The 144,179-nt window shown below is 44.2% G+C and overlaps 4 protein-coding genes across 11 annotated transcripts in view; all 4 read left to right on the top strand.

Moving 5' to 3' along the window:
• Window positions 1-3,199, top strand: part of LOC113838723 (mothers against decapentaplegic homolog 1-like) — a 10,692-nt gene extending 7,493 nt beyond the window's left edge. For all 3 annotated transcript variants that reach the window (XM_027434270.2, XM_027434271.2, XM_027434272.2), the window contains 2 exons: window positions 991-1,247; window positions 3,056-3,199. In XM_027434270.2, the coding sequence (XP_027290071.1) occupies window positions 991-1,247; window positions 3,056-3,199 (401 nt within the window). The remainder of the gene's footprint in view (window positions 1-990; window positions 1,248-3,055) is intronic.
• Window positions 3,200-49,726: 46,527 nt separating this feature from the next.
• On the top strand, window positions 49,727-50,417 carry LOC113838722 (GTPase KRas-like). Of its 2 annotated transcripts, none has more exons than XM_035453523.1 (2): window positions 49,727-50,240; window positions 50,368-50,417. In XM_035453523.1, the coding sequence occupies exons 1-2, from the start codon at window positions 49,727-49,729 to the stop codon at window positions 50,415-50,417; spliced, it is 564 nt and encodes a 187-aa protein (XP_035309414.1). The 2 variants fall into 2 exon arrangements, with proteins under 2 accessions (XP_035309414.1, XP_027290070.1); XM_027434269.2 differs by having other exon boundaries at window positions 49,727-50,175; window positions 50,300-50,417.
• Window positions 50,418-51,657: 1,240 nt separating this feature from the next.
• On the top strand, window positions 51,658-109,310 carry LOC113838336 (GRB2-associated-binding protein 2-like). Its single transcript, XM_035453528.1, has 2 exons — window positions 51,658-51,834; window positions 108,726-109,310. Exons 1-2 carry the CDS (start codon window positions 51,658-51,660, stop codon window positions 109,308-109,310), a joined length of 762 nt encoding a protein of 253 aa, XP_035309419.1.
• A 15,099-nt stretch (window positions 109,311-124,409) lies between these two features.
• On the top strand, window positions 124,410-133,669 carry LOC113838335 (mothers against decapentaplegic homolog 1-like). Of its 5 annotated transcripts, none has more exons than XM_027434098.2 (7): window positions 124,410-124,809; window positions 125,448-125,702; window positions 126,733-126,849; window positions 129,425-129,646; window positions 131,437-131,693; window position 131,967; window positions 133,527-133,669. In XM_027434098.2, the coding sequence occupies exons 1-7, from the start codon at window positions 124,410-124,412 to the stop codon at window positions 133,667-133,669; spliced, it is 1,395 nt and encodes a 464-aa protein (XP_027289899.2). The 5 variants fall into 5 exon arrangements, with proteins under 5 accessions (XP_027289899.2, XP_035309408.1, XP_035309410.1 ...); XM_035453517.1 differs by lacking the exon at window positions 126,733-126,849 and adding an exon at window positions 125,793-125,809 and having other exon boundaries at window positions 125,448-125,672; window positions 129,403-129,646; XM_035453519.1 differs by lacking the exon at window positions 126,733-126,849 and adding an exon at window positions 127,063-127,087 and having other exon boundaries at window positions 125,448-125,481; window positions 129,403-129,646.
• The last annotated feature ends 10,510 nt before the right edge of the window (window positions 133,670-144,179 follow it).

Genomic DNA, 144,179 nt, shown 5'->3' on the forward strand with positions numbered 1-144,179 from the left:
GCACAGAGAAACCCTGTCTTGAAAAAACCAAAAAATAGTTTTCTCTTTATTTTTGTTCTTAAATATATCTCTGTATATCACTAAACAAAATGGATTTCTGCCACAGTGGGTAGAACTGATACTGGAGTCTTAGCCCTGTGTGTCTGTAGAAATGCCACATTGTGTTTCCTCAGACAGTCTCACTAGCGTTTTCTACTAAGCCATTCCAACTAAGCACATTCTTAGCTCAAAGCCACACTACCTGCCTGCTTGCTAGCCTCTTCTTACTCCCTCGTGAGTCCTAGCCAGAGGGTCCATCTTCCTTTTTGAAGATTTGCTTTTGTTTATTTTCTGTGTGTATAACGGGGCACATAGTGGTCAGAGGACAAATTTGCAGAATTGGTTCTCTCCTTCTTCCAGCTTTAATAGGAGGGGATCCAGGTCTCTGCCTCCTTCTTCCTGAGAAGGGGGGATGTTGCCTGGTCTTCCAGCATCCTAAGTTATAAGACGTTTTCAATTATTGTTTATTGTACTTATTCGGTGAGCTCCTTTTTCACACAGTATGTATTTTTTTTCTATTTAAAAAGTGTCTGTTTTAACTAGACCTCATGTCTTACAGCTTCTAGCAGTAATTCTTCAATCCGGGTTTCACTCCTCTGTGTTTATTGATCATCCCTTCTCTGTCTCGGAAGTTTTCTGAACAATTTAGTCTTGGCATAAATGCAGAAGATTTTAAGTACTCGGGATACCCCAAGTAACTACAGGTTTTATTGTGCTTTATTTTTAAAGCGTACGTATACTTTCAACTCTGGTTAAGCAGGACATTAAATACCAAAATGAAAATGTCAACCATTGTTATTTTTGAGAGACTTGTTTGTTCCTGAACACACTGGTTATCACAAGCATAACATAGTTAGCTAGATGTCTGTCAGAATGGCTATGTGAATGGTCAAATTTGACTCTGCCTGGGTGCCTTTCAGCCTATGACTGACATGGTCTGTCCTGTCACAGGCGTCCACCTGTACTATGTTAGAGGAGAAGTGTATGTCGAATGCCTGAGTGACAGCAGCATATTTGTGCAGAGTCGGAACTGCAACTACCATCATGGGTTTCATCCCATCACTGTCTGCAAGATCCCCAGTGGGTGTAGCATGAAAAATTTCAAAAACCAAGAGTTTACTCTGATACTGGCACAGTCTGTGAACCATGGTTTTGAGTCGGTGTATGAACTCACCAAAATGTGCACTATTCGAATGAGTTTCGTGAAGGTGAGCAGTACCGGCCCATCTCATTCAGGCCTGACCCCTGCCTCACCCCTGCTATTTACAATATGTATACCTGTGCCTTCCTGGTATATATTCCTATCAGTGCCCAACAAGAGCACCATTGTCCAAGAGGTTGTCAGGGGAACATAGAATATAGTCCTCTCCTCCCACCTTGCAGGTCCCAGAGATGGAACTCAGGTCTCCAGGCTTGGTGACAGGCACCTTTATCACCCCCTGCCTCCCAGTCATCATGCCGTTTATTCCGGGTCAAGCTAAGGGTTTAATAGAGTCCTGGCTGGAGCACGTCTTATTCCAGAACAGGCAGCCTAGTCAGTCTGTCTGTCTCAGCAGTCCTTACGGCTCATATCAGCCTGGGGAGGGACAGCCTAGTGAATCTTGTCAGTTTCAGTAAAGCTTTTATGATGTCTGCTTCCTGAGTTTAAGGACTTTGCCTAGAGGGTGGAGTGTTTCACCTCCCCTTAAAACATTCAGCAATTCTGGAGCTTCCCTATAAGACAGAAGGTTTTATCTTTGAAGATATTGCTACACAACATGTGTAAAAGGTGAGAGAAGAACCAACTTCACAGATTTGTTCTCTGAGCTCCACATGCACACTGTGGTGTACATTAACACACATTCATGCAACAACAACAAAAAGCTGGTGCAGTGCTGTGTGTAGTCCCAGCATGGGAGACAGATAGGATCCCTTAGGCTTGCTGGCCGCCAGTCTAGCCTGATTGACAAAAGCCCAGGTGCAGCAAGAGAACTCATCTCAGAAAATACAGTGCGTGTGACTGAAGAAGACAGCCAGTGTAGACCCCTGTGCTCTCCAGGCATGGACACACAGATAAAGGGGCAAGGGATTGTTCAGTTAAAGGTGTAGGACTCTTACAGTGCTCCTGGGTTCAGTCCCAGCATCCAGCTGAAATGGATCACGATACCCTGTGACTCTACCTCCAGGATCCAGCATCTTTTGAAATCCACAGATACCACACAATCATAGGTAAATCCATACTCAACATGTACATATTTGCACAATTTTTAAGTAAAATATTAAAAACATAAAGCCAGTTTGATAATACATGCCTTTTATTCCAATGCTCAGAAATCAGACAGGTAAGCTCTGAGTTTGAGGCCAGTTTGGTTTACATAGGGAGTTTAGGCCAGCCAGGGCTACCCATTAAGAGTATGTCTTAAAAGTATCGTAAAGAGACAGTGTTAACATAACATTAATGTAATGGGAAATAAATATTTAAAATATCTTTTTTTGAGACAGGGTTTCTCTGTGGCTTTGGAGGCTGTCCTGGAACTAGCTCTTGAAGACCACAATGGTCTCGAACTCACAGAGATCCCCCTGCCTCTGATTCCTGAGTGCTGGGATCTAAGCCATGCACCACCACCTCCTGACTAAAATATCTTTACTCAAACAACTACTCAATGTATTTTAAATTTGTAATTATCCAAGAATAATAATATTTATTTTTTATTTGAAAAAAGGTCTCATTCTGTACCCTGACTGGCCTGGAACTCACAGAGATCTGCCTGCCCCTGCTTCCCAAATGCTGGGATTAAAGGCATGTGCCACTACACCAGACTAAATAGGTGATCCTGGGGTCCTTGGGTAGACTTTTGGTGCAAAACATCCATCTCCCAAAATTACCCATGCTTTTGCTGTATGTTTGTTTTTCTTGTGGGACATAGCCATGAGTCCAAATATAGTTATGTGAACTGATCATATGATCTTTTTACTTGGTAGAATGACTCAATGAGATAGAGAGTTAAATGACACCAGTGTGCTTTCTTTTTCCTAGGGTTGGGGAGCCAAGTACCACAGGCAGGATGTTACTAGCACCCCCTGCTGGATTGAGATACATCTGCATGGCCCTCTCCAGTGGCTGGATAAAGTTCTTACCCAGATGGGTTCACCCCACAATCCTATTTCCTCAGTGTCTTAAAGGGCCTCTGGCTTCTGTCTCTTGCAAATGTTGAACCTTGCATGTACTTGAAGGATGGATATGTCAGATGCGTGAAAACCTGACAAAGGAGCCTTGATAATACTTGACCTCTGTGACCAACTATTGGATTGAGAAATTAACAAACATTGGTAACATGGTGATGATATCAAAAACCTGTTTAGTTTATATTGTGACATTCTGTTGTATGATCAACTAAAATGTTGACTGTTAGCAGGAGTTTTGTGTATAGTTTTAAAGGAGATGGCCAGGCCAGGGACAAATTATCTAGTAGAAGAAGAACAATCCTGAGCAGTCCTTTTTTTGGGAGTGTTTGTCAGAGTGTTACGCTGATAGTCTTTGAAATGTGTTGTTCATTAGGTTCCGAGCCCACACTGAATAATCTTTCGATGGGTTTTCATAGTGTTTTAAAATTATTTGTTTAGAAATGAATGGGGCTCTTTATTTTTAAAGCCGAATCTTTATTACATAAAAAGTATTCTTTCTAAAGCTGTATGCTGGCTGTAGTGTTGTCTGAATGATGTCAGGCTTTTGCTCCTTGCTAAATATGTGTATACAGAATATTTGGAGGTTAGGAATAGTCTAAATGGCTAGTGGATCTAGAAGGTATTTGTCAGTGGGGTGGGGGCAAGGAAATGACAAACCGCAAATGTAGACTATATCTTAACGTTAAGTTTGTTGTCTTAAATAAGCAAGCTGGTGTCTGAATTTGCTGTATTTCCGATTTTTAGAGTTTTATCTGACTTTTTTTCCTTTCTTGTCTTTTATCTCATCTACTCTACACTGCAGCAAAGCAGCTGGTTAATTCCTGCAACTGTGAGAACAAATGAATAATTTCTAATATTTGCAAATAAACTGGTTTTGTGTTTCAGTGCCCGGTATATGAAAGGCTTGAATTCAATGAGCAGTTTTTATGGAGTTTACAATACAGACATAGGCTTTAATTTCCAATTGAATTGTTTGCCAAACCTAGTAAGTTTGTTCATTATTCACAGGTTTAAAGAAGATCCCTATTGGATTCCATTTCAAACATTTTTATTTTGTTTTGTTTTGTTTTTTATGGTTTGGTTGTGTTTTCTTATGTTATTTTTTTCTATTCTCCTTTGCTATTATACATTGAGTACCTTTATTCCATCACTAGAGGGTTTTCAGTACTGGAAAATTTTAAATAAACCTGTCATTATTGCTTCCTTTGATTAAAAATGTGTCGTTTTCTTTCTTTGCTTGTTAAAATTTGGGATCAGTAAGATGTGCTCTTTTGAATGATCTTGCCAGATGCAAAAAGCTCAGTTGGTAAAGTGGAGACATGGAATCTGGCTTGCTAAAAGAGAAGAGTGATTTAAAGTCAGGAGAAAGGAAACATAATGCTGGGAAAAACTAAGGGAAAAGCAATGAGGGGGGGGGCATGTACCATGGTGCACCTGTATAGGTTACAGGGTACCTAATGGAGCTGGTCCCTGTCCCTGATATGAGTTTCAAACATCAAACAGGTCCTCTGGCTTGGCAGCAAACCTGTTACCCACTGAGCCACTCAGTACCCCACAAGTGTGTGAGCTTTTATTCAAGGGGCTACCACAGTGTATTTACTGATGGATGCCCTTACTCAAGTGGAAGCATAGTTTCCCAATCTGAAGGGTACGCATAGGGGAATGTAGCCAGGGCAGACCAAAAACTGAATGCACAGGAGAAAGTTACTTTGGGCAGTTTTACTGGGATGGGATGATCCCCCTTTCCCACCAAGGGAATTTTTAATAAAATTTGAAAACGAAACAATTTGAGGTCATTATGTTTTCGAGCCACACAAATACCACTGTTTCACCTCACATTCTCTCCTGGACTTGGTGCACAACCCCAAAATTTAAGGGTCTACTACCCCCACCAATTGAAGTCCACTTTAAAAGGAAAGAATGTCTTGCTTCCCTCCCACTGAAACTACAAAATGTATCCCCATAAACAATGACCCAAATTTCTGCTTGTTATTGTTGCCTTCAAGAAACATCAATGGCAAGCAGAGGAAGCTTGGGCCTGGAGACCTTCACTGTTACAGTTCCCTGTCCTTCCTTGCTACTTGCTAGACCACTTGGCTTCTGTGGACCTCTCTATGCTCATTGACTGAGTGGAGATGGCAGCATCACACATTTGAGTCAGGATCATTCAGCTAAAGCTATAAATACCCTTGAAATGTGTCACAAATTGAGGAGCCACCTTTCTTGAACCCTCTGTAGTTTGTGTTTTCCATTGGCCGAGATTGTTCAGTGTGCCTGTGTCCAGGATCAGTAAGATAGTTTTTTGTTGTTGTTTTTAATTACTAAATCTGGACTGGGAAGAGGCCCAGCAGGTAAAGGATGAGTGTGATTATCAGAGTTTACACCCTACAGCCCACGTAAGTGTGGGTGGGTATGGCAGCCTGCCTGCAATTCCAGCCTGAGAAGGTAGACAGGATTCCCCTGAGCATTTTGACTGTGGAGACTAGCTATATCCATGAGCTCTAGATTTGATTCAGAGACCCTGCCTCAAAGAATAAAGTAAAAGAACCATCAAAACTGATTCCTGACATCAACCTTGGGCCTCCGCATGCATGTGCACACACACACACACACACACACACACACACACACACACACACACACCCTTGAAAATGACAAATGGGAATAAATAAAGTTACCATTAAGAATGATTTATAACTTGAGATGGAAAATAAAGAGCTCAGGTCAAGTTTTCTCCTTTCTTGGTGGAAACTGCCTTTGCTGTTCTTGAGATCCTTTGTTGGGCAGTTATCGAATAGGGTATTACACTATGACTGCCTTAAAGATGTACTAAATAAAACACAAAGATCATCCCATCCATTGAGACCTACTAGATGGATACCCTGGGGTATGCAGTGTGGTGTATAAAAAGGCCTTTTATAATTAAGATCAGGTATATGGAATTCTAGTAAAATCTTAATGAAAAAAACATTCTCATCTGCCAAAGGAGGTCAACGAACAAGTCTTTCCAGAATGTTTTGATAAAGGATTTAGAAAAATCAAAGCAACTATTTGTCTAGAGAAGGAGAAAACAAATGAAGCTCAAGAAAATGACAAGGATGACATGGGATGTTTCATGAGACTCAAAGCCAGGATGATTAGAAGTGTACAGCCCTGGCCCTACCACCTCTACCATTTGACAGAACTGAAGCTCCAGCCCTGCCTCGTCAGCAGTTTCCCTATGTTTCTAGCACATGTTCCCTCATCTGTAAAATAGAGACCGAAAAACTAACCTGACTGGGTCATGGAGAGATTAACTGAACAAAGCACTTAGAGCTTCTCTGTAAATGATTAGCTCTGATTAAGAACCTGTCTTCGGGACTAAAGGAAGGACCCTGGCAGGGTACAAATGCCGGGTCTCTGCTGTAGGCATCAAGCCAGGGGCTTCCTCACATGGTTTCTCTTCCTCTCAACAACACGGGAGATACTTTCTATCTTCCGTAACTCTGGTTATCCTTTGCTGGAATAAATGATTAAGATGGCCAGTGTGTAAAGAGAAACAGTCTTTTCTTAGCTCGCAGTGTGGAGGTTGTGATTTGTGACTTGACAGGACAGACCCGACTCTGTGAGGGACAGAGGGCAGCATGTTATTACAGGAGCATGGGGCAGAAATGAACTAACTGCCCACCTCGTGGCTAAGCTGCAAGGGGATGTGGGATTCGTGTCTCCCACTATCCCCTTTGACAGCATGCCCCAATGGCATGCTATGCTGTCTGGAAATTTACTCTGCTAAACAAATTAGTCTGTGGCTGTTGATTCAGCCTCACTAGAATTCCCAGCACACTAGTGATACGTGGCTGGAAGGTAACAGTGACTACCTCAAGTTCACTCCGGAGCCTTGTGAGTGGCCTGCTTACTATCTGTATTTCCATAGGCAGTCTGCTTTTTCACAGACCCACTCTTAGGCTGTTCAGTGCCACTCACAGCATTCTAGATCTTCTTTAGACAGCACCTCTAACTGCTCCGCATTCCTCCCATAAGCCCGTTCCAAAACTCTGAGGACAACACGGTCAGCATATTATTGAAACAGCCGAGCTGCTTCATCGAAACCACAGGGCTTCTCTGTGTCAATAGTCTACATTCGCTATTTTCTTATCATCGCTAACAAGAACCTGACAGGAAGCACTTTCAGTGGGAAGGAATGTGTTGTGTTTGCTCATGCTTTGAGGGAAAGTGTGGTGGTGGCAGAAGCAGCTTGGGAGGCAGTGATGGGAACTTGGTTGCATTTATATAATCTTGACAAAGAGCGGGGCTGTAAATCTTAAGACCCCATCCCCAGAGACTGACTTCCTCCAGTTCAGTCCCCGCCTCCTAACAATTCCACAGCTTCTGTAAACATTGCCACTAGCTGAGGACAAGTCATTAGATATGTGAATCTACGGGGAACAATTTACATTCAAGGCCTAACCAGTTTGTAAATAGTAGGCATTTTTCTATCTATCCTAAATTAAATATAATATTTAAAACAGGGATGAACAATATGCTTATTACATTTGATGTCAATTTCACACCAGACAATGTAACTACACTATAATACTTTGATTTTTCTTTTTCCCATAATGCTGTGTATACTCTTTCTAATTCCACTTACTTTGTCAAAAATGCAAAATGCATAATAAAATTACAGGGCTGTTTTTGAACTTTTAAAATAGTAGTTTCATATGGTTTTAATTTCTAAAATAAACATGGCTTGCTTTATCCATGGGCCAGCCATGCTATTTAACTCTGAAAGGGTCTAGGCATTTTTATTCCTGGCTTGCTCTGTAGGAAGGGACAATCCAAAGTTCTCGGAAAAATTTTGATTTTGGTCCCTCCTGTTTGTGTTTGGGAATAGAAGCACCCTGTACTTTAGTCTGGTGCAGAAAGAGAGGAAACTGTGTGCTTCTGTTGCTGGTGAATGTGGTCTCTTTAGTGCCATGATTTGTTACACTTGCTGATGAAAATGACTAACATATCCAGTTATCTGTGTTCATTGCAGTTATTTATGTGTGCATGTATATTTTTGTGCATGTGTATGTGTAGGTAGAGGTTGACCCTGCATGTTTATCTCGATTACTTCTTGACTTTTTGAACAAAGGCAGGTTTCTCACTCAACCTAGAACTCATTGATTATTGATTTGACCCGACCACTTGGTCATTGAGGCCCAGAGAGCATCCTTTCTCCTCTCCTCATGGCTGGGATTGCAGTCAAGCACTGTAATACCTAACTTCTTATATGGGTGCCTGGGATTTGAACTCCTGTATTCAAGCTGGGCAATAAGCACTTTCTTAACGGAACCAGCCCCCAGCCCTATTTTCTTGGCTTTTGAATAATACTGTAGGCTAACAGGAAGTTCTTCCCAGGTTATGCACCTCTCTATAGTGAAGCTGTCACCTGTTTTGAAAGCTGGAGAGGGAGCAAACAGAGAGCGGTTGAGCTTAAGATCCCTGCCTAGTATTTTAGGTTCTTGCCAAAGAAAGAATTCAGAGACAAACAAGGAATTGTGAGGAAGTTTTATCACAGAGTGAAAGTGCAATCAGAGATGCTAGGCAGCAGGGAAGAGCGTGAGAAGGGCCGTTTGCAGCCAGATGCTTCCCAGCACCATTTTGGACACATGAGTGTCTACATCAGCTCCCTCTGGTACAAACAGCGTGAACCATGTCTGATAACATCCTTCCTGATGTAGACAGCAGGTGCCTCCCATATTGGAGCCCCTTGGGGACAGTGGGATATCAGCATCCTCTGGCTTGAATAGCCTAGGATGATCAGAAAACCCCTTTGGAAATGGCTTAGTTAGTGGCCCGAGAATACCCTTTTGATGTGGGCAGAAAGTGCTTCCCTTGGCCAGACCTTTGCTAAGAAACAAACCCTGTTTTACAACCTATGACCAGCTTAAAGGCTGAATTTGGAAAGAATCATGCCACACCTGCAGACAGGAACAGAAATCAGGCTGTGTAACTGACCCTTATATAAGGTATGTGCTTACACTCCAGAAGCTCCTCCCTTTAGTCAGTCACATGCAAATTGTCTGGGGAACCTCAAATTCTGAGCTGTAGTTTAGAAAGCATTTCTCCTTGTCGTCCTTTTCTCCTCATGACATTAGCCAACATCCAGTGCCTGCTTGCTGGAGAGCTTTCCTGGCAGCTGGGCATTCAAACGATCTCCAAAGGCTCTCACTGTGCAATGACATGCACAGACTTGCAGTAGTTTGGATGCCAGCTTTAGTGACCTCAGCTTGAAGAGCTTTCTTTTTCTCCTTTTTTCATCACTCATCCAGGCAACTGCTGGGATCTCTTGCTTGCCTGTGCTGCTGTTTTCTCTCCCCAACCACCAACGAAGTCCCTCAGTTCCTCTCAGAGTTCGATCTTTAATTCTTTCTTCTATGAGACCAGAGAACTGATAAAGGGCTGTAGACCTGCTGCTGACAAAAGCTGGCATTCTAAGAGAAGTGGCCCTCACCAGGAATCAGCCATCTATCTCCCAGGCAATCTGTGTTTTCTTTTTTTTTTTTTTTTTTTTTTGGTTTTTCAAGACAGGGTTTCTCTCTGTAGCTTTGGAGCCTATCCTGACACTTGCTCTGGAGACCAGGCTGGCCTCAAACTCATAGAGATCTGCCTGCCTCTTCCCCCCAAGAGTGCTGTGATTAAAGGCCTGCCCTACCAATGCCCAGCTAAATGTGTAGCCCAGGCTGGCCTCCAACTCATGATCCTCCTGTTTCTTCCTCCTTGTGCAATTCCTCCCTTCGTGAGCCACCACAACCGTCATCTCCAAGGCAATCTAAATGACAGGAGGGTTATTTATGATCTAAGGTGGGGACAGGTTGAGGGGTTCTGGGAAGAGTCAAATTTGTCCAGAATAGAGTTTGCTTCCTTCTTCTGTCCTTGCTTGGGGTTTGTGGATAGTCATGTCCTTGATACATGATGGAAACAGCCAATTCTGTGAGTTTGTCAATATGGAGTTTGCCAATAGTCCGTGACTATGACTATTGACTATGAAGCAAGGAACATTTCACTGTGGATCATCTTGGTGGGCATGTTTGTCCCAGCTGGTTGAGGTAGTCTTGATTTGCAGTGTTTGAGTGGTCATGTTGTGATTCTGGCCAGCCTGCCTCAGTCCTACTCACAGCAGGATTTATTTCTGAATACTTGCTGGGACAGGGGCAAAGAGAAAGAGAAAAATTGCCCAACTTCTGAAGAGTCTGTTGTTATGAAAAAGCAATGGCTAGGGGAAGAGGCATTTATTACCTTTGTTCAAGAATTCTTTATGAAAAAGATTGTGAAGACACAAAAGCAAGAAGAAAAATGAATCTGAACATTATGCAAATGTGGTAAAAATAAAACAGCATTATACATATACAAGAGAGAAATGCAGGCAAATTGCAAATGCAGAGGAGAGCAGAGGACTTGGATAGGCAAACCCCCAATCCAGAAGAAACGGGGTAGATGGGATGGGGGTAAGGATATGGGAAGCCTGGGAGGACAAGGGTGGAAGAGTCCACTTCTTGTTATCACTTGGATGTATAAGAGTTTCTCTGGTGTATCCATACAGAGACCCTCTGCCAAGAGGAAAGGTTTCATTTGACATTGGTGCAGGGCTGCTAGGAAATTACAAGGGGGAAGTAAATCCTGGAAACAATCCAGCAAGAGCCTTGGTCACCTGCAGTGTGTGGTCATATTTCAGTAAAACCAGGGTCCCTGGTAAAATGATCTGTTTCACTCTGGGTTCCTCAAACATCTGTCACTCTGTAGGGTAAGTGGTGAAATGCACAGATGAGCTGTGACTGGGGTCAAATGCTTTTTTTCTTATCATCTGATCCTTGACTAGCTAGCCAGCATCCTTCCCAGAGTCCAGACCTGCTGTATTGTGCCTACTGACCTGCTCCACTGGTCTCCAAGCACAACCCTTGGACATAGTGAGGTGTTAGGGAACTGAATGTCCACCATGGACTTCCTTTATTAATCTGAGAATCATTCCATATGTCCTTATGAGTCATTTCATCTTTTACACGTCACCCATGGCTCTGGTTTTGTTTAGTACCTTTAGTGTTTAAAATACATTTGTTTAAAAATTTTATTGTGGTGACATTTGTTTTGCTAATTAGCAACTAANAAGATTGTGAAGACACAAAAGACAAGAAAAATGGATCTGAACATTATGCAAATGTGGTAAACATAAAACAGCATTATACATATATAAGAGAGAAATGCATGCAAATTGCAAATGTAGAGGAGAGCAGAGGACTTGGCCAGGCAAAACCCCAATCCAGAAGAAATGGGGGAGGAAGGTGATGGGGTGGGGGTAAAGATATGGGAAGCCTGGGAGGACAAGGGGGGAAGAGCCCACTTCTTGTTATCACTTGGATGAATAAGCCTTTCTCTGGTGCACCCGTATAGAGACCCTCTGCCAAGAGGAAAGGTTTCCTTTGACATTGGAACAGGGCTGCTAGGAAATTACAAGGGGGAAGTAAATCCAGGAAACAATCCAGCAAGAGCCTTGGTCTCCTGCAGTGTGTGGCCATATTCCAGTAGAAACCGGGTCCCTGGTAAAATGATCCGTTTCACTCTGGGTTCCTCAAACGTCGGTCACTCTGTAGGGTAAGTGGTGAAAGGCACAGATGGGATGTGACTGGGGTCAAATGCTTTTTTCTTATCACCTGTTCCTTGACTAGCCAGCCAGCATCCTTCCCAGGGGCCAGACCTGCTGTGTTGTGCCTACTGACCTGCTCCACTGGTCTCCAAGAACAACCCTTGGACACAGTGAGGTGTTAGGGAACTGAATGACCACCATGGACTTCCTTTATTAATCTGAGAATCATTCCATAAGTCCTTAAGCCTTATTTTGTCTTTTACACGTCACTCATGGCTCTGGTTTTGTTTAGTACCTTTAGTGTTTAAAATACATTTGTTTAAAAATTTTATTGTGGTGACATTTGTTTTGCTAATTAGCAACTAAGTATTACAGAAAAACATCATCCTTTACAATCCTGGGCTCCATTGCCCCCTCTTTAAATTTTGCTTCCCCAGCAGTGGGGCAGGGAGCCATTGCCAGCATTTGTTATTGTTTTCCTCTGGATTGCTAGCCCCTCAGCTCTAGATAATAAGATTCTCCATCTATTTCTGGTTTATTAACTCCAGATCCTTATTACTGATTTCTGTCTGTGACAGACGACATAGCTTACTTCCCCGGCTCCCACATCCCCTTCCTGCCTACTACTAGCACAGCAATGTCATGATCGTCACTTCCTTCATGGCCTTAATGTTTTCACACTGTGCTGCACCCTTTCTCCCATCACCCACTGGACGTGGCTCCTTTACCTGGCCCCACTGTGAGATGAAGATAAAGTTCATACCTCTCCCGGGTACTAGAACTTCTACATATGTGGCAACAAAGATGGTGGCATTTTCTCCACATTCCTTTAATGAAGCCAAGTCTCAATATCTGTCCACAGGTGGATGCTAAGTGTCCCAAGGCAATAAGCAGCATCTATGTTATCCTAGCTATGTCAAGTGCCCATCTGGGGCCAAGCAGTGAGCTCTGTGTAACTCTCCCTTCTCCTATCTGGCTCCGAGATCAACCAGCTGAACCCTTTAATGGAAAATGTTTCCAAAACCAAGTTCAAATACTTCTTCATGCATCGTTATTTCAGTTTAGTTTTTATTCAGAACACAATATCTGGAACATGCCTGTAATCCCAGCACTTCAGAACTGGAGGCAAGAGGATAACGAGTTCAAAGTCTGTTGTTGGTTGTTTTATTTTTTCTTTTGTCTCTTTGCTCTTTTGGAGAGCCCACCTAGCTACCAGAAAAATACACACTTCGAGGTTTATTCTTACTTATGAATAAGCCTTAACTTGGATTATTTCTATCCAGCTTTTCTTAAATTATCCCATAAACATTTTGTATCTGGGCTTTTTATTTTATTTTATTTGATTGTTTTGTTTTTTTTGAGACAGGGTTTCTCTGCATTGCATTGGAACCTGTCCTGGAACTCGTTCTGTAAACCAGGTTGGCTTCAAACTCACAAAGATCCACCTGCCTTGCCTCCAGATTGCTGGCATTAAAGGCGTGCACCACCAATGCCCGGCATCTCTGTGCTTTCAAAATTATCTAATATACCTTTATTTACTTCTTACTCTGTGGCTTGCTGTGTAGCTGGGTGGCTGGCATCTGGAATCCTCCTAATCCTCCTCCTTCTCTAACTCCTAGATCTCTTCCTCCCAGATTTCTCCTCCTATTTATTCTCTCTGCCTGCCAACCCCACCTATCCTTTCTCCTGTCTTGCTATTGGCCATTCAGCTCTTTATTAAACCATCACGTGTTTTAGATATGTAAAGTAGCTAAGCTTCACAGAATTAAACACATGCAACTTAAAAAGAATGCAGCACATCTTTGCATCATCAAATTTTCCACAGCATAAACAAATGTTTAAAATAATATTCTACAACAAAGTTCAATTTGGGCTATATATTGAGTTGGAAGATGCTCTGGACTATGTAAGACTCTGCCTCAAATACAATCTGATTGAAAAATGGTCCAGTAAGAATGCTTGCCCCCAATCCTGGTGACTTGATTGTAATTGCTAAAGACCCACAAAGTGGAAAGAGGGACTGACTCCTGTAAGTCATCCCTGGCCTTCAGATGTGTAATTTAGGATGCACATGTGCTCACATGCACATGCTCGCACACAGAGACAGATATAATAAAATTAAGGAAACAACAGTAACTTATTGGTGATTGGATTTCTCCATGCAGCTCTAGATTCATTTTTTAATTTGTTCCTTTGTTTGCTGGCCACCATTACATTAGTTACTTCCTTGCCTTAAACCCGTCTGTCTGTCTAACAACATTCAATTTTTGGTCTTCTCTCTAATCCTTGTGTGTCTATCCTCTATTATCAGTCTGTCTGACTATCGTCTCTCTACCTATCATCTGGTTTTCTGTCTGCCATCTCAGTCTTTCACTGTCTTCTATTGGTTCCTCTCTTTCTCTGTGGACATTAACTGATGTATTTTTCTTCCACCTCCATAGAGCACCTTTGATTTTTCTAGCCTCCTGATGCTTTTGAACCTTCTAGATCTAGTCTCTGGAACACTCTTACATCATTCTCTAAATGGAACAGACAGCAAAACCAACATGAAGGTAAGCTTTGAAACAATGCTTTATGAAATGTTTCAATCTTTTTGATTCTCAGCTGGAGAATTCTGGAAAGAATCTCCCCCTGAGGGTTCCAAAGGCATCAACACAACTGTCTCCTTGTCATCCAGGATTGCTGGAGAGACACTGATTCTATTCTTCTGACAAGTCTCTTCTATGTGACCTGTTTTCTATTTCTTCTTATTTTTTTCTCTTTGAGACATGATCTCCCAAGTTTACCATGGCTGACCTGGAACTCTCTATGTAGATCAGGCTGGCCTAGATCTGCCTTCCTCTGCCTCCCAAGTGCTGGATTTAGAAGTGTGTGATACCAAACTCAGCATATGAACTATTTTTAAAGATTCAATTATCTGGGGGGACAAAGGGTTTGGGGGTGTAAGTATAGGCACAAGCAGAGGCAGGAGGCATCAGATACTCCTGCACTTGGAGAATGAAAGTTGTGAGCCACCAGATAAGAGTTCTAGGACCTGAACTCCAGTTCTTGAAAGAGCAGTATGCATTCTCTTAAGCATTGAGCCATCCTTCCAGCCCCAGCTGGCATTGTTTTACACATGGAAAGCTTGCTGGATCCTTTTGTTATGTTTCACATGCTGAAATTACAATGTGGTTGTTCTGGAAATCTGCAGCTCACCAGTACTCTAATTTTCGGCTCCTTACTGGCAAAAAGAGAGCTGCACGAGTGCCTAAGCCTCAGATCTTAAGATGGAGAGTGCATCCAGTTGTGTCCCATGCAGCCCCGGGGTCTTCAAAGGGAACAGAAGAGAACAGTTGGTGTCAGAATAGGACATGTGATAACAGAAGCAGAGATGAAAGAAAGAAACAAGGTAGAAAGGAGCTAGGCTGTTGACTTGGAAACTGGAGGGTTGGTCAACAAGCCAAGAGATGCAAGAGAGCCCCAGAAGCTGAAATAAAGCAAAAGACTGGGTAGTGGCTGAGATGAGAAGAAGGCTCTCTGCTTCACTTCCCATGCCTCTGGAGTGACACCAGTCTTTGCCAGTCCTCTGCACACAGCTGTGTCCCTCACCTCTAAGGTTGTACGTGCTGTTCCCTACCAGCTGCTCTGTGGACAGCATTTGTCATCCTGCTTATATATTCCAGAAACAGATGACTCTCTATTGTTTTTAAGTGATTGTTATTGCTGGGGGAAGATATTATTTTAAATTATGATATTAATGGGATCCTCAATTTCTATACAGATTATTCACTCCCCTTGGCCTACTGTCTTGTGAGAAAGCTCCCATGAACTTCAATGCTCCAGACACCAGGTGATGATGTGTGTGTCAGGAAAAACACAAAGCCAATCATGGCTGTGCATTGAAGGACAGGGCACACTGTCACAGGAAATGTGTGAAGCCCTTGTCATCAGATACAGAGTAACTGTTAGTTCCATTTAGGGCTGGGTGTGGCTCAGTGAGCAGAACATGATCTCAGCAATTCTAAGAACCCTATTTCAGACTCGGAACCAAAGAGAGAAAGAGACACCCACACAGAGAGAAAGTGAAGTCTCTATTCAGCTATTTGGAAGCACCCCCCCAGTACAAGGCTGTACCCTACAGACAACACAGGATGTTACAGACATTTCCAAAATGATCGTAAAAGGACATTATTGAAGCATGAATTTTTTCAATGGTTCATAGCAGTGGTTATCATTCATTCAATGTTCAGTTAAATATCTGCTCCGCACAGTTAAATGACTACTGCCTGGTACTAAAGGCGCAGTGGTGAATGACAGTGAGTCAGATTGCAGAGCACCCCCTCCTGCAATCACACAAACCTCTGGAAAATAGCATCGCTGATCAGTGCTTTGCAGGGGCCTGGGGAGAGGGGGTGCTGTCCCGGACTCAAAGGGAGAAGAATGTACCTGTGTGACTGGACTTAAGAAGAGCCTCATTGTGCAGTTTACATGTGTGCACATACCATTATTGTACAGACAGGACTTATAGGAGTACTCAGCTTCAGTGGGGAGGGCCATTGTGTTTTATTTTGTTTGTTTTTTTCTGTGAAATAAAGAACCTGGATGAATGAATGATCTGTTAGGTGCTTTCCATATTTAAAGCTACCTCTTGAAATGTATGTGTTCATTAAAAGTCAAATTTGCATTACAAGTATATGTCCATGTACACATACATACATGCACTTTCTGTTCTGAAATAGTTTTTATCAAAAAAATTGAACATTATTTAATCATATGTCTGAGCATTTCCTTATATACACATGGGAAGAGAGAGGACAGTTAAGCATGTACATAAAATATAAAAATATTTTCTCTTTTGACTTAAAATGACTTGACATGATCAAACACATATTTAATTCTTTCTGGGAGTCATGTTGACTAAAGAAAGGCATTTTGATTAGTTTTTAGGCATGATGTATTCCCAGAGGACTCTGGCTCCTGGGTTTATTTTAAACCTGAAAATTTGTGACATGTTAAGATGACAGTGTTAACCCTTGCTGTGGAACCATTGTCTATGCCAGCAGATGGCTGAGTCTGTTTGTGCATGCTGCGCTCTGGCTGCCCTTGGCCACCAATAAGTCTGAGTATCGGGTGAAAGCCTGGAGATTTGGATGAACAACAAGATGCCTGGTCCACTTTCTGAGAGAATGACTCTCACCTTTATTGTAGAGCAGCCTAAAATACACACTTACAAAAACCCCAGGTAAAAGGGTTCACAACAGGATATTGATGTTAGTAGGGTGAGGTCAGATAAAGAGGGGGTACCCATGGTTATGCTGGAAAACGACTCAGATACTCTGTGGTGTCTGGGTCCCAACATCTCCCCCTTCTTTATATATAACAAAACAGTTATCAAGTAAGAACTAGAAGATTTTAACCATTCTATCTTAGTGTGTTACTATAACTATCTATCTTCAACTACATCAAAGACCATAGAAGGATAATATATAAACTCTAGAACTGACAGAGACATCTTGCTTCCTAGACAGTCACCCAAAGTTTCTTGGTAATGTTGGGGCATCCATTTTTAGCCTACAGGTCACAATGTGTCTGACAGACTTCTCAGCAAAGCAGGAAATTCTAAACTCTCCACCTGCATTGGCAGTTTGTCTGTCACCTTTTTTCTGTGTCCTGTAGAATGTCTGGCAGACTCTTCCATGAAGCAGGAACCTTTCATGACTGTCCATCTTGTTTAAGCAGTCAATTTCCTATGGGTCCTGCATGTCCAGTTTATAAAGCAACAGTCAAACCGCTAAGGCAAGAGCCGCTTTTTGCCCAAATAGCAAGTGTTGCCATGTCAAAGGCAAACTTTATTTCTTCAATGCTCAACTTCTGCTCAGATGTAATTGGTGTGCCATGAGCAGTTGTGTCTCACTGTCAAGAAAAACTCTAATCCATTTAAATGCCATATATTCCATAGGACTTTGAATGGTTTAAAGAATATCATTGTATCTAGAAAACCTAACTAATATCAACAAATGAGGATCCATTCCAATACAAAGTATCATTTCTATATCATATTCCTCCTTTTTCCTTTTAAAAGTGATTGACTGTGACCACTACCATTTCTAAATGAACTAATTATAAGGAAAACAAATATTCAGATCACCTTGGCCACTGCTTCAGGGGATCCTGCCCCATGAAACCATACCAGTCTGGAAGAAATCCACAGCTCTTCACCCTCCATGGGAAACAAAAGCAGAAATTTCCCTCCCAAGTAACCTGTACTTTAACAACTGTTGCTCCTTCCCCAGCAACTACACAATTTAAAGACAACACAATAGCATTCTTTTGTCAAAAGTCACACATTTATGATCACACTTCATACACATGTGTGGCCACACCATACATACAAAACATACATACGTCTTTTGAACAAAACTCACAAAGGAGAAGAGGTGTCAGGGGATGGCCATCCTTACCATTGCTTGGCATCTTTGGAGGACCTTCAGGACTGTTGCATCTTTGTAGATTCCTGTATGGACTTTTGTAGGGCCTGGTTCTTTTCTTCATCTGTTTGGACATATACTCATTTCTCATCTGATATGATCGATGATATGGATGGCTTGTGTTGAGGGCTTGGGGAGGGTTGCTGAAAGTCTGGGTCTATGTAATTCACCTAACCAGTACAATTTTTTGGAGCTGGGTTGTTAGTGCCACTGGGTACAGGGGATGAAGACATCGGGTTCTGCATAGGGACAGAGTTCTTCTCACAGTCTCCAGAGTCTGCAATGGAGATGGAACGGCAGTCCTGGGAGGAGCTGGGATTGAAAGGGAGCTCATTGACAACATTGTTATTTATCAGGTCAAGGAGGTCTGGCTTTACTTTTTGGCCAGGCTTGAGGTGGCGATAGAGCGGGGGTGGCTGGATCTCGCTTCCTCGGCTGGCAATGTGAAGGGGCATTGTGCTCATGGGGATGTCAGAACCTGGGTTTACAGACACATAGCTGTCATCAGAGCTGGCATTGTCTGGTAGACTCACGATAGTCTTCTTTGGAGATTTATCACACCAGCTGGCAGTTTCTCCAACTCCTATTGGGTACTTGTAGTCACTGTCTGGCAGACTTTGTTGGGGGCTACTCCCCGGAGGTGTCTTGGGGGGCAGTGGTGGGGGAGCTATGGCTGAGTCCACTGGGAGGTCTGCAACTTCCCTACACTGGGTGTTTCTGGGTGTCTTGAAGATGGACACATCCTCACGATCTGCCAGAGACCCTGTGAAGCTGCTCTTGGAGTGGCTGTGTGAAGCCAGGCTACCAGCGAGGTCAAAACCACTGTATTGGCTTGGCTTAGGAATGCTATAGAAGTCATGAACCTGACTGCTGACTCTGCTGATACTGTGTCTAAAGCCCTGGGCAAGTTCTTGTGCGGCTGTATGACTGTCCTGTAGGTTGTACTGAGAGAAGTTGGCATTGTCTGATTGCCCCACGATAGTGTTATTTGGAGATTTAGCACGCAAGCAGGCAGTTTCTCGGCCTAGTTTTGGGTACTTGTAGTCTCTGACTCTAGGTCTTTGTTGAGGGTTGCCACACCAAGGTTTCTTGGGATGCTGTGGTTGGGGAGCTATGGCTGAGTCCACTGGGAGGTCTCCAAATTCCCTACAGCGGGTGTTTCTGGATACCTTGAAGGTGTATACATCCCCACTATGTGCTGCAGACCCTGTGAGGCTGCCCTTGGGGTGGCTGTGTGAAGCCAGGCTACGAGGGAGGTCAAAACCACTGTATTGGCTTGGCTTAGGAATGCTATAGAAGTCATGGTCCTGACTGCTGACTCTGTTGATACTGTGTCTATTGCCCCGGGCAAGTTTTTGTGCAGCTGTATGACTCTCCTGTAGGTTACTCTGAGAGAAGCTGGCATTGTCTGATTGACCCATGATAGTGTTATTTGGAGATTTAGCATGCAAGCAGGCAGTTTCTTTGCCTCGTGTTAGGTACTTGTAGTCACTGACTTGAGTTCTTTGTTGAGGGCTGCTCCACCAAGGTGTCTTGGGGTGCTGTCGTGGGGGAGCTATGGCTGGGTCCAGTGGGAGGTCTCCAAATTCCCTACATGGGTTGTTTCTGTGTGCCTTGTATGTGTCCACATCCTCACTATCTGCCAGAGAGCCTGTGACGTTGCCCTTGGTGTGGCTGTGTGAAGCCAGGCTATGAGGCAGGTCAAAACCACTGTATTGGCTTGGCTTGGTAAGGCTATAGAAGTCATGGACTTGACTGCTGACTCTGTTGATATAGTGTCTATTGCCCTGGGCAAGGTTTTGTGCGGCTATACCACTCTCCTGTAGGTTTCTCTGAGAAAAGCTGGCATTCTTTGCATTTTCTGTCCTTCCACTTATGCACTGGTGCAAGTGTTGATACTCCTGAGGTGCACTGGAGGACATGGCAGGCTGGATGCGGGTTGACAGAGGTAGCTGGGTAGAGCGTGAAAGGGCTAAGGACCTTCTTGCTGGGAACAGGTGCTGACTGGACCTGCTGAATTCAGCTGGTGAAGAGCGGTGACTATGACTGACTGAAGGAAGGTTTCTTAGGGCATCAGTGCTCCTTTTAGTCTGACTGAATCCGCAGATTTGGCAGATGCTCTGGACCCACCTATTCATGTCAGCCTGTGTCTCAGCCACCAGGTAGAAGGTGCGCTCATTGGTCTTGATATCAAACATAAAACTCTTTTGGAGCTCTTTTTTGTTGAAGGTCACGCCTACACCCAGATGGTTACAGAAGTTTAGGTTGATGACCCGCAGGGGTTTCTTGGAGTGTTCATTCTTATAGTATTCTAGAACATCTGGATCACCTCTCATCTGACCACGCCGCAGGATGAACCAGCGTTTCTTCCAAGCATAGTGCTCCAACTTTTTCTCAGGAGGTGATTTCTCCAGCCAGCCTGTGCACACCACATCATTGCTGGCTGACTGGAGCCCACAGCCGGCTTGAGTGGACAAGGGCACGGGCTGCTGGGTCAGCTGGCTGCTGGTGTGCAGCTCATGAGGGAGGGATTCCTCAGTGGAGGACTTCCTGTATTTCTTTAATAATTTTTTAAACATTATTACTTAATCCAAACTTAAAATGAAATCTTACCAGTACCTTGTCTCTTTAAACTTTATCTGTGTGATTGTGTGTGATCTCTATTCCAATCCAACTATCTTAGGAGTTGAGGTACCACTTTTCCAGTGCCTTTACAATCCATCTCTCTTAGGAGTTGTGGTACCTATTTTCTAGTACCTTTTACAATCCACCCTCACAACTCCTTATTTGCTTGGCAGCCTTTTGAGCGTGATCTCTCAGGGTCCCCTCTCTTTACCGATCTCAGTGGAAACACCACTTGTGTCCTCCCTTGTCCACCACTAAGTCTGAGTATTGGGCAAAAGCCTTGAGAGTTGGATGAACCAAAAGATGCCTGGTTCAGTTTCTGAGAGAATGCCCCTCAGTTTTATTGTGGAGCAGCCTTGTATACAAACTTACAAAAATCCCAGGTCAATGGGTTCACATCAGGATCCTATTGGGGGAGATCAGAAAAACAGGAGGTACCTGTAGTTATGCTAGAAAACAACTCTTAGAGAACCTGTGGGGTCCAAACACCCAATGAGTCATTAGATGGCTGATGCATTTCAGCAGGAACCATGTGCACACAACGCTCCCCATCCTGTGGGAAAACACTAACAGAACCCCAGGCTAACATCAAAACTGGATCTGGCCCTTTCGAAAGGCCGGAGGGAAGGTCTCTCCAAATAACCAGAGATCTCTTCTGTGCACTGGACCGCCAATGACAATCTGCTGCAGAGTTACAAGAATCATCCACAATTAAAAAAATTAAGATAGAAAATAAGTGATAGAGTTAGGGGAGCCAAGGTGACCCTCAAGGTCCCCCTCTTTACTTTAACTAAATAGGCAGTTAAAGTGTGCTGGGCATGTTCCACAATAGCCTGTCCTTGGGGTTGTAAGGAATACCAGTTTTGGGGGTAATTTCAAAATCTTGACAAAATTGACTGAAACCTCTGCTGACATAAGTATCTACAGAAACATGGACAAATTGCAATTTACCAAAGGATAGCATATATGTTACATCCATCTGCCATGCGTGATTGGGCAGTCCTCTGGGATTAACTCCGAAGTGAGTGAGGCACAGGAAGAAATTCCACACGAGGAGGGCAAATTTAACTATTTAAACAACTGGTTCCTTGGTTATCCCAGTATGAAATCTTAAGGACCCTGTGCTGAGATGAAAGCGCTTATGTAAGTATTCTGCTCTAGTGAGCTCCCTGTGAAACTGCAATGATTTGAGTGTACCTGTTGGCCATGTGATTTCTTTCACTGAGAAGTCCTGGCAAATGGGTATGGGCCCTAAGATGTCCCAAAAGTACAGATTCGCTCCATTGCCAAGGCAGACCCTGTATCTGTCACAAACTCTCTTGTACTGTGGAGACAGTGGCAACATAGGCAGGCATCTCCAAGGGTTGGACAATTTGAGCTACATATTGACTATCAGTATAGATGTTAATGCTTCCCTGAGGAAGAGTTGTAGAGCCATGGGCAAGGCTAAAATTTCGGCCATTTGTGCAGAAGCTGCAGCAATTCTGGCAGTCTTAATGAAAGGATAAGATACAACTACAGCTACCCATTTGAAAAACCGCCTTGCAAACCCTTGGAAATAGGCTGAGAGACTATAATCTTTGGGAAAATCAAAGGATGTATCTTAAAAAAGGAAACCAGATTATTGGATGGGTAATGATTATCAAAATAACTCTGGGTAGGAGAGAGAAAAATGGCCAAATCCTAAGTAATATTTTGTAGCCACCCTATTTGTTGACAGGATAAAGGTATAACAACCTGACATGGCTTCTTACCAAAAGTTTGCAAAGCAGAGTGCAATTATAGCTTGGGGATAGGCACCACTGATTTTGATGGGGAGGCCTGAGAATGAAGCCAAAGATTAGGACTCTCTTGCCAAAATACTCCTGTAGGAGAATGAGCAGAACAAAACACTAATAATTTTAAAGGCTGGGCATAATCTATATAATCCATATGAGCTCCTTCTAAGGCCTTTTCAATCCAATGGATGCAGTTCCATCCAAAAGTATTAAGGACTCAAAGAGAGTAGGGATATGAATCACCTCGTCGTGTATTAAAGAGAGGTTTAAGTTGCCCAGTACTAATTATTAAACTAGGTATGATCCAATTAATATCACCCAGAAGCATCTGAAAACCATTTAAAGTTTGAAGGTTGTCAGCCAAAGATTAATCTTTTGAGGGCACACCCTAGATAATGATATGGAAATTCTGTTTGTACCTTCTTATGTGCTATTTGTAAGCCAGCCAATCCTAAGGTGTTCTGAAGTTCCCAGGAGCAGATAGTAAAATCTTTTCTTTTGGAGCTGCCAAAAATAAATCATCTATATAATGAATCATACATAATTGAGGATGTTTTTGTCTGATTGTCTCTATTGCTTGAGAAACATAAACTTGACACATGGTAGGGCTATTAGCCATGCCTTGAGGCAAAACCACCCATTGATATATCTTATAAGGCTCTCTTAAATTTAAAGATGGAACACTGAAAGAAAAGTGCTGACCATCAGCAGGGTGTAGAGGAATATTGAAAAAAATCCTTTAAATCTGTCACAATTAAGTGCCAGTGTTTTGGGCTGGCCACAGAGGCTGGCTTGCCTGGCTGAGTGGCACCTATAAGATCATGGTCTTATTAACCTGTCTCAAGTCTTGCAATACTCTCCATTTACCTGATTTTTTTCTTAACAACGTATATGGGGTTATTCCAGGAAGAGGTAAGAAGGGACAATGTGACTGGCACTGAGTTATTCCTGGAGCAGGGCATGAGCAGCTTCCAACTTTAGACAGGGGCCATTGTTCTACCCAAACAGGTTCATCATTTTTCCAGGTGATAGGAATTGGAGGTAAACAAGGCTGCAGAACAATAGCCCCCAATAAAAATGTCCCAATACTCTCTGGTCTCCAGGAGCCCTCTGCACGGGAGCAGGGGGGGCGGGGAGCGTTATCCCACATGGGCAGGGGTTCGCCCTGTAAATTCTTCCCAATCCCATTTCCTGGGCAATAACTCTGCTCTCTAAGCATGTGCTATGCAGGAGGTGTGGACAGTACATCCCCCATGGCTTCTAGAACATTTCTGACCCACAGATTGTTGCAGATATGAGGCAAAATGAAGGGCTGAAATATAACAGAGTGTCTCTCATCATCCTTGCAAGTTAGTAGATGGGAACTTATACCAGGTGTCTTAGCTATGCCTATACTCTGTAGGCTACTATCTGATTCTTGCAGGAGCCAATCCTTGGTCCAGTGGTTGAGGGAAATGAACGACCTGTCTGTGCCCATGTCCAAAAGCCCTTGAAAGGCCCGGCTCTCAATAGTCAGGGTCATCAAGGGTCTGGACTCTATAGACTGGACACCTAGAATGCCATGGATCTGTAGAACCAAGTCCCCCTTCTCCTCTCTCAGGCTTAAGGAAGGGGTTATTAGTTGCAAATTTAGGGAACAGAACTAACTGAGCAATTCCAGCTCCTTGACTCCCTTGCCAGCTTCTACCATAATTTTGATCTCTCCTTCAGTATCTTAATAATTCACTCCTGGAATGACCCTAACTCCTTGAAGCAGTGTGCTAGTCCTTCCTAAAATCAATTCAATTGGGCCTGGTGGTAAAGGGTCTTTGACTCTGTGCCCAAAGCTTGGGATCACATCTGAGGAGTCAAAACTGCTCTGCTGGAGGTACAGAGGTCCAGTCCTTCACTTCCTTTGGTACCTCTGATATGGTCTTGGATACAAAGGGGTTCCTCTGGGGTAGGACCTGAATAGGGCAGGAAACAGTTGTATTCAATTCTCCGTTCACCTGGGAGTAATGGGTCTGGAGCGGACCCCAATTCCAGTTTCCTGGAGGTGGCAGAGGGTTACCCCATATATCAGTCTTTGACCGGCACTTACTATCCCAATGATACCCTTTTTTACAGCAGGAACAAAGACCTGGATGAGGGGATGCAGAGTCCTTAGCAGGACATTTTTTTAAGTGGCCCATTTGCCCACATCCAAAACATGTCTTACGTCTGGCTCCCTCACTGACCTTCTCATTTCCCTGCATAGCAAAAGCAATAACTTGTCCCATAATGTGGTATCCATCTATATCTCTACAAATGTGAATGTAATCATTGAGTCTTTTGGTCTTGTGAGGTCGTAAAGTCTCCTTACAATACTTGTTGGCATTTTTTAAAGCTAGCTGTCTAACTATAGACATGAAATTATCAGTATCCCCAAATATATGCCCTAAAGTTCTAGGAGCCTGTCCACAAGGTCATAGTAGGATTCAGATGATCCCTGTAGGACCTTAGAAAATTGGTCTCTTATCGCCTTGTTAGGTAAAGCTTTCCAAGCAAGGCCAGCAGCTGATGACATCTGTGCATATACAGCTGGATCGTAAAGAATTTGCTGACCTAGGTCTGCATAGGCTCCCGTACCAGTAATCATTTATGAAATCTTTCAGGGAAACCAGCAGGCATCTTGCACTGTATTGTTGGTTAAAAACGTCTTTGAATTCACCTCTCCAAATCAAATAATCTCCCCTGGACAGCACTGCTGGACATAATTGTTGCCAATCCCTGGGTGTGCAATTCAAGGCCACAAAGAATTCAAAAATGGTCAGAGTAAAAGGGACATGAGGCCTGTAAGCCATAACTGCCTCTTTCAGCTGTTTAATATACTTAAAATTTAGAGGGGGAATGCTCTCTCTGATTCTAGCCTTGGAGAGCAACTGTCTCTACGATTGGGAACATCACTGTGCCCTCTGCTCTTCAGGAAAGCCCAAAGGAAAACAGAGAGCACTAGAATTACGAACAGGAGGACGAGGCTCAAGGGAACATTTTTTTAGCTTATGTTTTCATTTAATGTACCTTTCCAGTTCTTCACTTTCTTTAGTCTCATCCCCTGAATATGAGGGAGAGGGCCCAAAGGAAGTGTTATTAGAGGCTTGAAGTGACCAAACAGACGATTCTGAGCCTCTGCTAAGGCAGCCTTGGCTTCCTCAACCTGCTTTTTCACTTCCACAATATTACTAAGAAGTGCTTCTTTGACAAGAGGGCACAGAGAAAAAGTAACAGTTGGTATGGCATTCAACCCTTCTCTGTGTAATGCCCTTTGCAGGTCTATCCTCACCTGCTCCCCATCAACAATACTAAGGTCACCTGAGATTAAAAACCAAGGGCCGACCTCATGTACAGTTTTTAAAAAGTCTGTTGCTGTCTTGTACTTAATACTGGTGCCCTGCTTATTGGACAATTGGACCAATTGGTTCCCCATAAGAGAGTAAGAACTGGCCGCATCCATCTTCAATACACCCGTTCCTTACCTTAATGCTGGCAAGCCTTCCCAGGTTATCCTTCAGTGTCTCCCCTTCTTTCCCAAATCTTGGTGGGACCTCAAGTTGTTGTAACAGCCAGAACTACAACCTTCTCATGGGTTCAGGGTTAGGGTTAGGGTTAGGGTTAGGTTAGGGTTACTTCCTGTTCTTTTGGAGGCTCTCCGACTCGCAGCGATCTTCCTTCCTCTGCCTCCTGAGTGCTGGGATTAAAAAGGCGTGGGCCACCATTGCTTGGATTTTGCTTTATTTTTATAAATATTTATTTATTATGTACACAGTATTCTGCCTGCATGTATGACTGCACACCAGAAGAGGGCACCAAATCTTTTTATAGATGGTTGTGAGGCACTCTGTGGTGGTTGGGAATTGAACTCCGGACCTCTGGAAGAGCAGCCAGTGTTCCAACCCCCAAGCCCTCTATTGTTCTTTTAAATGAAACCAGTATCAGCTGGCATCTGGGAGTTCTGAGTCTGTTATTTACCCACTGGACATGCTTTCCACACCATGCTATCTGCCTCTGTAAATGAGAATACAACTAGGAGTTTCCTGTGGTTTTTAATTATTAATATCTAAAGACACTCAAGATTGGTGCCCAGAGTGGTTGGGAACATGTTTGATCCCAGCACATGGAAGGCAGAGGCAGGTAGATCTCTAAAAACTCCACGCCACCCAAGGCTGTTGCCAACACCACCCGGCCTAAGTCACCCACTCTTAACCAATCCTTAACAGCCAAGGCACACACCAATCTTCCTGCCATTGTTTCCTTTAAAAACCGGTCACAACTGAGGCATGCATTTGTATCAGTGAGTCAGCTCCTTGGTGGTCTCTTTTTGAGATCTCATGAACCTGGAATAACTATCATATGCCAGCCAAGGCAGCAGAGAGAGACCCTGTCTCCAACAAGCAAACTGAACATTGGGAGTAAGGAGCCTGGAGAGGTAGCTCTGTGGTTAGGGCACTTGTTGCTCTGGCAGAGGTCCCAGTTACCAGGTCCCTCTCTTTGGCTCACAACCTGTTCCAGGGGCTCCAACTCTAGTTCCAGGAAATTGAATCACCCCTGGTGACCTCCATGGACACTGCAATATGAGGTTCAGTCATGCATGTGTGCAAAATACTCATCCTAAAACAAAACTAACGGGCTGGAGAGCTGGCTTAGCAGGTTAAAGCATCTGTTGCTAAGCTTGATGACAGGCTTCACCATCGGGACCCTCGTGGGTGGAAAGGAAAATATCTACAGGTTGATCTCTGGCCTCCAAAGCGCACTATGGTGAACTGTTTTAAGAGCTAAAGCACACACACAAACAAAACCCCAAGCTGGATCCCAGCTTCACAGAAGGCTTAAGAAAGAGAATCCCAGGTTCAAGGCCCTACCTGAAAATGTGAGCTAGGAGGATGGTTTGGCAGTAGAGTGTCTGTTTTCCTAGCATCCCCAGAGCTATAAGTACCAACATTGCAAATTAATGTTTAAGTTTTTGCATTTACCTGTGTTTCTGGATTGCATAGTTGGGACAATCAATCCATGTTAGGCTTCAATGGGATCCAGCCAACTTGCCAGGTTCATACCTGAGGGGGAGAATAGATTCAGAAATGGCAGGCAAAGACCCTTAACAAAAAGAGAACCAGGACAGTCAAGAGGGCAATCCAGTGCGCGAATACTGGATTTCCCAAGTTTATTCTTCAGCATTCTTAAGTACACCAACCAAAAGGGGAACATGGCAAAAGACTTCTTTATCATGTATAAGGAACAAACACACTTTCTACCTTAATCCACCAAACATTTGATACCTGAGAATCTACTTCTCCTCATGGGCCATGAGGGATAAGAGTAACCACACCTAAGACAAATCTGTGGTTATTTAGGTAAGACATTCAAGACTAAGATCAAACATCCTATAGTAGCCATGCCTTAGACTTTATGACTTTAACATTGAAAGACTAAAGATAGTCTTTTGAACTCTCTAACCTTGCATCAAGATGAAGCATAGCCATCTCTGGGATCTGACAGACAGTACTTCTACAAGTGTGGCCACCTTGAAATCACTGCTCTCCTGGTACCAAACATGGCAGAAAAAGCCTTTCTCCTTGGTTGTCTCCATTGCCCTTGCCCTTGAGATTTGTATTGTTGTGGCTAGAGTGATGACTCAGTAGTTAAGAACACTGGAACAGACTGGGCATGGTAGTGCAACCCTGTAATCCCAGTACTTGGGTGGCAGAGGCAGACAGATCTCTGGCAGTTCAATGCAAGCCTGGTCTACAGATTGAGTTCCAGGACAGCCTACATTACAAAGAGAAATTGTGTTGAAAAAAGTGTGTGTGTGTCTGTGTGTGTGTGTGTGTGTGTGTGTGTGTGTGTGTGTGTGTATGTATGTATGTATGTATGTATGTATGTATGTGTCCACATGCTTTCAGCTGATATTGGCCAGAAAAGGACAGCAGATCCCTTGGAGCTGGAGTTAAAAATGTTTGTATGTGGAACTGAACTCTGGCCCTGTGCAAGAGCAGGAAGCACTGCATACAGAACTAATGAAAACAATATTTGAAAAGCAGGCTATGTGGCTGGAGAGATGTTTCAGAGGTTAAGAGCAATGACAGGTCTTCAAGGAGTCCTGAGTTCAATTCGCAGCAACTACATGGTGGATCACAGCCATCTACAATTCAATCTGGCGCCCTCTTCTGGCAGGTAGGCAGAACGCTGTATAAGTAATAAATAAATCTTGAAAAAGAAGACAGACAGAGAGAGAGAGAGAGAGAGAGAGAGAGAGAGAGAGAGAGAGAGAGAGAGAGAGAGAGAGAGAGAGAGGAAGAAAGAAAAGCAGACTAAAAGGCAGGGTACCATGATGCTGTCTTTGAAGTCACCATAGTGATAGTGCCATGTTTGTAAAGCTGTTTGAAATGGACTTCAACAAAATGACACACAGTAGGCTGGCAGCACTTCGACTCACAAAACCGTGCTTGGATACTGGGTGCTGAGCAGGGCTGTGGCATCAGAATGGAGGACAGCAGGACTTTTATTCCCTCTGATAGCTGTGATCCAGCACTTGAGAGACATTACTTTGTGTGTGACTTTTGCTTTTTTATCTGTAACTGTCAAGGCTGCCCTGAACTCCACAAAAATCTGAATACTGTTCATTTCAGTCAATCACTGTAACAAAACTCCCACCTATTCGCCAAAGTGTGAAACTGCAGATTAAAATAAGGGCAGAGGACACTTACTTAGAAGAGGTGGGGATATTATATTAGAGACACGGTGTTTCTGTAGCCTTGGCTGACCTGCAACTTGCTCTGTAGCCTTGGCTGTCCTCCACCTCTTAGTTCTGCTTGCTCTAATTCTCTAGACTCACAAATATTTGTATAGTTTCTAGAGGCAATTCAAGCAGTAACCTAGAATCCTTACAGATATATGAAAGAGTGCCAATATTTCTCTGCCCAGCCAATTCCTTAGAAATTTGTCTGTTTACCTGAGGGTTGGTGGCACACGCCTTCAATACCAGCACACAGGAGGCAGAGGCAGGCAGATCTCTGTGAGTTAGAGACCAACCTGGTCTACAAGAGCTTGTTCCAGGACAGACTCCAAAGTAACAGAGAAACCGTGTCGGGGCGGGGGGGAGAGAATGAAAAAGAAAAAAAGTTGTTTGTTTTCCTAATTCACAACTCAACATTGTAATCACACTGGGAAACTGTACACTAGAACAAACAGAAGCACAAAAGATCCCAAGTGGGCTGGGGCTGTAAACCAAGGTTCCAGAGGCAGTATACCTAGAAAGATCCAGGACTGTTTGTATCTGCTATCCACACAGATGAAGCCTCAACACATGGAGAGGGCAGGACATGTGGACCAGCTGGAAGACTGGCTGCCTAGCTACCATGCATGAAACACAGAACCATATTCTCTCCTAAGGAGATATATAGATTGCATGCCGATGGTTAATATCTGGGCTGAACAAATGTTTACATCGGCTGTGCATGGTGGCTTGTGCCTTCATGAACCAAAGACAGGTCATTCAAGAGCAGGCAGAGCTACAGGGAGGCCCAGGAAAATGAAGCAATTGGAGAAGAGTGACACCTTGAGAGAAGCTGGTTTGAACTACAGGAGCTACAGGACACACACACACACACACACACACACACAGACACACACACACACACACACAGACACACACACACACACACAGACACACACACACACACACACACACACACACACACAGACACACACACACACACACACACACACAGACACACACACACAGACACACACACACACACACACACAGACACACACACACACAGACACACACACACACACAGACACACACACACACACACACACACACACACACACACAGACACACACAGACACACACACACACACACACACACAGACACACACACACACAGACACACACACACACACACACACACACACACACACACAGACACACACACACACACACACACACACAGACACACACACACACACAGACACACACACACACACACACACACACACACAGACACACACACACACACACACACAGACACACACACACAGACACACACACACAGACACACACACACACACACACACACACACACACACACACACACACACACACACACACAGACACACACACACACACACAGACACACACACACACACAGACACACACACACACACACACAGACACACACACACACAGACACACACACACACACAGACACACACACACACACACACACACACACACACACAGACACACACACACACACACACACACACACAGACACACACACACACACAGACACACACACAGACACACACACACACACACACACACACACACAGACACACACACACACAGACACAGACACACACACACACACACAGACACACACATCCCTGCCAGCTCCAGGCATGTTAAGGAGCCTGCCACCAAGCATGAAGACCAGAAATAAATCACAGGAACCAACAGGGTTGCAGTGACCTGACACAGGGGAGTAAGCACAGGCCCAATGGTGAGCATGCACAAAAGTAAAAAGTGCCCAGTATTGTGGCTGTTACAGTTAACACCCAAGAGGCAATCAGGACAACCTGGACAATTTACTAGGATTCTACCACCTTCCTCTCCCTCAAAAAACCAAAAAAAAAAGAAACAAAAAACCCCCACAAAACCACTAGGAAGTAGCATATGCCCTATTCCTAGAAGAAGCAAGATCTGTCGTTCTGGCAGGCAGGAATTCCAGCATAAACAGCCTATTTTAAAAAGTGCCTCATAGGGTGCTCAGTGGAGGTGCAAGTCTTTAATCCCAGCACTTGTGAGCAGAAGCCTGACTCCAAAGTTAGAGAAACCCTGTCTTGAAACAACAAAACAAAAAACAAACAAACAAAAAAACACTGAGATGTTTTGACCACACTGAGCCTGTTCAAACAGCATGTCAAAGGTGGTTTGCAACTTAGCTCAAGGAGTTTCTGAGTTTCTGTTAATGCCTTGATTCGTTTCCCTTTGCCTTTAATCCCAGCACTTGGGAGGCAAAGGCATGCAAATCATTGTGAGTTCGAGGCCAGCCTGGTTCAGAAGAGCTAGTTCAAAGACAGCCTCAAAAGACAGAGAAGAGCCCTCAATCGAACCCCCCCCAAAAAACCCTGAGACATGTGCCCTAAACTGGAGTTCTTACAACCAAGGCAAACCTTGAACCTACTGAAACCGTCTCAAAAGGTCCCAAGAGAAAAATCTGCTTTTAAAATGTAACCGTTGTAGCTTAGGTCTCACCACTACTGGGCTCCGTTTTAGCTCCAAGGAACATCATGAACAATGTTTCCATCACACCTAACTTACCCAACATTTTTAGCAGAGTGCAGCACTCCTCACACTCCCAAGCCTGAGCTCAGCGCCTGTGCACAAGAGTTTCCAATGGGCTCAACTGGGATGCTTGTCCCTCACAGGGAGGCTCAAAGTGAAAGCACTTTCCAGTTCTGCCTCAGAGAGGGCAACCACACTGATGACCACAATGTGGGTTGTCCCCTCGAGTCTGGAGGCGCCTCGACCCCCCAAGACCTCTCCAATACCACTTCAGTTCCCGGCTCCCGTGCAAGCGATGTCCTGAGTCCTTCCTTCCCACTCAACAGTTTCCCCTCTGTGCCTGCGGAGTCCCAGCTCCCAGGACACTGCAGTTAACCCAGACACACTCTACCAAGGGACCCATTATAGCTCAAGTCCGAAGAGTGCCCCACACTATTCGAATGCTAGAGGAATCTCTAAGAACTGAGGAAACCACCCTTTTGTCAACCGGCAGCGCTCAAAACCTGATGGCACTTTATTCCAGAATGAAATTTGCCCCCATAGTTTGAGTACCACAGACTGACATGGTCCAGAGAGAAGCACAAGCTGGAAATAAAAATTACCTGACTGAAAACTGAAAACATTGTAACGGTTCAATCCAAAGCGCAAAAAACCTAAATAATACCTAAATTCAGGGTGGTTACTATTGGGTCCCAAAATTGACACAAGTCTATTGACAATTTGGCTTCTCCAACAAATGCAATACAATTTCCTAGGATCCTCTGAAGCTCCCAGAAACGTAATTCATAACCCCCACAAACACTCCTAAAAATTCCTACATTACTCAAACTATATACAATCTGCCTGCAGGCCTTGCCTCCTAAGAGATGGGACAAAACTTAGCTGACTTGGGGCCATGAGGCCGAATCCTTGGCTATGTCCATTTAAAATTCTAGATTTTTAAAAGTCATAGCAATCTGGTCAGCGCTGCCTCAAGCCCTTAATCCTAGTTAGACAGACAGACCTGTGCCTGTTCCAGGTTGGCATAGTCTACAGAGCTCGTTCCAGGACACGCTCTAAACTACATAGATTACCAAAAGTTGTGAAAGTAGGCCTTGGTGGTCTGGAGGAAGGCAGGTGTGTGTTACTCAGCCTGACCCAGGTTGTAAGCTGGCTAAATTAAACCTATCTCACCCAAAATCAATATCAGGCCTACACCTGCCTATCAAAGCTAAGGTCCTCGGATTCAGATCTCAGAACACAAAAAATTACCTTTCTTACAGAGAGAAAGAGGAACTGGAAAGGTGGAGCAGAGTATCCTCACAAGCACCAACAAGATCTGAAAGAAGTCTCTGAGCAGAGAGAGACTCTAGTATTTACATAGTCTGAGGGCTCATTGGTTCCCTGGAGGGGAGGCTCTGGAATCCCTCTCCCCACCTGGGGCCATCCTTACCTAATCCACAGTGTCCTGGGTTCTGATGCCCCCTGGGGCTGAATGATCTTCAGCATCCATGCCCTGCTGGCCAGCCAACCCGGGTCTGCCCCCCATCCCCAGAGGAGGAAGTGGATTTGTTTTTGTTTTTTTTGTATGTATCTATTTTTTTAAATGGCTAGGGTCTCAGTAGGGTGTTTCCATTTTTGTAGCAATTATTGAGGCTGAGCCTGGTATTGCAGGAAGGATCGCTGTTCTTTCAAGTCTCTGGGGTCACAATAGTGAATTCCAGACCAGTCAGGGTACATACTGAGATTCAGCCTTTTGATTGTGTGTTTTGGGTCCTTCAAGGGGTTATGGGTAGTGTTGGAGCCTGTCCTAGACTGGAACTCCCTGAGATCCATCCTTGTCTGCCTCCTGGGTGCTGGGACGAAGAGACATTTGCCACCACTGCCCGTCTTCAGATTCATTCTTAAAAATATTAATGCAAGGAGTAAAGGAAGCAATCTCTACGTAGGAGGCTCATTGGTTTGTTCTGTTTTCTTGTTTTCTGACTGAGTTGAAGTCCTTTCTCAACCTCCTTTGTCTTTCTTCCTCATGTGTGTACAGTTAGACAAGCATTGCCGAAATGGATTGGGAGTCAATGAATAACTAGCTGAGTTGGTTTTCTCTACCTTTACATGGTTTTACGGATTGGAATCCTGTCTCCAAGTATACAGGGCCAAAGCTCCTGAGCCATGTTGCACGCTTGGGTTTTAGGGTTTTTTTTCGGAAAAAGTCTCAGGTACTCCAAGTTGGCACTAAACTCACTGAATTACCAAGGACATCCTTGGATTCCTTATTTTCCCTTGCCATCTCCCAAGGGCTGGAATAATGGGCACATAAGACCATTTCCAGTTCAGTCATCAATTCCAGGCATAATTCTATGTATTTTTGATGTATTGTTTACTGAAGAAGTAAACCTTGTCAGCAAGTAGCTAGATCTTCCATTTGGAGAAGCAGATAAAGATAGGGATTTGGCCCATGTAGTAGCAACACCTTTACTCCCAGCCCTTGGGAGGCAGAGGCAGGTAGATGTCTTGAGTTTGGAGCCAGGACTACACAGAGAGCCCCTATCTCCATAAAAACAGTTTTAGAGTCTAGAATACTGGATTTCTTTTTATATTTTTTCTCCCTTTATTTATTTGGAGACTGGGTCTTTCTAAGCTAGGCTAGCTTTGGATTCTCTTTGTAGCTGAGGATAACCCTGACTCCTTCTCCTGTCAGTCCTTCCCAGTCTAGCCTTGGCCACTATGCCTTGTCTATTCTATGCTGAATACATCCAAGCAAAGTGTCCCATCAATTTAGCTTCAACCTCAGAATTTAGTTTCTTTTGATTCAGTGTGTGTGTGTGTGTGTGTGTGTGTAAGAGAAAGAGAATCCTGCTAGCCCTGGCGAGCCTGGTACTCACTATGTAGACAAGGCTGGTCTCTGCCTTAAGAATAAAGAATTGACCCAACACTCTATTCTGCACTGAGATTTTTAAATTACATTTGTGAGTGTGGTGGTGCACAACTTTAATCCCAGCATTCTGGAGCTAGCAGCAGCACATATCTGGATATCCGGGCCACCTGATCTACATAGCTGGTTCCTGGACAACTACAGTTCTTACACAACCATTTATAATTAGATCTTATGTCGTCTTATGTCCTGCAGGCATACATGCTTCCAGAACCCTGTACACATACATACATACATGCACACACACACAGACTGTTAATCTTTCAGGTCTCAGAACAAATACCACTGACCAAAGTGTACCCTCTGTTCTACTTGGCTTTCTGTTACTGTGATAAACAGCATGACCAAAGGTGACTTTGGGAAGCAAGAGTTTATTTTATCCTACAGGTTATATAGCTCTTCACTGAGGGAAACCAAGGCAGAAGCCTGAAGCAGAAAAATAAACCAGAGAAATTTGCTGCTTGCTGGCTGGTTTCCTGGAGTTTGCTCTGCTACCTTCTTTTATACAGCCCAGCCCTACTGGCCCAGGGATATACTACCCACAACAGGCTCCTGCAACAATTAACCATCAAGGTTTCTCTGTGTAACAGCCCTGGATGTCCTGGAGCTTGCTCTGTAGACCAGGCTGGCCTTGAACTCAGAGCTATCCGCCTGCCTCTGCCTCTTGAGCACTGGGGTTAAATGTGTGTAAGACCAAAGCCCCACCTCTTTCTTCTTTTTTTTTTTAATTACAAATTTGACAGATGTGGCATTCTGCCTGCATGTATGCTATTTTTGTTTTGTTTTTCTTGAAAGGTTTCTGGAACTAGCTCTTGTAGATCTGCCTGCCTCTGCCTCTGCCGCCTGAGTGCTGGGATTAAAGGCGTGTGCCACCACTGCCCAGCCTGTATGTATGCTTTTGACCAAGCTCATGCCTGTTACTCACAGAGTCATGAAGATAAGTTTAGATTGCCTAGGACTGGGGTTACAGCCAATTGTCAGCTGTGTGGCCCTTGCCTTCTGTCCAGTCTTCCTTTATGCCTTCTCCCCTTGTCTCTCTTAAAGGTGGGCAAGGCCATACACCTGCAACCAGCATACTTAATTGGCATTTAAGCCCAGCCCCGGGGACCTAACCAAAAGGCATGGGACAAACTCACCTTGGCCTTCCCTTCCTCTAGGTTGTGCATTTGCCAGCTTGGCTCAGACACATGCACAGGGATTGCCCATTTGCACCAAGTCAACACCTGTCCCCAAGAACTGGATCTGAGCTTCAACGACTTGGGAGACAGGGGACTGTGGCTGCTGTAGGAAGGCCTGAGGCACCCGGCCTGCAGACTTCAGGAGCTGTGGTGAGTGTTTTGCTTAGGAGGAGGGCCACAGGAGAAGCATGGGGATGCTAATGGAGTCATGCACCACTACACACTGGCTGCTTAAGTAGAAATTTTAAGGCCAGCCTCAGCTTTATAGCTACTATCAGGCCAGGGTGGGATATGGGAGACGCTACTTCAAAAAACAGAACAGAAAACAACCATGGTTATTGACATTCTAAAAGCATGAAACACATAAACATAACTGAGCCAGGGAGTGATGGGTGAAGGCTTTAATGCAAGCACTCGAGAGGCAGAGGCAGGAGGATCTCTGTGAGTTCCATGCCAGCAAGCTTCAGGATAGGCACCAAATGTTACAAGGAGAAACCCTATTTCAAAAAAGAAAATATGGTATCTCAGGTTCCTGCTCCTGCCACCATGCTGCCATAACTCCCCACATAAGTAGAGATAGAAAAGATTCCCCTATCCTCCAAAAACCAGCCCCCCATTAGACATACATACACATATGTAAATACACACACACATGTACACAGGCGCAAAACCTTGGGGGTGTTTAGAATCTGCTTGGGGAATGAGGCATTTATTAATTTGGGCATTTTCTTTTCATCCATGGGTATGTGTATCTGGGCTTGCAGTGTGCACAGAGGCCAGAAGATGGCATCAGATTCCTGGGAGTATCAGTTACAGGATGTTGAGAACCAACTAAACCAAACTTAGGAACCAAACTTGGCTCCTCTAGAAGAGCAGTCTTAACCACTGAACCATCTCTCCAGCTCTTGCTATTGGAATATTAGGTTTCTATTATCTGTTACTATACTGGCTGTACTCTCAGACTCACCCTGCATCACAACAGTGCTGCTCTGTCTCTATCTACATATCCCTTGCCGCTTTATCCCCAGACAGGGTTTCCTATGTGTAGCCCTAGCTATCCTGGAACTCAGAAATCAGCCTTCCTCTGTTGGGATTACAGTTTGAGTCACCATGTCTGTCCTTCCAAACCCACAACCTTATCAAGCTGCAGGCACTGGACTCACTGTTTAGAGATGTGTTCCCTGGGGACAGAGAAGCCCCGAGGTCAGGGACATCCCTAACTCTACTCTTCCAGACCAAATGTGGCTCCAGACTAAAATGAGGAACAATCTAACCACAGAAGGAAATCATTGATCCTTGCCTTCAAACCACAAAGGCTATCCAGTGTATAATAACTCTCATTATTATAACTTACATTATTATTATTTTTTCTGTCCCAAGTCCCTGCCCTCCAAATGTTTACTAATTCTGTGTAACTCAGCATTGTAGACTACCGCAGCCTTGAACTCAGAGATTCAGCTATCTCTGGCCACCAAGGGAAGCTAATTAGGGTTACCTGTGTCAACTTGTCAGGGCCAATATTTGCTGAAGGATACACCACTCACTAAGGAAGGTGTCCAGCAACCACTGGATGGGCTCATGACACTTTCCTTTAAATCCTGTCACCTGTAAAATCCTCACCTCAACTCCCTGAAAAGACCACCTCACCCACCTCAGCTTGTCCCCTGCAGGCTGGACAGCTGTGGCCTCACATCCAAAGTTAGGTGTGATGGGAACATTGTTCATGTTTGTTCCTTGGACCTAAAACAGAGCCTTGTGGTGGTGAGACCTAAGCTACAACGGTTACATTTTAAAAGCGGATTTTTCTCTTGGGACCTTTTGAGATGGTTTCAGTAGTTCATGGTTTGCCTTGGTTGTAAGAACTCCAGTTTAGGGCATTTGTCTCAGAGTGGTTTCTTTTTTGGTGGGCGTTCGAGACATGGCTTCTCTCTGGCTTTTCAGTCTGTCCTGGAACTAGCTCTCTTGAACCAGGCTGGTCTCGAACTCACAGAGATCTGCCTGCCTCTTTCACCCTAGTGCTGGGATTGAAGGCAGAGGGAAACGAATCAAGGGCCTAAGAGAAGCTCAGAAAATCCTTGAGCTAAGTTGCAAACGACCTTGGACATGCTGTTTGAACAGGCTCAGTGGGAGCAAAACACTATAGTGTTTTTTTGTGTGTTTGTTTTGTTTTGTTTTGTTTTTTCACGACAGGGTTTCTCTAACTTTGGAATTAAAGGCTTCTACCTCCATTGAGCACCCTATGAGGCCCTTTTTGAGATAGGCTGTCTGTGCTGGAATTCCTGCCTACCAGAAGCACAGATCTTGCTTCTTCTAGGATTAGGGCATATGCCATTTCCAAGTGGTTTTCTGTTTTATTTTTTTGGGGGGAGGAAGGTGGTAGAATCCTAGGAAATTTTCCAGGTTGTCCTGATTGCATCTTGGGTGCTAACTGTAACAGCCACAGTACTGGGCACATTTTACTTTTGTGCATGCTCACCATTGGGCCTGTGCTTACTCCCCTGTGTCAGGTCACTGCAACCATGTTGGTTCCTGTGATGTATGTCTGGTCTTCATGCTTGATGGCAGGCTCCTTAACATGTTTCTGCCCTTTACCATTAGTGAGCATACTATTGCCTGGAGCTGGCATGGATATATATATATATATATATATATATATATATATATATATGTTCCTGTGTGTCCTGGAGGTCAGACCCAGCTTCTCTCAAGTCTGTCGCCCTTGCCAATTGCTTCATTTTCCTGGGCCTCCCTGTAGCTCTGCCTGCTCTTGAATGACCTTCCTTTGGTTCATAAGGGCACAAGCCACCATGCACAGCCGATGTAAACATTTGTTCAGCCCAGATGTCAACCATCAGCATGGAATCTATATAGCTACTTAGGACAAACTAGAGTCCTGGGTTTCACGCATGCTAGCTAGGCAGCCAGTCTTCCAGCTGGTCCACATGTCCTGACCTCTCCATGTGTTGAGTCCTCATCTGTGTGGATAGCAGATACAAACAGTCCTGGATCTTTCTAGGTATACTGCCTCTGTAACCTTGGTTTACAGTCCCAACCCACTTGGGATGTTTTGTGCTTCTATTTGTTCTAGTGAACAGTTTCCCAGTGTGATTACAATGTTGAGTTGTAAAGTACAAAAACAAACAACATTTTTTCTTTTTTTTTTTCCAGATAAGGTTTCTTTGTGGCTTTGGAGGCTGCCTGGAACTAGCTCTTGTAGACCAGCTTGGTCTCGAACTCAGAGAGATCTGCCTGCCTCTACCTCCTTAGTGCTGGGATTAATGGCGTGTGCCACCAACCCCCAGCTAAACAGACAAATTGCTAAGTAATTGCCTGGGCAGGGAAATATTGTCCCCCCCTTCATATATCTGCAAGGATTCTAGGTTACTGCTTGAATTGCCTCTGGAAACTGTGCAAATATTTGTGGGTCTAGAGAAGCAGAGGCAAGCAGAACTAAGAGGTGGAGGACAGCCTTGTCTACAGAGCACGTTGCAGGTCAGCCAAGGCTACAGAAATATCTTGTCTCTAATTTAATATCCCCACCTCATCCAAATATGTGTCCTCTGCCCTTATTTTAATCTGTAGTTTCACACTTTGGCCAGTTTCTGGGAGTCTTCTTACACTGAATGACTGAAATGTTCAGTATTCAATTTATATGGAGTTCCAGGGCAGCCTTGACTGTTACTCAGAGAAAAGCAAAAGCCACACACAAAGTAATGTCTCTCAAGTGCTGGATCACAGCTGTCTGAAGGAATAAAATTCCTGGTGGCCTCCATTCTGATACTGCAGCTATGCTCAGCACCCAATATCTAAGTATGGTTTTGTGAGTTGAAGCGCTGCCATCCTACTGTGTGTCATTTTGTGCAGGTCTATTCCAAACAGCCTGTGGACAAACATGGGACTATCAGTATGGTGACTACAAAGACAGCATCATGGTACCCTGCCTTTTAGTCTGTCTGTCTTCCTTCCTTCCTTCCTCCCTTCCATCCTTTCTAGATTTATTTATTACGTATACATTGTTCTGCCTACATGGCAGAAGAGGGCACCAGATTGAATTGTAGATGACTGTGAGCCACCATTTCATTGCTGGGAATTGAAATCAGGACCACTGGAAGAGCAGTCAGTGCTCTTAACCTCTGAGCCATCTCTCCAGCCACACAGCCTGTTTTTCATCTCTCCAGCTCCATAGTCTGTTTTTCAAATATTGTTTTCATTAGTTCTGTATAGAGAGCTTCCTGCTCTTCAACAGGGCCAGAGTTCAGTTTCACATACAACCATTTTTAACTCCAAGTCCAAGGCATCTGCTCTCCTTTTCTGGCCAATATCAGCTGAATGCATGTGGACACATACATACATACATACATACATACATACATACATACATACACGCACACACACACACACACACACACACACACACACACACACACACACACACACACACAGACAATTAACCGTTAACATGTCCATTGTTTGTTTGTTTGGATTTTTCCAACAGTGTTTGTCTGTGTTATCTTGGCTGTCCTGGAACTCAATCTGTAGACCAGGCTTGCATTGAACTCCCAGAGTTCTGTCTGCCTCTGCCTCCCAAGTGCTGGGATTACAGGGTTGTACCACCAATGCCCAGGCTGCTGCCAGTGTTCTTAACTACTGAGCCATCACTCTAGTCACAACAATACAAATCTCAAGGGCAAGGGCAATGGAGATTAACCAAGGAGAAAGGCTTTTTCTGCCGTGTTTTGAACCAGGAGAGCAGTGATCTCAAGGTGGCCTCAGACTTATAGACGTACTGTCTGTCAGAGCCCAGAGCTTCATCCTCACTCAAGGTCATAGAGTTCAAAACTGTCCCTAGTCTTCCAAGGTTAAAGTCATAAGGTCTAATGCATGGCTACTATAGGATGTTTGATGTTAGTCTTGAATGTCTTACCTAAATAACTACAGACCTGGTCTCAAGTGTGGTTACTCTTGACCCTCATGGCCCATGAGGAGAAGTTGAGTCTCAGGTATTGTTATCAAATGTTTGGTGGATTAAGGTAGAAAGTGTGTTTGTTCCTTATACATGATACAGAAGTCTTTTTGCCATGTTCCCCTTTTGGTTGGGGTACTTAAGAATGCTGAAGAATAAATTCGGAAGTCCAGTATTCATGCACTGGATTGCCCTCTTGACTCTATCCTGTGTCTCGTTTTCTGAAGGGTATTTACCTGCCATTTCTCAATCTATTCACCCACTCAGGTATGATCCTGGCAAGTTGGCTGGATCCCACTGAATCATAACATGGATTGATTATGACAACTGTGCAATTCAGAAACACAGGTAAATGCAAACACTTAAACACTAATTTCAGTGTTGGAACTTACAGCCCTGAGAATGCTAGGAAAGGAGACACTCTACTGCCAAACCATCCTCCTAGCTCACATTTTCAGGTGGGGCCTCACCAAGTTTCCCAGGCTGCCCTTGAACCTAGAATTCTCTTACTTCAGCTTCCTGTGAAGCTGGGATCTAGCTAGTGGTTTTGTTTGTGCTTTTGCTCTATGGTGTGCTTTGGAGGCCCGAGATCAACCTGTAGATGTTTTCCTTTCAACCCACGAGGGTTTTGATGGTGAAGCCTGTCATCAAGCTTGGCAGTAGATGCTTTAACCTGCTACACAAGCTCTCCAGCCAGTTAGTTTTGTTTTAGGATGAGTATTTTGCACACAAGCATGTCTGAACCTCATCTTTCAGTTCCAATGGAGGTCACCAGGGGTGATTTGATCTCCTGGAACTGGAGTTGGATCCTCTGGAACAGGTTTTGAGCCACAGAGTGGGATCTGGAAACTGGGACCTCTGCAAGAGCAACAAATGCCCTACCCTCTCCAGCCTCCTAACTCCCAATTTTCAGTTTGCTTGTTGGAGACAGGGTCTCTCTGATGCCTTGGCTGGCATGGAATTGTTATGCCAAGTTCGTGAGATCTCAAAAAGAGGCCACCAAGGAGCTGACTCACTGATGCAAATACATGCCTCACTTGTGACAGTTTTTGAAGGAAGTAAGGGCAAGAAGGGTGGTGTGTGCCTTGGTTGTTCAGGATTGGTTAAGAGTAGGTGACTTAGGCCGGGTGGAGGTGGCAGCAGCCTTGGCTGGCGTGGAATTCTTAGAGATCTACCTGCCTCTACCTTCCATGTGCTGGGATCAAATATGTTCCCCACCACTCTGGGCTCCTTACTCCCATTCTTAAGTGCCTTTAGATATTAATAAATAAAAAAAACAGGAAACTCCTAGTTATATTCTCATTTACAGATGCAGATAGCATGGTGTGGAAAGCATGTCCAGTGGGTAAATATCAGACTTAGAACTCCCGGATCCCAGCTGAGAGTGGTTTCATTTAAAAGAACAAGAGAGGGCTTGGGGGTTGGAGCAATGGCTGCTCTTCTAGATGTCCTGAGTTCAATTCCCAACCACCACAGAGTGCCTCACAAACATCTATAAAAAGATTTGGTGCCTTCGTCTTGTTTACAGACATACATGCAGGCGGAATACTGTGTACATAATAAATAAATATTTATAAGTATATAGCTATGTTGGAACACAGCACCCATGAGGTCTCTAAGAGTTGTTTTCCAGCAGAACCACAGGTACCTCCTGTTTTCCTGACCTCACCCCACTGTGATCAATATCCTGTTGTGAACCCTTTGACCTGGGGTTTTTGTAAGTTTGTATATAAGACTGCTCCACAATACAGGTGAGAGACATTCTCTCAGAAAATGACCAGGAGTCTTGTGGTTCATTCAAATCTCCAGGCTTTCACCCAATACTCTGACTTAGTGGCCAAGAGCAGCCACATAGCAAAAGGCGAGCAGTGGTGGCCCACACCATTTTAATCCCAGCACTCAAGAGGCAGAGGCAGGAAGATCCCTGTGAGTTGGAGACCAACCTGGTCTACAAGAGCTAGTTCCAGGACATCCTCCAAAGCCACAGAGAAACCCTTCCTCGAGGAAAAAAAAGCAAAAGAACAGGAAGTAAATTTAAACTGAGCAGCACTGTTGTGAAGCAGGGTGAGTCTGAAAGTATAGCCTGTATAGTAACAGAAACCTAATATCCCAATAGCAAGAGCTGGAGATTTGGTTCAGTGGTTAAGACTGCTCTTCTAGAGGAGCCAAGTTTGGTTCCTAAGTTTGTTTTAGTTGGTTCACAACATCCTGTAACTGATACTCCCAGGCATCTGATGCCATCTTCTCCTCTGTGCACACTGCAAGCCCAGATGTACATACTCATAGATGAAAATAAAATGCCCAAATTAATAAATGCCTTATTCCCCAAGCAGTTTCTAAACAACCCCAAGGTTTGTCAACTGTGTGTGTAGGTGTGTGTGTGTGTGTGTGTGTGTGTGTGTGTGTGTGTATGCACACATGTATTTATTTATGTGTCTGTATGCCTAATGGGGGGCTAATTTTTGGTGGATTCTTTTCTATCTCCACTTATGTGTGGAGTTATTGCAGCAAGTGGTTAGCATGGGGGCATGAGCAGGAACTTGAGATACAACATTTTCTTTTTTTGTTTTTTTGAGACAGGGTTTCTCGTTGTAACTTTTGGTGCCTGTCCTGAAGCTTGCTGTGTAGACCAGGGTAACATGGAACTCACAGACATCCTCCTGCCTCTGCCTCTCAAGTGCAAGGATTAAAGGCTCCAGCCATCACTCCCTGGCTCAAATGTTTATGTGTTTCCTGCATTTAGAATGAAAATAGTCATAGTTGTTTTCTGTTCTGTTTTTTGAAGTAGCATCTCCCATATCCCACACTGGCCTGATAGTAGCTATAAAGCTGAGGCTGGCCTTAAAATTTCTACTTAAGCAGCCAGTGTGTAGTGGTTCATGACTCCATTAGCATCCCCACGCTACTCCTGTCACCCTCCTCCTAAGCAAAACACTCACCACAGCTTCTGGAGTCTGCAGGCTGGATGCCTCAAGCCTTCCCCCAGCAGCCACAGGCCCCTGTCTCCCAAGTTGTTGAAGCTCATGTCCAGTTTTCAGAGGCAAGAGTTGAGTTGGAAGACATGGGCAATCCATCTGCATGCGTCTGAGCCCAGCTGGCAAATGCCCAACCTAGAGGAAGGAATGGCCAAGGTGAGTTTGTCCCGTGCCTTTTGGTTAGGTCACCAGTGCTGGGCTTCCATGCCAAATTCATATGCTGGGTGCAGCGGTATGTCCTTGCCCACCTTTGAGAGAGACAAGGGGAGAAGGCAGAGAGGAAGGCAAGACAGAAAGCAAGGGACAGGCAGCTCGCCATTGGTTGTAACTCCAATCCTAGGCAATGTAATCTTGTCTTCTGGACTCTGTGGGTACCAGGCAAGATCTTGGTCAAAAGCATACATGCAGGCAGAAAGCCACATCTGTCAAATTTTGTAATTTAAAAAAGAAAAAAGGGGCTGTGGTGGTGTACACATTTAACCCCAGTGCTCAGGAGGCAGATGCAGGGGCATAGCTGTGAGTTTGAGGCCAGCCTGGTCTACAGAGCAAGTTCCAGGACATTCAGGGCTGTTACATAGAGAAACCTTGATGGTTAATTGTTGCAGGAGCCAGTTGTGGGTAGTATATCCCTGGGCCAGGATGGCTGGTCCATATAAAAGCAGCTAGCAGACCAAGCTACAGGGAACCAACCAGTAAACAGCAAATTTCTTTGGTTTCTTTACTGTTTCAGGCTTCTGCTTTGGTTTCCCTCAGCGAAGATCTATATAACCTGTAGGATAAAATAAACTCTTGCTTCCTGAAGTCACCTTTGTTCATGTTGTTCATCACAGTAACAGAAAGCCAAGTAGAACAGAGGGTACACTTTGGTCAGTGCTATTTGTTCTGAGACCTGAATGATTAACCAATCCACCCCCCAGAAAAACGTGTGTGTGTGTGTGTGTGTGTGTGTGTGTGTGTGTGTATGTATGTATGTATGTATGTATGTATGTATGTATGTGTGTATGCATGTATGTATACAGTGTTCTGCTGGCATATATGCCTGCAGGCCAGAAGAGGGCACAAGATCTCATTATAAATGATTGTGAACCGTGAGTCATCATGTGGTCCCTGGAAATTGAAGTCAGGACCTCTGGAAAAGCAGCCAGTACTCTCAAACACTGAGCTGTTTCTCCAGCACCTCCCCTGGAAACTAAATGTACAGCAGAACAGAAGAGCCGTTTCAGTGGTGTCAGTGATGTGTGTGTAAAGACCCTGTGGCAGAAAAACTTGACAGTAAGATTCTGTAGCTAGAGCTGGTGAGGAAATCGCTGGGCCCATGGCCTCCATGGACAGAGAAGACAGGACAAGCATGCTCAATCAGGAACTCCACTCACCAGAGGGTCTGCAGTTTGCAGTCTGGGTACCTGAGGCCCTCACACCGCAGAAGTGCCCCGGGATCACCAAGGTCTTTTAGTTCCTTGTCCAGTTCAGTTAGGGTCTGGTTCAGGCTGAGGCTGGAGGCCAGATCTTCACAGGCAGCCTAGCTGAGTGGCAGATCTTCAGCCTGTGTAAAAGCCAGCCGGTAAGCATGATGGGGGAATTTCCTGGGGACATGGAATCTATCTTCTGCCCCTGTCTCCAGAGTTCAGTGTTCTCAGGATGATGTGTGGCACACACCTGTGATGCCCACCAGCACATGGTAGACAGAGGCAGGAGGATGTTCCATTGGACTTGCCTGGGTGTATAGTGAGGTTCTGGCTCAAAAAGCCAGGGGCTATAGGTGTAGCTCAGTAGTAGGGCTCTTGGCCTGGTGCATGCAACATCCTGAGTTTGATTCCCAGCACACACCCACCCCCAAAAGAAAGCAAGTAGAACACAAAAGCAACAAACCGTTCAAGGCCTGGCAATGGTGGCACACACCTTTGATCCCAGCACTCAGGAGACAGAAGCAAGCAGATCTCTGTGCATTCAAGGCCATCCTGTTAATACAGAGTGAATTCCAGAACATCCAGGGCTACACAGAGAAATACTATCTAAAAAACAAATGAACAAACAAAAAAAGACCTGTCCAAGTTGCCAAGGTGATGTTACACATATTTGATTACATAAATATATACAGGATTTTCCAATTGTACTTAAAAATTATTTTGTGTGAGTTGGGTATGGTGGTGCACAACTTAAATCCTGGCACTCAGGAGGCAGAGGCAGGCAGATCTCTGTGAGTTGGAGGCCAGCCTGGTCTACATATCAAATTCCAGGTTAGTTAGAGATATACAATGAGACCCTGTCTCAAAAAGTATTTTGTGGGCTATACCTGTATACATGCACAGGGGCAAGTGCTCCTCAGCACAGAGCCATCCCTACAGCCCCTGTGGGTCTTTTCTTAATTAATGCAGGAGCCCATTGTGGGCATTGTTGGATGACAGTTTGCAAAAGCCTCTCCTTTTACACTGTGGACTGCAGGCACTAAACTCATGTTCTCAGGTACCTTTTCCTGAGGAACCATCTCAGTAGCCCCTACAGGTACTTTTTAGTAAGACATTATATTGGCTAAAACAAACAAGACTGGCATATATCACAAGCCTTTGGTCCTAGCACTTGTGGTTATATATGTGGAGAACACATTTTTCCTTCCTGAGTAATGAATGGTTAAACTTCCATAGGTGGTTGAACTTTGTCATCAGCATTGATAGCCAGTGCCTTTATCTGCTGTGCTGGCACCATTTTGTCCCCTGCTATCAAATCTCTCTCTCTCTGTCTCTGTCTCTTTTTGTTTTATTTGAGACAGGGTTACTCTGTGGCTTTGGAAGCTGTCCTGGGACTCGCTTGGTAGACAAGGCTGGCCTCGAACATGCAGAGGAGCCAGCCTCTGTCTCCCGAGTGCTGGGATTAAAGGCAGGCAACACCAACGCCCGGCCTATTTTTCTAATTTTTAAAATTATTGTTTTATTGGGTTGGAAAGATAATTCAGCTATTAAGAGCCTGGGCTCCTCTTGCAGAGAACCCAGGGTCAATTCCCAATACTCACATGGCAGCTCACAGCTGTTGTGGGATATTAGTTGAAGATGTGTTACGTTCTTTTATGTTACATTTGTTTAACTCTGTGAAGCTGTGTTACTTTGCTGGCCCAACACACTTGACTGGTCTAATAAAGAGCTGAACTGTCAATAGCTAGGCAGGAGAGAGGGATAGACATGGCTAGTGGGCAGAGAGAATAAATAGAAGAAGAGAAGAGGAAACGTGAAGCAGGAGAAAACGGGGAGAGACAACAACAGGGGCCAGCCACACAGCCAGCAACAGAGTAAGAAGGAAAGAAAGAGATAAGGAATAGAGAAAGGTAAAAGCCCAGTGGCAAAATGTAGATGGGATGTTTTTTTTTAAAAAAGATTTATTTATTCTGTGTTTAGAATTCTCCCTGCATATGTGCCTGCCCTGCATGCTAGGAGAGGGCACTGGAACATTACAGATGGTTGTGAGCCACCATGTGGTTGCTGGGAATTAAACTCAGGACCTCTGAACAACAGCCAGTGCTCTTAACCTCTGAGCCATTGCTCCAGTCCCTCTAGACAGAATAACTATGCACAACCATCTGCAGTTTCAGTTCCAAGGGACCCAGCACCCTCTCACAGACATACATTCAGGCAAAACACCAATGCTCATGAAATAAAAAAATACATAACCTTTTACATGGGCCATGGTGGTACACGCCTTTACCCAGCACCTGGGAGGCAGAGGTAGGCTGAACTCCTCTAGTTAGAGTCCATCCTGGTCTACAGATGTAGTTCCAGGACAACTAGGGCTACACAGAGAAATCCTGTTGGGGCCCTCTATGGGGTCTGCTGTTCTTCTCGTAACTAAGGTCCACTGTCTTATGATTAGGTGTTTGCTTTCTAGTTCTCTCCTTCAAGCTAAGCCTGTATGCGAGAATGCAAATTATCCACCGATTGAGGGGGGCTTGGGGACATGGACCTTGATCTGAGTAAATTTGCACTGTGTCTGCTGTTGGCATATAAGCCTATTCTCCTTTGAAATAAACGGCCTTCTCCTTGCAAGAGTGACTGGCTGTGTTGTCATTATTTAATCCTCAGATTCCCTTGCCCGAACCCATGAGAAGGTTGTAATTCTGGCTGTAATGACAAGTTCAGGTCCCACTGAGATTTGGGAAAGAAGGGGAGACACTGAAAGATCACCTGGGACGTCTTTCCAGCATTAAAGTAAGGAACGGGTATATTGAAGATGGGTGCAGCTAGTTCTTACTCTCTTATGGGGAACCAGTTGGTCCAATTGTCCAATAAGCAGGGCACCAGTATTAAGTACAAGACAGCAACAGACTTGTTAAAAACTGTACATGCAGTCAGCCCTTGGTTTTTAATCTCTGGTGACCTTAGTATTGTTGATGGGGAGCAGGTGAGGATAGACCTGCAAAGGACATTACACAGAGATGGGCCGAATGCCATACCAACTGTTACTTTTTCTCTGTGCCCTCTTGTCAAAGAAGCACTTCTTAGTAATATTGTGGAAGTGAAAAAGCAGGTTGAGGAAGCCAAGGCTGCCTTAGCAGAGGCTCAGAAACAAGAGTCTGTTAGGTCACTTCAAGCTTCTAATGACACTTCCTTTGGGCCCTCTCCCTCATATTCAGGGGATTAGACTAAGGAAAGGGAAGAAATGGAAAGGTACGTTAAATTATAACATAAGCTAAAAAAATGTTCCCTTGAGTCTCATCCTCCTGCTGGAAATTCTAGTGCTCTCTGTTTTCCTTTGGCCTTTCCTGAAAAGCAGAGTGGCCCAGTGATGTTCTCAATCATAGAGATAGTTGCTCCCTAAGGCCAGAATCAGAGAAAGCATTCCCCTCTTAATTATAAGGATATTAAACACCTGAAAGAGGCAGTTATGTCTTATGGGCAACATGTCTCTTTTATTACTCTGACCATTTTTTAATTCTTTGTGGCCTTGAATTGCATGCCCAGTGATTGGAAACAATTATGTCCAACTGTGCTGTCCAGGGGAAATTATTTTATTTGGAGAGGTGAAATCCAACAGTTATGTAACCAAATGGTACAGCACAACATGGCTGTCGGTTTCCCTGCAAAGAACTCAGAAATGCTTACTGGTACGGGAGCCTATGCAGACCTAGGTCAACAAATACTTTATGATCCAGCTGTATATGCACAGATCTCAGCAGCTGCTTGCAGGTCCTATATTTGGGAATAGTGATAATGCCATGTCTATAGTTAGACAACTAGCTTTTAAAAATGCCAGCAAGTATTATAAAGAGGCTTTACCACCTCATAAGGCCAAAAGACTCAATGATTATATTTTCCATTCGCATTTGTAGAGATATAGATGGACACCACATTATGGGACAAGTTATTGCTTCTGCTATGCAGGGAAATAAGAAGGTCAGTGAGGGAGCCAGACCTAAGTCATGCTTGGTTGTAGCAAATGGGGTGCACCCTCTAAAGATTAGTCTTCGGCTGGACACCATTCAAACTTTAAATGGTTTTCAGAGGTTTCTGGCTGATATTAATTGGATCAGACCTAGTTTAAAAATTACTACTGTTGCGATTCTGCAGGCAGCGGAATAGGAGGAGGAGGAAGGCAGTAACTCGGCCATAGTCCGGCTCCCGCGCTATTGCTGAACCAGAGCGAGGGAGCAAGTGAGAGGGCACAAGCCTGAAGGCTGCATCGGTTGCCTGAGGCGGGGCACGCCGCAGGGAGAGGCCTGCTGTAAATGAGTGAATATAAACTTGTGGTTGTTGGAGCTGATGGCGTAGGCAAGACTGCCTTGACGGTACAGCTAATTCAGTATCACTTTGTGGATGTATATGATCCTACGATAGAGGACTCCTACAGGAAACAAGTAAAAATTGATGGAGAAACCTGTCTCTTGGACATTCTCGACACAGCAGGTCAAGAGGAGTACAGTGCAATGAGGGACCAGTACATGAGGACTGGGGAGGGCTTTCTTTGTGTATTTGCCATGAATAATACTAAATCATTTGAAGCTATTCACCATTTTAGAGAACAAATTAAAAGAGTAAAAGACTCTGAAGATGTGCCTATGGTCCTAGTAGGGAATAAATGTGATTTGCCTTCTAGAACAGTAGACACAAAACAGGCTCAGGACTTAGCAGGAAGTTATGGGATTCCATTTATTGAAACCTCAGCAAAGACAAGACAGAGAGTGGAGGATGCTTTTTATACATTGGTGAGAGAGATCCGACAGAACAGATTGAAAAAAATCAGCAAAGAAGAAAAGACTTCTGGCCGTGTGAAGAATAAAAAATGCATTGTAATGTAATCTGGGTGTTGATGATGCCTTCTATACATTAGTCCGAGAAATTCAAAATCATAAAGAAAAGATGAGCAAAGATGGTAAAAAGAAGAAAAAGAAGTCAAAGACAAAGTGTATAATTATGTAAATAGAATTTGTACTCTTTTCTTAAGGCATACTCAAGTAAAAGTGGTAATTTTTGTACATTACACTAAATTATTAGCATTTGTTTTAGCATTACCTCATTTATTTTTTTCTGTTTGTGCAAACTTTCAGTTTTTATCTTAAATGCTTATTTTAAAATGACAGTGGAAACCTCTTTTCTCCAAGTGCCAGTATTCCCTGGCTTTTGGAATTCAACTAGCAATGCCTTTGGAAGAGAGTAAAGACCTGAGACTGTCTTCCAGAGATTTGGTGCATGCAGTTGAGTCCACGCTAATTCTCTTACCAGCTGTGAGCATTGTGTGAACAGGAGTAGTGAAGCTTTTGATCCATCTCTGCTCTGTTTCATCTAGACATTGAGTGATTTAATTAGTAATTACAGCTGCATTGAGACCTAAGACTTTCGAATCACAGAATTTTGGGCTTCCCTTGATTCACTTTTAGCATGTCCTAGAGTTTATCATCCTTCATAAGTGTAGTTAGAGTGGTGAGTGTTGGGACTCAGCCCCCATAGGGTCTCTAAGAGTTGTTTTCCAGTATAACCACAGGTACCTCCTGTTTTCCTAACCTTGTCCCACTAGGATCATGATGTGAACCCTTTGACCTGGGATTTTGGAAGTTTGTATGCAAGGCTGCTTCACAATATAAGTGAGGAACATTGTCTCAGAAACTGAACCAGGCATCTTGTGATTCATCCAAATCTCCAGGCTTTTGCCCAATACTCGGACTTAGTGGTGTCAAAGAGCAGCCACAAAATCAGGTCCCACTGAGAACAGAAAAGAAAGGAGACCCTGAGAGATCACGCTCAGAATGCTGGCAAGCAAGTAAGGAGTTGTGATGGTGGATTGCAAAAGGTATGGGAAAATAGATAACTCAACTCCAAGAGAGTTGGATTGGAATAGAGATCACAGTCAATCACACAGAGAAAGTTTAAAGAGACAAGGTACTGGTAAGATTTCATTTTAACATTGGATTAAGCAATAATGCTAAGAAAATTATTAAAGAAATCCAGGAAATCTGCCTCTGAGGAATTCCTCCTCCATGAGCTACCCACCAGCAGCCAGGTGTCCGAGCAAACTGAGCCCTTGTCCACTGGATCCCACTGTGGGCTACAGTCAGACGAAACTGATGTGGTGTGCACAGGCTGGCTGGAGAAATCACCTCCTGAGAAAAAGTTGGGTCACTATGCTTGGAAGAAATTCTGGTTCATCCTGTGGAGCAGTAAGATGTGTGGTGACCCAGATGTTCTAGAATACTATAAGAATGACCACTGCAAGAAACCCCTGGGGATCATCAACCTCAACTTCTGTACGCAGTTGGATGTAGCCCTGACCTTCAACAAACAAGAGCTCCAAAAGAGGTTCATGTTTGATATCATTATCAATGAGCACACCTTTTACCTGGTGGCTGAGACAGAGGCTGACAGGAATAGGTGGGTCCAGAGCATCTGTCAGATCTGCGGCTTCAGTCAAACTAAAGAGAGCACTGACACCCTGAGAAACCTTTCTTTAGTCAGTCACAATCTCTGCACCTCTCCAGCTGAATTCAGCAGTTCCAGTCAGACACTGCTAGAAGCAGGGGTGAGGACAGATAGTGAGGATCTGTACACCTTCAAGGCACCCAGAAACACCCTGTGTGAGGAATTTGGAGACCTCCCAGTGGACTCAGCCTTAGCTCCCCCACCGCACCCCAAGACACCTTGCAGGGGCAGCCCTCAACAAAGATCTCAAGTCAGTGACTACAAGTATCCAACAAGAGGTGAAGAAACTGCCTGCTTGTCTGCTAAATCACTAGAAAAGACTACCGTGGGTCAATCAGATAGTGCCAGCTCTGATTGCAATTATATGCCCGTAAACCCAGGTTCTGACATCCCCATGAGCACAATGCTCCATCAGTTTACCAGCCGAGGAAGTGAGATCCTCAAGCTTGGCCGAAAAGCAAAGTCAGTACCCCTTGACCTGAGTAACAACACTTTCATCAATGAGCTCCCTTTCAATTCATTTGTCACCAAGTCTTGGTCCACATTCAACCACACCTTTAACCCAAGGTCCTCCAAGTACTGCTGTTGGGTCTCCCATACAGACTCTGGAGACAGTGAGGAGAACTGTGTCTCTATGAAGACCCCAATGTCTTCATCCCCTGTACCCAGGGTCACTTACAACCCAGCTCCAAAAAAGAGTACTGGCAATGCCAATTACCAGAGAAATTACCAGGGAAATTATTTTTATATTATATGTACATGCTTAACTGTTCTGTCTCTTCCCATGTGTATATAGGAAATGCTCATACATATGATTAAATAATTGTCATTACTTAATCATATTGAAGAATCTATTTCACAACACAAAGTACATGTATGTACGTGTACATGGACATATATATGTAATGCAAATCTGACTTTTAATGAACATATATATTTCAAGAGGTAGCTTTAAATATGGAAATCACCTAACAGATCATTGTTTCATCCAGGTTCTTTATTTCACAGAACAAAACAAACAAAATAAAACACAATGTCCCTCTCAACAGAAGCTGAGTACTCCTATCAGGCCTGTCTGTGCAAAATGGTATGTGCACACACATAAAATGCACAACAAGGCTCTTCTTAAGTCCAGTCACACAGGTACATTCTTCTCCCCTTTAGTCCGGGCCAGCAACCCCTCTCCCCAGGCTCCTGTACAGCTCTGACCAGCGATGTTATTTTCCAGAGGTTTGTGTGATTGCAGGAGGGGTGCCCTGCAATCTGACTCACCATCACTCACCACTGCGCCTTTAGCACCAGGAAGTAGTCATTTAACTGTGTGGAGCAGATATTTAACTGAGCATTGATTGAATGATAATCACTGTTATGAACAATTGAAAAAATTCATACTTCATTAATGTCATTTTCCAATCATTTTGGAAATGTGGGTAACATCCTGTGCTGTCTGTAGGGTACAGCCTTGTACCAGGGTGTTTCCAAATAGCTGAATAGAGACTTCAGTATGGGTGTCTGTGTCAGTGTCTCTTTCTCTATTTGGTTCCGAGTTTGAAGCAGGGTCCTTAGAATGGCTGAGATCATGTTCAGCTCACTGTGCTACACCCAGCCCTAAACAGAACTAACAATTATTCTGTATCTGATGATAAGGGCTTCAAACTTTGCCTGTGGCAGCATGCCCTGTCCTTCAAGGCACAGCCATGTTGGGCTTTGTAGATTTCCTGACACACACATCATCAACTGATGTCAGGAGCATTGAAGTTCATGGGAGCTTTCCTACAAGACTGTAGACCAAGGGACATGAATAACCTGTAATATCATAACCATTAGTATCATAATTTAAAATAACAACTTCCTCCAGCAATAACAATCATTCAAAAACAATAAAGAATTCATCAGTTTCTGGAATATATAAGCAGGATGACAAACGCTGTCCACATAGCAGCTGGTAGGGAGCAGCACCTACAACCTTAGAGGTGAGCCCCACAGCTGTGCGCAGAGGACTGGCAAAGAGTGGTGTCACCCCAGAGGCATGGGAAGCAAAGCAGAGAGCCTTCTTCTCTTCTCAGCCACTATCCAGGCTTTTGCTTTATTTCAGCTTCTGGGCATCTCTTGCATCTCTTGGCTTGTTGACCCACCCTCCAGTTTCAAAGTCAACAGACTAGCTCCTTTCTATGTTGCTCTTATTCTCATCTCTGCTTCTGTTATCGCATGTCCTATTCTGACACCAACTGTTCCCTTCTCTTCCCTTTGAAGACCCTGAGGTAGCATGGGACACATCGGGATGTTCTGTCCATCTTAAGATTTGCAGCTTAGTCACTCTTGTGCAGGTCTCTTTTTTGCCAATAGGAGCTGAAGATTAGAATACTGGTGAGCTTGAGATTTCCAGAACCACCACATCATAATTTTAGCATGTGAAACATAACAAAAGAAGACAGGAAGCTTTCCATGTATGAAACTATGCCAGCTGGGGTGGAAGGATGGCTCAGTGCTTAAGAGCATGCATACTGGTCTTTCAAGAACTGGAGTTCAGGTCCCAGAACTCATATCAGATGGATCACAACTGTCACTCTCCAGCTGCAGGTGTATTTGATGCCTCTGGCCTCTGCTGGTGCCTATACTTACACCCCAAACCCTCTGGCCCCCACAGATAAATGAATCTTTAAAAGTAGGTCATATGCTGAATTTGTTGCCACAGAACTGTAATCTCAGCACTTGGGAGGCAGAGGCAGGCAGATCTAGGCCAGCCTGATCTACATAGAGAGTTCCAGGTCAGCTATTGTTGCCTGGTAGTTCATGTCGCAAATAGAAAAAAAATGAGAAGAAATAAAAAATAGGTCACATAGAAAAGACTTGTCACAAGACTAGAATCAGTGTCTCTCCAACAATGCTGGATAACAAGGCATCCACAGTTGTGTGGATGCCTTTGGAACCCTCACGGGGAGATTGTTTCCAGAATTCTCCAGCAGTCAACCAAGAGAGAAAATTTTCATAAAGCATTGTTTAAAAGCTTACCTTCATTTTTGTTTTGCTGTCTGTTCACTTTAGAAAATGATGTAAGTGGGTTCCAGAGAGTAGATCTAGAAGGTTCAAAAGCATCAGGAGTATGGAAAAATCAAAAGTGCTCTACGGGGGTGGAAGAAAAATACATCAGTTAACATCCACAGAGAAAGAGAGGAACCAATAGAAGACAATGAAGAAGACTGAGATGGCAGACAGAAAACCAGACGATAGATAGAGAGACAACAGACAGACCAATGATAGAAGATAGACACACAAGGATTAGATAGAAGACCAGCAATCGAGAGGTGGTAGACAGACACAGGTTTAAGGCAAGGAAATATCTAATGTAATAGTCTCCAGCAAACAAAGGAACAAATTAAAACATGAATCTAGAACTGCAGGAGAAATCCAATCATCAATAAGTTGCAGTTGTTTCCTTATTTTATTATATGTGTCTGTGTGTGCCAGCATGTACAGGTGAGCACAAGTGCATGTTACAGTACACATGTTTAGGCCAGGGATGACTTACAGGAGTCAGTCCCTCTTTCCACTTTGTGAGTCTTTAGGAATTAAAATCAAGTCATCAGGCTTGGGGGCAAGCACCCTTACTGAACCATCTTGCCATCAGGCTGTATTTGAGGCAGAGTCTTACATAGTCCATGGCATCTTCCAAGTCACTATGTAGCCCAAACTGTCCTTTGTTTTAGAATATTATTTTAAGCATTTGTTTATGCTGTGGAACATTTGTTTGATGATGCAAAGATGTGATGCATTCTTTTATGTTGCATTTGTTCAATTCTGTGAATCTTACCTACTTTGCATATCTAAAACACATGATGGTTTAATAAAGAGCTGAATGGCCACTAGCAAGACAGGAGAAAGGATAGGTGGGGTTGGCAGGCAGAGAGAATAAATAGGAGGAGAAACCTGGAAGGAAGATATCCAGGAGTTAGAGAATGTGGAGGATCCCAAAGACCAGCCACTCATCTACAGAGCAAGCCACAGAGTAAGAAGTAAAGAAATGTATATTAGATAATTATAAAAGCCCAAAGACCCCGGAAGTTGGTGACACATGCCTTTAATGCCAGCACTCTGGAAGTAGAGGCAGGTGTATCTCTGTGAGTTTGAAGCCAGGCTGGTCTACAGAGCAAGTTCCAGGACAGGTTCCTAAGCAATGAAGAAAAAGCCTGTCTCAAAAAAACTTAAAAAGCCCAGAGACAAAAGGTTTATGGGATAATTGAAGAAAAGTTGGCTAGAAACAAGCCTAGTTAAGGCTTATTCATAAGTAAGAATAAGCCTCCAAGTGTGTATTTATTTGGTATCTGGGTGGGGTCTCCAAAAGAGCAAAGAGACAAAAAGAAAAAAATAAAACAAAACAACCAACAACAGACTTTGAACTCCTGATCCCCTTGCCTCCACTTCTGAAGTGCTGGGATGATAGGTGTGTGCCTGTCCAGACATTGTGGTCTGAATAAAAACTAAACTGAAATAACAATGCATGAAGGAGTATTTGAACTTGGCTTTGGAAACATTTTCCATTAAAGGGTTCAACTGGCAGATCTCAGAGCCACATAGGAGAAGGGAGAGTTACACAGAGCTCACTGCTTGGCCCCCGATGGGCAGGTGACATAGCTAGGATAATGTAGACACCGCTTATTGTCTTGGGACACTTAGCATCCACCTGTGGACAAATAATTGAGACCTGGCTTAATTAAAGGAATGAGGAGAAAATGCCACTAGCCTTGATGCCACATATGTAGAAGTTCTAGTACCCGGGCGAGGTATGAACTTTATCTTCATCTCACAGTGGGGCCAGGTAAAGGAGCCACATCCAGTGGGTGGTAGGAGACAGGGTGCAGCACAGTGTGAAAACATGAAGGCCAGGAAGGAAGTGACGATCATGACATTGCTGTGCTAGGAGTAGGCAGGAAGGGGATGTGGGAGCCGGGGAAGTTAGCTAAGTCCTCTGTCACAGGCAGAAATCAGTAATAGAGGATCTGGAGTTAATAAACCAGAAATAGATGGAGAAGCTTATTATCTAAGATGAGGGGCTGGCAACCCAGAGGAAAACAAAAACAAATGCTGGCAATGGCTCCCTGCCCCACTGCTGGGAAAGCAAAATTTAAAGAGGGGGCAATGGAGCCCAGGATTGTACAGGATGACGTCTTTCTGTAATACTTAGTTGCTAATTACTGAAACAAATGTCCCCACAATAAAACTTTTGAACAAATGTATTTTAAACACTAAAGATACTAAACAAAACCAGAGCCGTGAGTGACATGTAAAAGACAAAACGAGGCTTAAGGACTTATGGAATGATTCTCAGATTAATAAAGGAAGTCCATGGTGGTCATTCAGTTCCCTAACATCTCACTATGTCCAAGGGTTGTGCTTGGAGTCCAGTGGAGCAGGTCAGTGGGCACAACACAGCAGGTCTGGCCCCTGGGAAGGATGCTGGCTGGCTAGTCAAGGATCAGGCGATATGAAAAATGCATTTGACCCCAGTCACAACCCATCTGTGCCTTTCACCACTTACCCTACAGAGTGACAGATGTTTGAGGAACCCAGAGTGAAACGGATCATTTTACCAGGGACCCCAGTTCTACTGAAATATGACCACACACTGCAGGAGACCAAGGCTCTTGCTGGACTGCTTCCAGGGTTTACTTCCTCTTCGTAATTTCCTGGCAGCCCTGCTCCAATGTCAAAGGAAACCTTTCCTCTTGGCAGAGGGTCTCTGTACAGGTGCACCAGAGAAACACTTATACATCCAAGTGATAACAAGAAGTGGGCTCTTCCCCCCTTATCCTCCCAGGCTCCCCATATCCTAACCCACACTCCATCTTCCTCCTCCCCCATTTCTTCTGGATTGGGGTTTTGCCTGTCCAAGTCCTCTGCTCTCCTCTGCATTTGCAACTTGCATGCATTTGTCTCTTATATATGTATAATGCTATTTTATTTTTACCACATTTGCATAATGTTCAGATCCATTTTTCTTCAGGCTTTTGTGTCTTCACAATCTTTTTCATAAAGAATTCTTGAAGAAGAGGAATGAATGCCTCCTCCCCTAGCCCTGGCTTTTTCATAACAACAGACTCTTCAGAAGTTGGGCAATTTTTCTCTGTCTCTTTACCCCTGTCCCAGCAAGTATTCAGAAATAAATCCAGCTGTGAGTAGAACTGAGGCAGGCTGGCCAGAATCACAACATGACCACTCAAACACTGAAAATCAAGACTACCTCAACCAGCTGGGACAAACATGCCCACCAAGATGATCCACAGTGAAATGTTCTTTTCTTCATAGTCAATAGTCATAGTCACGGACTATTGGCAAACTCCATATTGGCAAAATCACAGAAATGGCCGTTTCCATCGTGTATCCAGGACATGACTATCCACAAACCCCAAGCAAGGACAGAAGAAGGAAGCGAACTCTGTTCTGGACAAACTTGACTCTTCCCAGAATTCTTCAACCTGTCCCCACCTTAGCTCATAAATAACCCTCCTGTCATTTAGATTGCCCAGGAGATGCCAGTTGTGGTGGCTCACGCAGGTAGGAGTTGCACAAGGAGGCAGAAACAGGAGGATCATGAGTTCCAGGCCAGCCTGGGCTACACATTTAGCTGGACATTGGTGGGGCAGGCCTTTAATCCCAGCACTCGGGAGGCAGAGGCAGGCAGATCTCTGTGAGTTCGAGGCCAGCCTGGTCTCCAGAGCAAGTGTCAGGATAGGCTCCAAAGTTACAGAGAGAAACCCTGTCTCAAAAAACCAAAAAAAAGGTAGATTGCCTAGGAGATAGAAGGCTCTTTCCTGGTGAGGGACACTTCTCTTAGAACCCCAGCTTTTGCCAGCAGCAGGCATACAGCCCTTTTTCAGTTCTCTGGTCTCATAGAAGAAAGAATTAAAGAAGGAACTCTGAGAGGAAATGAGGGACTTCCTTGGAGGCTGGGAAGAGAATACAGTAGCACAGACAAGCTAGAGATCCCAACAGCTGCCTGGGTGAGTGATGGCAAAAGGAGAAAAAGAAAGCTCTTTAAGCTGGAGGTCACTAAAGCTGGCATCTAAACTACTGCAAGGCTGTGCATGTCATTGCACAGTGAGAGCCTTTGGAGATCGTTTGAATGCCCAGCTGCCAGGAAGGCTCTCCAGAAAGCAAGAACAAGATGTTGGCTATTGTCAGGAGGAGAAAACGACAAGGAGAAATGCTTTCTAGACTACAGCTCAGAATTTGAGGTTCCGCAGCCAATTTGCATGTGACTGCCTAAAGGGAGGAGCTTCTGGAGTGTAAGCACATACCTTATATAAGGGTCAGTTACACAGCCTGACTTCTGTTCCTGTCTGCAGGTGTGGCATGATTCTTTCCACATTCAGCTTTTAAGCTGGTCATAGGTTGCAAAACAGGATTTGTTTCTTACCAAAGGTCTGGCCAAGGGAAGCACCTGCTGCCCACATCAAAAGGGTATTCTCGGGTCACTAACCAAGCCATTTGGAAAGGGGTTTTCTGATCATCCTAGGCTATTCAAGCCAGAGGATGTTGATATCCCGCTGTCCCCAAGGGGCTCCAATATGGGAGGCACCTGCTGTCCACATCAGGAAGGATGTTATCAGCCATGGCTCATGCTGTTTGTACCAGAGGGAGCTGACGTAGACGCTCATGTGTCCCAAATAGTGCTAGAAAGCAACTGGCTGCAAATGGCCCTTCTCACGCTCTTCCCAGCTGTCTAACATCTCTGATTGCAGTTTTAATCTGTGATAAAACTTCCTCACAATTCCTCACTTTGTCTCTGAATTCTTTCTTTGGCAAGAACCTAAAATACTAGGCAGAGATCTTAAGCTCAACCGCTCTCTGTTTGCTCCCTCTCAGGCTTTCAAAACAGGTCACAGCTTCACTGTAGAGAGGTGCATAACCTGGGAAGAAACTCCTGTTAGCCTACAGTATTATTCAAAAGCAAAGAAAATAAGGCTGGGGGCTGGTTCAGTTAGGAAAGTGCTTGTTGCACAGCTTGAGGACAGGAGTTCAAATCCCAGGCACCCATATAAGAAGTTAGGTACTACAGTGCTTGACTGCAATCCCAGCCCTGAGGAGACAAGAAAGGATGCTCTCTGGGACTCAATGACCAAGTGTTCGGGTCAAATGAATAATCAGAGAATTCCAGGTTGAGTGAGAAACCCTGCCTTTGGCAAAAAAGTCAAGAAGTGATCGAGAAAAACATGCAGTGTCAACCTCTACCTACACACACGCTTGCACGAGTATACACACTAACACATGCACACATAAATATTTGCAATGAAGACAGATAACTGGATGTGTTTAGTCATTTTCATCAGCAAGTGTACCAAATCATGGCACTAAAGAGACCACATTCACCAGCAACAGAAGCACACACTTTCCCCTCTTTCTGTATCAGACAGGGTGCTTCTATTCCCAAACACAAACAGGAGTGACCAAAATCAAGAATCTTCCAAGAACTTTGGATTGTCCCTTCCTACAGAGCAAGCCAGTAATAAAAATGTCTAGTCCCTTTCAGCACTGATGGCCCATGAATAAAGCATTCATGTTTATTTTAGAAACTAAGAGCCTCTGAAACTACAATTTTAAAAGCTCAAACACAGCCCTGTAATTTTATTATGTATTTTGCATTTTTGACAAAGTAAGTGGAATTAGAAAGAGTACACACACCATTGTGGGGGAAGAAAAATCAAAGTTTTATAGAGTAATTACGTTGTCTGGTGTGAAATGGACATCAAATGTAATAAGCATATTGTTCATCCCTGTTTTAAATATTATATTCAATTTAGGATAGATAAAACAATGCCAACCATTTACAAACTGGTTAGGCCTTGAATGTAAACTGTTCCCCATAGATTCACATATCTAATGACTTGTCCTCAGCTAGTGGCATTGTTTTCAGAACCTATGGAATCGTTAGGAGGTGGGGACCTAACTGGAGGAAGTCAGTCTCTGGGGATGTGTTCTTAAGATTTACAGCCCTGCTCTTTGTCAAGTTTATATAAATGCAGCCATGTTCTCATCAGTGCCTCCCACTGCCACCACCACACTTTCCCTCAAAGCATGAGAAAACACAACACAATCCTTCCCACTGTAAGTGCTTCCTGTCAGGTTCTTGTTAGCGATGATAAGAAAGTAGCGAATGTAGACTATTGGCACAGAGAAGCCCTGTGGTTTCGATGAAGCAGCTCGGCTGTTTCGATGATATACTGACCGTGTTGTCCTCAGACTTTTGGAATGGGCTTATGGGAGGAATGCGGAGCAGTTAGAGGTGTTGTCTAAAGAAGTTCTGGAATGCTGTGAGTGGCACTGAACAGCCTAAGAGTGGGTCTGTGAAAAAGCAGACTGCCTATGGAAATACGGATAGTAAGCAGGCCACTCACAAGGCTCCGGAGTGAACTTGAGGTAGTCACTGTTACCCTCCAGCCACATCTCACGGGTGTGCTGGGAATTCTAGTGAGGCTGAATCAACAGTGACAGACTAATTTGTTTAGCAGAGTAAATTTTCAGACAGCATAGCATGCCATTGGGGAATGCTGTCAAAGGGGATAGTGGGAGACACGAATCCCACATCCCCTTGCAGCTCAGCCACGAGGTGGGCAGTTAGTTCGTTTCTGCCCCATGCTTCTGTAATAACATGCTGCCCTCTGTCCCTCACGGAGTCGGGTCTGTCCTGTCAAGTCACAAATCACAACCTCCACACTGCGAGCTAAGAAAAGACTGTTTCTCTTTACACTCTGGCCATCTCAATCATTTATTCCCGAAAAGGATAACCAGAGTTACGGAAGAGTAGAAAGTATCTCCAGTGTTGCTGAGAGGAAGAGAAGCAATGTGAGGAAGCCCCTGGCTTGATGCCTACAGCAGAGACCCAGGCATTTGTACCCTGCCAGGGTCCTTCCTTTAGTCCCGAAGACAGGATCTTAATCAGAGCCAATCATTTACAGAGAAGCTCTAAGCGCTTTGTTCAGTTAATCTCTCTATGACCCAGTCAGGTTAGCTTTACGGTCTCCATTTACAGATGAGGGAACATGTGCTAGAAACATAGGGAAACTGCTGAAGAGGCCAGTGCTGGAGCTTCAGTTCTGTCAAACGCAGGAGGTGGTAGGGCCAGGGCTCTCCACTTCTAATCATCCTGGCTTTGAGTCTCAAATAACTTTGTCATTTTCTTGAACTTCGTTTGTTTTTTCCTTCTCTAGACAAATAGTTGCTTTGATCATTCTAATTCCTTTAACAAAACATTCTGGACCTGCTATGGCAATGAGAATGTTTTTTCATTAAGATTTTAATAGAACTCCATATACCTGATCTTAAGTACAAAAGGCCTTTTTATACACCACACTGCATACCCCAAGGTCTCCATCTAGTAGGTCTCAATGGTTGGGATGATCTTTGTGTTTTATTTAGTACATCTTCAAGGCAGTCACAGTGAAATACCCAACTCGATAACTGCCTAACAAAGGAACTAAAGAACAGCAAAGACAGTTTCCACCAAGAAAAGAGAGAACTTGATCTGAGCTCTTTATTTTCAATCTCCAGTTATAAATCATTTTTAATGGTAACTTTGTTTATTCCCATTTGTCATTTTAAAGTGTGTGTGTGTGTGCTGGCCTCAAAATTTCTACTTAAGCAGCCAGTATGTAGTGGTTCATGACTCCATTAGCATCCCCATGCTACCCCTGTCACCCTCCTCCTAAGCAAAACACTCACCAAAGCTCCTGAAGTCTGAAGGCCAGGTGCTTGGCCTTCCCACAGCAGCCACAGGCTCCTGTCTCCCAAGTTGTTGAAGCTCATGCCCTGTTTTCAGAGGCAAGGGTTGAGTTGGAGCACACGGGCAATCCATCTGCATGCACCTGAGCCCAGCTGGCAAATGCCCAACCTAGAGGAAGGGATGGCCAAGGTGAGTTTGTCCCATGCCTTTTGGTTAGGTCACCAGGCCTGGGCTTACATGCGAAATTGGTATGCTGGGTGCAGGGGTATGGCCTTGCCCACCTTTGAGAGAGGCAAGGGGAGAAGGCAGAGAGGAAGGCAAGACAGAAGATAAGGGACAGGCAGCTCAAAATTGGCTGTAACTCCAGTCCTAGTCAATCTAAACTTTTCTTGTGGACTCTATGGGTACCAGGGAAGATCTTGTTCAACAGCATAAATGCAGGCAGAAAGCCACATCTGTCGAATTTTGTAATTTAAAAAAAGAAGAAAGGGGTGGAGCTGTGGTGGTGCACACATTTAACCCCAGCACTAGGAGGCAGAGGCAGGGGGATTATTCTGAGTTCAAGGCCAGCCTGGTCTACAGAGCAAGTTCCAGGACATCCAGGACTGTTACACAGAGAAACCTTGATGGTTAATTGTTGCAGGAGCCCATTGTGGGTAGGATATCCCTGGGCCAGGAGGGCTGGGCTGTATAAAAGCAGATAGCAGAGCAAGCCACAGGGAACCAACCTGTAAGCAGCAAATTTCTTTGGTTTCTTACTGTTTCAGGCTTCTGCCTTGTTTCCCTCAGTGAAGAGCTATATAACTTGTAGGATAACAAAAACTCTTGCTTCCTGAAGTCACCTTTGTTCATGTTGTTTATCACAGTAACAGAAAGACATGTATAACAGAGGATACACTTTGGTCAGTGCTATTTGTTCTGAGATCTGAAAGATTAAGCATATATATATATGTGTGTGTATGTGTGTGTGTGTGTATGTATGTATGTATGTATGTATGTATGTATGTATGTATATGTGTATGTATGTATGTATACAGTGTTCTGCTGGCGTGTATGCCTGCAGGCCAGAAGAGGGCACACGATCTCATTATAAATGGTTGTGAGCCATCATATGGTCACTGGGAATTGAACTCAGGACCTCTGGAAAAGCAGCCAGTACTCTCAACCACTGAGCCATCTCTCCAGCACCTCCCCTGGAAACTAAATGTACAGCAGAACAGAAGAGCCGTTTCAGTGGTGTCAGTGATGTGCGTGTAAAGACCCTGTGGCAGAAAAACTTGACAGCAAGATTCTGTAGCTAGAGCTGGTGAGGAAATGGGTGGGCCCACAGCCTCCATGGACAGAGAAGACAGGGCAAGCCTGCTGAATCAGGAACTGCAGTCACCAGGGGGTCTGCAGTTTGCAGTCTGGGTACCTGAGGCCCTCACACAGCAGAAGCACCCCGGGATCACCAAGGTTGTTTAGGCCCAGATCCAGCTCAGCCAGGTTCTGGTCCAGGCTGAGGCTGGAGGCAAGATCTTCACAGACAGCCTAGCTGAGGTGGCAGATCTTCATTCAGCCTGTGTAAAAGCATGATGGGGGAATTTCCTGGGGACACAGAATCTATCATCTGCCCCTGTCTTCAGAGTTCAGTGTTCTGAGGAAGCTGTGTGGCACACAGACCTGTGACATCTACCCGAACTTGGTAGACAGAGTCATGAGGATGTTCCATTAGACTTGCCTGGGTGTATAGTGAGGCATTGGCTCAAAAAGCCAGGGGCTGTAGGTGTACCTCAGTTGTAGGGCTCTTGCCTGTTGCGTGCAAGGTCCTGGGTTTGATTCCCAGCACCCTCCCACCCCCAAAAGAAAGCAAGTAGAACCCAAAAGCAACAAACTGTTCAATGCCTGGCGATGGTGGTGCACACCTTTGATCCCAGCACTCAGGAGACAGAGGCAAGCAGATCTCTGTGCATACTAGGACATCCTGTGATACAGATTGAATTCCAGAATATCCAGGACTACACAGAGAAACCCTATCTAAAAAACAAACAAATGGACAACCAAAAACACCTATCCAAGATGCCAATATGGTATTACTCGTACTTGATTACATAAATACATACAGGATTTTCAAATTGCACTTAAAAATTATTTTGTGGCCTGGAGGTGGTGATGCATGCCTTTAATACTAGCACTCGGAAGGCAGAGGCAGGCAGATCTCTGAATTCGAGGCCAGACTGGTCTCCAGAGCAAATGCCAGGATAGGCTCCAAAGCAAGAAACCCTGTCTCAAAAACCAAAAACAAAAAATTATTTTGTGTGAGGTGGGCATGCTGGCACTTGCCTTTAATCCTGGCACCGAGGAGTCAGAGGCAGGCAGATCTCTGTGAGTTGGAGGCCAGTTGTCTACATATCAAATTCCAGGTTAGTCAGAGATATTTTGTGGGCTATACCTGTGCACATGCACAGCAGCAAGAGTTCCTCAGCATGGAGCCTTCCCTCCAGCCCCTGTGGGTCTTTTCTAATTAATGCAGGAGCCCGTCAATCGTGGGCATTGTTCCAGGACATCTTGGAGGAGTCTCTCCTTTACAGTGTGGGCCCCAGGCACTAAACTCAGGTTGTCACTTACCTTTACCTGAGTAACCATCTCAGGAGCCCCTACAGGTACTTTCTAGTAAGACTTTTAATTCTCTAAAACAAACAAGACTGGAATATGTCTCAAGCCTTTAGTCCTAGCAATTGTGGTTATAATTGTGGCGATCATGTTCTTCCTATCTTAGTAATGAATGTTTGAACTTCCTCAGGGGGTTGAACTTTGTCACCAGCCTTGATAGCCAGTGCCTTCATCTGCTGTGCCGCCACATTTTTGGCTACTGCAATCAAATCTCTCTCTCTCTCTCTCTCTCTCTCTCTCTCTCTCTCTCTCTCTCTCCCTCTCCCTCTTTATTTCTTCGAGACAGGGTTTCTCTGTGGCTTTGGAGGCTGTCCTGGAACTCACTTGGTAGACCAGGCTGACCTTGAACTTGTAGAGATCAGCCAGCCTCTGCCTCCCGAATGCTGGGATTAAAGGCATGCAACATCAATGCCCGGCCTCTTTTTTCTAATTTTTAAAATTATTATTTTATCGGGTTGGAGAGATGGTTCAACTATTAAGAGCATGGGCACCTCTTGCAGAGGACCCAGGGTTCAATTCCCAATATTCACATGGCAGCTCACAGCTGTTACGGGATATTACTTGAATATGTGTTACATTCTTTTATGTTACATTTGTTTAACTCTGTGAAGCTGTGTTACTTTTCCTGCCCATCCCACTTGACTGGTCTAATCAAGACCTGAACTGTCAATAGCTAGGCAGGAGAGAGGGATAGACAGGGCTTTGGGGCAGAGAAAATAAATAGAAGAGAGGGAGGAGAAAAGATTGTTTTGCAGACTTAGGGTAAGGAGCCAGATCAGGTTGTTACACCTTTTTCCCGTCAACAAATAGAGTGGCTACAAAATAATAGTTATGTTTGGGCCATTTTTCTCTCTGCTACCCAGAGTGATTTTGATAATAACTACCCATCCAATAATCTGGATTCCCTTTTTAAGATACATCCTTTGATTTTCCCAAAGATTATACTCTCTCAGTGTATTTCCAAGGATTGAATGGTTTTCACAGATGGTTCTTCAAAAGGGACAGTGGTAGTTGTATCTTATCCTATCATTAAGACAGCCATAAAATTGCTGCAGCTTCTGCCCGAATGGCTGAACTTTTAGCCTTGGCCATGGCTATACAACTCTTCCTCAGGGAAGCATTAACATCTATACTGATAGTCAATATATAGCTCAAATTGTACAACCCTTGGAGATGCCTGCCTATGTTGCCAGTATCTCCAGAGTACAATAGAGTTTGTTACAGACACAGGGTCTGCTATGGCAACGTAGTGAACCTGTGTTTGTGTGACATCTTAGGGCCCATACCCATTTGCCAAGACCTCTCTGTGAAAGAAATTACACGGCCAACAGGTACACTCAAATCATTGCAGTTTCACAAAGAGCTCACTAGAGCACAATCCTTACATAAGCACTTTTATCTCAGCACAGGGTCCTCACGATTTCATAATGGGATAACCAAGGAACAAGTTTTTTATATAGTTAAAATCTTTGTGTGGAATTTCTTCCAGTGCCTCAACTGGCAGTTAATCCCCAAAGACTCTTGCCCAATCACCCATGGCAGATGGTTGTAACATATGTGCCATCCTTTGGTAAATTGTAATTTGTCCATGTTTCTGTAGATACTTTTTTCCAGAATAATATTTGTCTCTGCCAATTCTGGTGAAAATGTAAAAGATGTTAAAAAAGCCATTGTCTACAGGCTTTTGGTTACATTGTGGTCCCAAAACAAATTAAGACTGATACTGGCCCTGCTTATATCAGCAGAGGTTTCAATCAGTTTTGTCAAGATTTTGAAATTACCCCCAAAACTGGTATTCCTTACAGGGCAGGCTATTGTGGAACATGCCCACCACACTTTAAAAGCCTATTTACTTAAAATAAAGAAGGGGAACCTTGAGGGTCACCTTGGCTCCCCTAACTCTATCACTTATTTTCTATCTTAATTTTTTTAATTGTGAATGATTCTGGTAACTCCGCTACAGAACATTATTGGTGGTCCACTGCACAGAAAAGACATTTGGTTAATTGGAGAGACCTTCCCTCAGGCCTTTGGATAGGGCCAGATCCAGTTTTGGTGTGGGCCCGGCGGTCTGTTTGTTTTTTCCCACAGGATGGCGAGGCCCCAATTTGGGTTCCTGAGCGTTGTGTGTGCCTGTTTCCTGCTGATATGCTTCTGCCATTTAATGACTCATTGGGTGTTAGGACCCAGTCCCCACAGGGTCTCTAAGAGTTGTTTTCCAGCATAACCACAGGTACCTCCTGTTTTTCTGATCTTCCCCAATAGGATCCTGATGTGAACCCTTTGACCTGGGATTTTTGTAAGTTTGTATACAAGGCTGCTCCACAATAAAAGTGAGGGACATTCTCTCAGAAAGTGAACCAGGCATCTTGTGGTTCATTCAACTTTCCAGGCATTTGCCCAATAATTGGCCTTAGTGGTAGCCAAGGGAGGCCACAAGTGGAGTTTCCACTGAGATCGGTAAAGAGAGGGGACCCTGAGAGATCACCCTCAGAATGCTGGCAAGCAAGTAAGGAGTTGTGAGGGTCGATTGCAAAAAGTACTAGAAAATAGACACCTCAAATCCTAAGAGAGTTGGATTGGTATAGAGATCACCATCAATCACACAGAAAAAGTTTAATGAGACAAGGAACTGGTAAGATTTCATATTAACTTTGGATTAAGCAATAATGCTAAGAAAATTATTAAAGAAATCCAAGAAATCTGCCTCTGAGGAATCCCTCCTCCATGAACTACCCACCAGCAGCCAGGTGACCCAGAAGCCTGTGCCCTTGTCGACTGGAGCCCACTGTGGGCTCCAGTCATACGAAACTAATGTTGTGTGCACAGGCTGGCTGGAGAAATCAGTTCCTCAGAAAAAGGTGTGGCACTATGCTTGGAAGAAACACTGGTTCATCCTGCGGAGTGGAGAGATGTGTGGTGACCCAGATTTTCTAGAATACTATAAAAATGAACACTCCAAGAAACCCCTGGGGATCATCAACCTAAACTTCTGTACGCATGGATGTAGCCCTGACCTTCAACAAACAAGAGCTCCAAAAGAGGTTTATGTTTGATGTCATTATCAATGAACACACCGTTTACCTGATGGCTGAGACAGAGGCTGACAGGAATAGGTGGGTCCAGAGCATCTGTCAGATCTGCGGCTTCAGTCAAACTAAAGAGAGCACTGACACCCTGAGAAACCTTTCTTTAGTCAGTCATAATCTCTGCTCTTCTCCAGCTGAATTCAGCAGCTCCAGTCAGCCCCTGCTCCAAACAGGGTCTACAGCAGATAGTGAGGATGTGTACACGTTCAAGGCACCCAGAAACATCCTGTGTGGGGAATTTGGAAACCTCCACGTGTACTCAGCCATAGCACCCTTACCACACCCCGAGATACCTTGCAGGGGCAGCCCTCAAAAGAGACCTCCAGTCAGTGACTACAAGTATCCAACACAAGGTGAAGAAACAGCCTGCTTGTCTGCTAAATCTCTCGAAAAGACTATCGTGGGTCCATCAGACAGTGCCAGCTCTGATTTCAATTATATGCCCAAAAACCCAGGTTCTGACATTCCCATGAGCAAAATGCCCCATCACTTTACCAGCCGAGGAAGTGAGATCCAACAACTCCCACTCAATCTGCCCCTCAAGCCTGGCCAAAAGCAAAGTCAGTACCCCTTGACCTGAGTAACAACACTTTCATCAATGTGCTCCCTTTCAAGTCATTTGTCACCAAGTCTTGGTCCACGTTCAACCACACCTTTAACCCAAGGTCTCCAATACAGACTCTGGAGACAGTGAGGAGAACTGTGTCCCTATGCAGAACCCAGTGTCTTCATCCACTGTACTCAGTGGTACTAACAACCCAGCTCCAAAAAAGAGTACAGGCAATGCCAATTACATAGCCCTGGACTTTTAGCCTGTCTCCCAGAGCCCTCACCACAAGCCATCCACATCATCTGTCACACTGGATGAGAAAGGAGGATATGTCCAAGTAGATAAAGAAAAGACCCAGGCCCTACAAAAGACCATACAGGAATGGACAAAGATGCGACAGTCCTCAAGACCCTCCAAAGATGCCAAGCTACGTTAAGGATGGCCATCCCCTGACACCTTCTCTCCTTTGTGACTTTTGTTCAAAAGATGTATGTATGCCCTGTATGTATGGTGTGGCCACACATGTGTTTATGAAGTGTGATCGTAAATGTGTGACTGTTAACAAAAGAATGCCATTGTGTTGTCTTTAAATAGTTAGTTGCTTGGGAAAGAGCAACAGTTGTTAAAGTACAGGTTACTTGGAGTAGAAGGAAAATGTCTGCTTTTATTTCCATGGAAGGTGAAGGGCTGTGGATTCGTTTCATACTGGTATGGTTTCATGGGGCAGGACCTCATGAATCAGTGGCCCAGATGATCTGAATATTTGTTTTTCATTTAAATTTGGTCAGTTAGGAATGGCAGTGGTCACAGTCAATGACGTTTTAAAAGAAAAAGGAGGAATATGATATAGAAATGATACTTTGTATTGGAATGGATCTTCATTTGTTGATAATTTTTATTGGAATGGATCTTCATTTGTTGACACTAGTTAGGTTTTCTAGATATATAGATATTCTTCATATCATTCAAAGAAATGGTTTAGGGTTTTTCTTGACAGTGATACACAACTGCTCCTGGAACACCAATTATAACTGAGAGGAAGAGGGGCATCCAAGAAACTCGTTATAGAGTTTGACTTTGACATGGCAAGACCAGCCATTTGGGCAAAAAGCTACTCTTGTCTAAACTGTTTCCAGTGCAGGACAGTTTAGAATTTCCGGCTTTGCTGAGAAGTCTGCCAGACACATTATGGCCTGTCTAGGAAGCAAGGTGTCTCTGTTTGTTCTAGAGTTTATCTATTATCCTTCTATGATCTTTGATGGAGTTGAAGATAGATAGTTATAGTAACACACAAAGATAGAATGATTAAAATCTTATAGTTCTTACTTGATAACTGTTTTGTTATATATAAAGAAGGGGGAGATGTTGGAACCCAGACCCCATGGGGTCTCTTAAGATTTGTTTTCCAGCATAACCACAGGTACCTCCTGTTTTCCTGACCTCACCCCCCTGGGATCAATATCCTTTTGTGAACCCTTTGACCTGGGGTTTTTGTAAGTTTGTATATAAGGCTGCTCCACAATAAAGGTGGGAGACATTCTCTCAGAAAAGGACCAGGAGTCTTGTGGTTCATCCATATTTCCAGGCTTTTGCCCAATAGTCTGACTTAGTGGCCAAGAGCAGCCACAAGGATACACCTGTAAATCTACAACCAAAAAGAAAAAGAGCAACACAAGCCAGTCCTGTGCCCCATTCTTCCCACTCAGCTCTATCAGTTGGCCTTGCCGACGACTTCTAAGTGGACACACAGACAAGTTCTGAGCTGGGAATTTATTGAGTGCTGTTATTGGGCTCCAGGCTGCTGCTGTTCATGGCCCTTTCTCCCTTGAGAAACCCAGAGGGCACTTCCCACTTGAGGGGTATAGCCTTACAAGATCCTCTGGCTAGGTCCACCTGCTTGGTTAAGGAGCTCACAAACAAATAAATAATAAATAAATGTGTATACATGAGAAAGAATGTGTGTATACATATATGTGAGATACATACATATATATATATATAAATATGTGTGTGTACATATATATATGTACACACATATATACATATATATATATATATAATATATATATATATATATATATATTATATGGGCAGAGCCTATTGGCACAGTTATTCCACAAAATCCCTCAGAAGGAGAGACACGGGGAACCAGACACAGGAAATCAAGGCCTGTCTACTGTCCAAAACCAGGTTTAGCCTATCCACCTAAAGCTTCATGCTGAGACCTTTATTTTTATTTTATTTTGTTTATTGGATTTTCGAGACAGGGTTTCTCTGTGACTTCGTAGGATGTCGTGAAACTAGCTCTTGTAGACCAGGCTGGTCTTGAACTTACAGAGATCCACCTGCCTCTGGGCTTTCCACGGTGAGACTGGTCATGAGTGTCACCTGGCTTACCTTACACAGCGAGACCCCTTGTCAAAATGAAATGGAACATTATAGCTACTGCCTAGCATTCAGATAGCTGTGGGTTTCCAGATTCTCTCCCAGAAGTGGTGGTGAGGATCTGTGCTGTTCAGACACGGTCTGAACAAAAATGTGTTTGGTTTTTCAAATGCTGGAGTCATGAGGGACAAGAGCTCAGCCAGGGACACTCAGCCTTGGAGGCAATGTCTACTGTCAGGACCCAAGAGTGCTGTCCCAAATCAATTGCTTGGCTCAGGGAGGCCTTCCAGGAACACGGAGATGCCCATCCCCTGCTGTCACTTCAGGACACTCCCAAAACAGTGCAGTTTCTGAGTCACTAGGCAGCTTTGGGGCCTGGGTACAGATCTCTATGATGGGGTACACACAAGGGCTAGCTGTCATTCCTAAGGACCATTCTCAACAGAAGCCGGGGATGGAACCAGGATTCCTAGCCGGGCTGCAGTGTTCTCTTAGCAAAGGCTACAAGGTGCAGGGACTCTGGGGAAATCGTGTTTAGACCTCCCAGAGTGTTCTCCTGCACGAGGTGGTTTCTGCTTTGATCCCGTTCTATCCATGGTGGAACTGGACTGTGGAGTCCTGAGAACCTGGGCCGTGCTGCGTCCTGACAGTGCAGGGGCTCTGGGGTGTTTGTTTGAGGGACCTGTACCTCTTGTAAAAGGTCTAGGCTGCCTGTGCTCTGCTTGAGAAGAAGCCTGGATCAGGCTGTGATTTCATGCTGAGAGGGGGATTTTGTTGGTTTTGGGAAACAACTCTGAGCTTGGACTTCAGAATCTGAAGCAAAATGCCAGTCTTCATGATCACCGACATCTTTTTCATTTCTCATTGCTGGTTCTTTTTGTGTTTTGTTTTGTTTTTCCAGAATGGGTTTCTCTGTAACTTTGGAACCTGTCCTGGAACTAGCTCTTGTAGACTAGGCTGGTCTTGAACTCACCGAGATCTGCTTGCCTCTGCCTCCCTCCCGAGTGCTGAGATTAAAGGTGTGCACAACCAATGTCTGGCCATTATTTTTATTTATATCACACATGAATTTCTTATGTTCATGCTGGCCTCAAAGCAGGTCTAAAACCCCAGGTTCAGGTATAAATTCATGATTCTCCCTCCTGGAGACAAGACCAAATCTGTACATCCCCAAAGGGGATCTCTACCTGTCCTGAGGTCTGGATACCCAGGTATCAATCAGGCCACCATCCTTCCCTTCCCAGGAAGATGGTTTTCCAACTCTGCCTGGCTGCCACTTTGCAACAGGCACTGCTGTCCATCAACTGTATACAATCATGGTTTCTACAGCATGACAAAGAGGACAATGACCACTAGAATCTTCAGTGGATATCCTTTGCATGTAGCTCTGCTGGCCTGTAGTAACTCAAAGTCACCCTCCAGCCTCTGCTTCTCAAGGAACTATCATGCATATACACACACACACACACACACACACACACACACACACACACACACACACACAAATTCTCACACACAAAATAAAAATTTTGAGGTTGAAGCTAAGTTGATGGGATGCTTTGCTTGGTTGGATTCAGCATAGAATAGACAAGGCATAGTGGCCAAGGCCAGACTGGGAAAGTAGAGACAGGAGAAGGATTCAAGATTATCCTCAGCTACATAGAGAATCCAAGGCTGGCTTAGCCTAGAGAGACCCAGTCTCCAAATAAATAAAGGAAGAGAAAATATAAAAAGGAATCCAGTATTCTAGACCCTAAAACCTATATCCTTGATGCTGTTGTTATTCATTGAGATGGGGGCTCTCTGTGTAGTCCTGGCCCCAAACTCAAGAGATCCACATACCTCTTTCTCCTCAGTACTGGGAATAAAGGTATTGCTAGTATAAGGGCCAAATCAGTATCTTTGTCTGCTTCCCCAAATGGAAGATCTAGCTGCTTGCTGGCAAGGTTTACTTCTTCCATAAACAATAGACCAAAACTGCATTGAAAGATGACTGGAAGCTGGGCAGTGATGGTGCATACCTTTAATCCCAGCACTCTGGAGGCAGAGACAGGCAGATTTCTGTGAGTTCCAGCCAGGACAGGCTCTAAAACCCCACAGAAACCCCATATTGGAAAACAAACAAACAAACAAACAAAAGAAGACTGAGAATGGAATTTATTATTGTAGACCCCAGGACCTTGAACTAACAGTGATCCTTCCCCCACCCCCAGCCTCAGCCTCACCAAGTGCTACAAAAAAGGAACCACCCTACCAAGACACTAGCCATTTAAAAACAATGAAACAAATTCACTTCCTCCTCTAGAAGAGGGGGCAAGGAAGCCTGTGAAGGTCATTGTGTCCCAGGGAAGCTCAGCATGGAGCACTCAGGGTGGGGATTGGGTAAGGATGGCGCCAGGTGGGGGAGGAATACCAGAGCCTCCCCTCCAGGGGGGCAATGACCCCTCAGACTATATAAGAACCAGAGCCTTTCCCTCTCCCAACAGTTTCTACTCTACCCATCCAGATCCTGCTGTTGCTGCCTGTGATTCAAGTCCAGGTTTTATCAGCAAGAAAGGTAATGTTTTTTTCATTTCTGAGATTTGCAGTCTAGGTCCTTGGCTTTGAGAGGCAGGTGTGTATCCCTGACATGGATATCTTCCCTCAGTTTTTGGAGGAGACACATTTATTTTAGGTAACATGGTTCAGGCTAAGTAACTCGAATCTGCCTTCCTCCAGACCACCAAGGCCTGCTTTAGTAGTTTGGGTTTCTCTATAGTTTGGATCCTGTACTGGAAAGTGCTCTGTAGACCATGCTGGCCTCAAACTCACAGGTCTGCCCCTGCTGAACCTGCCCAGTGCTGAGATTAAAGGCGTTAGCCAGCACTAGGTTGCTTGCTTTTTTTTTAATTTAAAAACTAGAATTTTAAATCAGATGGCCGCGCATTCCACCACCTGTTCGCTCAGCCAGCTGGGTTTCCGTCCCACACCACAGGAGGCAGCGGCCTGCAGGCAGATCTAGATTAGTGTCAACAAGGTAGGAATTTAGAGGAGTGTGTGTGCATGGGGGGAGGCTATGAATGTTACAAAGCATGGGGTGGTAGTCACTTGCTTGAAGGAGTTCCAGAGGATCCCAGGCAATTGCATTTGTTGGAGAAGCTGAATTACCAAAAGTTTCGGAACCTGATACTAACCCGAATTCCCGATTTCATACATCATTCAGGTTTTTGGCGCAGAGGATTCTGCTGCTTTCTGGACATGTCAACCTGTGGTACTCAAATAATGGCAGCACTTTTTGTTGTGGAACAAAGTGCCGCCAGATTTTGAGCATTACCGGCTGACAAAGGGGCGATTTTCCCAGTTCTTAGTGACTCCTGTAGCATTCATCTAGTGTGAGTCACTATGTGGACTTAAGCTACAATGGGTCCCTTGATATCACGTGTCTTGGTTAACTGCAGTGTCCTGGGAGCTGGGACACCATGGGCATGGAGGGGAGAATGTTGAGTGGGAAGGAAGAACTCAGGACATCCTGCACAGTAGTCAGGAACTGAAACAGTGTTGGAGAGGACCTGGGGCGTCGAGGTACCCCCAGACTCGAGGGGAAAACCCACATAGTGTTCATCATGGTGGTTGCCCTCTCTGAGGCAGAACTAGAAAGTGCTTCCACTTTGTGACTCGCTGTGTGGGGCAAGTATCCCACTTGAGCAGAGTAGAAGCATTTGGGCACAGGCACTGAGCTGAGGCATTTGGGCTGCTGCTCCACCGTGTAAATACAGGAAGCAGTTCGGGTGTGTTGGGAATATTGTTCATGTATGTGGCCTGGACCTTAACCGAGCATGGAAGTGGTGAGAGTTAAGCTACAATAGTCACTTTTTGAAACAGGACTTTTATCCAGGCATTTTTTTATCTTTTACAATAGGTTCAAGGTTACCCCTGGAGGTAAGAAGACCAGTTTAGGGCACATGTCTCAGGGTTTTGGGATGAGAGGAATATTTCAACCCCTGTTTGAACTGATGCAATGTGAATTTTTTCAGGTTTGTGAGTCTCTCTGGACCATGTCAGCTTGTGGTACTCAAAATGTGGGGGCACTTTGTGTTCTGGAATAATGTGCTACCATGTTTTGAGGGTTACCGGTTGATAAAGAGCCATTTCCCCAGTTCTTAGTGGCTTATCCAGGATTTTTCAAGTGTGGGACAATTTTTTTTGTGGGGAAGTTAAGTTTCTAGACAGGGTTTCTGTGTGACTTTGTAAGCTGTCGTGGAACTGGCTCTTGTAGACCAGGCTGATCAGGAATTCAGAGATCCGCCTGCCTCTACCTCCAAGTGCTGGGATTAAAGGATAGCACCACCAACGCCTGGAGTGTGGGGCATTCTTTGGACTTGAGCTACAATGTGTTCCTTGGTAGCATATGTCTGGGATAGCTGTAGTGTCCTGGGAGATGGGACTCCAGGCATGGTGGGGAGAAGGTTGAGTGGGAAAGTTAGGGAAGAAAGGCCTCCCTTTCACAGTAGCCAGTAAGTGAAGTGTCCAGGGAGGGGAAATGCCAGTCCACAAGCACCCAGGCTGGAGGGGACAACCCACATAGTGGTCATCAAAGTGGTTACCCTCTCAGAAGCAGAACTAGAAAGTGCTTCCACTTTGTGCCTTATTATGTGGGGCCAGCATCGCAGTTGAGCCCATTGAAAGCATTTGTGCACAGGCACTCAGCTCAGGCTTGAGTGTAAAGGAGAGCTGCACTCCTAAAATCTATGTATTGGGGTAAAAATAATTTTCTTAAAACTCTGTGTTAATAAAGCATCTGATATCCAAATATCCCATATTAATACATGGGCAAAATCCTTAATTGGATGTGCAGGTCCTGTAGGACCCTCAACCTGTGATACCCAACCTGGGGGCTCTTTTGTTTTCCTGGAAGAAAAGTTCTGCCAGGGTTTGAGTGTTACTGATTGAGAAAAGGATTTCACAAAGACTGACAACTTAAAAGCCAGGTTCTGTTTTTCAAACCTGGCAGATGGGTACCTGATAGGAATGAATGTATGTCAGGGTAATACAGGTGCTGCCATCTGGAGGCTCAGCTCATTGGCTGCCCTCAAAGTGGAGGCCCTCTTCAAGGCTAGCCCATCAACTGCATCCATTCTTGTGTGTTTGGACCACGTGCCTGGAAACAACATAGGAGCATGGAGATTCCATTATCTGGGGACTGGAGGTGAATTCCTTTCCAGTGGATACTTCACTGATGAAGGTAGCTGTAATGCTTCACATAAATAAGATCCCTACCCTGGTAAACAGTTGTAAAGCAGGGTGGGGGTGGGAAGACCCAACTGGGCAGGACCTGACATATATTTTTTCCCCACTTTGGTTTTTCTTTTTTCTTTTTTCTTTTTTTTTGAGACAGGGTTTCTCTGTGGCTTTGGAGGCTGTACTGGAACTACCTCTTATAGACCAGGCTGGCCTTGAACTCACAGATCTACCTTCCTCTGGGATTAAAGGTGTGTGCCATCACATCCCAAACGGTTTTTCTTTTCTTTTTTTTCTTTTTGAGACAAGGTTTCTCCATGTTCTATGAAGGTTGTCCTAGAACTCACTTTTTTGTTCTGAGATATGCATTTTTTCCTGAGTAACCAGCCTGACTGTCTTGGAACTCACTCTGTAGACCAAGCTAGCCTGGAACTCAGATCCACATTCCTCTGCATCCTGATTCCTGTGATTAAAGGTGTGCTCCACCTAAGCCTGTTTTTTTCCATCTTTTCGATTTTCAAAACAGGGTTTTTCTGTAGCTTTGACCCACCTACTTCTGCCACCACCATGCTGAAACCTTTAACACTTTATTTTTTTTATTTTTAGGTTTTTGAGACAGGGTTTCTCTGTGGCATTGGCGGCTATCCTGGAACTGGCTCTTGTAGACCAGGCTGGTCTCAAACTCACAGAGATCCACCTGCCTCTGCCTCCCAAGTGCTGGGATTAAAGGCATGTGCTAGCAATGCCCTGCACTACCTTTTATACTTTAAATTGCTAGTGTTAATAGATCCATTACGAAACGATGGGGTACAAAATCCAAATCTGTTGCATTTTGAGTATAAGGCCAGCCTGGTGGACAGCCAGAGAAGGGACACTGATATGCCTATACATAACTTGGCTTGTCAGTGGGGGAGGGTGGTGTGTAGACCAGTGTAGGCTTCCCCCCTTTAACCCCACAGTGCTGGGATTAAAAGGTGTCAACCATGCTTGGTGTTAACTTTAACTTGTTTCTGTTTTTCAGGCCTTACACAATAACTGAGATTCCTAACAGCTTTTCTACAGGTTACTTGAACGGCACCGTTCAGATCTCAACCTGCTCCACTCAAACTCTGGGGCACTTTTTGTTCCTTGGAAGAAGTGCTGCCAAGGTTTTGAGGGCAGCCGATTGAGAGAACGCTGCAGCTGGGCAAGGTGGTGGTTGCTGTCCATGGGGTGGCACTCAAATGTCAGGAGCGCTCTTCTCATTTCTAAAGTGGAAAGTGTTTCCACATTTGGGTGTTGTCTGTGGGTACCATTCCCGCCTGCGCTGTGGATAGCGGCTCATCTTAAGAGATTTACTGTTTGCTGTGCACGGTGAAGGTTGCAGGGAAGTAAATGATGGGGAAGTAGGTGGGGAGGATTGAATTTGTCACCTCAAGTTCCCTTAACCCGCTGAGCTATCTTCCCCAGGCCCATTTAACACGCTTTATACCCTTCTTAATGTTGCAGGCCGATCTGGATCCATCTTGTGAGGTCCCAGATAGCCATACTCAAAATGGAGCCACTCTCCAGGCCTTGTGAAGGGGAAAGTGACCCCATTTTGGGTGTTGCTGTGTGGAGAAGGCATCGTGGAACTTCTGTGCACCGGCAATTGCTCACTTGGGGACACTCAAATGTGGCGCACTCTTCTGGATGGAGTAGAAAGTGCTACACTATTTGAGTGTCCCCTGGGAGCACCTGAAAAGTCTTCTGTTCCTGTTCTAGATCTTAGTGTTCACTCACTGTCCAGACACTAATTGGTGAGAGCTAATGCCAATTCTAGCTACAGTGGGAACCCCAGGCTTCTTGGGGGTTTGAGTGAGGACACGTGAGACATGGTACTGGTCATTCTCACCCAAGAGTTTTGCATTGGAATTGTTAGTGTATGTTGTCTGCAGCATGACCATGCAGTATCGTCCTCTGCATGTGGGGGCTGAGTATTGAACCAGGATCATATTAGACTGAACCACCTCTCTCCCTAACCCCATTGTTAGCTTTTAATGTCTAAAGTCATTTTGAATCCTCGTGTTCAGTTGGCATATTTGGTCTTCTCCATTAAAGATCAATAAAGTCTTGTTCTCTTGGCACTTAAATCTTCAGTTTTATGTTAACTTTATGTGGCAGGTTGGGAATGACTTAGGTTACTTCCATATGCTTTCTAGGGATGGGACTCCAGACATAAGGCTGGTTTCCAAGCATAGCCTGCTAGGTCATGTCAAGGGTCCAGTTGGAGGCAGGACTTGATAATTAGCCACGAATGACTTGAGTTTGTCTAATTGTAGACTGACAGCTTCCATTAGCAGGTACTGAGCTTGGATGCTATGCAGTTCCATGTGGTCCCAGGCTGACCTTCCATTCATGCCAATTTCCGTCAGGGAATCTCCAGGCTCCACCCTCCAGTTTTCCTGGAGTCTACTGTTATTGGCTTCCTCACTCCTCACAGGAGGAGCTAACTATATACCGCTGCATTTTGTTTCTCACCGGAAGGGCCAGTTTTCTTTGCAGCCCTGTAAGGATGTAGGCAGAGCTTGCCAGAACAGTAGGTGTGGAGGGGTGCTCATCTTTAGGTCTGTAAATCACGACACTAAACAGTGAATTCTCTGGGGTTATGGATGGCGGATGCTTCTGCAGAGGAAGAATGGGAGGTTGTAGCTAATGAATAAGGCCCTTAAAGAAACAGATACACTCCAATCCACTTTTGACATACTGATTTAACAGACTGAGTTTCAACTCTAGGTATTGAAGCACTTTTGGAGAAAGGGAATTTGTGCAGAGAAAAAGAGGGAATCCCATCTTTTTTCTGGGATTAGAGCATATGCTACTAGGCCAAGTGTTTTTGTAGGTGATGTTCTAAAATCCCAATAAATTGGCCAGACTGGACTGTCTAACTGCTACCTGTAAGGGTGCCACAATATCTGGCCACATTTTTATATTTGTGACTGCCTACCTTTGGACCCATCCTTACTCCCGTGTGTCATAGGTCACCTCCCCACCATGTTGGTTCCTGTGATGCTTCTCTGGTCCTCATGCTTGGTGGCAGGCTCCTTTACAAGTTTCAGCCCTTTACCATATTAACATGCAGGAGCTGGCATGATTATAAGTTGTCCTGTGGGGACTGGAGTTCAAACCCCATATCACTCTAAGCTGTCCACAAAGGCAATTGATTTTAGCCTGGGACTCCCTGTTGCTCTATCTGCACAGCTGGACATAATTGTTGCCAATCACTGGGCATGCAATTCAAGGCCACAAAGAATTAAAAAATGGTCAGAGTAATAAAAGGTACATGAGGCCTGTAAGCCATAACTGCCTCTTTCAGGTGTTTAATATCCTTATAATTAAGAGGGGAATGCACCCTCTGATTTTGGCCTTGGGGAACACTATCTCTATGATTGGGAACATCACTGGGCCATTCTGCTTTTCAGGAAAGGCCAAAGGAAAACAGAGAGTGCTAGAATTTCGAGCAGGAGGATGAGACTCAAGGGAACATTTTTTTAGCATATGTTTTAATTTAATGTATGTTTCCGGTTCTTCACTTTCCTTAGTCTAATCCCCTGAATATGAGGGAGAGGGCCCAAAGGAAGTGTCATTAGAAGCTTGAAGTGACCTAACAGGTTCTGAGCCTCTGCTAAGGCAGCCTTGGCTTCCTCAACCTGCTTTTTCACTTCCACAGTATTACTAAGAGGTGCTTCTTTGACAAGAGGGCACAGAGAAAAAGTAACAGTTGGTATGGCATTTGGCCCATCTCTGTGTAATGTCCTTTGCAGGTCTATCCTCACCTGCTCCCCATCAACAATACTAAGGTCACCAGAGATTAAAAACCATTGGTTGACCTCATGTACAGTTTTTAAAACGTCTGTTACTGTCTTGTACTTAATACTGGTGCCCTGCTTATTGGACAATTGTGCCAATTGGTTCCCCATAAGAGAGTAAGAACTAGCTGCACCCATCTTCAATACACCAGTTCCTTACCTTAATGCTGGCAAGCCTTCCCGGGTGATCCTTCAGTGTCTCCCCTTCTTTTTCAAATCTCACTAGGACCTCCGATTGTCATAAAGGCCAGGACTACAACCTTCTCATGCGGTCCAGCAAGGGAATCTGAGGATAAAATAAAGACAACACTGCTGGTCACTCTTGCAAGGAGAAGGCTTTTTATTTCAAAGTGGAGTAGGCTTATATACCAACAGCAGCCACAGTGTAAATTTACTCAGATCAAGGTCCATGCCCCCAATCCTGCCTCAATGCATGGATAATTTGCATTCTTGCATAGAAGCCTAGGTGGAAGGAGGGAACTAGGTAGTAAACACCTAGTTTGAGACAGACAGTGGATCCTAAGAGCACTGTGGGTCACCCTTAGTTACTAGAAGAACAGCAGACCCCCCAAAATGTCCCCAACAGGATTTCTCTGTGTAGCCCTAGCTATCATGGATCTAACTCTCTAAACCAGCCTGGACTCGAACTCAAGGACATCTTCCTGCCTCTGCCTCCCTACTGGGGTGTTTAAAGTCTTGTGCCACCACCGCCCAGCTAAAATGTTATGTAATTTATATTTCATGAGCCTTGGTGTTTTGCCTGAATGTATGTCTGTGTGAGGGTAATGGGTCCCTTGGAACTAGAGTTGCAGATGGTTGTGCATAGTTATTTTATCTAGAGGGACTGGAGCAATGGCTCAGAGGTTAAAAGCACTGGCTGTTCTTCAGGGTTCCTGAGTTCAATTCCCAGCAACCACATGGTGGCTCACAGCCATCTGTAATGTGTTCCAGTGACCTGTCCTATGATGCAGGGCAGGCACATATGCAGGAAGAATGCTATACACAGAATAAATAAACAAATCTTTTTTTTAAAAAAAAAATCCCATCTACCTTGTGCCTCTGGGCTTTTACCTTTCTCTATTCTCTATCTCTTTCTTTCCTTCTTACTCTGTTGGCGGCTGTTTGGCTGCCCCCTGGTGTTCTCTTTCCTCCTTTCCTCCTCCTTCCCTTTTCCTCTCTCTCTTCTTCTATTTACTCTCTCTGCCCACCAGCCCTGTCTGTCCCTCTCTCCTGCCTAGCTATTGACAGTTCAGCTCTTTATTAGACCAGTCAGGTGTGTTGGGCTGACAAAGAAACACAGCTTCACAGGGTTAAACAAATGCAACATAAAAAATGTAACACATCTTCAACTAATATCCCATAACAGCTGTGAGCTGCCACGTGAGTATTGGGAATTGACCCTGGGTCCTCTGCAAGAGGTTCCCATGCTCTTAATAGTTGAACCGTCTCTCCAACCCAATAAAATAATAATTTTAAAATTTAGAAAAAAGAGGCCAGGTGTTGGTGGTGCACGCCTTTAGTCCCAGCACTCAGGAGGCAGAGGCTGGCTGATCTCTACAAGTTCGAGCCCAGCCTGGTGTACACAGAGAAAGAGAGAGAGAGAGAGAGAGAGAGAGAGAGAGAGAGAGTAGGGGTCAAATAGGTGGCGGTGCAGCAGATAAAGGCACTGGCTACCAAGGCTGGTGACAAAGTGCAACCCCCTAAGGAAGTTCAACCATTAATTACTAAGGAAGGAAGAACATGATCACCACAATTAGAACCACAACTGCTAGGACCAAAGGCTTGAGACATATTCCAGTGTTGTTTGTTTTAGAGAATTAAAAGTGTTACTAGAAAGTACATGTAGGGGCTCCTGAGATGGTTCCTCAGGTAAACGTACCTGAAAATCTGAGTTTAGTGCCTGGGGCCCACACTGTGAAAGGAGAGACTCTTGCAAGCTGTCCTGGAACAATGACCACTATGGGCTCCTGCATTAATTAGAAAAGACCCACAGGGGCTGGAGGGATGCTCCGTGCTGAGGATGCTGTGCATGTATAGCCCACAAAATGTTTTTGAGACAGGGTCTCATTGTGTGTCTCTAACTAACCTGGAATTTGATATGTAGACCAGGCTGGCCTCCAACTCACAGAGATCTGCCTGCCTCTGCCTCCTCAGTGCCAGGATTAAAGGCAAGTGCCAGCATGCCTACCTCACATAAGATAATTTTTTTGTTTTTGTTTTTTCGAGACAGGGTTTCTTGCTTTGGAGCCTATCCTCGCACTTGCTCTGGAGACCAGGCTGGCCTCAAACTCACAGAGATCTGCCTGCCTTTGCCTTCCGAGTGCTGGTATTAAAGGCGTGCGCCACCAACTCCAGGCCACAAAATAATTTTTAAGTGCAATTTGAAAATCCTGTATATATTTATGTAATCAAATACGTGTAATATAATATTGGCATCTTGGACTGGTGTTTTTTTGTTTGTCCGTTTGTTTTTTAGATAGGGTTTCCCTGTGTAGTCCTGGATGTTCTGGAATTCACTCTGTATAACAGGATGGCCTTGAGCGCAGAGATCTGCTTGCCTCTGTCTGCTGAGTGCTGGGATCAAAGGTGTGTACCACCATCGCCAGGCCTTGAATAATTTGTTGCTTTTGTGATCTACTTGCTTTCTTTGGTGTGTGTGTGTGTGCTAGGAATCAAACCCAGGACCTTGCACACAACAGGCAAGAGCCCTACTACTGAGCTACACCTACAGCCCCTGGCTTTTTGAGCCAAAGCCTCACTATACACCCAGACAAGTCTAATGGAACATCCTCCTGCCTCTGTCTACCATGTGCTGGTGGGTGTCACAGGTGTGTACCACACAGCTTCCTGAGAACACTGAACTCTGGAGACAGGGGCAGAGGATAGATTCCATGTCCCCAGGAAATCCCCACATAATACTTACCGGCTGGCTTTTACACAGGCTGAAAATCTGCCACCTCAGCCAGGCTGCCTGTGAAGATCTGGCCTCCAACCTCTGCCTGAACCAGACCCTGACTGAGGTGGACCCTGGCCTGAAAGACCTTGTTGATCCCAGGGTGCTTCTGCTGAGTGAGAGCCTCAGGCACCCTGACTGCAAACTGCAGACCCTCTGGTGAGTGGAGTTCCTGATTCAGCATGCTTGCCCTGTCTTCTCTGTCCATGGCGGCTGTGGGCCCACACATTTCCTCACCAGCTCTAGCTACAGAATCTTGCTGTCAAGTTTTCCTGCCACAGGGTCTTTACTCACACATCACTGAAACCACTGAAACGGCTCTTCTCTTCTGCTGTACATTTAGTTTCCAGGGGAGGTGCTGGAGAGATGGCTCAGGGGTTGAGAGCACTGGCTGCTTTTCCAGAGGTCCTGAGTTCAATTCCCAGTGACCATATGATGGCTCACAACCATTTATAATGAGATCGTGCGCCCTCTTCTGGCCTGCAGGCATACATGCCAGCAGAACACTGTATACATACATACAAACACATATACATACACACACACACACACACACACACACACACACACACACACGTATATATATTTGTTTTTCCTGGTGGAGATTGGTTAATCTTTCAGGTATCAGAACAAATACCACTGACCAAATTGTACCCTCTGTTCTACTTGGCTTTCTGTTACTGTGATAAACAGCATGACCAAAGGCGACTTCGGGAAGCAAGAGTTTATTTTATCCTACAGGTTATATAGCTCTTCACTGAGGGAAACCAAGGCAGAAGCCTGAAGCAGAAAAGAAACCATAGAAATTTGCTGCATACTGGCTGGTTCCCTGTGGCTTGCTCTGCTAGCTGCTTTTATACAACCCAGCCCTACTGGCCCAGGGATATATTACCCACAATGGGCTCCTGCAACAATTAACCATCAAGGTTTCTCTGTGTAACAGTCCTGGATGTCCTGGAACTTGCTCTGTAGACCAGGCTTGCCTTGATCTCAGAGCTATCCCCCTGCCTCTGCCTCCTGAGTGCTGGTGTTAAATGTGGGCACCACCACAGCCCAACCCTTTTATTCTTTTTTTTAAATTACAAATTTGACAGATGTGGATTTCTGCCTGCATGCATTCTTTTGACCAAGCTCTTGCCTGGTACCCACAGAGTCCAGAAGACAAGATTAGATTGATTAGGACTGGAGTTACAGCCAATTGTGAGCTGCCTGTCCCTTGCCTTCTGTCTTGCCTTCCTCTCTGCCTTCTCCCGTTGTCTCTCTCAAAGGTGGGCAAGGCCATACCCCTGCACCCAGCATATGAATTTGGCATGTAAGCCCAGACCTGGTGACCTAACCAAAAGGCATGGGATAAACTCACCTTGGCCATCCCTTCCTCTAGGTTGGGAATTTGCCAGCTGGGCTTAGACGCATGCAGATGGATTGCCCGTGTGCTCCAACTCAACTCTTGCCTCTGAAAACTGGACCTGAGATTCAACAACTTGGGAGACAGAGGACTGTGGCTGCTGGGGGAAGGCCTGAGGCAACCGTCCTGCAGACTCCAGAAGCTGTGGTGAGTGTTTTGCTTAGCAGGAGGGCAACAGGAGTAGCGTGGGGATGCTAATAGAGTCATGAACCACTACACACTGGCTGCTTAAGTAGAAATTTTGAGGCCAGCCTCAGCTTTATAGCTACTATTAGGCCAGTGGGTTATGGGAGATGCTACTTCAAAAAACGGAAGAGAAAACAATGATGGCTATTTTCATTTTAAAAGCAGGAAAAACAAACATAACTGAGCCAGGGAGTGATGGCTGGAGCCTTTAATCACAGCACTACACAGGCAGAGGCAGGAGGATCTCTGTGAGTTCCATGCCAGCCTGGTCTACACAGCAAGCTTCAGGACAGGCAACAAAAGTTACAAGGAGAAACCCTGTCTCAAAAAAACAAAAAAGAAAATGTGGTATCTTAAGTTCCTGCTCCTGAAACCATGCTAAACACTTGCTGCCATAACTCCGCATATAAGTGGAGATAAGAAAAGAATCTCCCATCCTACAAAAAACAACCATCCATTACACACACACACACACACACACACACACACACACACACACACACACACGACAAACCTTGGGGGTGTTTAGAATCTGCTTGGGGAATAAGCATTTATTAATTTGGGCATTTCCTTTTCATCTATGGGTATGTGCATCTGGGCATGCAGTGTGCACAGAGGCCAGAAGATGGCATCATATGCCCAGCAGTATCCACGTACAGGATGTTGTGAACCAACTAAACCAAACTAGTCTCCCCTAGAAGAGCAGTCTTAACTACTGAGCCATCTCTCCAGCTCTTGCTATTGGGATATTAGGTTTCTGTTATCTGTTACTATACAGGCTATAATCTCAGACTCACCCTGCTTTACAACAGTGCTGCTCAGTTTAACTTTACTTCCTGTTCTTTTGCTTTATTTTTCCTCAAGGAAGGGTTTCTCTGTGGCTTTGGAGGCTGTCCTGGAACTAGCTCTTGTAGACCAGGCTGGTCTCCAACTCACAGCGATCTTCCTGCCTCTGCCTCCTGAGTGCTGGGATTAAAAAGACGTGGGCCACCACTGCTCGACTTTTGATTTATTTTTATAAATATTAATTTATTATGTACACAGTATTCTGCCTGCATATATGTCTGCCAACCAGAAGAGGGCACCAAATCTTTTTATAGATGGTTGTGAGGCACTCTGTGGTGATTGGGAATTGAGCTCAGGACCTCTGGAAGAGCAGCCAGTGCTACAACCTCTGAGCCCTCTCTTGTTCTTTTAAATGAAACCAGTATCATCTGTCATCTGGGAGTTCTGAGTCTGTTATTTACCCACTGGACATGATTTCCACACCATTCTATCTGCATCTGTAAAGGAGAATACAACTAGGAGTATCATGTGGTTTTTATTTATTAATGTCTAAAGACACTCAAGATTGGAAATAAGGAGCCCAGATTGGTTGGGAACATGCTTGGTGCCACCCCATGGAAGACAGAGGCAGGTAGATCTCTAAGAATTCCAGTCCAGCCAAGGCTGCTGCCAACACCACTCGGCCCAAGTCACCTACTCTTATCCAGTCCCGAACAGCTAAGGCACATACCACCCACTTGCTGCTGTTTCCTTTAAAAAGCCATAACGACTGAGGCATGCATTTGCATCAGTGAGTCAGCTACTTCGTGGTCTCTTTTTGAGATATCACGAACATGGTATAACAATTCCATGCCAGCCAAGGCAGCAGAGCGACCCTGTCTTCAAAAAGCAACCTGAAGATTGGGAGTAAGGAGGCTGGAGAGGGGAGGACACGTGCTGCTCTTGCAAATGTCCCAGTTTCCAGATTCCACTCTGCAGCTCACAACCTGTTCCAGGGGATCCAACTCCAGTTATAGGAGATTGAATCATCCATGATGATCACCATTGGAACTGCAATATGAGGTTCAGTCATGCATGTGTGCAAAATACTCATCCTAAAACAAAATTAAAGGGCTGGAGTGCTGGCTTAGCAGGTTAAAGCATCTACTGCCAAGCTTGATGACAGGCTTCACCATCAGAACCCTGGTAGGTGGAAAGGAAAACATCTACAGGTTGATCTTGGGTCTCCAAAGAACACCATAGGGAACTGTATTAAGAGCAAAAGCACAAACAAAACCACTAGCTGGATCCCAGCTTCACAGGAAGCTGAAGTAAGAGAATCCCAGGTTCATGGCCAGCCTAGGAAACTTAGTGAGGCCCTACCTGAAAATGTGTGCTAGGAGGATGGTTTGACAGTAGTGTCTGCTTTCTTAGCATCCCCAGAGCTGTAAGTTCCAACACTGAAAATAAATGTTTAATATTTTGCATTTACCTGTGTTTCTGAATTGCACAGTTGTCATAATCAATCCATGTTAGGCTTCAGTGGGATCCAGCCAACTTGCCAGGTTTATACCTGAGGGGGAGAATAGATTGAGAAATGGCAGGTAAAGACCCATAAGAAAAAGAGACACAGGATTGAGTCAAGAGGGCAATCCAGTGCGTGAATACTGGACTTACCAAGTTTATTCTTCAGCATTCATAAGTACCCCAACCAAAAGGGGAACATGGCAAAAGACTTCTTTATCATGTATAAGGAACAAACACACTTTCTACCTTAATCCACCAAACATTTGATAACCACACCTGAGACTCAACTTCTTGTGGGCCTTGAGGGTAAAGAGTAACCACACCTCAGACCAATTCTGTAGTTATTTAGGTAAGACATTCAAAACTAAGATCAAACATCCTATAGTAGCCATGTCTTAGACCTTATGACTTTAACCTTGGAAGACTAAGGACAGTTTTGAACTCTCTGACCTTGAGTCAAGATGAAGCAAAGCCATGTCAGAGCTCTGACAGACAGTACTTCTACAAGTCTGAGTAGCCATCTTCAGATCACTGCTCTCCTGGTACGAAACATTGCAGAAAAAGCCTTTCTCCTTGGTTATCTCCATTGCCCGTGCCCTAGAGATTTGTATTGCTGCGTAGAGTGATGGCTCAGTAGTTATGAACACTGGAAGCAGACTGGGCATTGGTAGTGCAACCCTGTAATCCCAGCACTTGTGAGGCAGAGGCAGACAGATCTCTGGGAGTTCAATGCAAGCCTGGTCTACAGATTGAGTTCCAGTACAGCCAAGGTTACACAGACAAACCCTGTTGGAAAAAAATCCAATCAAAGAAACAATAGAAATGTTAATGGTTAATTGTGTGTGTGTGTATGTATGTATGTATGTATGTATGTATGTATGTATGTATGTGTATGTATCCACACGCATTCAGCTAATATTGGCCAGAAAATGACAGCTGATCCCTGGGAGCTCTAGTTAAAAATGGTTGTATGTGGAACTGAACTCTGGCCCTGGGTAAGAGCAGGAAGCACTCCATACAGAACTAATGAAAACAATATTTGAAAAACTGGCTATGGGGCTGGAGAGATGGTTCAGTGGTTAAGAACACTGACTGCTCTTCCAGGGGTCCTGAGTTTAATTCCCAGGAACCACATTGGTTGTGGTGGTTCACAGCTATCTACAATTCAATCTGTTGTCCTCTTCTGGCATGTAGGTAGAACAGTGTATCATAATAAATAAATCTTGAAAAGAAAGAAAGAAAGAAGGAAAGAAAGAAAGAAAGATAGAAAGACAGGATAAAAGCAGGGTACCATGATGCTGTCTTTGTATGCACCATAGTGATAGTCCCATGTTTGTCCACAGGCTGTTTGGAGTGGACCTGAACAAAATGACCCACAGGAGGCTGGCAACGCTTCAACTCACAGAACCTTACTGGACATTGGTGTTGAGCAGGGCTGCGGCATCGGAATGGAGGCCACCAGGACTTTTATTCTATAGGACAGATGTGATCCAGCACTCAGTTGCTTTGGCTGTGAGGCCACAGCTGTCCATCCTGTAGGGGACAAGCTGAGGTGGGTGAGGTGGTCTGTTCACAGAGTTGAGGTGAGGATTATACAGGTTACATGGTTTAAAGGAAAGTGTCATGAGCCCAGTGATTGCTGGACACCTTCCTTAGTGAGCAAATAGAATCCCTGCCATGTTCATGCAGGTAACCCTAATTAGCTTCACTTGGTGGGCAGAGCCAGCTGGATCTCTGAGTTCAAGGCTACCCTAGTATACAAAGCTGAGTACCCCAGCAATCAGGGCTACACAGAAAATTTAACTATTTGGGTGGGGGGTAGGACTTGGGGCCAAAAAACAATACAAGTTATAATAACATAAGGGTGTTTTTGTGTGTGTGTGTGTGTGTAAGAGAGAGAGAGAGAGAGAGACAGAGAGACAGAGAGACAGAGAGAGAGAGAGAGTGCGTGTGCACAGTTTTTTGAGACAGGTTTCTCTGTATTGTTTTGGAGCCTGTCCTAGAACTCGCTCTATAGACCAGGCTGGCCTTGAACTCACAGAGATCCATCTGACTCTGCCTCCTGAGAATTAGCATTAAAGGCTTACCCCACCAACACCCGGCCAATAATGTAAGTTATTATAGACTGATTCCCTTCCTGGTTTGAAGAAAATGATCAATGATTTCCTTCTGTGGTTAAACTCTTTCTCAGTTTTAGTCTGGAGTCACATTTGGACTGGAAGAGTAGAATTAAGGAGGCTCTGACCTTCAGGGCTTCTCTGTCCTCAGAGAACACATGTCTGAACTGTGAGTCAAATGCCTGCAGCTTTATAAGGCTTGGGTTTGGACGAGTAGACATGGTGGCTTACATTTGTATTCCCAGCAGAGGGAGCCTGATTTCTGAGATCAAAGTCAGCCTGGGTTACAGAGTGAGTTCCAGATAGCCAGGGCTACACAGAGAAACCCTGTCTGGGGAGATGGGATGGGGGATGTAGACAGGTACACAATAGCACTGCAGGTATTCTGCCTCTAAGCAGAATGAGCCTGAGTAGGGAGAAAGTATAGTAAGAGATTCCAGAAACCCAGATCCCCAAAGCAGGAGATGAAGAGATGGCTCAGTGGTTAAGACTGCTCTTCTTGAGGAGCAAAGTTTGGATTCTCGCACCCGGTTAGTAGTTCACAACATCCTGTAAGTTATGCTCCTGGTCATCTGATGTCATCTTCTGTCCTCTGTGGAAACCCCCAGTCCCAAATACACATACACAAAGAGGAAAAGAAAACTCCCAAATCAAGCCATGCCTGTAGTCTGATCCTTGTAGATACACAAAATAATAAATGCCCTTTTTTCTAAAAGTCTCTAAACACCCTCAAAGTTCATTACATGTTTGTATATGTGGGTAGGTTGCTTTTGGGGTAATTGAGGAGTCTATTCTGTCTCTGATTATGTGGTTTTGTTTTCTTGGTTGGTTTCTTTGTTTTTTTTTCCATGCAGAGTTTCACTGTGTAAAAACTGTACTTTTCCTGGAACCAGCTCTGTAGACCAGGTGACCCACATATCCAGATAAGTGCCTGCTTCAAGCTCCAGAATGTTAGGATTAAAGTTCTGCACCACCACACTCATAAATGTAATTTAAAAAAGCTCACTGCAGAATAGAATGGTGGAACAAGTATTTACTCTTAAGGCAGAGACCAGCCTTGTCTACCTAGTGAGTCCCAGGCTAGTCAGAGATAGTAGGATTCTCTCTCTCTCTCTGTCTCTCTCTCTCTCTCTCTCTCTCTCTCTCTCTCTCTCACACACACACACACACACAAAATAAACTAAATTCTAAGGTTAAAGCTATGTGGATGGGATGCTTTACTTGGTTGGATTCAGAATAGAATAGATATTGCATAGTGGCCAAGGCCATACTGGGAAAGAAGTGACAGGAGAAGGATTCATGGTTATCCTCAGCTACATAGAGAATCCAAAGCTAGACTAGCCTAGAAAGACCCAGAGTCCAAATATATAAAAAGAGAAAAAATATAAAAAGAAATCCAGTATTCTAGACTCTAAAACCTATATCCTTGATGCTGTTTTTATTGAGATAGGGTCTCTCTGTGTAGTCCTGGCCCCAAACTCAAGACATCTACCTGCCTCTGCCTCCCAAGGGTTTGGAGTAAAGTTGTCACCACTACATGGGCCAAATCCCTATCTTTATCTTCTTCTCCAAATGGATGACCTAGCTATATGCTGACAAGGTTTACTTCTTCAATAGACAATACATCAAAAATACATACATAGAAATATGCCTGGAATTGATGACTGAACTGGAAATGGTCTTATGTGCCCATTAATCCAGTCCTTGGGAGATGACAAGAGAAAATAAGGAATCCAAGCATATCCTTGGCAATTCAGTGAGTTTAGGGCCAACTTGAGACTTTTTTCCGAAGAAACCCTAAAACCCAAGCATGCAACATGGCTCACTAGCTTTGGCTCTGTATGCCTGGAGACCTGATTTCAATCCATAAAACCATGTAAAGGTAGAGAAAACCAACTCAGCTAGTTTTTGTTTGACCCCCAATCCATTTTGGCAATGCAGGTCTAGCCGTAGAAACATGAGAAAGAAAGACAAAGGAGGTGGAGAAAGACAACTCAGTCAGAAAATAAGAAACCAGAACAAATCACTGAGCCTCCCACATAGAGATTGTTTCCTTTACTCCTTTCATTAATATTTTTAAGAATGAATCTGAAGACGGGCAGTGGTGGCAAATTTCTTTTCATCCCAGCACCCAGGAGGCAGACAAGGATGGATCTCAGGGATTTCCAGTCTAGGACAGGCTCCCAGAAACCCTTGAAGGACCCAAAACACACAATCAAAAGGCTGAATCTCACTATGTACCCTGGCTGGTCTGGAAATCACTATTAGTGACCCCAGAGCCTTGAAAGAACAGCGATCTTTCCTGCACTGCCAGCCTCAGCCTCAATAATTGCTACAAAAATGGAAACATCCTACCGAGACCCTAGCTGTTTAAAAGAATAGATACATACAAAAAAACAAATCCACTTCCTCCTCTGGGGTGGAGGCAGACCCGGGGTGGCTGGCGAGCAGGGCATGGATGCTGAAGGTCATTCAGCCCCAGGAGGCCTCAGAACCCAGGACACTGTGGATTAAGTAAGGATGGGCCCAGGTGGGGAGAGGGATTCCAGAGCCTCCCCTCCAGGGGGCCAATGAGCCCTCAGACTATGTAAATACTAGAGCCTATCCCTCTCCCAGAAACTTCTTTCAGATCTTGTTGGTGCTTGTGAGGATATTCTGCTGCACCTTTCCAGTTCGGCCTTCTCTCTGTCAGAAAGGTAAGTTTTTCTGTTCTGAGATCTAAAACCGAGGACCTTAGCTTTGAGAGGCAGGTGTAGGCCTGATATTGATGTGGGATGAGATAGGTTTAATTTAGCCAGCTTACAACCTGGGTCAGGCTGAGTAACACACATCTGCCTTCCTCCAGACCATGAATGCCTACTTTCATGACTTTAGGTAATCTATGTAGTTTAGAGCGTGTCCTGGAACGAGCTCTGTAGACTATGCCAGCCTCGAACAGGCACAGGTCTGTCTGTCTAACTAGGATTAAGGGCTTGAGGCAGCGCGGACCAGCTTGCTTTGGAACTTTTAAAAATCTAGAATTTTAAATGGACATAGCCGAGGATTCGGCCTCGTGGCCCCAAGTGAGCTAAGTTTCATCCCACCTCTTAGGAGGCAAGGCCTGCAGGCAGATTGTATATAGTTTGAGTAATGTAGGAATTTTAGGAGTGTTTGTGGGGGTTATGTATTACGTTTGTGGTAGCTTCAGAGGATCCTAGGAAATTGTATTGCATTTGTTGGAGAAGCCAAATTATCAAGGGACTTGTGTCAATTTTGGGACCCAATAGTAACCACCCTGAATTTAGGTATTATTTAGTTTTTTGGCACTTTGGATTGAACTGTTACAATGTTTTCAGTTTTCTGGCGGGTACGTTTTATTTCCAGCTTGTGCTTCTCTCTGGACCATGTCAGCCTGTGGTACTCAAACTATGGGGGCACTTTTTGCTCTGGAATAAAGTGCCGCCAGGTTTTGAAAGGGCAATTTCCCCAGTTCTTAGTGACTCCTCTAGATTTCAAATAGTGTGGGGCACTCTTTGGACTTGGGGTACAATGAGTCCTTTGGCAGCGTGTGTCTGGGTTAACTGCGGTGTCCTGGGAGCTGGTACTCCACGGCATGGAGGGGAGAATGTTGAGCGGGGAGGAAGGTTTTGTACATCGCTTGCACAGTAACCAAGAACTGAAACAATGTTGGAGAGAACCGAGGGGGGGTCAAGGAGCCCTGAGGCTCGAGGGGACACCCCACAAAGCAGTCATCAATATGGTTGCCCTCTCTGAGGCAGAACTGGAAAGTGCTTCCATTTTGTGCCTGTCTGTGTGGGACAAGCATCCCAGTTGAGCCCATTGTAAACTCCTGTGCACAGGCGCTGAGCTCAGGCTTGGGAGTGTGCTGAGTGCTGCACTCTGCTAAAAATGCTGGGTAAGTTAGGTGTGAAGGGAACATTGTTCATGTATGTTCCCTGGACCTAAAACGGAGCCCGGTAGTGGTGAGACCTAAGCTACAACGGTTACATTTTGAAACTGGATTTTTCTCCTGGGAGGTTTTGAGACGGTTTCTGTAGGTTCAAGGTTCGCCTTGGTTGTAAGAACTCCAGTTTAGGGCACATGTCTCAGGGTATTTTTCTGGGGGGGGTTGAGATAGGGCTTCTCTCTGGCTTTTGTGGATTTCTTGGAACTAACTCACCTGTACCAGGCTGGTCTGGAACTCACAGAGATCTGCTTGCCTCTGTCTCCCGGGTGTTGGGATTAAAGGCAGAGGGAAACGAATCAAGGCCCTAACAAAAAACTCAGAAATTCCTTGAGCTACTTTGCAAACTGTCTTTGACATGCTGTTTGAACAGGATCAGTGTGACCAAAACATCTCAGTAGTTTGTTTTTTTTTTTTGTGTGTGTGTGTGTGTGTTTTGTTTTGCTGTTTTTTTTTCAAGATAGTGTTTCTCTAAATTTGGAGTCAGATCCACTGGCTTCAGTCTCACAAGCGCTGGGATTGAAGCTTGCACCATCATTGAGCATCCTGTGAGGCCATTTTTGAGATAAGCTGTCTATGCTGGAATTCCTGCCTAACAGAAGCACAGTTCTGGCTTCTTCTAGGATTAGGGCATATGCCACTTCCAAGTGGTTTTTTTGTTTGATTTTTTTGTGGGCAGGAAGGTGGTAGAATCCTAATAATTTGTCCAGGTTGTCCTGACTGCCTCTTGGGTGCTAACTGTATCAGCCACAATACTGGGCACTTTTTACTTTTGTGCATGCTTAGCATTGGGCTTGTGCTTACTCCCCTGTGTCAGGTCACTGCAACCATGATGGTTCCTGTGATGTATGTCTGGTCTTCATGCTTGGTGGCAGGCACCTTAACATGTTTCTGCCCCTTTGCCATTAGTGAGCATACTATTGTCTGGAGCAGGCTTGAATATATATATATATATATATATATATATATATATATATATATGCTCCTGTAGGTAAAGAAGTTCAAACCCAGGTACTTTCAAGTCTGTAGCCCTTCGCCAATTTTTTTCATTTTCCTAGGCCTCCCTGTAGCTCTGTCTGCTCTTGAATGACCTGTCTTTGGTTCATAAAGGCAAAAGCCAGCATGCACAGCCGATGTAAACATTTGTTCAGCCCAGATATTAACCATTGGTGTGAAATCCATATAGCTCCTTTGAGCAGAATAGAGTCCTGGGTTACATGCATGCTAGCTAGGCAGCCAGTATTCATGCTGGTCCACATATCCTGCCCTCTCCATGTGCTGCGGCCCCATCTGTGTGGATAGCAGATACCAACAGGCCCAATTCTGTCTAGGTATACTGCCTCTGGAACCTTGATTTACAGCCCCAGCCCACTTGGGATGATTTGTGCTTCTGTTTGTTCTAGTATACAGTTTCCCAGTGTGGTTACAATGTTGAGTTGTGAAGTAGGAAAACAAACAGACAACTTTTTTTTTCTTTTTTTGTTTTTGTTTATCTGACTGGGTTCCTCTGTGGCTTTGGAGGCTGTCCTGGAATTAGGTCTTGAAGACTAGGCTGGTCTCGAACTCACAGAGATCCACCTGCCTCAGCCCCCCGAGTGCTGGGATTATAGTCTTGTGCCACCAACCCCCAGCTAAAAAGACAAATTTCTAAGGAATTGGCTGGACTGGGAAATATTGTTCCCCCTTCATATATGTGCAAGGATGCTAGTTTCCACTGCTTGAATTGCATGTGGAAACTGGGCAAATATTTGTGGGTCTAGAGAAGCAGAGGCAAGCAGAACTAAGAGGTGGAGGACAGCCTTGTCTACAGAGCAAGTTGCAGGTCAGGCAAGGCTACAGAAACACCTTGTCTCTAATATAATGTCCCCACCTCATCAAAATAAGTGTCCTCTCCCATTATTTTAATCTGTAGTTTCACACGTTGATCATCAGGTGGGAGTCTTGTCACACTGACTGACTGAAATTTCCAGTATTCAGATTTTTGTGGGGTTCCAGGGCAGCCTTGACTGTTACACAGAGAAAAGCAAAAGTCACACACAAAGTAATGTCTCTCAAGTGCTGGATCACATCTGTCCAATAGAATAAAAGTCCTGGTGGCCTCCATTCCAATGCTGCAGCCCTTCTCAAAACCAAATGTCCAATAAGGTTCTGTGTGTTGAAGCGTTGCCAGCCTCCTGTCGGTCATTTTGCTCAGGTCCACTCCAAACAACCTGTGGACAATCATGGGACTATCACTATGGTGCATAGAAAGACAGCATCATGGTACCCTGCCTTTTAGCCTGTTTTCCTTCCTTCCTTTCTCTCTTTCTTTCTTTCTTTCTTTCTTTCTTTCTGTTTCTTTCTTTTCAAGATCTATTTATTATGTATACACTATTCTGCCTACATGCCAGAAGAGGACAACAGATTGAATTGTAGATAGCTGTGAACCACCACAACCAATGTGGTATCTGGGAATTGAACTCAGGACCCCTGGAAGAGCAGTAAGTGCTCTTAACCTCTGAACCATCTCTCCATCCCCATAGGCTATTTTTCAAATATTGTTTTCTTCAGTTCTGTATGGAGTGTTCCTGCTCTTACCCAGGGCCAGAGTTTAGTGCCACATATAACCATTTTTGACTAGAGCTCCAAAGGATCAGCTGTCATTTTCTGGCCAATATCAGCTGAATGCATGTGGATACATACATACATACATACATGCATACATACATACACACACACACACACACACACACACACACACACACTCTTAACCATTAACATTTCTATTGTTTGTTTGATTGGATTTTTTCCAACAGGATTTGTCTGTGTAACCTTGGGTGTCCTTGAACTCAATCTGTAGACCAGGCTTGCATTGAACTCCCAGAGATCTATCTGCCTCTGCCTCACAAGTGCTGGGATTACAGGGTTGCAACACCAATGCCCAGTCTGCTGCCAGTCTTGTTAACTACTGAGCCATGACTCCAGCCATAACAATCCAAATCTCAAGGGCAAGGACAATGGAGATAACCAAGAAGAAAGGCTTTTTTTTTGCCATGTTTGGTACCGGGAGAGCATTGATATCAAGGTGGCCTCAGACTTGTAGAACTACTGTCTGTCAGATCCCAGAGATGGCTCTGCTTCATCTTGACCCAAGGTCAGAGAGTTCAAAACTGTCCCTAGTGTTCCAAGGTTAAAGTCATAAAGTCCAAGGCATGGCTACTATAGGATGTTTGATCTTAGTCTTGAATGTCTTACCTAAATATCTACAGACTTGGTCTGAGGTGTGGTTACTCTTGACCCTCAAGCCCACAAGAAGTTGAGTCTCAGGTGTGGTTATCAAATGTTTGGTGGATTAAGGTGGAAAGTGCTTTTGTTCCTTATACATGATAAAGAAGTCTTTTGCCATGTGCCCCTTTTTGGTGGGGTACTTAAGAATGTTGAAGAATAAACTTGGGGAGTCCAGTATTCACACACTTGAGTGCCCTCTAGACTCTATCCTGTATCTCTTTTATTAAGGGTATTTACCTGCCATTTCTCAATCTATTCTCCCCCTCAGGTATGAACCTGGCAAGTTGGCTGGATCCCACTGAAGCCTAACATGGATTGATGATGACAACTGTGCAATTCAGAAACACAGGTAAATGCAAAACTTAAACACTAATTTGCATTGTTGTAACTTACAGCTCTGAGGATGCTAGGAAGGCAGACACTCTACTGCCAAACCATCCTCCTAGCTCACATTTTCAGGTAGGGCCTTGAACTAAGTTGCCCAGGTTGGCCTTGAACCTGGGATTCTTTTACTTGAGCCTCCTGTGAAGCTGGGATCCAGATAGGGGTTTTGTTTGTATGTGTGCTTTTGCTCTTAATACTGTTCGCTATGGTGTGCTTTGGAGGACAGAGATCAACCTGTAGATGCTTTCCTTTCCACCCACGAGGGTCCTGATGGTGAAGCCTGTCATCAAGCTTGGCAGTAGATGCTTTAACCTGTTGAGCTCTCCAGCACTGTGGTATTGTTTTAGGATGAGTATTTTGCACACATGCATGACTGAACCTCGTATTGCAGTGCCAATGGAGGTTACCAGGGGTTATTTGATCTCCTGGAACTGGAGTTGGATCCCCTGTAACAGATTGTGAGCCACAGAGTGGGGTCTGGATACTAGGGACTCTGCAAGAACAACAGGTGCCTAACCATGGAGCCACCTCTCCAGGCTCCTTACTCCCAATGTTCAGTTTGCTTGTTGGATACAGGGTCTCTCTGTTGCCTTGGCTGGCATGTAATTGTCATGCCATGTTCGTGAGATCTAAAAAAGACGCCACCAAGGAGCTGACTCACTGATACAAATGCATACCTCAATTGTGACCGGTTTTTAAAGGAAACAATGGCAAGAAGGGTGGTGTGTGCCTTGGATGTTCAGGATTGGATAAGAGTAGGTGACTTGGGCCAGGTGGTATTGGCAACAGCCTTGGCTGGCGTGGAGTCTATAGGGATCTATCTGCCTCTTCCTTCCATGTGCTGGGATCAAATATGTTCCCAACCACTCTGGGCACCAATCTTGAGTGTCTTTAGACATTAATAAATAAAAACCACAGGACACTCCTAGTTGTATTCTCATTTACAGATGCAGATAGCATGGTGTGGAAAGCATGTCCAGTGGTTAAATAAAAGACTCAGAATTCCCAGATGCCAGCTGAGACTGGTTTCATTTAAAAGAACAAGAGAGGGCTCAGAGGTTGGAGCACTGGCTGCTCTTCCAGAGGTCCTGAGTTCAATTCCCAACCACCACAGAGTGCCTCACAATCATCTATAAAAATTTGGTGCCCTGTTCTGGTGTGCAGTCATACATGCAGGCAGAAAACTGCATACATAATAAATAAATATTTATAAAAATAAAGCAAAATCCAAGCAATGGTGACCCATGCCTTTTTAATCCCAGCACACAGAAGGCAGAGGCAGGAAGATCGCTGTGAGTTGGAGACCAGCCTGGTCTACAAATCTGGTTCCAAAGCCACAGAGAAACCCTTCCTCGAGGGAAAAAAAAGCAAAAGTACAGGAAGTAAAGTTATACTGAGCAGCACTGTTGTCAATCAGGGTGAGTCTGAGAGTATAGCCAGTATAGTAATAGATAACAGAAACCTAATATGCCAATAACAAGAGCTGGAGATATGGCTCAGTGGTTAAGACTGCTCTTCTAGAGGAGCCAAGTTTGGTTTAATTGTTTCACAACATCCTGTAACTGATACTCCCAGGCATCTGATGCCATCTTCTGGCCTCTGTGCACACTGCAAGCCCAGATACACTTACCCATAGATGAAAAGAAAATGCCCAAATTAATAAATGCCTTATTCCCCAAGCAGTTTCTAAACACCCCAAGGTTTGTCAAGTGTGTGTGTGTGTGTGTGTGTGTGTGTGTGTGTGTGTGTGTGTATTTATGTATGTGTATGTTTGTCTAATGGGGGGTTGCTTTTTATAGGATGGGAGATTCTTCTTTTCTATCTCCACTTATGTGTGGAATTATGGAAGCAAGTGGTTAGCATGGTGGCAGGAGCAGGAACTTGAGATACCACATTTTCTATTTTTGGTTTTTTGAGACATGGTTTCACTTTGCAACATTTGTTGCCTGTCCTGAAGCTTGCTGTGTATACCAGGCTGGCATGGAACTCCCAGAGGTCCTCCTGCCTCTGCCTCTCAAGTGCTGGCATTAAAGGCTCCAGCCATCACTCCCTGGCTCAGTTATGTTTATGTGTTTCCTGCCTTTAGAATGAAAATAACCATTGTTGTTTTCTGTGCTGTTTTTTGAAGTAGCATCTCCCATATCCCATGCTGGCCTGATAGTACCTATAAAGCTGAGGCTCGTCTTAAAATTCCTACTTAAGCAGCCATTGTGTAATGTTCATGACTCCATTATCATCCCCAAGCTACTCCTGTCGCCCTGCTCCTAAGCAAAACACTCACCACAGTTCCTGAAATCTGCAGGCCGGGTGCCTCAGGCCTGCCCCCAGCAGCCACAGGTCCCTGTCTCCCAAGTTGTTGAAGCTCAGATCCAATTGTCAGGGACAGGTGTTGTCTTGCAGCACATGGGCAATTCCTGCACATGTGTCTAAGCCCAGTAGGCAAATGCCCAACCTAGAGGGAGTGATGGTCAAGGTGAGTGTGTCCTATGCCTTTTGGTTAGGTCACCAGGGCTGGGCTTACATGCCAAATTAGTATGCTGGGTGCAGGGGTATGGCCTTTCCCACCTTTGAGAGAGGCAAGGGAAGAAGGCAGAGAGGAAGACAGGACAGAAGGAAAGGGCCAGACACTCACAATAGGCTGTAACTCAAGTCCTAGGCAATCTAAACTTGTCTTCTGGACTCTGTGGGTACCAGGCAAGAGCTTGGTCAAAAGCATGCATGCAGGCTGAAAGCCACATCTGTCAAATTTTGTAATTTTTTAAAAAGGAGAAAGGTGTGGGGCTGTGATGGTGCACACATTTAACCCCAACACTCAGGAGGCAGACGTAGGGCGATAGTTCTGAGTTTGAGGCCAGCCTTGTATACAGAGCAAGTTCGAGGACATTCAGGTCTGTTACACAGAGAAACCTTGATGGTTAATTGTTGCAGGAGCCCATTGCAGGTAGTATATCCCTGGGCCAATAGGGCTGGGTTGTATAAAAGCAAGTAGCAGAGCAAACCACAGGGAACCAACCAGTAAGCAGAAAATTTCTGTGTTTTTTTATTGTTTCAGGCTTCTGCCTTGGTTTCCCTCAGTGAAGAGCTATATAACCTGTAGTATAAAATAAACTCTTGCTTCCTGAAGTTGCCTTTGGTTATGCTTTTTATCACAGTAACAGAAAGCCAAGTAGAACAGAGGGTACACTTTGGTCAGTGGTATTTGTTCTGAGACCTGAAAGATTAACCAATCTCCCTCCAGAAAAATGTGTGTGTGTGTGTGTGTGTGTGTGTGTGTATGTATGTATGTATGTATGTATATGTGTATGTGTGCATGTATACAGTGTTCTGCTAGTATGTATGCCTGCAGGCCAGAAGAGGGCAAAAGATCTCATTATAAATGGTTTTGAGCCATCATATGGTCACTGGGGTGAACTCAGGACATCTGGAAAAGCAGCCAGTGCTCTCAACCCCTGAGCCATCTCTCCAGCACCTCCCCTGGAAACTAAATGTACAGCAGAAGAGAAGAGCCATTTCAGTGGTTTCAGTGATGTGTGAGTAAAGACCCTGTGGCAGGAAAACTTGACAGCAACATTATGTAGCTAGAGCTGGTGAGTTAATGGGTGGGCCCACAGCCTCCATGGACAGAGAAGACAGGACAAGCATGCTGAATCAGGAACTCCACTCACCGGAGGGTCTGCAGTTTGCAGTCTGGGTACCTAAGGCCCTCACACAGCAGAAGCGCCCCGGGATCACCAAGGTCTTTTAGTTCCTTGTCTAGTTCAGTTAGGGTCTGGTTCAGGCTGAGGCTGGAGGCCAAATCTTCACAGGCAGCCTAGCTGACTGGCAGATCTTCAGCCTGTGTAAAAGCCAGCTGGGGGAATTTCCTGGGGACATGGAATCTATCTTCTGCCCCCGTCTTCAGAGTTCAGTGTTCTCAGGGGGCTGTGTGGCACACACCTGTGACGCCCACCAGCACATGGTAGACAGAGGCAGGAGGATGTTCCATTGGACTTGCCTGGGTGTATAGTGAGGCTCTGGCTCAAAAAGCCAGGGGCTATAGGTGTAGCTCAGTAGTAGGGCTCTTGCCTGGTGCATGCAACATCCTGAGTTTGATTCCCAGCACACACCCACCCCCAAAAGAAAGCAAGTAGAACACAAAAGCAACAAACTGTTCAAGGACTGGCGATGATGGCACACACCTTTGATCCCAGCACTCAGGAGACAGAAGCAAGCAGATCTCTGTGCATTCAAGGCCATCCTGTTAATACAGAGTGAATTCCAGAACATCCAGGGCTACACAGAGAAATACTATCTAAAAAACAAATGAACAAACAAAAAAAGACCTGTCCAAGGTGCCAAGGTGATGTTACACATATTTGATTACATAAATATATACAGGATTTTCCAATTGTACTTAAAAATTATTTTGTGTGAGTTGGGTATGGTGGTGCACAACTTAAATCCTGGCACTCAGGAGGCAGAGGCAGGCAGATCTCTGTGAGTTGGAGGCCAGCCTGGTCTACATATCAAATTCCAGGTTAGTTAGAGATATACAATGAGACCCTGTCTCAAAAAGTATTTTGTGGGCTATACCTGTATACATGCACAGGGGCAAGTGCTCCTCAGCACAGAGCCATCCCTACAGCCCCTGTGGGTCTTTTCTTAATTAATGCAGGAGCCCATTGTGGGCATTGTTGGATGACAGTTTGCAAAAGCCTCTCCTTTTACACTGTGGACTGCAGGCACTAAACTCATGTTCTCAGGTACCTTTTCCTGAGGAACCATCTCAGTAGCCCCTACAGGTACTTTTTAGTAAGACATTATGTTGGCTAAAACAAACAAGACTGGCATATATCACAAGACTTTGGTCCTAGCACTTGTGGTTATATATGTGGAGAACACGTTTTTCCTTCCTGAGTAATGAATGGTTAAACTTCCATAGGTGGTTGAACTTTGTCATCAGCATTGATAGTCAGTGCCTTTATCTGCTGTGCTGCCACCTTTTTGGCCCCTGCTATCAAATCTCTCTCTCTCTGTCTCTGTCTCTTTTTGTTTTATTTGAGACAGGGTTACTCTGTGGCTTTGGAGGCTGTCCTGGGACTTGCTTGGTAGACCAGGCTGGCCTTGAACACGCAGAGGAGCCAGCCTGTGTCTCCCGAGTCCTGGGATTAAAGGCAGGCAACACCAACTCCCAGCCTAGTTTTCTAATTTTTAAAATTATTGTTCTATTGGGTTGGAAAGATAGTTCGGCTATTAAGAGCCTGGGCTCCTCTTGCAGAGGACCCAGGGTTCAATTCCCAATACTCACATGGCAGCTCACAGCTGTTGTGGGATATTAGTTGAAGATGTGTTACATTCTTTTATGTTACATTTGTTTATCTTTGTGAAGCTATGTTACTTTGCCGGCCCAACACACCTGACTGGTCTAATAAAGAGCTGAACTGTCAATAGCTAGGCAGGAGAGAGGGATAGACAGGCCTGATGGGCAGAGAGAATAAATAGAAGAAGAGAGAGAGGAAAAGGGAAGGAGGAGAAAAGGAGGAAAGAGAGCACCAGGGGGCAGCCAAACAGCCACCAACAGAGTAAGAAGGAAAGAGATAGAGAATAGAGAAAGGTAAAAGCCCAGAGGCACAAGATAGATGGGATTTTTTCAAATGTTTGTTCATTTATTCTGTGTATAGCATTCTTCCTGCATATGTGCCTGCCCTGAATACTGGGAGAGGGCACTGGAACACATTACAGATGGTTGTGAGCCACCATGTGGTTGCTGGGAATTGAACTCAGGAACCCTGAAGAACAGCCAGTGCTCTTAACCTCTGAGCCATTGCTCCAGTTCCTCTAGACTGAATAACTATGCACAACCATCTGCAACTCCAGTTCCAAGGGATCCAGCACCCTCACACAGACATACATTCAGGCAAAACACCAGTGATCATGAAATACAAAATACATAACATTTTAGCTGGGCGGTGTTGGCACATGACTTTAAACCCAGCACTTGAGAAGCAGAGGCAGGCAGATCTCCTTGAGTTCAAGTCCAGACTTGTCTACAGAGGTAGATCCAGGACAGCTAGGGCTACACAGAGAAGTCCTATTGGGGACCTCTTTGGGGTCTGCTGTTCTTCTAGCAACTAAGGGTGACCCACAGTGCCCTTAGGATCCACCGTCTGTCTTGTGACTAGGTGTTTACTTCCTATTTTCCTCCTTCCACCTAGGCCTTATGCAAGAATGTAAATTATCCACACATTGAGGAGGTTTGGCGGAATGGAGCTTGATCTGAGTAAATTTACACTGTGGCTGCTATTAGTATATAAACCTACATCCCTTAGAAATAAAAAGCCTCCTTTCAAGAGTGACCATCTGTGTTGTCTTTATCTAATCCTCAGATTCCCTTGCCAAAAACCATGAGAAGGTTGTATCACTGGACATTATGACAATTGGAGGTCCCACAGGTCCCCCCAAAATTTGAGAAAGAAGGGCAGACACTAAAGGATCAACCGAGAAGACTTGCCAGCATTAAGGTAAGGAACGAGTGTATTGAAGATGGGTGCGGGTAGTTCTTACTCTCTTATGGGGAAACAATTGGTCCAATTATCCAATAAGCAGGGCACCATTATTAAGTACAAGACAGCAACAGACTTAAAAACCTGTACATGAGGTCAGCCCTTGGTTTTTAATCTATGACCTTAGTATTGTTGATGGGGAGCAGGTGAGGATAGACCTGCAAAGGACATTACACAGAGATTTGCCAAATGCCATACCAACTGTTAGTTTTTCCATGTGCCCTCTTGTCAAAGAAGCACTTTTTAGTATTTTGTGGAAGTGAAAAAGCAGGTTGAGGAAGCCAAGGCTGCCTTGACAGAGGCTCAGAACCAAGAGTCTTAGGTCACTTCAAGCTTCTAATGAAACTTCCTTTGGGTCCTCTCCCTCGTCTTCAGGGGATGAGACTAAGGAAAGTGAAGAACTGGAAAGTGACATTAAATTAAAACATAAGGTAAAAAAATAATGTTTCCTTGAGCCTTGACCTCCTGATTATGATTCTAGTGCTCTCTGGTTTTCTTCGGACTGTCCTGAAGAGCAGAGGGGCACAGTGATGTTCCCAATCACAGAGATAGTTGTTCCCCAAGGCTAGAATCAGAGAGCATTTCCCTCTTAATTTTAAGGATATTAAACAGCTGAAAGAGGCAGCTATGGCTTACCGGCATCATGTCCCTTTTACTCGGACCATTTTTGAATTTTTTGGGGGCTTGAATTCACTCTCAGTGATTGACAACATTTATGTCCAGCTGTGCTATTCAGGGGAGATTATTTGATTTGGAGAAGGGAATTCCAAGAGCTATGTAACAAAATGGCATAGCACAACACGACTGCTGGTTTCCCTGAAAGGAATTCAGAAATGCTTACTGGTAGGAGAGCCTATGCAGACCTAAGTCAGCCAATTCTTTATGATCCAGCTGTATGTGCACAGATCTCAGCAGCTGCTGGCCTTGTTTGGAAAGCTTTACCTAACTTGGCCATAATAGACCAACTTTCTAGGGTCCTTCAAGGATCTTCTGAATCCTATTCTGACTTTGTGGATGGGCTCCTAAAACTTGCAGGCTGTATATTTGGGGATACTGATAATATCATGTCTATAGTTAGACAACTAGCTTTTTAAAATGCCAACAATTATTGTAAAGAGGCTTTACAGCCTCACAAGGCCAAAAGCCTCAATGATTACATTCACATTTGTAGAGATATAGATGGACACCACCTTATAGGACAACTTATTGCTTCTGCTATGCAGAGAAATGAGAAGGTCAGTGAGGGAGCCAGACCTAAGACATGCTTGGTTGTGGCATATGGGGTGCATGGTCAAAAGATTAGTCTTCGGCTGGACACCCTTCAAACTTTAAATGGTTTTTCGGAGGTTTCTGGGTGATATTAATTGTATCAGACCTAGTTTAAAAATTACTACTGGGCAACTTAAGTCTCTCCTTAATATATTACAAGATGATTCAGATCCCAATTCTCCTCGAATACTTAGTACTCGAGGAGGGAAGTGCATCCATTTGATTGAAAAGGCCTTAGAAGGACCTCATTTGGATGATATAGATTATGCCCAGCCTTTAAAATTATTAGTGTTTTTTTCTGCTCATTCTCCTACAGGAGTTTTTTGGCAAGAGAGTCCTATTCTTTGGCTTCATTCTCAGGCCTCCCCATCTAATTCAGTGGAATCCTATCCCCAAGCTATAATTGCACTCCTATTTAAAGCACAAAAGTTTGCTTTGCAGACTTTTGGTAAGGAGCCAGATCTGGTTGTTACACCTTTATCCCATCAACAAATAGAGTGGCTACAAAATAATAGTAATAATTGGGCCATTTTTCTCTCTGCTACCCAGAGTCACTTTGAAAATCATTACCCATCCAATAATCTTGTTTCCTTTTTTAAGATCCATCCTTTGAATTTCCCAAAGATTGTAGTCTCTCAGCCTATTTGCAAGGGACGGATGGTTTTCAAAGATGGTTCTTCAAAAGGGGCAACTGTAGTTGTATCTAATCCTATCATTAAAATAGCCATATTTGCTGCAGCTTCTGCCCAAATGGCCGAACTTTTAGCCTTGGCCATGGCTATACAACTCTTCCGCAGGAAGCACTAAACATCTATGCTGATAGTCAATAGGTAGCTCAAATTGTCCAACCCTTGGAGATGCCTGTCTATGTTGCCACTGTCTCCAGAGTACAAGAGAGTTTGTTATAGATACAGGGTCTGCTATGGCAATGGAGCAAACCTGTATTTGTGGGACATCTTAGGGCCGATAAACATTTGCCAGGACCTCTCAGTGAAAGAAATCACACAGACAACAGGTACGCTCATATCATTGCAGTTTCACAAGAGCTCACTAGAGCACAGTCCTTACATAAGCGTTTTCATCTCAGAACAGGGTCCTTACGATTTCATACTGGGATAACCAAGGAACAAGTTGTTTAAATAGTTAAAAATTGCCCTCTTTGTGTGTAATTTCTTCCAGTGCCTCACTTGGCAGTTAATCCCTGAGGACTGTTGGCCAATCACCTGTGGCAGATGGATGTAACATATGTGCCATCCTTTGGAAAATTGCAATATGTTTATGTTTCTGTAGATACTTTTTCCAGACTAATATTTGCCTCTGCCCATTCTGGTTAAAAGGTAAAAGATGTTAAAAGCCACTGTCTGCAGCCTTTTGCTTACATGGGTGTCCCAAAACAAATTAAGACTGATAATGGCCCTGCTTATGTCAGCAGATGTTTCAATCAGTTTTGCCAAGATTTTCAAATTACCCCCAAAACTGGTATTCCTTACAACCCCAAGGACAGGCTATTGTGGAACATGCCCACCACACTTTAAAAGCCTATTTAGTTAAAGTAAAGAAGGGGGACCTTGAGGGTCACCTTGGCTCCCCTATCTCTATCTATTCTGTTAACTACTTAGTAGACCATCATTGGTGGTCCACTGCACAGAAAAGACATTTGGTTAATTGCAGAGACCTTATCTCAGGCCTTTGGAAAGGGCCAGATCCAGTTTTTGTGTTCTGGGTTCTGTTTGTGTTTTCACACAGGATGTCGAGGCCCCAATTTGGGTTCCCGAGGGTTGTGTGAACCTGGTTCCTGCTGAAATGCTTCAGCCATCTAATTACTCATTGGGTGTTGGGACCCAGCGCCCACAGGGTCTCTAAGAGTTGTTTTCCAGCATAACCACAGGAACCCCCTGTTTTTCTGATCTTTCCCAATAGGATCTTCATGTGAACCCTTTGACCTGGTATTTTTGTAAGTTTGTATACAAGGCTGTTGCACAATAAACGTGAGGGACTGTCTTTCAGAAAGTGAACCAGGCAACCTCTGGTTCATCCAAATCTCCAGGCTTTAGCCCAATACTCGGACTTAGTTGTGGCCAAGAGGATCCACAAATTGAGGTCCCACAGAGAGCAAGAAAGAAAGGGAATCCTGAGAGATCACTGTCAGAAGGCTGGTAAAAAAGTAAGGAATTGTGAGGGTGGATTGCAAAAGGTACTAGAAAATAGGCACCTAAACTCCTAAGAGAATTGGATTGGAGAAAGGTACTGGATAATGGATGCCTCAACTCCAAATTGAGTTGGATTGTAAAGGCACTGGAAAGGCTGTACGTCAACTCCTAAGAGAGTTGGATTGGAAGAGAGATCACAGCCAATCACACAGATAATGTTTAAAAAGACAAGGTACTGGTAAGATTTCATTTACCTTGGGATTAAGTAATAATGCTAAGAAAATTATTAAAGAAACACAGGAAACCCTCCACTGAGGAATCACTCCCCTGTGAGCAGCACACCAGCAGCCAGCAGACCCAGCAGCCCGAGACCTTGTCCACTCAAGCCCGCTGTGGGCTTCAGTCAGCCAACAATGATGTGCTGTGCACAGGCTGGCTGGAGAAATCACCTCCTGAGAAAAAGTTGGCGCACTATGCTTGGAAGAAACGCTGGTTTATCCTGCGGAGTGGTCAAATGAGTGGTGCCCCAGGTGTTCTAGAATACTATAAGAATGAACACTCCAAGAAACCCCTGCAGATCATCAACCTAAACTTCTGTACGCAGTTGGGTATACGCGTGACCTTTAGCAAAAAAGAGCTTGAAAAGAGTTTTATGTTTGATATCAAGACCAATGAGCGCACTTTCTACCTGGTGGCTGAGACAGAGGCTGATAGGAATAGGTGGGTCCAGAGCATCTGCCAGATCTGTGGCTTCAGTCAGACTAAAGAGAGCACTGATACACTCAGAAACCTTCTTTCAGTCAGTCATAGGCTCAGCTCTACACGAGCTGAATTCAGCAGCTCCAGTCAGCCCCTGCTCCAAGCAAGAAGGTCCTCAGCCTGTTCACAGTCTAGCCAGCCACGTCTAACAAGCCACACCCAGCCTGCCTCGTCTACCAGTGCACCTCAGGAGCATCAACACTTGCACAAACGCATAAGTCAAAGGAGAGAAAATGCAAGGAATGCCAGCTTCTCTCAGAGTACCCGGCAGGAGAGTGATACAGCTGCACAAAAACTTGCCCAGGGCAATAGACACTGTATCAACAGAGTCAGCAGTCAGGTCCATGACTTCTCTAGCCTTAGAAAGCCAAGCCAATACAGTGGTTTTGTCCCCCCTCGTAGCGTGGCTTCACACAGTCACACCAAGGGCAGTTTCACAGTGACTGCAGCAGATAGTAAGGATGTGTACACCTTCAAGGCACCCAGAAACACCCCACGTAGGGAATTTGGAGACCTCCCCATGGACTCAGCCATAGCTCCCCCACCACTACACCCCAGGACACCACGGGGGAGCAGCCTTCAACAAAGACCACCAGACAGTTACTACAAGTACCCAACAGGAGGTGGAGGAACCACCTGCTGGCATGATAAATCTCCAAAAAACACTATCATGGTTCAATCAGACAATGACAGCTTCTCTCAAAGCAACGTACAAGAGAGTGATACAGCTGCACAGAAACTTTCCCACGGTAATAGACACTGTATCAACAGAGTCAGCAGTCAGGTCCATGACTTCTATAGACTTCCCAAGCCAAGCCAGTACAGTGGCTTTGACCACCCTTGTAGCCTGGCTTCACCCAGTCACACCAAGGCTGGCTTCTCAGTGTCTGCTTCAGATAGTGAGGATATGTACACCTTCAAGGAACCCAGAAACACCCCGTGTAGTGAATTTGGAGACCTCCCAGTGGACTCAGCCATAGCTCCCCCACCACTGCCCCCCAAGACACCTCGGGGGAGCAGCCCCCAACAAAGACCGCCAGACAGTGACTACAAGTACCCAACACGAGATGGAGAAACCGCCTTCTGCCGTGATAAATCTCCAAAAAAAAGACTATCGTGGGTCTACCAAACAATGCCAGCTCTGATGACAGCTATGTGTCTATAAACCCAGGTTCTGACATCCCCATGAGCACAATGCCCCTTCACATTGCCAGCCTAGGAAGCGAGATCCAGCCACCCCCTGTCTATCGCCACCTCAAGCCTGGCCGAAAAGCAAAGCCAGAACCCCTTGACCTGAGAGACAACACTGTTATCAATGAGCTCCCTTTCAAGTCACCTGTCACCAAGCCTTGGTCCACGGTCAACAACACTTTCAGTCGCAGCTCCTCCCAGTATTGTTGTTCCATCTCCATTACTGATTCTGGAGACTGTGAGGAGAACTATGTCCCTATGCAGAACCCAATGTCTTCATCCCCTGTACCCAGTGGCACTAACAACCCAGCTCCAAAAAAGAGTACTGGTAATGTGAATTACATAGACCCAGACTTCCAGCAACCCTCCCCAAGCCCTCAACACAAACCATCCACATCATCGATCATATCAGATGAGAAAGGAATATATGTCCAAATAGATGAAGAAAAGAACCAGGCCCTACAAAAGTCCATAAAGGAATCGACAAAGATGCAACAGTCCTGAAGGTCCTCCAAAGATGCCAAGCTATGGTAAGGATGGCCATCCCCTGGCACCTCTTCTCCTTTGTGAGTTTTGTTCAAAAGATGTATATACCTTCTGTACGTATAGAATGGCCACACATGTGTGTATGAAGTGTGATCGTAAATGTGTGACTGTTAACAAAAGAATGCCATTGTGTTGTCTTTAAATTGTGTAATTGCTGGGGAAGGAGCAACAGTTGTTAAAGTACAGGTTACTTGGGAGGGAAATTTCTGCTTTTTTTCCATGGAGGGTGAAGAGCTGTGGATTTCTTCCAGACTGGTATGGTTTCATGGGACAGGACCCCTTGAAGCAGTGGCCCAGGCGATCTGAATATTTGTTTTCCTTAAAATTTGTTCAGTTAGAAATGGTAGTGGTCACAGGCAATCACTTATAAAAGGAAAAAGGAGGAATATGATATAGAAATGATACTTTGTATTGGAATGGATCCTCATTTGTTGATACTTTGTATTGTTTATTTGTTTATATTAGTTAGGTTTTCTAGATATATAGATATTCTTCAAACCATTCTAAGACCTACGGAATATATGGCATTTAAATGGTATAGGGTTTTTCTTGACACTGAGACTCAACTGCTCCTGGCACACCAATTACATCTGAGCAGAAGATGAGCATTGAAGAAATAAAGTTTGCCTTTGACATGGCAAGACTAGCCATTTGGGCAAGAAGCTGCTCTTGCCTGAACTGTTTGACTGTTGATTTATAAACTGGACATGCAGGACTCACTGCAAAGTGAGTGCTTAAACAAGATGGGCAACCATGAAAGGTTCCTGATTCATGGAAGAGTACCGGATGTTCTACTGCACACAGAAAAAAGGTGACCGACAAACTGACAATGCAGGTGGAGGGTTTAGAATTTTCTGCTTTGTTGAGAAGTCTGGGATACACATTGTGGTCTGTAGGCTAAAAATGGATGTCCCAACGTTACCAAGAAAATTTGGGTGACTGACTAGGAAGCAAGATAAGCCTGTCATTTCTAGAGTTTATATATTGTTCTTCTATGGTCTTTGATGGAGTTGAAGACAGATAGTTATAGTAATGCACTAAGATAAAGTCATTAAAATCTTATAGTTCTTACTTGATAAGTGTTTTGTTATATAGTATCAATATCACCTGAGGTTTTTGTACGTTTTTATGTATAGCTTCTCACAATAAAGGTGAGAGACATTCTCTCAGAAACTGGATCAAGCGTCTTGTCGTTCATCCAATTATCCAGGCTTTCACCCGATATTTGACTTAGTGGTGGCCAAGGGCAGCCACAATATGTGAGTTAAAATGTCCAAGTGCTTAGACTAGATGCTAGGTAACAGTGCTGTCTGTACACATCTCAGCAGATGACACCAGATATGTAAGTAATAAAATATGAAATGAAGTGACTAAGAAATCAGTCTGAGGATGGTTTCCCATGTGAGGGTTTGTTCCTTTTATGCTAGGGAAGAAAACACTGTATTTAGGAAAACTGTGAGAAGCAGAGGTGTGCTTCTAAGGGCATTCCTTAGAGTGGCTTGAACAGACACAAACTGGGAAGATGGGCTACTGTCCTCAAAGTAGCTGTTGGGTGCTTTAGAGAGAATTGATGGACTTGCTGGGTAGGGCATAGAAGAGGGAGCAGGACGGGGAAGACCCTCTGAGTATGATTGTGCCAGGGAGCAGTGCCTGGGAGCTCTAGGCATTGAAGGAAACTGCAGTCATTCAGGGGGAAATGAATGAACAATTCAAAAGTTCTCCCAGAGAAAGAATTGGGGACATAGTGTTGTGCCCAAATTCTGAAACCCCAAATCACCAAGAGGACCATTTCGATGCAAAAGCAATGAGTCTTTTATTGCAGTTGTTTAAGGAGCTAACCCCATATTAGCTCAGGCCTTTCATCCATCCACCATGGCAGATGGCTGGGAAAAGACCCAGAGAAACCATGGGGCCAGAGATCTTATAGGGCAGGGTAAGGGGAGTGTCTAGGGGTACGCACAGACTCACTATTGGTGTGCCTCCAGACTTGGAGGGCTTGCCCTGTGTTGATTGGTCAACTATGGGTTGTTATGGCCCATAGGCTCTCCCAGGGTGGTTGCTATGCTTTACACTTCATTGCTGTGCATTTGTCAATAAAGCACACCTAGAGCTGTAAAGCATAGCGCCACCAGCTAACTTCTGATTGGTTCCTTGCCACGAGGCAGGCACCTGACCTCCTAGTGACCAAGGCAAGTTGTGGCAAGCATGAGTTAGGCTGTTATGGTTGCCGAAATGGGGAGATGGTCCCTTCAATCAAAGGTGAAAAGATCCTATTTATGTGTAGGATAGAGTTTATCTTTTGAATGTGAAATTGTATATTTTGTTTTAATGTTTGTTATATTTGTTCATCATTTTTATATGCATGTATCTGTGTACCACATGTGTGCTTGGTGTCTGGAGTCAGAAGAGGGATTTAAATCCCCTGGAACTGAATTGAAAAAGGGTTGTGAACCACCATGTGGGTGATGGGAATTGAACCTGGGTTCTCTACAAGAATAATAAACGTGATCTTAATTTCTGAATTTTCTCTTCAACCCATAATTTGAAATATTAGAACAAAAGATCAAAAGGAAACCTGAACTGTTTTGTTTTTGGTGTGTGTGTGTGTGGTGTGTCAGTGTATACAGCAGTGTTTCTGAAGCTATGAGACAGTATTCTTCAAATCCAACATCTAACTCTCATTTTAGGAAATATGAAATATCTAAAGTATGTAAAATTGAAGCTTGAAAACTATTTAAGAGTTTATAAATAATTAAAATTGAGAAGAAAGGGTAGTAAAAGCCTGGACATGAAATTCCTTTAGATGGTAGTAAGCAATACTCTGTAGATTAGATTTGAAACATGTTTTCCTCAGTAAGATAAAGTCAGCACACCTTGGATGCCTGTGTCTTCTTACCCTGTTTTCAGACTGGCTTGAGCTTGCAGTTTTACCTCAGCTTCTTAAATGCTGGGATGACAAGTATGTGTCAGCTAATTCCCACCTGTGTTTTTTGTTTTGTCCTTTTATTCTTCAAATTTAGTACATGAAAACTTAGAGAAAAGTATAATTATCTTTGATGAACACATTGAAATTTAAAATGTTTTTAATCTTTATGTTTTTTGAGACAGGGTCTTGTAGCTGAGAATGCCTTTCAATTTCTGATCCTTTTGTCTCTGCCACATAAGTGTATGTGTGCCCTACTGTGCATGGCACTAATTACTTTTAGAACATTTCCTTCTTTTGAAAAACAAGGTATGTTTTAATATATATGCTCAGGAAGAATTACAAATGGAAGAGCCAGTCAAGCTTTGTATTTTAGAGGGCTTAAAATGGAAGCCCACATTTCTGAGGAGGGGCGTGGTACCTGTTTGTGGGTGCACTTTTCCATTTTTCCTCTTGTCATTTTAATCACTACCATAAAAAGTGTTTTCTTCCTTTAGATTGTTGAAGATTTTATACAGTCCAAGAAGGATAATGCTAATTATGTTGCAGTAGTCTCTGGCAAACTAGATGGTGCAGAAGATGCTGGGAGGAGCAGTCAGGCCCTACACAGAGACCCAGCTCCTTTTAGTTTTCTGACTTCCTTTTCACCAGCCACTCAAGGCATGAGATGCAAAGTTCTAGGCATAATGGCCAGAAACAGTGGTGTTAGTGGGTGCAATAGAGTAAACACTGACCTTCCTGGCCCCTCAGGTGTCCACAGAATGACCTTGTGGGTAAGGTGCCTGTTGTGCTCTGCTTTTCTCCATGCAGATGCTCCAGCTCTCATCACACAGGGCACAGGAAGAGAGGAGAGAACAAGTGGTGTCAGCTGGGGAGGGAAGTGAGTATCTAGGAAAATACCTAGCAAATAAGGGATTGGCAAGGCACCAGGCTCACAGATACTCTAAATTCCAGATTAACTGTCCATTGGTGGGAGAATCACTTAAATTTGTTTTTGAACATTCCATTTGTCAATAAATGTGAAGCTAGCTGCATTAGCACAAAGAACACATGTGAGTGCATGCACAGGGTGTTTGCCAGCTTGGCTTATGTGCTAATTCACTGAAGAGTACAGGTTTCTAGTTGTTTGAACAACTAGCCCTAGAGATGCATGATATGACTAGGTTATAGAGAGAGATGGCGGCCCTCCCAGTGCAGCAGTTTTAAGTGCCTCTTATCCTTGGGCTAACTGCTGCTGACACTTGAGCTCAGTGCAGTGTTTAAAGCAAGCTTTGCTACTAGATTTTGCTTGTTTGATGTAATCACATTTAAGGTCTTGTTTTGTTTGGCTTTAACTAAAGCTTAACTCCCTGTCTTAACTCATTTGTCTACTTATCATCCTCCACCTAAAAAGGAGACATTTGGTTATGGTTTTGTTTTTCTAGAGTTCTTGAAAAGCATGTTCAAGCATATATAAATATATTACTGTTTTATTCTCCCTTGATGACACAAAAGTAAGACCCTCTGATTGCTGTTTGCTAGTTTTCTTGTTTCAGGTAATATGTATTGAAGAGTTGTGTTTCACAATGGGAAGGCTCATTCTTTTTCTGAATATTGTTTTGAGAGAGAGAGGAGCAAGCAAGCACAGGAGCTCCCATGTGGAAGGCAGAGATAGACACGGGGTGTCTTGTGTATGTCTTTCCTATCATTTTGAGATAAGGTCACTCAATGGACCTGGTACTGACCGTTTAGGGTAGACTGTGACTGATCAGTGAACCTCATATCTTCCAGCTCCACTTCCACAGTGCTGGGTGTGGCCAGTCACTGAAACCAACTTTTACATGAGTATTGCATGTCTGAGCTCAGATCCTTATGTTTGCATAACAAGCATTTTACCCCAGAACCTTCTCCCTAGCTGTTCTGTTGCTTCTTAAAAAATATTCATTCTGTTTATGTGTTTGAGTGTTTGCCTGTGTTTGTGAGCACCACATGAGTTCAGTACCCAAGGAGAACAGAAGAGGGTATCATATATTCTGGGACAAGGTGGTTGGGAGCCACCATGTATGTCCTGGGAATTGAACTTGGGTCCTCTGGAAACTTAGCCACTGGTCTTAACTGCTAAGCCATCTCTCCAGTCACATATCTTTAGTTTTTTCATAAGTATGCACTATTTTTTTACAAATATTTCAAAGATTATTTAGCCATCATCATTTGCTTTTACAAATTGTTACAATAAATACCTCTGTAGAACTATGAATCTCGGGATCCAGGAAGATGGCTTAGCCAGAAAAGAGCTTATTATGTAAGTATGAAGACCCAAATGTTATCCAAATCACATGTGTCCTACAACACAAGCTGTAATCCTAGTGGGGTAGATGGGGAAAAGGAGTGTACTTGAATCTGTTGGCAAGGCAGGTAGCTCAGGTTTTCATGAGCCCATGAGAGGCCTTCCCAAAAGCAAGGTGAAGAAGCTGTTGAGGAGGGAGCTTGTACATACACAGGAATTACAAATTTTGCATGTTTACAATTATATTCATGAAGAAAACTCCAAGAACTGAAACTGTTGAGTAAATTTATTGTAAAGGTAGTTTTGATGAATCCATCACTTTTATCCTGTATGTGATTTTAATGACTTGAAATGTATTGAGGCTGTCTGTCCTTTTGACAGTCACTCAAAAGATTTTATGGTTTCCTAGGGTCAAGTTATATAGGATTAAGCCTGGGTGTTTAAATTGCCAAAGATTGGGCTGGCAGATGGTTCAGAGGTTAAGAGCATTGGCTGCTCTTCCAGAGGTTGTGTGTTCAATTTCCAGCAACAACATGGTGGCTCACAAGCACCTATAATGAGATCTGGTGTCCTCTTCTGGTATGCAGACATGTATATATGCATTGGGTACACAATGAATATTTTAAATTGCCAGTTTTCCCAATGTGTTCACACATGCACCTTGGTTCATTATCTAGTGCTGGCACCAAAATACATAATTTGATGAAGATAGTTGGCATAGAGGGTTTTGTTTGCTTGTTTGCTTTTTCTTTAAAGATTGGATTTCTCTGTATATCCCTGGCTGCTCTGGGAGTCACACTCACTTTGTAGACCTGGTTGGCCCTTCAGCTTACAGCCACTGCCACCCAGCTGACTTAAAGTTCCTGTCTGCTCAACCTCTTGACATCACTCCATGAACCAGAAGCTCACTTATTTTCACCTAGTCACACTAGGCAGCTTCAGGCATTGGACTGACTCCTGCTTGGCATTTAGGTGTGAGTTTTGATTATCTGAATTATAGTCCTTATCATGTTTTTTTAACATGCATCTATCTCCCAGCTCCAGATATTTCATTCTTTTTGTGCTGGGGAAATTAGTAAAGCTAGGGAAGATGGCAAGTTGAATGAATTTCTTGTGAAGGTAGGATTTTAGTGGCAGTCTCACTGCTTACAGGGCACAGTAAGTTTGGAGGTTCACCTGGAGTTTTCATTTTCTGTAGAAATCACTGGGAAATTGAAGGCAAAGTAGTCTCTTAGTACTGTGTACAACAGCAACAGTGTCACTATTTTAGATGCACAGGAAATGCATAACATTTAACAGGCATGGTAACAGCAGACTTGAAAAAAGTCCCAAAGCCAGAGAGAGAGTTAAAGAATGGACAACTTGGGCATGAGCAGCTGATGGATTGTTTCAGGGGAGAACAGGACAGAACAGAGCTTAAGAGTTGCCACAGTGCTCCCAGAAGCTTACCTGAGTTTGAGGTCAGCCTCTACTATGGTGTGAGACTCTCAAGTAAATGAGGAAATATTGACCAGACGAGACCCCAGTGGGTAAAGGTACTTGCCATCAAATATGATGCCCTGATGGAAAGAAAAAAGTGACTCCTATGTGATATCGTCTGACATCTACAACCATGCTGTGGTTTTTCTCCATCCACTAAATGAATAAGTGATTTTCACAATCAGAAAAGTATAAAAAGTACTTGGCAGTCAGAAACCATGGACAGAATGGGCAGAATAACTTAAACCTGAAGAATGTAGAGTTTGGGGGCATTTGGTTCTCTGCAGTAAATTTTTTTTCCGGCTACTGAAAAGTTGCTTAGAAAGAGGACAGAATGGGGTGTTGGTCAATGATCTGGGTTGTTATCTGGCCTGCTTCGGGGCACTGCTCAGTGCCTTCCACTTTCCTCCTGGAGCTAAGTTTACAGGACTCTGAGACTGTACCACCCCTGTCTGCCATTCTGTCTCATGACTTTCTGTCCTTTTTGATACCCTCAGACATGATTTTTGCATTTTGTGTTGCATAACAATAATAGAGATAACCTTTCGCACATTTTGCCAAAGTCTTGGCATTTTACTTTGAAAAGCAAAGGAGACCAGAGAAGTGATGATGAGTGGAGCAAGTCAATTGTTTTATATGAGAATATGTGAGCTTGCTGGATATTTGAGGAGACAATTGCATTCAAAGAATGGGAAACTGCTGGACTTATTGTTGATTACCATCTTAAAACAATTTTAAGTACATAGGGAGGCAGAAGCAATGTCTTCTAATGTAACTTTGAATGGGAAGGCAGGTCTAAGCACGAAGTATGTGTTTTAGGTCAAAGTCAGCAAAAATGAGAAAATGTGGTGATGACTGATGGAGACATTCAGGGGTTAAAACAGCCTTTCTTACTAATAACACTGTTAAGGTTGATGATAGGTGATGCTTTGTTGAGCAATCTGTGATGCATTGTCCCTGTCCTCTACTCTCTGGATGCTGTTCCCACTCTAAGATCCAAAATCATCAGCTAATTGATTCTAATGTCCTTTAGGAGAAGGACAAAGAATTGAGGAGGTGAAAATGGTCTTTGGAAGGTATGTGTCTGTGTGCGTGTATGCACACAAGTGCCACCCTGCCTGTGTCTGTGTGCCCAACAATGAACATTTTCCATGCTGCTATTAGGTTGAGCTTCTGGTATTAAGTTGTCTCCAATTCCATTGTTTTCTACTCTGAGCCATTTGTGCACTTGGCCTAACTGGCCATGAGACTGCTGATTTTGTGATTTACCACCGCTACCAGAAGTCATGTAAATACTTGATACTAGGTTTACTAACTGGAAAGGACCTGAAAGGACTAAAGGGCAAACACGGGGAGATGGATATAGGTGTTCCCCAGCAGTAGAAGGCTTATCTTTCCATTTGTTGGAATTCCATTTAACTGGTCTTGATTCTTTGCCATCTGTGATGTGTGTTGGTGGTTTTAGAAGTGACTTGTCCTGGTGAAGGACACTGTCACCCTATTTTTGGTTGCATTGGCTAATGCACAGCACCATACGTTTTTTAGCTAGTTGCCATTTGGTTGGCATGATTGGGATGCTCTCCCTCTTGTGTGGTGTACAGTGAGATTGCAGTTACTAGAGTAAGTGATTTGTGAAACAGCAACAGATCTGGACAGAATCCTGTGTTCCAGCCCCCCAAATTCTTTCTAAAGCAAACCCCAGTGCCTTTCTATGTATTAGAGCGCTCTGCAAGTTAGCAAAGGAAAGTCCACCCAGCCATAGGCAGTGGAGCTTTGAAAGCTCTGTTCTTCGGGGGGGGGGGCAGGAAGTGGAGAAGGAGAGCTGCAGGGAGAAAGGACAGGAAATGGGGAGCGGGGTCGGGATTGGCGCCAGGCAGGCAGCACTGCGGGTGGGCTGCGAAGATTGGCGCTGCCCTGTGAGTCCATCCTAACTTGGGTCCTGCCGGCCTGAACACTTGGTGTCAGAATCAGGCCAGGAAGCCCTCGATCAGAGGCTGGAAGGCATCCCCCAAGGGCATAGGCTCTGCCCTCGTCACCAAGTGCGCAGAACTGGGAGCAGCTTGGCCAGGGCCATTGCCTGGTCCAGGAGGGACTCCACGTGGAAGTCCTGTTGGGGACTTTGGATGGTTTTCTTCAGAACTGCCATCTCCAGCCCAAAAGTTTTAGAGCCTATCTACTGGAATTCCTTGAACTCCAGGTAAGTGGTGTCCACGATCCCTTTTGCTCACCCGGCCTGGACCTGTCCCGGGAGTCCGCCATGTGGTCCAGGCGGGAGGATGCCTCAGAGCCTGTTTCTAGACCCTGAGGCGCCCGTCCCCCACCCCTACCCCGCCACGTTTCTCTAGGAGGGGACCAGCTGGACTTGCGAGCCCGGGCTCCAAATGGCTCTTCCTGGGGATCCAAACTCAAGTGGTCCAGGGTGCCCGAACCCCTGGCGACTCGGAAGGCACTTTGGGAAAGGTGTCTCATGGCTCTACCCGGCCCTCCCTTCTTTGTGGAGAATGGGGGACGTTGCCATTAAAAGGGCTGCAGACCTGCATCAATTGGCGGGCTCCGGAGCCGGGTAGAGATGCTGCGCTCTCAGGGAGCGGATAAGGAACCAGCCGGTTCTCCGCGGGAAGGCAACAGACACTGAGGGTCTGGGGCAGTGGAATGTCCCTTTGGGGAGGGTACAGTGGGCCCGCAGTGTCCGGGAGCCGGAGTGAATCGGAGTCTGCTCTGCAGCCGGGGCATGCATGGCTGAGCTCGCTGGCTCGGGGAAGAAATCGGGTTGCCCACCCTCTGCACACTGGCCTCTCCCTTCGGGTCGGAAAAAGAGGCCCAGCCTCTTCATTGTCCGGAGAGGTGGTTCAATTTTAACAAGCCTTTTGGTAAAGCTCAGAGCCTTGCCCAGTCAATGCCGCTGCCTATAGTATTTGGGGAGTCGCTAGTCACTAGATCAGACTCGCTTTTAGCAAAGCACAGGGAGGGAAGAAAGTCAGGCCTGAGACTAACTTTTAGGTCTGGGCTCCCAGGGTGCGCTCCGGTTTAGAAAATGCCAGCCATCCTTTGGGATTTGCGACCAGGGTCTAGGGAACCTCACATGGGTGCTGCTATTTCCTCATCTTCCAACTATGGCCAGAAAGTGCTGTGGGGAATTCTGGTTTCAGCCCTGAAGGTGTGTGGAGACGCTGAGTGGCTCCTGGCTTGGAGGTACACCTTTGAAATTAGAAGCAAAATCAATGGCCTAATTGGAGTTGAGTGTTTGGTGAGTGGCTTCAGAGCAGAGATGAACGCATTGATTTAGAAATTACCCCATAAGCAAAGAACTGCTGGTACTGTCTTGAAAGTGGTAAATTTCAAATTCACCAACATAATTGACCAAACACATTCCGTTTCGAAAGCGCAAAAAATCTTCACTTGTAAATGACCCAAAATAGATATTTTTTGCCTGTTGCCAGAAGGCCCTTGTTTTAAAGTTACTGCGGCCAGCTTTGATGTAGTCTGGTATAGATATTTGTTTTGTTTTGTGTTTTAATGTAAGTGTTATATTTGCTTCCTTGGCGTGTCATCTTTGCAGCTAAACGGGATCTACAGGCACCTGGTGGTGCCCCAAGGAGCCCGGCTGTGACCTGAGCGCTGCTGTTGCCACTCAGACTGGGGCCCCGTGGAGGCTGAGTGTGGTGCTAGCTCAGGGTGCCAACAGAAGACACCCTTCCCTTAGCAATGTTAGCGAGGGGCCGCCCCTCCCCCCTTCCCCAGCCTGGCTGCCTCTCTCCACTTTGCATTTTAATTCAAAACCTCTTTGAGAGGCAGCCCCTCCTCCTCCAGTCTGGATTTAATATTTATATTTAAGAGTAGATTAAAGAAATTCACATGAAACCCCTCAGAGCCACAGAGCGACATAAGTATGTTTTTGTGGTCGTTGTGACCACTATACTTGGGTGTGCAGCAGGAAGGATTAGAATCATTGACTTGTCTGGGGGAGAGGGGGAAGCAATATTATGCGTGCCTAGCATCTGGAGAAGCATGTCTTCTGTTTGTTATGTGTTAGGTAGTGTTGACTTATGTTTACTCACTATTTTGATCTTTAATAGTATAGTTTTCTGAGCTGTGAACATCATGCAGAGAGAGCTGCTAAGGACTTGCATTTCCGAGGAGCAGGCCTCCCTGTGTGGCCGTTAGTGTGATTGCTCCCAGGCCTGAGGATGGCTGGAAGTCTTTGGAAAGCTTGTGGCCCGGATGCTATCTGTGAGATCAGAAAGATCTCTTTCTGGGCGGGTAATACCAAAGAGCCTTTTAGTGTTTACTGCCTGGTATTTCCTCCCTTGTTCACTTTTCCAGAGAAAAGTTTCTGTGGACAGAGCAGGCAAGTGATCAGAGGCTTTTAAAGGCAACAGCAAAAACTCTTGTTGCTGTTGACTGATACTAACCTCTATTCCCTGTAATGTGTGTGAGGGAACTGGACTTTAGTGCTGGTCCTCCATGCTTTCTGTTTTACTCATTAAACACTGTGAGCCAGGGACTCCATGCTGGGTTATGTGCAGAGTAGGACAACCATTGGTTTAAGCCACCAGAAAGTAAACATATTCTTTTGTGTTATCTTTTGGTATTTTAGGAAAATCTGACTTTTTCTTCAGGACAGGGGGCTTTCTTCATGCAGTGGGTATTTGATGTGACTTGCCTATGCGGTCTGGTAACTGTTTTAATAGGAGTGAGTGTTCTGGACACTTCTGCTTCTAAATACTGATGATAAACGTCATCATTAAAACTTAAATTCTCTCTTTAGACCCATTTTGTTGACTTTCTTCCAAGTTCTCATGCTGGATCATAGTTTTGGGCTGTAGATGTGTTGCTTCTGTGATCTCTTTTTTTTACACCACTGTGAGAATTATCTGTAGATATTACAGTTGCATACCTCTTCTCATGCCCAAGCACCTGCCACCTTGTGCCTTCCTTTCTATCTTAATTCTGAATCTATATCAAAATATCCATTTCATTTTTCTAGATTCATAAAAGAGTAGGGACAGTCTCTCTAATTCACAGTCTTGTCACATCCCACCAATGATTGCTAATGGCCAACTCAGATCAAGTATTTGCTTGTTAGCAGGGAATAGAGAATTATAAATGTCCAGCAAGCTTGGAGCCTCCTGCAGCTTTTCACACACAGACTGGTGCACATTTATGGCAGGAAATTGACAAAAGGAGAAGCTGAATTGCCTTGGCCTCCAGCTTTCTGTCAGGAATGAGGTTGAAGTGATTAAAGAGCTATGCAAGAAAGCCCTGCATGTGTTTACTAACTGTGCAGTGGTGAGTTCTTCACTATATTTCTTGACCCTCCATTCTTGTGGGGCGTGTCTCTGTGATATGCTTTAGAATCATCCTCTGGAAGGATGGAGGGCCCAGCAAAGTAGTGAGGGGGTGGTAATGGGTTACCAGTGTTCCCAATGAAGCCGCCTTCCAAGTAGACCTGCTTCTGGGGTTGCAACATGGAATCAGCAGTGGCTCATTCAAATATTTTCCTTCCATGTGCAAATTCAACTGTGTGATGTAGGGCAGAGAATTCTTAGTCTGTGATACACACTTGCTGTTTTAAATTTTTATTTATTTATTTATTTATTTATTTATTTATTTATTCTTTTTCCTTGAGACAGGGTTTCTTTGTGACTTTGGAGCCTGTTCCCCGCTGCCCCCTAAGAGGGGAGAAGGTAAACTCTCCCATGGAGAGTTCAGAAGCTTTGTTCCTGTGACCCGACCCCTTCAAGAGGGGACACCTAATACTGTAAGGAGTTAGGATTTAAAGGTAGACTTTGGGAACATTCAGGCAAGCATCAGCCTGTATCCTGGCTTCTGCATGTTTAACAACAGTTACCAGCCACATGGTGCTATCCTTGGTACATGGTCAGCATTCTTTCTGGATGAGGCCCTGGAGCAGCAGAAGAGAATGGGGCTGGCATTGGATTATCCATCTGCTCCATGGAGTTACTTGGATGTGTGCTCCCTGCTTTTTGCCTTAAACATCAAGCCTCTTCAGGTTGTTGCCCACCCCCCATACCCTAGTTCCAGGCATTTGGGATAGCTGTTTGGGGAGCAGGGTGATGATACAGAATGGTGGCTCCTAGGTACCCCCTCAACTCCAACACACTCTCTTCATATAGTGCACCCTCGTCAGAAAGCAGCCCGAATGTGATTCTGAGAGAAACAAGCCCTGCCATTTGAAAGTTAGTGATTAAAATATTAAAAAGTTGTTTTGGGGGTAAATGAAAAGGGCTGGGGGAAACTCAGAATCTCTCTAATTTGCTTCTAGAGTCTGGTAAGAAGCTGTCTTTCCAGTTCTGGGGGGTAGTGAAGTTATACTGAATAGTGAATTACCATATCAATAGGTGCGTGCTAAGCCTGGTGACATCTGATAATGGCCTAACTTTGTTTTCTCTTTACTTTCCTGTTAAATGAAAACTTCAAAAAAAAAAAAACTAGTAAATTAGGGCGAAGCTGTTTCTAAAGGAAAAGTATCTCTCTGTTGAGTGAAGTTGAGCCTTTACCCTGGGAGGAACATAGGGAATGTGCAATCTTTTCATCTTAGCCTAAGTTCTCTGGAGCCCAGTCATCAAACATTTACTGAGAATCCCTCTGTACCAGGCACCATGCTGTGCTCCAGATATACTAACTGTGAGATGGAGTGGCCAGGTTATTTCCTCCAGCAAGGAAGCCGAAATGCAGAGTATCCCAATTTGCTACAGTGAGCATTCAAGGTCACTATTGTTTTAAGAATGAGGATCAGGAAGATTGTCCCCAATTTATTCCTCTTATTGGTCATTTGTGAGTCTTCTGATTTATTGATCATTCTTGCTAAGAGATTATGCATTTTATTAGTGTTTTGATTTTGTAGGTTTTCTCTACTATACTTAAAAAATAATTTCTCCATTCCTTGTATTTTCTTTGGCCTTAAATCACCATCCACCTCTTCAGGCTTTTTTCCTCGCTCCCAGTGAATGCATTTTAGCTATAAACATCCATATAATCACTGCGTGTCACATCTTACTCACTCTATTTGTTTATTTTTTGTTTCTTGAGACAAGGCTTCTCTGTGTAACCCTGGCTCTTCCCTGTAGACCAGGCTGGCCTTGAACTCAGTGATTTGCCTGCTTCTGCCTGAGATTAAAGGCATGTGCCACCACTGCCCAGCTATATCTTAAAATTTTCTATGTCTTATTTTTATAATCATTCAGTTAAAGTATTTCATCTCTACTGTAATTATTTCATGACAAATGGTTAAAATGTGGTTACTTCTAATAATAATATTATTGTTGATTTCTTACCTATACTGAGATCTTAATTATTGTTGTTTGTTACTTGTTGTGTGAGAATGTTGCAGCCATCAAGAGTTGTCCACCTTGGTTATTTTGTTTGTTCATTTTCAAGGCCTAAAGTTTGCCAGCTGGTCTAGGCTGGTCCACCAGCAAGAGACTCTCCTGTTGCCTCCTGGGTCTTGGGTAAAAGCACTCCTCACTCTTAGTGTGGGCTGAGTATGGTACTCAGCCCTGTACAGGCAGTCACTCTAGGCACTCAGCTAGCACCTTTGCCTCAAATACTGTATATTCCAAATGACTTTACTCATTTACATGCTGGTTTTCATATAAACTGGGTCACACATTTACACTTTACTCTTGTGTCTGTCAGTTAATAGGTCAGTCTCCCACGGTATTGTGGGTTGGAATCGTTGTGGTATCATTTTTTTTGCAGTTTTCTGCTTGGTGTCCACTGAAGCTTGTCACTTGCAAAAAATCTTGTGGTGGTAATATGCAAATTGTCTGAGTGATAGCTGTGCCCCAAACACTGACACGACTTTTTTCCAGGGCATGGAGCAGCTCTGAGCAGTCTGTTCCCTTTGTCTTGTAAGACCGCCAATCCTATTGCCTTCAGGCCCCACATTTATAATCTGATTTAACCCTGGTGAGTTCCTTAGCCGCTCCAAGCCCAAGTACAGTGGGTTGCAATGGGCACTGGAGCTTTAATGTATGTTTTAGGAGAACACATTTCAGCTTCTGGCATCATAGAATACACATTCTCACGAGCTTAGCCTGGGGTTGCATCTCGCTAATAAAGTCACCCAAGTGTGAAGCTGAGCAGTATTAGCCAGGGAACATCAAAGTGCTTAGTATCTGGCACTTATCAGTTAATCATGGTGTGTCTAAAGGTGATTTTAAAGACAGTTTCCTATCCTTTCTTTTGCAGGTGCTAACTTTGGGTCCCTTCTTGGAATAGGAGGAAGAGCCGTTCTCTACTTTTCAGAACTACAGAGAAACTAAAGAGAACCGATTTCAATAAGCTGAACTCTCTTCTGGCCTCTCCCCTTTCGAGACATCACCACTTCACCCTGTGAGGAGCCTGAAGAATTAGACCAGTCACTATGAATGTGACCACCTTGTTTTCCTTCACAAGTCCAGCTGTGAAGAGACTTCTAGGTTGGAAACAGTGTGACGAAGAAGAAAAATGGGCAGAGAAAGCTGTGGACCTGTTGGTGAAAAAATTGAAGAAAAAGAAAGGGCCCATGGAAGAGTTGGAGAAGGCCCTGAGCTGCCCGGGACAGCCAAGTAACTGTGTCACCATTCCTTGCTCCCTGGATGGCAGGCTGCAGGTGTCCCACCGGAAGGGATTGCCTCATGTCATTTATTGCCGAGTGTGGCGCTGGCCAGACCTCCAGAGCCACCATGAACTGAAGCCTCTGGATTGCTGTGAGTTTCCTTTCAGTACCAAGCAGAAGGAGGTGTGCATCAACCCCTATCACTATAAGCGCGTGGAGAGCCCTGGTGAGTGGTGTGGACTGTGTGTGCCCCGTGAAGGCTCTAGAGATCAGAGCAATACCACCTTTCTCTTGTGGGGTGTAATTCCAAAATATCTTGGGGAAGTTTTGTTTGTATTCATTTATGCATGTGCAAAAGAGCACAGGAACTCCATCTACTCAGCTTTCGCTCATTGTAACGAGTGTCTGTAACAATCACTTTATAAAGAGGAAGGTTTACTTTACTTCATGACTTTGTAATTATCAGGCCTTCATCCCACTGGCTCCAGTTGCCACAGTGTGTCATTCAGGATGGTTTTGTTGATGGATTGGTTCACCTAGCTGATGATTTCTGAGGGTCCCCAAGTATGGATGGTGTCAGATTTGGGTGGCCTCCCTCCCTGCTCCTGCTCCTGGGATGGCCAGGTGACTTTTCTCTCACAGGAACTTCAGACCCCAGGTGTAGACTGCAAACTTCCAGCTCAACCATCCAATAATATGTTGGTCTCCAAAGGCCTTTTGTATTTTTGTGGAATATATATGTCATGTAAAAGTAAAGACTAGGGAATAATTTGCAAAGGCTTTTGTGTCCACTGCCTGTTTTAATAAAGAGAGGATATAAACTAAACCTTTCTCATTTGCTCGCTGTTTTCTTTCTGTCCCCAGTGCTTCCTCCCGTGCTGGTTCCCAGGTACAGTGAGTACAACCCTCAGCACAGCCTTCTGGCACAGTTTCGTAACTTGGGGCAGAATGAGCCTCACATGCCACCGAACGCCACGTTTCCAGATTCCTTCAGGCAGCCCAGCACCCACCCGTTTCCCCACTCATCCAATAGCAGCTACCCCAACTCCCCAGGCAGTAGCAGCAGCAGCAGCACCTACCCTCACTCCCGCACCAGCTCAGACCCTTTCCAGATGCCAGGTAGGAGGGGGCATTCGGGGACGCTGCCTGCCTTGGGGAGGTGGGTGGGGGTGGCCTGCGGGGCGGGGGCACAGTGGGTGGAACCCTGAGCACATCCTGGTGAACCAGTGCTTGGAGAATATCAATGTAGGGAGGGAGTTGTACATAGAGCTGGAGAAGAGGATGGCTTGTTTGAGTCCTGTTAAGTTTTGAAGCAGCTGCATCCTTTTTTGAGTGGCACAATTGTTCCAGTCTCTGCTCTCCATAAAAAGAAAGGGGAATATGTCAAATTACACACACTGCTGTTCTGAGAAGCGGCTTCGGCAAGCTTTTCCAACATTGAAGAACCCTTGTTATCAATGCAGCTGCAGAAGAGCTAATTACTGGGGTATCCGCCCGACCCATTTAATTAGATTCATTTTGCCAGTGATGTAATTCAAAAAATATGTTAATATGCTTTTAACAGCAAGGAAATGAAACAGAAGTGATGGAGAACATTGCTTGTTTAACTTAGCAAAGACAAAAACCAGTTATTTTCCTGCTTGTTTAACTTAGCAAAGAAGAAAACCAGTTATTTTCCTGTTTTAGTCATAACTGATGGTGTAATAGTGAATAATTAGAGGATTACACTTTTCAGATTACAGGTTAGTAAGCAAGCATCTCAAATATTAGTGCCAGAGCTCTTGCCAGTCGACATCAAGAGGGACACGATAAATAAAAGATCATCATGAAATGCATGGATATTTTTGTGAGGGAAAATGATGGGACAGGATGTTTATAGAGCCACTTAAGGTGCTTTACATTAAATTTTACTTCAGCATCCATGTTGTACCTTCAGAAATTAAAACGTGATCCATGCTTTATTGCTTCCTCCGTTCCCAACTATAAGGAAAAGGAAAATGTTTACCTAAAGCTATCCTCTGACCCCTGCATACATGTGCACACACATGCATCTGTGTACACTTGAGCAGGCCTAATCATACGCAAAAGCTCTCAGTGCAGAGGAGAGTCTGTGCCTGAAGCATGTAATTTTTCCTTTCAAACTTTGTAGCTGTTATACCAACAACTGCTTACCAGCCTCCTGAAGACGCCATGGCCCAGGATGGCTCTCAGCCAATGGACACGAATATGATGGCACCTGCACTGCCCTCCGAGATCAACAGAGGAGGTAAAATGAGTTGTCAGAGTGTTGTCTGTATGTCCTGTCCAAATGTTACTTTTACTCATTTAGACCTTAAAAAGGTAGCTGTTTGAGAAACATGGAAAAAACGTTTTGCTGTTGTTTTAAGCCTAATGCAAAGAATTCTCTAGAGCCCATCTTTTTACTTAAACTCTGTCACAGTCCAATATGAGATCTCAGAATTGAATATGGAGGTCTTAGATTCCCACTGGTCTCTGAAACGGCCGTACACAGTGCTCTGCCATTTTGTGTTACATAGTTAGGTGAAATGAGTTGCCAGCATTGGTGGTTAGAAAACCGAACTGTCAGTCACCTCTAAAGACAATCTGTATGTTGACCAGTGTGAATAATCAGCCACGATTTATTAGTTATGGAAAAATAAACAAGTTTATCTGTATCCTTAACATGCTAATTTGCTTTCATCTTCAATAAATGAGTAAGTGATACATATAATATCATATATGCATTTATATACATATATGCACATATATCAAATAACTGTTTAAAATGCATCTGTCTATGATTTGTTACCAATAAATATGGGTTTGTATGGCTGTTTCACATACCTATATACACAGGAGGTTGTTAAAAATCTCTGTGCTTACAGAGATAGTCGGAGGAAATGATTGAGTCCTGTTTTATATAACAAATACATCTGTTATTTATATGCTCATGTGTTTTCACGTCTTCAGAATAGCCCCTATGCCACTTTTGGAATTTTTATTTGGGGAACAAGATACCCTATGTGGGGCCTGTAATGGTCATGATGAGATTATCTCTGTTACCCCCAAATAGAGACTTATTTTTAAGTTTTTTTCCTTTAAAATAGCTTAAAAAATGTTCCCAGTTGGAGCCATTTAAAAATCACATAGTATTTTCAGAGGAAAATATTTTGACTATTCTCCTGTTGTTATCTCTGGTGGATTCCCAGAACATGGGTCAGCAAGCTACAGCCGGCACACAGATCAGCCCACTTTCTGTTTTTGTAAATAAAGCTTTATTAGAACACACTGTGCCCATTTGTTACGTATTATCTATGGCTAAGATTTTTATTTGTTGTTGTGGTTACAAAGGCAGAGTGGAATTGTTGTGATAAAGACCATATGTTTCACAAGATCTTCCTGGCCTTTTATAGGAAAAAATGTGTCCACATGCAAGCCAAATGAATAGCAATTTTAACAATGCTGAAAGCTGATAGAAGGCCTATGTGACAGATGGCACAGCCTTCTCTGGGGTTTGGCACTTGTGAATTACTAAAGCTTTGCTCCTTGAAGAGCAGCAGACAGGGAAGCATTGCCTAGAAAGAAACAATGGAAATAGTATACTTTCAGCTAAGCTACTTACATAAAACAAATAACTGGCTGGTTATGTTAAGAACATGACAGCACTCAGGAAGCACAGGCAGGCTGAACGCTGAGTTAGAGGCCTGCCTGGTCTACAAAGCTACAAAGAAACTGTGTCTCGAAAAACCACAAGCAATCAAACAAAAGGATGTGGAAGTCTTTCTCCTTCTCCTTCTCCTTCTCCTTCTCCTTCTCCTTCTCCTTCTCCTTCTCCTTCTCCTTCTCCTTCTCCTTTTCCTCCTCCTTCTCCTCTTCCTCCTTGTTCTTCTCCTTCTCCATCTCCCAGTCCTGGTGGATTTTCTTTCTATTTCTTATATTTGTACACTGAAGCCCCATGAGACTCATTAGAGTAATGATCAAGTTGGCAATGGTGTGGTTTGTGTGCCTGGGCTCTCAAAAGGCATGCATAAGAGGTTTTGATGCAGAAAGGGCTCTTTTCCCAGCCTTCTGGTTGAAAGCATTTAGAAGCATTATCTGTTTGGAGATTCATCAGCCTTAAGAGATTGGGCCTAACAAGCTGCATCCTCTTGGTAAACCTGTGTAGTTTCTATTGTTGGCCCATTCTGGGAAGGGAGAGACAAACACACCCGCTTGGCATGACTTGAAGCAAATAGAAGGAGGTTAGCCTGGCGTCTGGATGAGAGAGATATATTTTATTCAGGAGGAATGGCCAGCTGGCACGGTTTCTTCCTGAGCTATAGCAAAACTGGAGCTTCAGCCATCACTAGCTCTTGTGAAGCCAGGCAGATTCTTCATGATAGGAAGAAGTTTGTTTTCAGGGCTTGGAGAAAGCAGAGGTCTGCCAAGGCTTGGCAAAAGCTGTTCCTTTCTTCACCAGCCCATTGGCACATCTCCGGGCACCTCCTGTTCCTGTGCCACTTGCTTTCTCATTGGTCACTGTAATACTTGTAGATAGTGTGCCAGCAGGAGTGACTTCAATTATTTCTGTATGTTAATGAGCAAGTTATAAGTCATTTGTATTCAGCAAGTGCTGTTGCCGGGCTTGCTGAGCTGGTATATTGGATCTCTGCCAGTTCCCCAATGAAAGGAGAATGCCAGCCTTAGTAAGAAGTACATTGGATCTCACAGAAATGACCCATGTGATCCTCGTAGTTGCCCCTCCCTGTCTTCGTTCGACCCTGCTCAGCCAGTTTTACAATGGGGTTTCTGGTTGGGGTGCTCCAGGAGTAACTGTGAGCAAAGTTCTTTCCTTCTTGCAGATGTTCAAGCTGTTGTTTATGAGGAACCAAAGCACTGGTGCTCTATTGTGTACTACGAGCTCAACAACCGCGTGGGTGATACGTTCCAGGCCTCCTCCACAAGCGTGTTGGTGGATGGTTACACTGATCCTTCCAACAACAAGAACCGCTTCTGCCTTGGGCTGCTTTCCAACATTAACCGGAACTCCACAATAGAAAACACCAGGCGACATATTGGAAAAGGTGCGTGTCCCTTTACCCCTCCTGCAAATGTTCATCTTTTCTTCCTCTAGAAGTGACCCCATCATTCTTGTGGCAAATGCAAAATGTTCAGATGCTGCTGTTCACAGGAGATTCCCAAATGGCCACTAAACCAAGGGTATGCCCAGCCCCCATGTTCAAATTAAAGCAATTCCCTTTGCAGGTGTGAACACTTTGCTTTTGTGTAAGCTCAGTGTCAGTGCTGGTGTGGGTCAGCTGATCATAGCACTCACAGTGCTGATGTAACCCAAGCATTCTGGAAAGTCATTTGGCAAAGTGATTCAAATCCTTTGATCCAGCCGCTTAACTTCCAGGAATGTCTCTTATAGATATTAGTAAAAACCGTCCAGTGACATTTGTCATGACTGCAATAGTAGATAATTAGTGTCAATACTGGTCTGCTGAAGGAGCCTGGTTAAACAGTTACAGCAGCAAGTCATACAGAAATGTGAGAGTTTGCAACACAGGCTTTAATGATTGCAAAACCGGACACACAATTGCAGACTGTTAATTAACAAGCATTTTCCTCTGTTGCTGAAGGAATGCCAATATTTTCCACATCTTTATATTTCATATATTGTCTTAATTTTCTAAAATGAAAAGACATCATTTTTGATATCAGGGAAAAGGGTTTTTTTTCTTCTTAAAAAGTTTTCTCACTGGGTATTGGTGTCGCATGGCTTTTATCCCAGCACTCGGGAGGTAGAGGCAGGCAGATCTCTGTGAGTTCGAGGCTAGCCTGTTCTCCAGAGGTAGTGCCAGGATAGGCTCCAAAGATGCACAGAGAAACCCTGTCTTGAAAAACCCAAAAAAAAGTTTTCTCTATATTTTTGTTCTTAAATATATCTCTGTATACCACTAAACAAAATGGATTTCTGCCACAGTGGGTAGAGCTGATACTGGGGTCTTAGCCCTGTGTGTCTGTAGAAATGCCACATTGTGTTTCCTCAGATAGTCTCACTAGCATTTTCTATTAAGCCATTCCAACTAAGCACCTTCTTAGCTCAAAGTCATACTACCTGCCTGTTTGCTAGCCTCTTCTTACTCCCTCGTGAGTCTTGGCCAGAGGGTCCATCTTCCTTTTTGAAGATTTGCTTTTGTTTATTTTCTGTGTGTATAACGGGGCACATAGTGGTCAGAGGACAAATTTGCAGAATTGGTTCTCTCCTTGGTCCAGCTTTAATAGGAGGGGGTCCAGGACACTCCCTGCTTCTCCCTGAGAAGGGGGGATGCTGCCTGGTCTTTCAGCGTCCTAAGTTATAAGACGTTTTCAATTATTGTTTTTTGTACTTATTTCGGTGAGCTCGTTTTTCACACAGTATGTTTTTTTTTTCTATTTAAAAAGTGTCTGTTTTTAACTAGACCTCATGTCTTACTGCTTCCAGCAGTAATTCTTCAACCCGGGTTTCACTCCTCTGTGTTTATTGACCATCCCTTCTCTCTCTCTCTGAAGTTTTCTGAACAATTTAGCCTTGGCATAAATGCAGAAGACTTTAAGCACATAGCATACCCCAGGAAACTACAGGTTTTATATTGCTCTATTTTTAGAGTGTCCATATACTTTCAACTCTGGTTAAGCAGGACATTAAATACCAAAATGAAAATGTCAACCATTATTATTTTTGAGAGACTTGTTTGTTCCTGAACACACTGGTTATCACAAGCATAACATAGTTAGCTAGATGTCTGTCAGAATGGCTATGTGAGTGGCCAAATTTGACTCTGCCTGGGTGCCTTTCAGCCTATGACTGACATGGTCTGTCCTCTCACAGGTGTCCACCTGTACTATGTTGGAGGAGAAGTGTATGTCGAATGTCTGAGTGACAGCAGCATATTTGTGCAGAGTCGGAACTGCAACTACCATCATGGGTTTCATCCCACCACTGTCTGCAAGATCCCCAGTGGGTGTAGCATGAAAATTTTCAACAACCAAGAGTTTGCTCAGATACTGGCACAGTCTGTGAACCATGGTTTTGAGACCGTGTATGAACTCACCAAAATGTGCACTATTCGAATGAGTTTCGTGAAGGTGAGCAGTACCCGCCCTTCTCATTCAGGCCTGACCCCCGCCTCACCCCTGCTATTTACAATATGTATACCTGTGCCTTCCTGGTATATATTCCTATCAGTGCCCACTAAGAGCACCATTGTCCAAGAGGTTGCATGGGAACTTAGAATATAGTCCTCTCCTCACACCATGCATGTCCCAGAGATGGAACTCAGGTCTCCAGGCTTGGTGACAGGCACCTTTATCTCCCCCTGCCTCCCAGTCATCATGCAGTTTATTCCGGGTCAAGCTAAGGGTTTAATAGAGTCCAGGCTGGAGCATGTATTATTCCAGAAGCAGGCAGCCTAGTCAGTCTGTGTGTCTCAGCAGTCCTTACGGCTCATATCAGCCTGGGGAGGGACAGCCTAGTGAATCTTGTCAGTTTCAGTAAAGGTTTTACGATGTCTGCTTCCTGAGTTTTAAGGACTTTGCCTAGAGGGTGGAGTGTTTCACCTCCCCTTAAAACATTCAGCAATTCTGGAGCTTCCCTATAAGACAGAAGGTTTTATCTTTGAAGATATTGCTACACAACATGTGTAAAAGGTGAGAGAAGAACCAACTTCACAGATTTGTTCTCTGAGCTCCACATGCACACTGTGGTGTACATTAACACACATTCATGCAACAACAACAAAAAGCTGGGTGCAGGGCTGTGTGTAGTCCCAGCATGGGAGACAGATAGGATCCCTTAGGCTTGCTGGCCGCCAGTCTCGCCTGATTGGCAAAAGCCCAGGTGCAGCAAGAGAACTCATCTCAGAAAATACAGTGGAGTGTGATTGAAGAAGACAGCCAGTGTAGACCCCTGTACTCTCCAGGCATGGACACACAGATAAAGGGGCAAGGGACTGTTCAGTTAAAGGTGTAGGACTCTTACAGTGGTCCTGGGTTCAGTCCCAGCATCCAGCTGAAGTGGATCACGACAGCCTGTAACTCCACCTCCAGGATCCAACATCTTCTGAAATCCACAGACACCACACATTCATAGGAAAATCCATACTCAAACATGTACATATTTGCACAATTTTTAAATAAAATATTAAAAAATAAAGCCAGTTTGATAATACATGCCTTTTATTCCAGTGCCCAGAAATCAGACAGGAAAGCTCTGAGTTTGAGGCCAGTTGGGTCTACATAGGGAGTTTAGGCCAGCCAGGGATACCCATTAAGAGTATGTCTTAAAAGTATAAGTATAAGTAAAGTTTTAACGTAACATTAATGTAGTGGGAAATAAATATCTAAAATATCTTTTTGTTTGTTTGTTTGTTTGTTTGTTTGTTTTTCGAGACAGGGTTTCTCTGTGGCTTTGGAGGCTGTCCTGGACTAGGTATTGTAGACCACACTGGTCTCGAACTCACAGAGATCCCCCTGCCTCTGCTTCCTAGTGCTGGGATCAAAGCCATGTACCACCACCTCCTGACTAAAATATCTTTATTCAAACAACTACTGAATATATTTTAAATTTGTAATTACCCAAGACAAATAATTTTTATTTATTTATTTGAAACAAGGTCTCATTCTGTACCCCTGACTGGTCTGGAACTCACAGAGATCTGCCTGCTCCTGCTTCCCGAATGCTGGGATTAAAGGCATGTGCCACTATACCAGACTAAATAGGTGATCCTGGGGTCCGTGGATAGACTTTTGGTGGCCAATGTCCATCCCCAAAACTTACCCATGCTTTTGTGGTATGTTTATTTTCTTGTGCGACGTAGCCATGAGTCCAAACATAATTATGTGATCTGATCATATGATCTGGGTAGAGTGACTCAATGAGATAGAGAGTTAAATGACACCAGTGTGCTTTCTTTTTCCTAGGGTGGGGAGCCAAGTACCACAGGCAGGATGTTACTAGCACCCCCTGCTGGATTGAGATACATCTGCATGGCCCTCTCCAGTGGCTGGATAAAGTTCTTACCCAGATGGGTTCACCCCACAATCCTATTTCCTCAGTGTCTTAAAGGGACTCTGGCTTCTGTCTCTTGCAAACTGTTGAACCTTGCATGTACTCGAAGGATGGATATGTCAGACGGGTGAAAACCTGACAAGGGAGCCTTGATAATACTTGACCTCCGTGACCAACTGTTGGATTGAGAAATTAACAAACATTGGTAACATGATGTTGATATCAAGAATATGTTTGGTTTACATTGTGACATTCTGTTGTATGATCAACTAAAATCTTGACTTTTAGCAGGACTTTTGTGTATAATTTTAAAGGAGATGGCCAGGCCAGGGACAAATTATCTATTAGAAGAAGAACAATCCTGAGCAGTCCTTTTGTTGGGAGTGTTTGGCAGAGTGTTACCTTAATAGTCTTTGAAGTGAGCACTTCATCAGGTTCTGAGCCCACACTGAATCATCTTTTGATGGGTTTTCATCATGTTTTAAAACTATTTGTTTAGAAATGAATGGCATTCTTTGTTTTTAAAGGGGAATCTTTATGACATACACAGTATTCTTAATAAAACTGTATGCTGATTGTAGTGCTGTTTGAATGATGTCAGGGTTTTGCTCCTTGCTAAATATGTGTGTACAGAATATTTGGAGGTCAGGAATAGTCTAAATGACTAGGGGATCTAGAAGCTATTTGTCGGTGGGGTGGGGGTAAGAAAATGACAACCGCAAATATAGACTATGTCTTAATGTTCAGTTTGTTGTCTTAAATGAGCAAGCTGGTGTCTGAATTCGCTGTGTTTCAGGTTTTAGAGTTTTTTTTTGACTTTTTTCCTTTCTTTTGTTTTATTTCATCTGCTCTACACCACAGTAAAGCAGCTGGTTAATTCCTGTAACTGTCTGAACAAATGAATAATTCCTTTTATTTGCAAATCAATTGGATTTGTGTTTCAGTATCCAGTATATGAAAGGCTTGAATTCAATGAGCAGTTTTTATGGAGTTTACAATACAGGTATAGGCTTTAATTTACAAATGAATTGTTTGCCAAACCTAGTAACTGTGTTCATTATTCACAGGTGTATAGAAGATTCCTATTGGAATCCATTTCAAACATTTTTATTTTGTTTTGGTTTTTTTATGGTTTGGTTTTGTTTCCTTTTGTTGATTTTTCCATTCTCCTCTGCTCTTACACATTTACACCTTTATTCCCACAATAGCTGGGTTTCTCTACTGGAAAATTTTAAATAAACCTGCCATTATTGCTTCCTTTGATTAAAAATGTGTCGTTTTTGTTCTTTGCTTGTTAAAATTTGGGATGAGTAAGATGTTGTCTATTTTTTTCAATGATCTTGCCATATACTAAAAGCTCAGTTGGTAAAGTGGGGACATGGAACCTGGCTTGCTAAAAGAGCAGAGCTATCTAAAGTCGGGAGAATGGAAACATAAGGCTGGGAAAAACTAAGGGAAAAGCAATGAGGGAGGGCATGTACCATGGTGCAACTGTACAGGTTACAGGGTAGCTAATGGAGCTGGTCCCTTTCCTTGATATGAGATTCAAACATCATACTGGTCCTCCAGCTTGGCAGCAAAGCCGTTACCCACTGAGCCTTTCAGCACCCCACATGTGTGTGAGCTTTTTATTCAAGGGGCTTCCACAGTGTACTTACTGATGGATGCCCTTACTCAATTGGAAGCATAGTTTTCCAATCTGAAGGGTACGCATAGGGGAATATAGCCAGGGCAGACCAAAAACTGAATGCACAGGAGAAAGTTACCTTTGTGGTGCAGTTTTACTGGGATGGGATGATCCCCCCTTTCCCACCAAGGGAATTTAAATAATATTTTTTGAAAAAGAAACAATTTGAGGTCATTATGTTTTCTAGCCACCCAAATACCACAGCTTCATCTCACATTCTCTCCTGGACTTGGTGCAAAACCCCAAAGTTTAAGGGTCTATTGTCACCACTAATTGAAATCCACTTTAAAAGAAAAGAATGTCTTGCTCCCCACACACTGAAACTACAAAATGTATCCTCAGAACCAGTGACCCAAATTTCTGCTTGTTGTTGTTGCCTCCAAGAAACATCAATGGCAAGCAGAGGAAGCTTGGGCCTGGAGACCTTCACTGTTACAGTTTCCTGTCCATCTTTGCTACTTGCTAGACCACTTGGCTTCTGTGGACCTCTCCATGCACATTGACTGAGTGGAGATGGCAGCATCACACATTTAAGCCGGGATCATTCAGCTAAAGTTATGAATACCCTAGAAATGTGTAACAAATTCAGGAGGCAACTTACTGGAACCCTCTGTGTTTTCCATTGGCTGAGATCGTTTAGTGTGACTGTGGCCCAGATCAGTAAGATAGTTTGTTGTTGTTGTTGTTTTTAATTACTAAAACTGGACTGTGAAGAGGCCCAGCAGATAAAGGATGAGTATGATTAATAGAGTTTACACCCTACAGCCCATGTAAGTGTGGGTGGGTACGGCAGCCTGCCTGCAATTCCACCCTGAGAAGGTAGACAGGATTCCCCTGAGCATTTTGACTGTGGGGACTAGCCATATCCATGAGCTCTAGATTTGATTGAGAGACCCTGCCTCAAACAATAAGGTAAAAGAACCATCAAAACTGATTCTTGACATCAACCTTGGGCCTCTGCATACATGTACACTCACTCACACACACACACACACACACACACACACACACACACACACACACACACACAAAGTTGAAAAATGGGAATAAATAAAGTCACCATTAAGAATGATGTGTAACTGGAGATTGTCTAAAAATAAAGAGCTCACATAAAGTTCTCTTCTTTCTTGGTGGAAACTGCCTTTGCTGTTCTTGAGTTCCTTTGTTGGGCAGTTAGTGAGTTGGGTATTACACTGTGACTGCCTTGAAGATGTACTAAATAAAACACAAAGATCATCACATCCATAGAGACCTACTAGACGGAGACCCTGGGGTATGCAGTGGGGTGTATAAAAAGGCCTTTTGTACTTAAGAGTGGGTATATTGAATTCTATTAAAATCTTAATGAAAAAACATTCTCATCTGCCATAGCAGGTCAATGATCAAGTCTTTCCGGAATGTTTTGTTAAAGGAATTAGAAAAATCAAAGCAACTATTTGACTAGAGAAGGAGAAAACAAATGAAGTTCAAGAAAATGACAAAGATGACATGGACTGTTTTTTGAGACTCAAAGCCAGGATGATTAGAAGTATAGAGCCCTGGCCCTACCACCTCTAGCGTTTGACAGAACTGAAGCTCCAGCCCTGGCCTCGACAGCAGTATCCCTATGTTTCTAACACATGTTCCCTTGTCTGTAAAATGGAGACCGTAAATCTAACCTGACTGGGTCATGGAGAGATTAACTGAACAAAGCGCTAGAGCTTCTCAGTAAAGATTAGCTCTGATTAAGATCCTGTCTTCAGGACTAAAGGAAGGACACTGGCAGGGTATACAAATGCCTGGGTCTCTGCTGTAGGCACCAAGCCAGGGGCTTCCTCACATTGTTTCTCTTCCTCTCAACAACACAGGAGATACTTTCTACTCTTCCATAACTCTGGTTATCCTTTGCTGGAATAAATGATTAAGATGGCCAGTGTGTAAAGAGAAACAGTCTTTTCTTAGCTCACAGTGTGGAGGTTGTGAATTGTGACTTGACAGGGCAGACCCAAATCCATGAGGGACAGAGGGCAGCATGGGGCAGAAACGAACTAACTGCCCACCTTGCAGCTGAGCTGCAAGGGGATGTGGGATTCGTGTCTCCCACTATCCCCTTTGAAAGCATGCCCCAATGGCCAAAGACTTCCAACTAATTCCCACCTCTCAAAACCTTCATCCTCTTCTGATAGCAAATTCTGCAAGCTAATCCTATAACACAATAGACTGCTGAGTGACAATTTTGAAATGCTGTGCTCGGATCATACCAGCCATAACCACCTTAAGCAGAACAGCCTGCAAGAAACTCCCAAAGTCAGGTCTGTGATGCACTTTCCTAGGGAGTTAAGAGTCATCGGACTCTCCCCTGAGATTCTAGCCACTCCTTCCTGGCCCTCCATCCCAGCTATAGGTAACCACAAGTTGTGTGTGGTTTTGATAGCTGCTTGAGTAGGGATAGAGTGTGGATGGCTAACAGAAGTAGAGAGACCCCATGTACACAGCCATGGGAGTCACCCACATGGGGTGAGGCTTCAGTGACGTGACTGCTTGTGGTTACCCATGCTCCTCTAAGTAGCCTCTCTCTGTGTAGTGTACAAAAGCACAATGGACTTACTGTGTCACCAACCTTGATGTGGCTAGAATCATTCTGCCTGCTGTTGATTCCCTAGCTGAGGTAAGGAGAAGTTTGTCCACACCTCCCCAGGAAAGGGTCATACAACGGTGATGTTCAAGATCAAAACTGCACACCATGTTTAATATAAATAAACCAGCTCAGAAGCTATCTTGTCCAAAGTTGTGTACTATAAACAAAGTTACTGAAAAACAAGGAGAAAGCAACAAGAGAGGAAATCATGTTGAATTTTGTTGAAGGGAGATGGGTAAAGGTTTTACAGAGGAAGCGGCTTTCAAGGTTGAACATTTGGATAATCAGAAATTTCTCGGTAGAAGCGTCGGGTCAGACATACCTGTGATATGGCTATTGTATGGTTTGGCCTCTGAAAATGCACTCCAGCCCTTGGAAATGATACCTCTGTGATGTCTGCATGCTAGCTAGAGATTCTACCTCCAGAGGACTGGTGAAGGAAAGTGTGTGTGCAAGGTGACAATGGAAAAGTACAAGTAGGAGATCCAGGTGCATTTGGAAGCACAAATACGTGTAGGGTATTTAGGCAGGAGTGTCACAATTAATGATCTTGGGTACATCAGACTAAAGGATGGGAATGTTTTTCCTCCTATGATTATAGCCCCTTGATCGATGAGATCACTTGAGGATCAGATATGCACCCACAATGGAACTCCAGTGAAGGATACCAGAAATGAGCAGAGAAGAATCACAGAAAACAGGGTTTCTTTGAGCAAGTTTTTATTTACACAAGGGACAACACAAGACAAAAGCAAGGACTAAGAATAGGAATTAGAAAGCCATTGCTGACCTATGAGTTTAGGGGTTTGTTTGCTCCTTTTCCCATTGCTGTGATAAAATACACTGACAAAATAACTTATGGGAGAAAGATCTTATTTTATCTCACAGCCCCAGGAATCCATCATGGTGAGGAAGTCCAGGCAGAAGCTTGTAGCAGCTGGTCACATGGCATAAATGATCAGGAACAGAGGGCAATGTATGCAATGCTGTAGGTCAGCTCCCTTTCTCCATTCTTATAATCAAGATCTCATCCAGGGAATGAAGCCACCCACAGTGGGCATGTCTTCCCACCCCAGTAAACATAACAACATAATCCCCTACAGGCATGTTCATGTGCCCATCTCCCAGGTGATTTTAGGTTTGTGAGGTTGACAGTTATCTAACCTTTGGGGACTGGCAGCTGTGGCCCCTAAAGCCAACATGTGAAGGTTTGGAAGCTTAAGCTGAAAGTAGTGGAAGCAGTATATTTGAGTTCAGAAAAGTTTATTAATGAGAAGGAGACAAAGGTGGAGAACAGAACACAGAGGCTAGAAGATAAGTAAATAGGAAGAAAGGCTTTGCTAGGACAGGAGCTGTGAGACATCTGTTTCCCTGGTGAGTCATCCACAGAAAGTGGTGAAGACTGTGCTGAAGATGGGCAAGTCAGAGCAGCTGCTGTGAGAGGGAGGAGATCACTAGTTGACAAACCAAGCATCCTCAGGAAGAGTTGTGTGCATCACTGAGTGGGCAGTAGGCCTGCTGCTGATCCATTTCCAGAGCTGAAACTAAACATCACAGAACAAGAATGTGGTCAAGTTCCTAGAGCTGAGGTTGATAAATACATCAGTCCTGGGGAAGTTCTAGCAATCTGTGACGCTCATAGGGGTGATGGCTGTGAAGCCCTTATCATCAGATACAGAAATTTTGTTAGTTCCATTTCGGGCTGGGTGTAGCTCAGTGAGCAGAACATGATCTCAGCAATTCTAAGGACCCTGCTTCAAACTCGAAACCAAAGAGAGGAAGAGACACCCACACAGAGGGAAAGTGAAGTCTCTAGTCAGCTATTTGGAAGCACCCCAGTACTAGGCTGTACCCTACAGACAGCACAGGATGTTACCCACATTTCCAAAATGACGGGAAAATGACATTAATGAAGCATGATTTTTTCAATTGTTCATAACAGTGATTATCATTCATTCAATGCTCAGTTAAATATCTGCTCCGCACAGTTAAATGACTACAGCCTGGTGCTGAAGGCACAGTGGTGAATGAGAGTGAGTCAGATTGCAGGGCCCCCCTCCTGCAATCACACAAACCTCTGGAAAATAGCATCGCTGGTCAGAGCTTTGCAGGAGTCTGGGGAGAGGGGGTGCTGGCCCGGACTCAAGGGGAGAAGAATGTACCTGTGTGACTGGACTGAAGAAGAGCCTTGTCGTGTATTTTATGTGTGTGCACATACCATTATTGTACAGACAGGTCTGATAGGAGTACTCAGCTTCTGTTGAGAGTGACATTGTGTTTTATTTTGTTTGTTTTTTTCTGTGAAATAAAGAACCTGGATGAATCAATGATATGTTAGGTGATTTCCATATTTAAAGCTACCTCTTGAAATATATGTGTTCATTAAAAGTCAGATTTGCATTACATGTATATGTCCATGTACACATACATACATGTACTTTGTGTTGTGAAATAGATTCTTCGAAAAAATTTGACCACTATTTAATCATATATATAAGCATTTCCTATATACACATGGGAAGAGAGAGGACAGTTAAACATGTACATATAATATAAAAATAATTTCCCTTTTCACTTAAAATGATGTGACATGAGCAAACACATATTTAATTCTTTCTGGGAGTCATGTTGACTAAAGAAAGGCATTTTGATTAGTTTTTAGCCGTGATGTATTCACAGAGGACTCTGGCTCCTGGGTTTATTTTAAACCTGAAAATCTGTGACATGTAAGGATGACAGTGTTAACCATTGTTGTGGAACCATCGTCTATGCCAGCAGAAAGCTGAGTCTGTTTGTGCATGCTGCTCTCTGGCTGCCCTTGGCCATCACTAAGTCTGAATATCGGGTGAAAGCCTAGAGATTTGGATGAATGACAAGATACCTGGTCCACTTTCTGAGAGAATAGCTCTCACCTTTATTGTGGAGCAGCATAAAATACAAACTTACAAAAACCCCAGGTGAAAGGGTTCACAACAGGATATTGATGTTAGTAGGGTGAGGTCAGATAAAGAGGGGGTCCCCGTGGTTATGCTAGAAAACAACTCAGAGACCCTGTGGTGTCTGGGTCCCAACATCTCCCCCTTCTTTATATATAGCAAAACAGTTATCAAGGAAGAACTATAAGATTTTAACCATTCTATCTTAGTGTGTTACTATAACTATCTATCTTCAACTCCATCAAAGACCATAGAATGATAATATATAAACTCTAGAACTGACAGACACATCTTGCTTCCTAGAAAGTCACCCAAAGGTTCTAGATAAAGCTGGGACATCCATTCTTAGCCTACAGACCACAATGGGTCTGGTAGACTTCTCAGCAAAGCAGGAAATTCTAAACTCTCCAACTACATTGGCAGTTTGTCCGTCATCTTTTTTCTGTGTCTTGTAGAATATCTGGCAGACTCTTCCAAGAAGCTGGAACAATTTATGACTGTCCACCTTGTTTAAGCAGTCACATTCCTGTGGGCACTGCATGTCCAGTGTATAAAGCCACAGTGACACAATTCAGGCAAGAGCAGCTTCTTGCCCAAATGGCTAATTTGCCACATCAAAGGCAAGCTTTATTTCTTCGATGCCATCTTCCTCTCAGATGTAACTGCTGTGCCAGGAGAATTTGTGTCTCACTGTCAAGAAAAACCCTAAACCATTTAAATGTCATATATTCCTTGGGTCTTTGAATGGTTTGAAGAATATCTATATATCTAGAAAACCTAACTAATATCAACAAAGGAAGATCCATTCCAATACAAAGTATCAACAAATGAAGATCCATTCCTATACAAAGTATCATTTCTATATCATAGTCCTGTTTTTTGCTTTAAAAAGTGATTGACTGTGACCACTGCCATTTCTAACTGATCAAATTTAAATGAAAACAAATATAAGGATCACCTGGGCCACTGCTTCATGGGGACCTGCCCTATGAAACCATACCAGTATGTAAAGAATCCACAGCTCTTCACCCTCCTTTGAATAAAAGCAGAATTTTTTTCCCATGTAACCTGTACTTTAACAAGTGTTGCTCCTTCCCTAGCAATTAAATGATTTAAAGGCAACACAATAGCATTCTTTTGTTAACAGTTACACAATTACGATTACACTTCAAATTCACACATGTGGCCACACTATGCATACAGAACATACATACATCCTTTGAAAAAAACTCACAAAGGAGAGTAGATGTCGAAGGATGGCCTTCCTTACCATAGCTTGGCATCTTTGAAGAATCTTCAGGACTGTCACATCTTTGTCCATTCCTGTATGGTCTTTTGCATGGATTGGGTCTATTATTTATCTATTTGGACATATTCTCCTTTCTCATCTGGTGTGACAATGATGTGGATGGCTTGTGGTGAGGTCTCGGGGAGAGCGCCTGGAAGTGCAAGGCTATGTAATTGGCATTGCCAGTACTCTTTTTTGGAGCTGGGTTGTTAGTGACACTGGATATAGGGGATGAAGACATTGGGTTCTGCATAGAGACACAGTTCTCCTCACTGTCGCCAGAGTCTGTATGGGAGACCCAAAAGCAGTACTTGGAGGACCTTGGGTTAAAGGTGTGGTTGAATGTGGACCAAGACTTGGTGACAAATGAATTGAAAGGGAGCTCATTGATGACAGTGTTGTTACACAGGTCAAGGGGTACTGACTTTGCTTTTCTGCCAAGCTTGAGGATCTCACTTCTTCGGCTGGTAAAGTGATGGGGCATTGTGCTCATGGGGATGTCAGAACCTGGGCTTATGGGCATATAATTGCAATCAGAGCTGGCACTATCTGATTGACCCACGATAGTCTTTACTAGTGATTTAGCAGACAAGCAGGCAGTTTCTTCACTTCGTGTTGGATACTTGTAGTCACTGACTGGAGCTATTTGCTGAAGGCTGCCCCCGTGAGGTGTCTTGGGGTGTGGTGGGGGAGCTAAGGCTGAGTCCACTGGGAGGTCTCCAAATTCCTCAGACAGGGTGTTTCTGGGTGCCGTGAAGGTGTACACATCCTCACTATCTGCTGTAGACCCTGCTAGGAGCAGGGGCTGACTGGAGCTGCTGAATTCGGCTGGAGAAGAGCAGAGATTATGACTGAATAAAGAAAGGTTTTTCAGGGCTTCAGTGCTCTCTTTAGTTTGACTGAAGCTGCAGATCTGACAGATGCTCTGGACCCACCTATTCCTGTCAGCCTCTGTATCAGCCACCAGGTAAAAGGTGTGCTCATTGATAATGATATCAAACATGAACCTCTGTTGGAGCTCTTGTTTGTTGAAGGTCAGGGCTACATCCAACTGCGTACAGAAATTTAGGTTGATGATCCCCAGGGGTTTCTTGCAGTGTTCATTCTTATAGTATTCTAGAACATCTGGGTCACCACACATCTCACCGCTCCGCAGGATGAACCAGAATTTCTTCCAAGCATAGTGCCCCAACTTTTTCTCAGGAAGTGATTTCTCCAGCCAGCCTGTGCACACCACATCAGTTTCGTCTGACTGGAGCAGTTCATGGAGGAGGGATTCCTCAGAGGTAGATTTTCCAGATTTCTTTAATAATTTTCTTAGCATTATTGCTTAATCAACTGTTAAAATGAAATCTTACCAGTACCTTGTCTCTTTAAACTTACTCTGTGTGATTGACTGTGATATCTATTCCAATCAAACTCTCTTAGGAGTTGAGGTACCTATTTTCCAGTACCTTTTGCAATCCACCATCACAAATCCTTATTTGCTTGCCAGCATTCTGAGGGTGATCTCTCAGTGTCCCCTTTCATTCCTATTCTCAGTGGGATCTCAATTTGTGACTGACCTTGGCCACCACTAAGTCCGAGTATCAGGCGAAATCCTGGAGATTTGGATGAACCACAAGATGCCTGGTTCTGTTTCTGAGAGAATGTTCCTCACATTTATTGTGAAGCAGCCTTGTATACAAACTTCCAAATTCCCAGGTCAAAGGGTTCACATCATGATCCTAGTGGGGCAAGGTTAGGAAAACAGGAGGTACCTGTGGTTATACTGGAAAACAACTCTTAGAGAACCTGTGGGGTCTGGGTCCCAACACCTAATGAGTCATTAGATGCCTGAAGCATATTACCAGGAACCAGGAGCACACAACACTCAGGAACCCAAATTGGGGCCCCACCATCCTGTGTGAAAACACAAACAGAACCCAGGGCCCACAGCAAAACTGGATCTGGCCCTTTCCAGAGGCCTAAGGGAAGGTCACTCAAATTAACCAAACATCTTTTCTGTGCAGTGGACCACCAATGACAGTCTGCTAC

Source organism: Cricetulus griseus, unplaced genomic scaffold, assembly GCF_003668045.3.
Source record: "Cricetulus griseus strain 17A/GY unplaced genomic scaffold, alternate assembly CriGri-PICRH-1.0 unplaced_scaffold_1, whole genome shotgun sequence".
NCBI lineage: Eukaryota > Metazoa > Chordata > Mammalia > Rodentia > Cricetidae > Cricetulus > Cricetulus griseus.

What these genes read in the sequence shown, in the direction of transcription:
- LOC113838335 (XM_027434098.2), top strand. Translation starts at nt 124,410, where the DNA reads ATGAATGTGACCACCTTGTTTTCCTTCACAAGTCCAGCTGTGAAGAGA. An exon ending in TAAGCGCGTGGAGAGCCCTG is followed by an intron (nt 124,810 to 125,447) that starts GTGAGTGGTGTG and finishes TTCTGTCCCCAG; the next exon opens with TGCTTCCTCCCGTGCTGGTT. An exon ending in CAGGCGACATATTGGAAAAG is followed by an intron (nt 129,647 to 131,436) that starts GTGCGTGTCCCT and finishes GTCCTCTCACAG; the next exon opens with GTGTCCACCTGTACTATGTT.
- LOC113838336 (XM_035453528.1), top strand. Translation starts at nt 51,658, where the DNA reads ATGTGTGGTGACCCAGATGTTCTAGAATACTATAAGAATGACCACTGC. An exon ending in ATGAGCACACCTTTTACCTG is followed by an intron (nt 51,835 to 108,725) that starts GTGGCTGAGACA and finishes TCCAAAAAAAAG; the next exon opens with ACTATCGTGGGTCTACCAAA.
- LOC113838722 (XM_027434269.2), top strand. Translation starts at nt 49,727, where the DNA reads ATGAGTGAATATAAACTTGTGGTTGTTGGAGCTGATGGCGTAGGCAAG. An exon ending in ACCTCAGCAAAGACAAGACA is followed by an intron (nt 50,176 to 50,299) that starts GAGAGTGGAGGA and finishes GTAATGTAATCT; the next exon opens with GGGTGTTGATGATGCCTTCT.